Source organism: Trachypithecus francoisi, unplaced genomic scaffold, assembly GCF_009764315.1.
Source record: "Trachypithecus francoisi isolate TF-2019V2 unplaced genomic scaffold, Tfra_2.0 Contig01579, whole genome shotgun sequence".
Lineage (NCBI taxonomy): Eukaryota > Metazoa > Chordata > Mammalia > Primates > Cercopithecidae > Trachypithecus > Trachypithecus francoisi.
Window position 1 is genome coordinate 2,437,187 of NW_022681442.1, and position 144,179 is coordinate 2,581,365.

Below are 144,179 nucleotides of genomic sequence, written 5' to 3' on the forward strand. Positions count from 1 at the left end.
ATGTTTACTCCAGTATAATCTCTTATGAATAGCATGGGGCTTTTAAACAGTAGATGTTACGTTGCCCCTGGTATCATTTGGGAAAATACACCCAAATAGTTAAGTCCGAATCATAAATATGGCTGCTTTCATACACGCACGCGTGCGCACACACATGCACATACACAAAGTCTTTGAAATCACTTTTGAAAAATACCAGCGTTTCTTGCGACTTAGGAAATGAGCTGCAGTCAGAGCGGGCACATCCGCTGTATTATGCGTGTAAATGCATGCCGTCCATGGAGAAACTTGGTGTCGAGTGTCACAAGAAAGTTTCTACTGCAATCATCTGAAAGATTTGAAAAGAACGACTTGAATCTGATCCCGATCTAGCTAGCAGGATCACCTGGAATTCTCTGTTTCCCTTGCCAAGGGTCTTACTTTCTTTTCCTTCCTTTTTCTTTTCTTCCTTTTCCTGATACCATGAGTCTATCTATCCATTCTCCCTTCTTGTGTTTTTCACTATGCGTTCTTAACCTCAGTTTGATGACCTGGACCATCTACGGGTTTGGCCGTGGTCAATTGGCTGCCCAGCGACGTCGCTGGGGCACTTTGTGGATGTGCAGAGAGCACATCGGGGACCGTTCCTGCACGCTGGGTCTCCCTGCATCTAAGTGCAACTTAAGGCCGTGGACCTGTGAGTGGGAACAGCTGCACATATGAAAAAAAAATCGTGGCCACTGATTTCAAATGAATAACCATTAAAGAAAGTAAAGATATTAAATGATAATTTCCAAAGATAATAATTAGTATAATAGATCTCTTCAAATATCAATGTTTATGATGTGAGTAATGGTGAAAAGCACCATTTATTTGTTTCTAATGAAAGACAGAATAATTTTATTCCGGAAACTTAAGCTCTTAGGTTCAGGCAACTGGGCAGGTCTGAAAGAGACCGTTCTTAGTGTGTGTAATGTAACTTCTATGGCACTGCCTCTTAAAATATGTTAAATAATAAATAACTTATTAAAACATGTTCAATGTAATAATGCCCTTTTTCATGAATTGTTGTAAAAGAGAGATTAGAAAAGTAGAGGAAGCAGTCTTCAGGGGAAAATAACGGGAATTTCTAGCAGTAGAGTTGTGTAATGGTTCTATATTTTTAAAATGTGCCTGTACTCCATTCATAGTCATTTAGGTGCTTAAATAAGCACAATAAATGTAAATAATTTACTGCTTTGCAAACAGAAAATTGGGCAGAAAAGTAATTTTGAATAGCAAGTTGGCTTGCAATCTTCAATGATTTGGGACCCTGTAAAATGCAACTGACACGGCTGTTCATTAAACCACTGCTATTGAGCCTTCTTTCCATTCATTAGCGATTAATTCAGACAGATATTTAACTTAATAAGGTAAGCAAATAAACAAAAAATCACTTTCAGCGCCTTAAGGTTTTTAGACCTCTAATTGCTTTTGTGCCCTAATTATCAAGATTAACACCTTATACTGTTCTCACTCGGTTTCACTGTGCAAAAAGAAAAAAAAAAAAAAGAATGCCACCAGAGCATTTTGAAATCTTTTAAGTAGAAAGTGGGAAAGGGTTAAGGATTTTCCCTTCTAAGACAAAATGACCACCCACCAAAACCAGAGACTCCGGCGAAGTTGTGCGTGGATTTTTAAAAACATTAGCTGAACAGAGAGCCACACAGGTCTGTGCTGAGAGAATAGAGCTCACATGGAATTCCAAGCCAAGAGACGCTTCTGTCGTGCAGATAAATCAGACTTCCAGAAGGAGTAGTGGGCTGCGTCTCGGCTCTGCTCATCGTGTCTCCGGCTATATTTTTGTGGCAGCATTAATCAAAGATTTGCTACGTGGCTGTTATATTTAAAAGTTTACATTAACTTAAGGTCATATGTAGTTGTCAACACTTTGTAATTAGCGACAAACTACTTATAGGTCCTTGAATATTTACTGTAATAACATTATTCATAATCGAGTCATTCAGTATTCATGTGGATATAATATGTAATTCCATTGTAATTTAGCATTAATTAATGTCCACTTATTGCAGCATATTATAGTATAGGAAACAATTTCTGATAAGAGACACCAGTGTAATTTAAGGATGAATCTGACTGTAATTTGAATAATGATATACATTGCTTCATGTCTCGATGCTTCTGTCCCCACCCCCATTTCCCTGCATGTGTGTGAGCCCAGAGGACTCTTAGAAACACCACAAACACACGCGTGCACTCCCCCACACACCCCTTGTGTGTGGAGCTGCACAGGTCCTTGGAAAGACACTTTCATGTGTCTGGATGAAAGATCTTTCTAGATCTTAGTTCTGAATGTTGGAGTTTGCTACCATCAGAGCTTTCTATTACCACTACAACACCTGCACGAATCGCTGATTCAGTAGCTCTCCTAAAAAAGACTGTCGCAAGACAGCTGCCCTTTAATATAGAGGCAACTATTTTTCAGTGACCATTACAACAGGACTTAAAAAAAAAAAGCAAATGTCTACGTATCTATTTATCCATCCGTCTCTCCTTTCTTTCTTTGTCAATTAATGGATCAATTGATAGAGATATTTGTATGTATCTTTTTGCCTACTGACCTATCAAGAAACAAAGTTAAAACTGACCATTCTGAAAAGGAGCATCTAGGAAGCTAAGTGATGAGAGGTGCTAGGTTAGAATCGGTCGGCCGCTTTGAGACATTGGCTGTCTGCGGCGCTCCTGAAATAACTCTCCAGCCTTCAGGTTGCTAATTGCTGTTTGCTGGTCTTGTAAGAAGTCCTGAAGCTCCAGCACCATTCTCACTTGAACTTGACAGCGTATTTCACTCATTCTTGTAGCATTAGGGGATTTAAAACCTCCTTTTCCTTTAATTCTTTTCTTTCTTTAATGGGTGACTGGATAAATTCAGTGGTGGATTTTTGTGACATTAAAACAGCAGATAAGTCTATGATGCACTCTCGCTGTGTGGTTTAAAAATCCCTCACCATATGTTTCCTCACTGGAATGCCTCATCTTGCAAAATTACAGGAACCGAAGCTTAAAAACACAATTAGGTAGTTTAAAATGAAGTATTAAAGAAATACTACATATATTCAGATGGCTGCAATGTTTTCTTCCCCTCTCCTTTTTCGGTTTTGTTTTGTTCTTGGAGTATTCAAAAAGCCTCTACTGTGTTTGATTTTTACACTAATCATGCCCCATATTTTTTGGATTATGTTATATAGGCTGTGGTTAAATTATAAATGAAAGAGTGAACTACAGACTTCTTGTCATAACAGTAGCTTTTATGTTGTTACAGAAAATGCAAAAAAAAAAAAAAAATGGTTTGCAATGGAGGACCCCCTCGCTTATTTTGTGTTGCTTAACGTATACGGGCAGACAAGCAAAGCAATTTGTAGAAATGTTTTTTGCAGTATTTTGAAAATTACAGCACCCTCTCCATCCTCTGAGGGGAAAATGAAGGAAACTAAATACACAATGCATAAATATAGCTGTATCCTAACAGCTTATGAAACACACGTGCACACACACACACACACAAGAGCCTAATTCAAGCTCAATTTCTTACAAGTTATAAGCCAAATCAACTATTTCATGTGGTGGTGATCTAAAAACCATCTTCCATTATTCTAAATCCCTTCTTCTTCAGTTGTTTAGAAAGAACGGAAAGGCAACAAAAGTCAGCATGACCAGAGAATTTAAAAAGGAATCAAAGAGCAGCTTGTAATTTCTATACATTTTTTTTTTGTTTTTCCATTACACTTATTTCAAATTCACTGTACATGAAAACCCAGTAAAATATTTTATAGACATCTTGCATCGCACTGCTCAAAGCACTTGACTGAACGGCCACTTTATGTCCTGATCCTAGAGGGCTGGAGTTTTAAGATATAATTTATACTCAGCAAATTGATGAAATATTTAGTTTATAGGCTGTAGCATTTTAGGTCCATTGTAACCGCATCACTTAAAAGACCTTGCTATGGTGCAGGCACGAAGAATAATTTTCTGCACTAAATCTACGGCCATGCTTAACCATTTTGTTAATTTGTCCCCGAACTTTTGCCAACTGGAACGGGGGTAAGAGGTCAGGGAAGCCTGAGGAACCAGAAAGGATTCTCTCTTTTTATGAAGTCATTCGCTGGGCTCTTTTCTAATGGAAGGCGAGATGTCGCAGAATCTACTGGCGTTGTTCACATGTTTTCCATAAAGAACAGATCCTATGCAAAAATCACTAGCTTAGCTTCCGCCCTTCATTTGGAGATAAGTGGATTCTCGAATGTCTGAAAGAATATTTGATGTGGAACTTAAAACAATGCTGGAAAAAATATCTTTGCCTTAATTGCTTTTCATTCTGCAGTGATGCGAGCCACTTTGCCAAGGAAGCGGGTACTGTGGGAACACAAACAGTGGCCCTCTTTATGCCGAGTGCCAGTGGGCTCGGCTGTTTTGCTCCCCTGTAACCAGCCTTAAGGACTCTGGTTTGTTTTCTTCCTTTTTTATTTTTTATTTTTTTGGCTTTATTGGATGAACTGCCTTCCTGAGATAACAAATCTTCTTTTGCAGCACTTGGCGGAGTTTGGTTAGGGGCTACCTCTGAGCAACATGAACTTGGCCTTGCTGGTGTCTTACACTAATACCTTCGCTCCTGTTAGGAATCAGGGTACTCGGGAAACAGCCTGGAGCCATACAGCTGATTATTTCACCAAATTTGCATCTTTTCAACAGTAATGGGGATGACTTCCACAAATGCTCCCAGGCTCTAAATAGATGTTAAGTGGTTGTTTCTAGTTCCTTCCCTCTCCCTCCCCAGAGACTCACTTCCCATCCCACCCACTCGCAGCCCTGTGCTGAGCCTGCTGGCGACCTAGGCTTGCTCAGGCCTGACAGCCTGTCCTCAACAGCCTGTTCCTGAGGCCAGCAGCAGACGCACTGGGCTGGATGTCCGAGCTGGGTCCTTCTGGGAAGCCCAGGCACTGAGGCTGAGCTGCTGCCCCTGGCCCTAAACCTCGGTGGCAGGAAGGTGAGCCTTCCAAGTATTCAGCACTGGGTCACTGCACACACTGGCCTGCAGGTATCCCCACCATAGGACATCTGTCTCCTGCAACAAGGAGATCCAGCAGAGAAGTAGGGCTTGAAGAGGGAGGGGGCGGGGGGCAGAGGACGGCACAGGCCTGGGGCTGGCAGTCTCTGGAGGGCCCTGGTGGGAGAGGGAGCCCTACTCCCAGTGAGAGGTCCCACCCAGGAGATTTCCCCAAGGGTCAGGCATGTGCTCCTGACTTGTAGCTGGAACAAAGGGTGTGGGCTGTTAAAGAGTAAATTTTTTTTTACTGTGGTGTTGATTAAAGATAGGATAAAGTTTTGTGTTCTGAAAATGTACCTGATGTTTGCACTCATGTTCTAATGGCCTTGTGCCCACCCCTGGCTGGTCAGTCTGGCCATGTGGCTCAGCCATGACTGCATGGCCATCCAGTGGGTCCTGGTGACCCCTGGGTGGACTTTGTAGGAGAGAGTGACCTGGCTGGGTGTCTCTACTTTCTAGGGCCTGGGAGACTAGAAAAGTGAAGTGCCCACAAGTAGCCCCTGGCCTCTCCACGGTCCCTGTGCCTCTTCCTCTCCCAAGGAGGCCTTCCCTGGCAGATCTGAGCAGAGTCAAAGACAACCCTGCCTCCGCTCCTCCAGGTCCTTCCAGCTTCCCAAGAGGCTTGCACGGCCAGGGGCCCACTGTGGCATCTGCCGGCTCTGCAGGGTGAGATGGTGGTTAGAACTACCTGGACTTCTCCAGCAGACGGTTTCTGGCTCTACGATGACCATCACTGGAGTCTGGTAAGTATCCCTTGGACCTGGCCTTTGTTCTGCCAGCCAGAGGACACTTTCTGAGAGCATCGTTCATAGGAGGCTCACATTTAGGTGTGCAGGTATGAACTTGCATGTTGCCTTTGCACTTGTGGAAAGCTACAGAAAGTTCTTGATAATCCTTGCCTGGAAAAGTGCATTGTTTATCGACCTAAACTGTTGCACTTGAGTTTTTGTTTCCCCTTTAAAATAATACCCCAGTGTGTAAATCCCTCAGCTCTACAATGGATTAAAAGCCATGGTATTCTTAGTTTTTCTGGATAGCTGATTTATAACAAAATCCATTTTCTCAAAATATAACTTTTTCTGCTTTTAGTACATGCAAATATTTATACTGTGGTGTTTAAATCTACTAAATAAAATTGGAATTATTTCCCTTTTCCTTGTCCATTGAAGTCCAAACCAAAAATAGCAGCCAACCTATTCAAAAGAATTTACAAACAGAAAAACTGAAGCAACCTTTTCCAAATTTCATGTTTGTTTTGTCATGATAGAACTAAAAAGGCTTAACTGTATCTTTCATTATAGAAAAACCCTGAAATGAAGGAAGCAGTCTAATCCTTTTTTTTCTGGAAGGCACTTCTTGACTTATGTACTTTATCTCATCATTATGACAAGGAGAAGAATGAGATGAAAGATTATAGTGAGACCCATTTCCTTGTTGAAACAACAGAGGGATAAAGCCAGGAGGAACCGGGAAGACCGAAGAGTCTCACAGAGCTGGTGAGGCCAGAATGAGGAGCGTGGGAGCAGGGGGCACTCATAGCGTTCCCCAGGTCTGAAGGCAGGGATTCTGCACCCCAAAAAACACAACGTGATCACCACAGCAACCATGGCTCTGTGAGATTCTTCCATTTTCCTGGTCTTGCCATATAGTTTGTTAGGCTTTACAAAGTTATTTCTTTCCTTAGCTGTGAATGGCAAGTGATTGCGGATGATCTTCAACTTTCATCAGGAAACGGTAAGAAAACAGAAAACAAAAGCGGAGCCCCTGGCTGCCCGGCAGGCCCTCCCTGGGGCCTCTGCTGCCTGCTTCCCACCTGCCTTTGGTGGAGTCCACAACCATCCCCTTCGATCACCTTGAACGAAATATTATGCACAAAATTTAATAGCTTCAGGACAGGTCCTTTCATATATGCCTTGAAATTCTTCTTTCATTTTCTGCATCAGTATATTTCCTTAAAAGCCATGTCGGCAGAAACGAACTGAAATATGAAAAAAAATCAAACCACATACACACATCTATTTTGCTGTTAACAACAAGGTAAGATTATCAGTTTCTTTTCTATTTAGAAAATGGATTTTATTTAACATATAAATATTTAGAATGACCTTGGTTTACTTCATTTAAGGAACAGCTAAATATATATATATATTTTTATTTGTCATATATTTTAATCTTTGTTTCCTTCTTTATGCATCTGTGAAGTGTATCTGACTATATTACACAGTATTACTATATAGCATAATATTACTCTATTATTTACAATGTAGGTACATATCACTGCAATTCTGCTTCTTTGTCAGTGTGCTCAGCTGTACTAGGACAAAAATCTCATTGTACCAAAAACCTTACACTGTTCCAAGAAGATCTGCTGGAAATTTTATTTTTTCAGATGTGCCCCCCAATTCTCATCCCAGTTGTAGTTTTTGGCTTACCTCCCCACCACCATTTAACTTCTCTGGGAACCCCATTACTTTTGTCCAAACTCACGCTATGACCTGTGCTACTCAGAAATTTTTGAGATGAAGTCATTGCTGGTTTGAGTTACTGGAGAGACATTAATTCGTCCAGCTGGGCTGGCTCAAGGCAGTCCCAGTGTTAGGCCCTGACAGCCACCCTCAGTGAGAAATCTGAGCAGGGACGGGAAGGAAGGGGCATGCAGAAAGATATGTACTAGAGGGGTGAAGGTTGCAGAAACAGTGGATGCAAGTGCGGCCAGGAGGAATGAGATAAACTCATTAGCCTGGCAAGATCTTTGTGAAAAACACCTTTCTTTTAGCCAAGGGTTTTAATGAGAAATCCTGGGAGACGATCATTTACTATAGAACTAAACGGATAACATAGATGTGTTAGTATATATGTATGTTTTAAGGGCTTGTCACTTTAAGACGAGTAAGGCATTTTCTTTGATAAAAGAGTGGCCTGGGTATACATTGTTTCATTGTTGGACTATGGGAATCCACATACCCTCAAATTTGTGGAGCACTTTATACGTTACAAAGCAGTTTCTGTACATGAATTCCCACGAGTCTGCAGGCCTGTACCCTAGAGGGGGGAGGGGGAGGGGAGGGGGAGGAGGTGTGACCCCTCCCTGCCCCCAGGTTATAACATGCCTGTGACCCACACACTTTACAACATAACATCCAGATGTCCAAAAACATTTTTTGTTAACTCTATGAAATTTGATAGAATGTGAAATGTGATAGTACATGAACTCAGTGACATGAATTGTAAAACAGAGCCCCAAGTTCTCTATGTAAAAATGCAGCCGTTTTTCCTGAAGGCTGAAACCCCCAACAAAGACCTGAGGGGTGTGGCGTGGGGGTCTGCCACCACCACCTCCTGGCTCTCCTCTCCTTTCGTCAAAGAATTCCCCCACACAGGAGGCGCCTTTCTCCCAAACTTCGTATTACTCACTATGAAAATCGAAGTTCCTATGACTTTTTCACGGGCACGAATTCACAAATGATAGAATGCTCTCGCAAACTCAGGTCTTCTGTTGTTGAAAACAAGTGCTTTTTCTGCTACGTGACAGGAGGAAGAGTTCCTGTGGCCCACACCTGGCCAGACTCACCTGAACTCACCCTCCACGGCTCAGGTGGGAAGGCAGGGAGAGGTCCGAGGTGGGAGGGTATTTGTTGCACTCTTTGTACCCACAGGCTGGGAGCTGCTGGTGGGTAGGTCTAAGCTGGGTAACCTCTGTTTGTCTCTTACTGGAGGCTGTGTTCATTTTTGCTGAAAAGCTACAGCTGTTCATACTCTGTCAAGTGTACAAATCCAGAGGAATGCAGAAGTTCGGGTGATGGTACAAATGAAATGCTCTCCTGTGAGATGATGGGGACGCCTGTGCTCCTGAGAGACTGTGGCGTTTGGGGAGAGGGAGGGCCGGGCTTCAGGGTCTCTTGCGCTGGTATTTGATGACAGGGCCAAAGCACAGGGCCCAGGAGCAGCCAGCGGGAGTGTGCTCCTTTTCCTCACCAGACTGGGCAAAGTTGCAGAGGCCAGCCAGGCTTGTACCGAAGTGACGGCTGTGAACATGGAGACCTGGCTCCACCTTGTACCTCGGTTTTCTCACCAGGGGCAGGCGAGAGCTAAATGAAGGCAGCCCTTTCCAGTCTAACACCCCCTGATGTTCGCCCAGTTCATGAAAGAAAACGGAGAGGGTTTGCTGGCAGCTTAGCAGCATCACTGCCAACCGGGCTTTTCCCGCCCTGGTACATTAAAAAATGGCTTCCGAAATAACATTACAAGACTAGTACGTGCCCATGACAGAACCTTTTAAAAATGTAGAAAATTATCAGAAACATTATAATCGGCCATAAACTCACCTCCTTTTGTGAATGTTTTGGTAAACTAGCCTTTTTCATCTGAACGTTGAATTATTGACACTATTCTGCACATAGGCTTTTGTGCACTGTCTTTTTCACTTAATATTCAGTCACAGCTCTTCCCTATTTTGTGTAAAAACATCCTTTGCAAATGGCAAGTACTATGGCAAATGCATTGAACATAATTTGTTAAGCTGATTGGATATTTTGGTTGTTTTGCTCTTAGGTACACCCCTGCAGGGAGCCTCTCTGTGTGAGCAGCATACCTCATATTGATGACTGTTCATTTGGGGTAGGGTTCAAAAAAGTAGAATTTCTGTTGAGGAGGTTTGGAAGCATTGCTTTCCAAAAGAATCTGCCTGATTCGTTTTCCCCAAAGCCTGGGAGAAGGCGAGCCTCACGTTCAGTGTGGAGAATTTCTTTCATTTTTCTTCTTACCTATCAAGAATAGCAGATACTTGAAAATAATATTTGTTGTTGAACTTGCAATCTTTTTGTTAGTTGTGGCATCAGACTTTTTTTTTTTTAACATGTGTGAATCATTTGTTTTTCTTTCAGGATTTGGTATGTATGCTTCTATTTCAGAATGTATCACTTGATACGTTATTCTAATGGTCAGCTGTTATTATTAAATAGAGTTACAAAGTTCCCACTTGAGAGCCCCACAGCAGTTAGAATTTGGCAAACGTTTTCCCTTTTCTTCCTGCTTTTTGTTTCCACTAAATTGCTTCCATCTCTTCTGCTTATGAAAAAGGCGTTAAGAATGCACCATCACCCTTACGATTACAAGCAGAATAAAGAGAAACAATATTCAGTCTCACCAAATATTCCCATTTTTCCACAGTAGGCTAGCCTAATTATTACCATTTATATGTTAACATCATTAACCACTTCACTGCCAAACCCCATTGAGATAATATTCTAAACTTTGTTATTTTAGCTACTATGTTCTCTGTCACTTAAAAATGGTGTAACACAGAAACACACCTTAAATTCTGAGCTGTGAAGATGGTCAGTTGAAGAATTAAGACACTTCTGAGGATGCTTAAAAATAAAGGTGAAAGTGTTATTTGTCATGTTGCCAGTTAGAAGTGTTAGTTTTCTATAATGGGATTTGTGGAACTTGTTGGGTTTCTATAAAATGTTATAATGGTGACAGACTCTGAAAATCTGATCTTGGCAGTAAGTATGTTTGGTGCTCATGTTATCATCCTAGGATATAAAATATAATACATTTTTGCAGCAGAACTAAGAAGACTGGAAAAAAGTTTCTTCCCACTGCTGCCCAGACCTTTCTTTTCTCAGCAATGAGTAAATATGGGTTTCAAACGGGATTTTTCAGCTCATGAACGAGACCTACCTAAGTTACCATTACTGTTCACTGTCAGAGTCACTATTTTTCTATGATGAAGATATTTAACTAAGGAATTAAGGTGCAACCATGTCTGAATTAAGAACATAAATAACCTTTCATCCATAGCAGTCATAGCGTTTCAGAAGACATTGCAGATGAACTCGCCTCTGCTTCGCTCCGCAGTGGAGAGCGGTTTAAAGGCTCGGAACTCAAGGTTTTGTGGTCAAGAATCATTTTCATTTTCACTCTTTGTTGATATCTTGTGTCCCTTCCAGACCAAGAGATTAAGAATAATGGGAAGAGCCAGGAGAGCAGGTGACAAATGCCAATTAAATTCATATATACAGATTCCAAACGTGAAATTCTCAGAGATAGCGGCTCACATGGTTAATACATCTTATTGGGTCCCAGAATATCCAAATTGGCATCTATAAAGGAAAAATTTCTGTTTTTATATGATCCCATCCTAAGCAACATTCAATTATTGTCATTTTAATTTGGAGTTTTGGACATAAGTCTGTGAGGTGTTTCATATAGATGAAGTTTGCAGCTGAATAATAAATAAATGAGTTGCCAATAACTTCGAAACGATGCAACGACACCTCTTTTCTATTGTCAGTCATCTTTAGCACAAACTTCTGTGGTTCGAATCTCATAATGAGAACATTCTGACTGTGTGGAGAGCTTGAAGTCCTTGTAGTGAAGCCTTAAATGAGAAGATGCCCATTTCAGGAGTTATGTTGAAGGACTCTGAGCTTAGCAGACTTCTAGTTGTCATATGGCACTCACAAGCACACACACAAGCACACGTACACCTCACACACATATACCACAACCAAAGGAAGAAAAGCAACTACAAAGCAACCTGTGAGATCCGTGATGGCCCAAACAATAATGCTTTAAAAATCTCTTATTTTATACATATTTATATGTAAGTTTTAAAGAAAAATTTCTCCACATTGGCTTTACAGCCCTTATTGAAATCGTGTCCTTGATTAAAATTACGGTATTAATTTGAAGCCTTTACAATTACATTTTAACATATAAGTGACAAGTGACGCCTCACCCCTTTCTCACTCACTCCCCACAAGTTTTTTTCTTATGGATTTAAGAAAAGCATTATTTTCCAATATTCCTCCAGCTATCTTTCTTTCTTGTTATGAGTCTCTAGTTCTGTTTTGATTATGGAACTGCAAATTATTTACTCTAATTTTACATTAAAGAAGCAGACAAGTAATCTGGTGTAAAAAGCACAGTTCCAACTTCAGGAAAACAAATGAGTATGTGTTTAATTTCTCTTTAGGCATAGTGCTGTACAGCCCTTGTGTAATGGAAGGGTTGGGAGAGAGTGGCCCCCTCCACCTTGCCGCTGTGTAATGCAATTTAGCTTCATTAAATTACTGGAGGGCCAGTTACTTAAGCAGAATATTGATTTTCAGTCTGGCCTGTGTTTAACATAATTCTGCGTAGGCAACAGCTAATTCTGCATTTGAATCTAACACCCTAATAGAATTACAAGATGCCGCTTGACCACAGGCGACCACTCAGCTGTCTCGGGCTACATCTCTTAGCAGCCTCTTTTATACCCAGGGGCTGACTTTACCTGAACCCCTCCCCGAGATTTGGATCTCTTTGCTTCCAGGGTCCCCCAGTGCAGCTGCTACATTTTTGCCAAGAAAATGGTTTGGGGGACTAGAAAGTATCTTCAGTGGCACCGTTTTTAAAGCAGCTTCCACTTCTTGACCTTAATAGATACTTATAGATAAGACTTAGACTTGACTAGCTTTTTTCCTGCTTACAAAATATAAAAATGAGGTAAGTCTTCAAGTTCAATCTTGCTTCAAACAGGCTTTAGACTTCCATATTTCGGATGACAAATTTTAGGTGAAAATCAAACATTGCTTAGCTACATAAGGTATTTATTGGTCATGATGAACAGATACTTTTTTTAATGTAAACATTTAAGTACATATTTTATTTTTGGTGAATCACAGTTTCAAAACTGAATTTTTTAAAATAAAGAAACAAAAATACACAGGATTTTTGGTTGTCCTTTCAGCCTGGGAGACACTTACTAGCTGAAAGGACTTCCATCCAATGCAGGCTGCATTACCTGTACGGGAGGTAAGTGATCGCACAGGACAAGAATAAAAGAGAGAGACCAAGCGGCCAGGATCATCTGACAGGCAGCCTCAGCAGAAGCTGGCTGTCCCTGCTCTCATTTCAAGAAAGGGACAATCCCTGGGTCAGAGGCTGCACCAGGACCCCCCAGATCACCCTTTACGGACACCTGGGCCGTAAAGAGGACTGGCACACCCACGCCTGACTTTGGTAGACTTCTCTCCAACCAAATCTCTACCTACCGTACAGGACTTGTGGCAGTACTGGCAAGAGAGCTAAACCGACTCTTCAGGTGACTGTGGGGAGTGAGGGCCGGGTCACCTGTGTCCCCAGAGTCTATAGGGGACCTGGGCGATGGCCATGCTTGAACAGCAGGGATGAGAGGCAGAGGCCCCAGGAGAGATGCCTAGTGCTGCAGAACAGTTATGTTCAAACAACATCATCTGCATCTGATCAGAGGTCACCAGAACTCCTTTCTCCCAGTTTTTGTTAAGCTCAACCCGACCCGGAGTTTTTCCACGAGTATCCCGTGGCTCTCTACATCTTCCCTGTCTTAGCATGAAAATATACAAAATGACAAATCATGGGGCTGAAAATTTCAGGTGTCCACCTGGTTCTTTACCACATGTGGAGAGACTTAAGTGCTCAGTGGAGTAATGCAAGGCACATGGCCCCGTATAGTGGACCTTGGGTGGTTTTTTACAGCCCTGTGATTCTGGGTGAGCTCTGAAGCCCATGACCCCACCTTACTTCCCATAGGCTGGCCAATCAGATTATCCCTCCCCTTGGACTGACCAATCAGATCTTCCTGGGCTGGCCAATCAGACGCCCTCACTCATGGACGCCGATACTGGTTTGCCTGGCTGGGTTCCACACTCCACTGGGTGGGAGATCTAGTCTGAGGTTGGCCGGAAGGCCACAGCAGGACAGAAGGCCACAGTAGGACAGGTCTCTTCCATTTCTTTGGGACCTAACCTTGCAGCAACTGCAGCCCACCTGAGGGTGGACCTAACCTGAGAAAAACAGTTTCTAAGATGTACACAAAGAAAGAGAGCCATTCTTTCTCAGATTTCTCGGGTATGGGCCATAATAAGTCTACCTCTTTGCTTGAATTAAGGTTGTGTTTTTGTACTTAAAATTAACTAATCCCTGACGGAAATGCCTCCCATCTGCCTCTCAGGATGAATTAAGTTTTTCACATGAAACTTTATTCTTCCTGGATCCGTATCAGGTCAGCATTCACTTCAGGCTAAAGAATCAGACTGAAGCTTGAAAGAGAAAGCAATGATAAAACAAACACACCCAAATGCAGACGCAAACACACACACAAGCACACCACCAAACACACAAGCAGACACACATGCAAACAGGCAAACACACACACATATACACACAAGCACACTACAAACCATACAAGGAAACAGACACACAGGCAAACACACACATAAGCACACTACAAAACACAAGCAGACACACAAGCAGACACACATATACACACTCAAAGAAACATACATGTAAGCATACAACAAAACAGGCAAACACACACAAACATATACATGCAGGCACACTCCAAAACACACACACACACACACACACAGACAAACTACGAAACTAAATACTGAGGGCAACAATTAACAGATGCCTTCATGTTTATGTCTATGGAAAGCATCCCTTTGTAATTAAGGATGTTTGTGTAGAGCTTGTTGATGGAATTTATTTCCTAACTTTATTCCTAAAACAACTTTTGCTATGCGTTCGATTCCTATTCTTATTATGGGTGATAGGATTGCAGTGCTAAGAGAGTGACACAACTCATCAGAGCAGAGCTGGGATTTGAACTGGAGTTCCCTGTTAGTGAAATAAATGCTCTTTCTTTCCTTTTTTTTGTTTTTCTTTTTTTATTATACTTTAAGTTCTAGGGTACATGTGCACAACGTGCAGGTTTGATACATAGGTATACATGTGCTATGTTGGTTTGCTGCACCCATCAACTCATCATTTACATTAGATATTTCTGCTACTGCTATCCCTCCTCCAGCCCCCCACACACCGACAGGTCCCAGTGTGTGATGTTCCCCACCCTGTGTCCAAGTTATCTCATTGTTCAGTTCCCACCTATGAGTGAGAACATGTGGTGTTTGGTTTTCTGTCCTTGTGATAGTTTGCTGAGAATGATGGTTTCCAGCTTTATCCACATACTTGCGAGACATGAACTTGTCCTTTTCTTATGGCTGCATAGTATTCCATGGCGTATATGTGCCACATTTTCTTTATCCAGTCTATCATTGATGGACATTTGGGTTGGTCCCAAGTCTTTGCTATTGTCAACAGTGCCACAATAAACATACGTGTGCATGTGTCTTTATAGTAGCATGATTTCTAATCCTTTCGGTACATACCCAATAATAGGATTGCTGGGTCAAACGGTAATTCTAGCGCTAGATCCTTGAGGAATCACCACACTGTCTTCCACAATGGTTGAACTAATTTACACTCCCACCAACAGTGTAAAAGCATTCCTATTTTCCACATCCTCTCCAGCATCTGTTGTTTCCTGACTTTTTAATGATTGGCATTCTAACTGGTGTGAGATGGTATCTCACTGTGGTTTTGATTTGCATTTCTCTGATGACAAGTGATGATGAGCATTTTGTCTGTTGGCTGCATAGATGTCTTTTTTTGAGGAGTGTCTGTTCATATCCTTTATCCACTTTTTAATGAGGTCGTTTGTTTTTTCCTTGTGTATTTGTTTGAGTTCTTTGTAGATTCTGGATTTTAGCCCTTTGTCAGATGGGTAGATTGCAAAAATTTTCTCCCATTCTGTAGGTTGCCTGTTCACTCTGATGGTAATTTATTTTGCTGTGCAGAAGCTCTTTAGTTTAATTAGATCCGATTTGTCCATTTTGGCTTTTGTTGCCATTGCTTTTGGTGTTTTAGTCATGAAGTCCTTGTTGCTTCAAGCTTTGTCTTTCCTTACAGAGTACCGTGTATTCCTGTTTTGGATGTTTTAACTGTGATCCAGATGAGTGGTAAGTTTTACCTTCTTTAAGTCATTTTTCAATCAGGATCACAAATCCATGGACATTTTAATTAATGCAACGTAGCTTCTTACCAGCAGTGACTCTGCTCCATTATTCATTAGAAAGCATGTTTCTGTAAGTGAAGTTGAGGAGTGAGTGGTTGGTGAGGAGGTGGAGACAGGGCAGAAGACTTGAGTTTGCTTGTTTACAGGAGAAGAGAGAGAAGGCAGGAGTAGGAAGAGGGGGTAGACTGAGGAAGGAGTTTTTTAGGAACAGGGAGACGTGACCACAATGATGAGAGAGAAGTGCTAACAGTCTAGAAAGACAATTCTAAAAGACTAGGAGAAATTACAAAAATATAGGCTGCTGCCACACTTGGGGAGACTTGCACAGAATATTTACAAGTAATTGTGAACTTGAACTGGAAATTGTAGGCAGCATATTGAGAAGCAATTAACAGAAGAAAGATGGGATGAGAGGGCCTTGGTTCTGTAGGCCCACCCTCAAAGACCAAGTAGAGAAATGGCAATTAAAACAAAACAGGTTACATGTATATGCATGTATGTGTATGTGTGTGTGTGTATATATACACACATATATAAGTAAGTGCATATTTACTATATCATATGCTAATTTTACAAATAATATTTATTATGATAAATACTTAATCCTCACTTTAACTGCCTCTGTTGATCAACCAGCTGATATCCATTCTGGGGTGCACTGGCTTGGGGAGTGGGGACTGTCTACTAAACTACTGCAAGTTGTAGAAGGCAATCAGGGGAGGGCTACTTGAGGGAATGGCTCTTTCCTCCAAGGGGCTGGGGCAGAGGACACTGATTGGAGGGTCCATGGCACCCTCAATGGCTGGACTCAGGAAGGAGGCCATGGTAGTTAGTTGCTTTATGGTTGTCTGGGGACTTTGGCTGACTCCTAAGCCAGAAGATTCAGGCCTTTTGCATGGCCCAGCCTGGTCTTGCACTATCCTTCAAGGAGCTCAGTCTCTGAACTCCTGGGACCTGCATCCAGCCAGCTGCCTGCTCACTGCCACCATCACGGCCCAGGCCATGTGGAAGGTGGGCCATCACCAGCAGGACTGAATCTCCCTGCAGTTCAGGTCTGCAAACCTCTTGCTCCACTGTGAGTCCAGACACCCTGCAGCCTCTGGGGCTTTCTCTGCAGGTCCAGTCTGGTGTTGGAGAGCAGCAGGCTGGAGGTCTCCCTTGAGCACCATCTAATGGGCATGGCCAAGTGTTTCAAGGCCTGGAGTTGACCCTTTGGGCAGCGCTCAGCTGGGATGGCTTGTCTTTGCTCCACATGGTGTGGGCTGGACTCCTTTCTGTGTTGACAGCAGTTAGTGGGTCAGATTGAGGCTGTCTGGTCCTGGAAGACCTCACTTATGTTTATGGACTGAGCTCTGGGACAGCTGGGCCCATCTCCCTCCACATGGTTTCCATCCCCAGGCTCTTCATGGGGCATGGCCTTCCAGGAGGGACAGAGCAGAAGCTGTAAGATCTCTGGAGGCCGAGGCGTGGAAGCTACACAGAACCACCTCTAGTGGGATTACCCAGCAGTCCCAGATTCGAGGGGAAGGTAGGCTTTGTGGCCATAGTTAACTTATGACACAAGGCAGTTGTCTCAGGCCCGAGGTACTGGGGAGGAGACCAAGTCATGGGGGCTCCTGACGCCTGGCAAAGAGGGCATCTGGAAAGCAGGGGTGTGGGGGCAAGGGCAGCATTCTAGATGAGGCTGTGAGGAGAGGTTCCTCTGGCAACCCCCATGCTCTTGCCCCAGAGGTGGGACTTTCCTGATCCCCACGGCCCTTCTCTTCGGTGCTTAGAGGAGTAAAGCTGGATCATGCATTTGAGTAAATGCTCAAAATCCTGGTATTAATTTTCCATCTTCTTCCTCTGCCAACTCTCCATTTCCCAATGAGAACAGGCCTTTTTAGAAGAGAGTACAATTTGTGGAGGAAAAATCAGGTAAACCCTTTTTGAATGTATATTTAGATACAACGCATTTTCACCACACTGTTTGCCACTTCATGGCTATCTTTTTTATTCCTAAGTATTTAGGCATCGTGCTGGATGTTCTTAGTCCATTCTCAATTTATTTATTTGTTAAATTGATGGGAAAACCGATATATTGACTATATGACTATGTCTTTCTGTGTGTTTAGAATGAACAAAAGACCTTAGACCAGCTATAGTTAAAAATACAGTTAAAAAAAAAATCCCCTGTGGGAGATTAACTTCAAGAAAGTTTTATTTGATATTTGGAAAATATCCTAGAGAGTTCACACTAGCAACTCGTATAAATGTTTATCTTAAATGTCACAACATTAAATATCATTGAATGATAGATGTGTAAGATTCATAGTATGTCAATATGACACTAAACATCAAAATAACAACAGTTTTCATTTTTCTCTTTTGCTTTCTATGAAACCTGTTTTACATAGAGGAAGGCACAAAGGCCAATGTGCCTCATTTTATTCTTTTCCAGAATATTGTTTCCAAGCTACCTATGGGGGCAGTGCCACGGCCAGCACAGGCCGACCCTGTTGAATACCCCCATGGTCTCTGTCTGCTGCACTGGGGTGGAGAGAGCATCTTGAACTTGTCTCCTTTGGAAAAGTCCTGCACCCTCTTCACTGGGGGCCTTCTGGTGATTCAGGGCTTTAGGGCTGAGTTTAAAGGAATCAGTGTAGCTGGGGCCGTGTTCTCAGATGACCACACTTGGCTGAATGTAAATATCAACACTTTGATTGAGGGCATGGCTTAGGAGTGAAGTAAAGATTAAGTAGCCACCCAGACAGGGACATGGCAGTCAGAACACCAGCTCATGACATAAAAAGTAAAGCCTAGCCCCTCACTGTGTTCATTGGGTTCCCGTTCCCCTTATGTGGGACACGGGGTGTATATCTGGGGGCAGACAGGCCTTTCTCCCTGGGGACAGTGGGCTCTGGCCTCACGAGTTAACACTGAGGGTCATCTTGGTTAGCTGGGAGAGGATTCTTCTGTGACCCGTGCTTTGGTTCTGTGCACAGGTGGCTAGTCAGTCACTAAAGTCAGCCTTCCCTTCTTCCTGGCCTCATGTTTCATTTCACTTCCATTTTCCTACTTCTCTTGCAGTTGGAGGTGGCCAAGGCCTTTCTGGTAGAGGCTGACATGAGTGATGTGTAGCATTTCCGGGCCAAAGCCATGCCCTCCTTCCATTGGAGAGGCTGAAGAATGGTAGGGTGCACCATGCAGGAGCCCCCATCCTTCCATCTCCATGTGGAGGGTCCATCCATACCTAGCTTGGTCAGAGTGGCCATGACCATGTTGTGGGTCTGTGGGAATCCCTGGGGACAATGGTTAAAAATAAAGAGTCCCCTGGGAAGTCTGAATCACTTGGTTTGAATTGGGCGTGGCCTAGTCATTCTTTATCTCCTGGTAGTTGACTCAGTTCAGGAGCACGGCTATCAGTCATCCTTCTCTTATAAAGGAAAATAGGAAACAAAGACCATACAGACTTTGATGGGAGCAGAAATTTTGGAGCCAGTTATTCGAAGTTCAGGTTTGGATATGCCATTAAAATCAGACCTTTTAGACTGTAGTTTATTGCCTTTTATAAATTACAACGTTTCTTTTACAAAAGATAATTTCTAAACTTTTTGGAAAAGGATATTACTAATGTGACGGGGACTAAAAAAATCACAAGCTGGATAGTTTCATAATGAAAAGAACTTCTCCCGCTGCTTTCTTTCCCTCTTGTCCCTAGTTCTACAGTCCGTGGGGACTCACTCTTAATTTTTTGTAAATTTTGTTTTTGCTTCATAGGTATGAGCTGCACACATCTATTTTTATTTCGGGATTTTCCAGTTTTAAATGCTGCTTTTAAAATGATAGCTATGGAAGAAGATTTAGCTAAATGTGTTCCGACATCTCTTTCTTCCAAGTTGGTTAATTCACAATTTTAAGTTCCTTAACTGGTGATTTTTGAAAATTCAAATAACATGATTAACTTTTTTTCCCATTGAAAGTCCTACCTGAGTACCCACTTAACCTTCCCTCAACCCTTTCATCTACTCATCCACCTCTCTTTTCTCCTACTTCTCAATTTTGTCAGCTGTCCTTTTCTTTTATATTATCAAGATTCTAGCTTTTATATTCTTATATGTATTCAGTTAGTCTTTAGTGAATGTTGCCTAAAAGTTTGTTTCAAGGTTTCAAAACCAATGAATACCATTTACATTGCTATGATTTTGGAAATAATGTTCACTGCAGAAATAAGTGCTCTGCTGTAATTGCATTTTCTTTTCTGAATTGGCCCTGAGCAGCTGTGTAAAATGTTCCTGACATTAAGTTAAAATTGATTCTCCTCTTTTACCCTGCATAAATTCTCAACTTTTATCCAAGCTCTGCATTACATCATCTTGCCTATAGATTTTGTTTTTTCATGGAGACCTCCTAAAGCCCTCTTTCTAACCTGCACTGTTTGATCTTTAGACCTATTATGCAGCTGTCATTTTTGAATTTTGCTTTATTCTCTCCTGGATTTAATCTAATGATTTCTGGTCTCAGGGTCTCTCCTTTTTGTGGTTTATTTCCTTATTACATAACTGAACAAATCCTTAAAAATTGACTTGGGAGCCAGGATTTCTATATTCCTGCACGCCTCAAGACGTTCTTATTCTGCTTTCCTGTTGACTGATAGTTTGACTGGGTATAGAATTGAAGGTTTAAAATACAACAAAACTTTGAAAGTAGCTGGACAAGGTGGTTCATGCCTGTAATCCCAGCACTTTGGGAGGCCGAGGAGGGTGAATCACTTGAGGCTAGGAGTTCAAGACCCAACCTGGCCCACATGGCGAAACCTTGTCTCTTCTAAAAATACAAAAATTAGCTGGGCATGGTGGCACACGCCTGTAATCCCAGCTACTCAGGAGGCTGATACATGAGAACTGCTTGAGCCTGGGAGGCAGAGTTTGCAGTGAGATCACATCACTGTACTCCAGCTTTGGCAATAGAGGGAGACTCTGTTTAAAAGCAAGCAAGCAAACAAACAAACAAAAAAACTTTTGAAGGTATTGTTCCATTGGCTTCTAACAAGCAACATAGCTTTGAAAATCTTGTGCCTGATCAAAGACATCAGAGATGACACAAATTGAAAAATACCTCATGCTCATAGATAGAAGAATCAATATTAGTAAAATGGCCATATTGTCCAAAGCAATTTATAGATTCAATGCTATTACAATCAAACTACCAATGACATTCTTCACAGAATTAGAAAAAGCTATTTAAAAATTCATATGGACCCAAAAAATAGCCCAAATAGCCAAGGCAATCCTAAGCAAAAAGAACAAAGCTGGAGGCATCACATTACCTGACTTTAAACTATACTACAAGGCTACAGTAACCAAAACAGTCAGCATAGTACTGGTACAAAAACAGACACATATCGACATGGAATAGAATAGAGAGCCCAGAAATAATGCCATACACCTACAACCATCTGATCTTCGACAACACTGACAAAAACAAGCAATGGAGAAAGGACTTCCTATTCAGTAAATGGTGCTGGGGTAGCTGGCTAACCATAAGCAGAAGATTGAAACTGGACCCCTTCTTCATAATATATACAAAAATAAACTCAAGATGAATTAAAGACATAAATGTAAAACCTAAAACGATGAAAACCCTGGAAGCTAACCTAGGAAATACCATTCCTACACGTAGAAACTAGCAAAGATATTATGATAAAGATGCCAAAAGCAATTGCAACAAAAACAGAAAGTGATCAATGAGGCCTCATTAAACTAAAGAGTTTCTGCACAGCAAAATGAACTGTCAACAAAGTAAACAGACAACCTACAGAACAGGAGAAAGTTTTTGCAAACTATGCATCTAACAAAGATCTAATATCCAGAATCGTTAAGGAACTTAAGCAAATTTATAAGCAAAAAACAATCAATCTCATTAAAAAGTGGGCAAAGGGTATGAATAGACACTTTTCAAAAGAAGAAATTCATATGGGTAACAAGGGTATGAAAACATGCTCAACATCACTGATCATTAGAGAAATGAAAATCAAAACCACAATGAGATATCATCTCACACCAGTCAGAATGGCCATTATTAAAAAGTCAAAAAATAACAGATGCTGGTGAGGTTGCTGAGAAAAGAGAATGCTTATACCCTGTTGGTGGGAATGTAAATTCGTTCAGCCATTGTGGAAAGCAGTGTTGTGATTCCTCAAATAACTTAAAACAGAATTAACATTCAACCCAGCCATTCCATTATTGGGTATATACCCAAAGGATTATAAATAGTTCTACCATAAAGACACATTGCAGGACTATTCACAACAGCAAAGACATGGAATCAACCTCAATATCCATTTCTGATAGATTGGATAAAGAACATGTGGTACATATACACTATGAAATACTATGCAGCCATAAAAAAGAATGAGATAATATCCTTTGCAGCAACATGGATGGAGCTGGAGCAAACTAATGCAGGAATAGAAAACCAAATATCACATGTTCTCACTTACAAGAGGAAGCTAAATGATGAGAACACATGGACGCATAGAGGGAAACAGCAGACATTGGGGCCTCCTTGAGGATGGAGGGTGGGAGGAGGGAAAGGATCATAAAAATACATATTGGATACTATACTTATTACCTGGGTGATGAAATGTTCTGTACACCAAACCCCCATGACACGCAGTTTACCTGTATAACAAACCTGCACATATACCCCTGAACATAAAATAAAAGTAAAAAAGAAAATTTTGATGTCAATCTGATTTTTTTCCTTTTTAGGCAACCTAAATTTTTTTCCCTTTTATAGCCATTGATATCTTTTCTTCATTATGGTTGTTCTGATTTCACGGTGATGATTTTTGTATATGATGACAATAGTTGTGGTTGACACACTTTCAATCTTAAGATGCGTCTTTAGTTTTGGAGAATTCCTTCCATTATTTCTTTCCTTTCCTCTGTTTTCTATGTTCTTCTTTCCTGAAACTCTTGTTAGAAGGAAGCCTAATTTTATATTATTCTTGTATTTTGGCCTTATTTCCTTTCTCTGTCATTTTTTTTTCTTGGAAAAAATATTTACCTTTACATTCCAATAAATTTATTTTTTATTTATTAAATATGGTTTAAATGTTCTAGAAATGTCTTTTTTTGTTGCCCCTTTCCCTTCCTACCCGTCCTTGCTTTGTAGATGCAAGCTCTCTCTCTGAGAATATTGATTAATACCTATACCTGACTTTATTTTACAGGAAATATTTATGCTTTTTCTGGAATCATGGTTTCTGTTTATCTGGTCCTTCATCTTTGTATTGTACTGCAGGATTTCCTGTGGTGATTGTGTTTGTTATGCTGAATGATAGAATGATCTTTCTGGCAGTTCTGGGTTGTCTAATCATATTTAAGGGCAGGATGCAGCAAGGCTGACCAGGAGCTCATTGCTTGGTGTCTGGCAGGCTTGTCGAATGTTAATTGGGTGGCAGGTCAGATACTGACTGAAGAATCTATCCAGAATTTTAAGGTTTTGGGGGGATCTCTAATATCTGCATAATTGCCTAGTTCTCCCTAGGTTCATTTTCATTCCTGAGAGAAACATCCTCAGGTGTCAGTAGATAAATGCCTGCTGCTAGCTCTGCTCTTCAAGGTGAGTATTTGAAAACGAATCCTCTTGTTTTCAGGACCAAGGGTCATTCATGCCTTTTGTTGCCTGTGTTGTCTCAGGGCCCCCTTCAGGTACCCTGGTCCCCTCGGGGCTGATTCTCTCTGCAGGTGCCCTCTCAGCTTTGGTTTGGCTCTGCTTTCCCAGTGACCATGTCTTGTTTCACTTTTTGTCTTCCAGAAACTTTGTTGAAATATTTTCTTGCTGATGGCCCCCTACATGTCTTCTCATTGTTGAGCTTTATAAAATTATTAACAATTAGCACGCTCTCAGGAGGAAGAGAAGATGTACATGCCACCATTTGGAATGGGAAGCTCTCAGTTCTTCTTCTTCTTCTTTTTTTTTTTTTTTCAGATGAAGTCTTGCGCAGTCTCCCAGGCTGGAATGCAGTGGCGCCATCTCGGCTCACTGCAACCTCCACCTCCCAAGTTCAAGCGATTCTCCTGCCTCAGCCTCCCGAGTAGCTGGGACTACAGGCACATGCCACCACACCCCACTACTTTTTTGTATTTTTAGTAGAGATGGGGTTTAACCATGTTAGCCAGGACGGTCTCAATCTCCTGGCCTCATGATCTGCCCGCCTTGGCCTCCCAAAGTGCTAGGATTACAGGTGTGAGCCACTGCACCCGGCCTCAGTTCTTTTTACATGATCTCTTTATTTATGCCATATTTTCAATGTTGTTGGTTTGCAATTATGAGTGGAAACAAGTCAAAAATATATCATCAGGACACTGTGTGTTTATTCTGGAAGAACTTGTCTGACTAGCTAAATGGGAGGTATACTACACGGAATCCCAAAAATAAAAATTGCTACTGTCCATTTTGAGCTAGGGCTCAGGCTTGGGAGACCTGAGCTCAGTTCTGGAATGCAGAGTCCTCTCAAGAGGGCAGAGCATCGACCCTGCTTCTGCGGCTCACAGTCATGACCTGAGGATTAGGGTTCTCCTGGGAGACAGCTGGACTCAGAGGGGAGCGCTATCTTTACTTCAGGTGATTGGGAGACACACAGCTTCTGCTGGGTTCGTGTCGGGACTCTCAGGCCCAGCCTATTTCCTGCCTGACACCTGACATGTGGGTGTGAAGAAAGGGAAGTCCTCATCGCTCTTGGAGCAGTTTCAAAGCAGCCAAGTGACAGGTCTCACTGCTTTGTCCTGTGTGTTTGGTGTGTTGCCCCTGGCTGAAGCCTCACACTTTGTCTCTATTTCCCAGCGTTCCACTTTCCTGGGTCATTTGTCTGGTGTCTGTAATCTTGGGCAGCCACAGACAATAAATTGACCCAGTTTAATGGACCAGAAAGAAGGGTGGGAGTCTTTCCCCTTCTTCAGAACACTTATGTGTTCACTGGGGATCAGTAAGTTTTGTTTCCTCCAGTTTGTATTCTGCATGGGGGAGGGTGTCCATACCAGACAGGGAGGACGAGGGCCTCTGCTTCTGTCCTCAGGAGGCGGGCAGCTCACGACTGCATGTTTGGTGATGTCAGCCCTTCAGCTCTCTGCTCCATGCCTTCCCTTTACACATCTCCTCTGAGATCAAACCATGTTGTTTAAAATGCCACAGAGGTTCAGTCGATTAGCAGAATTGCAATATGCAGAGCGGATGTGTCATTGGCAGTCAATGAATGGCTTCAGGTGCCTCCCGCAGCATGCTGTCAGGTCTCCTGTGTTGGGTGATTGATAGCTGGGTGCATTCTCGAGACGCTGAACATAACTTGTCTCCTACCATGTTGGTAGCACTTGGGCCAGGGCCCTTTATCATTCAGGGAACATGGCTTTGATTTTCTAGAATCGTCTTGGGATAATAACCTCATTTGTAGAATAGTGCAAATCTCAGAAATACTACGCAACCTAAACTGTGAGGGTTGGATAAGAAGATTCAGATAGATAGATAGATAGATAAATTTCTATCTTGATAACTAGCTAAAGTTCTTTTTAAAGTTGCACATCTTTGTCATCTTTTAATTAAATAATTAAATTTGTACATAATTTTATGCCTTAAATTATTCAATAATTGTGAAGTTGCAGGTCCAAGAAGAAAAAACACAGAGACATTATGTGAGTGAAATTAATTATATTAATTACGCCTACAACAGTCAATGTGAACCATGAGAAATGATTAAGTCCAGAGTCATGTGAGGAGATTTGCCCTCTGTGGAGCCAACTAGGAAATACTTGGCATTTGTTTACAACACTGACAACATGATTGCCTTGCAAAATATCATAGAATGAATGAGCCCACAGATCCTGATACTTAAATAAATAAAAATAAATATGTTCAAATAAATGTAAATGGTGATATCTAGAAATAAGCTGAAATCAGATCAGCTGACAGGTGAACAGCACCTCGAAGGGCTGTTGGATTTGAAAATTATGCTTTTAATATCAATTGTCTGTATGTAATATAGCTATCAGCCAAGTCGGCTGTGTGATACTGTGGGCCATTCACAAAGGTGACCTATGACGGGAGAAAATGAGCCCAAAGACAGTGCCTTCGTGAGGTTGATGAGGACCGCAGAGTGAGCTTGTAGGCTGGAACATTCTGGAATGAAGGAAAGGAGTGTCTGGGAGCTGCCTGTGCACTTGTCTTGTTGAAGAGAGTTGGTGGAGACAGCATGGGTGGGGCTCAGGTGTCTGCCACTCCATTGTTTTCCTTGAGCACAAACTTCAGATAGAATGAGGGAAGGCTGGTGATGAGATGGGGCCTGAGGTCTAAGCAGACATGGCAGGAAGGAGGCGTGGGCATGCAGCCTCATTGCAAATCATCGAATTCTCCTCAAGACCTCAGAAGACTAGCCTTGGAGCCTGAAAGGGATTTATCCACCCCAGAGTGCAGTCCCCCTTTTAGTGTCCCGCTTGCTCTCAACTGTCCCAACCAAGGGTCTGGGCTTGGCTTGAATGCCGCCCTCCAGTCCCAGGATGATCACTCTTGATCAAGAAGGCCCATTGACTGTTTTTTTTTTTTTGAGACGGAGTCTCGCTCTGTCGCCCAGGCTGGAGTGCAGTGGCCGGATCTCAGCTCACTGCAAGCTCCGCCTCCTGGGTTTACGCCATTCTCTCGCCTCAGCCTCCCGAGTAGCTGGGACTACAGGCGCCCGCCATCTCACCCGGCTAATTTTTTTTTTGTATTTTTTTAGTAGAGACGGGGTTTCACCGTGTTAGCCAGGATGGTCTCGATCTCCTGACCTCATGATCCGCCCGTCTCGGCCTCCCAAAGTGCTGGGATTACAGGCTTGAGCCACCGCGCCCGGCCCCATTGACTGTTTAGTCAGCACTATCACTATTGGCTATAGCCCCCTTGGCATTGTCCCCAGGCATCCCTGAGTAGGCCAGTGTGACATGCCAGGGCAAGTCAGCTGGGAGGGTCCCCAGTAAGGGACAAGAAGAGCCCAAAAAAGAGGCAAAGACACTCCTGCCCATGGGACAATCAGCTGCAAAGCACCAGCCTCTGCTGTTAGGGGAGTCTTCTTTCTAGAAAGGAAATTAAGTAAAGTTTTGTTAAAAAACTAATACTGTGTGACCCAAAGTCAGGATGGAGGTTTCAGGAACCTTGAAACTAAAGGATCTGGAGCACCACATTAAAATTACACTTAGAAACGGAGCTTTTTTTGTTTTTGCTTTTGTTTTTGTTTTAATTACAGACAGAGTCTCAATTCTAGCTCACTGCAGACTCAAACTCCTGGACTCAAATCATCCTCACGTCTCAGCCTCCAAAAGTACTGGGATTACAGGTGTGAGTCACTGAACTCCACCAGATATGAAGGTCTTCACAATGCAACGTGGAAATAGGCCTGTTGTCTGTCAATAACAGCATGCTGTCATTTGATGGCCAATGCCTATCTTCTATGTCGAGCTCCTTTTGCTGATCTAAAATTCTGTTAGATGCTCCAGCTTGCTGCTGTGATCATCATCCAAATGCACTATACAGGGACCTGAGTTCAACACCTGCAGTCTCATGAAAGGAACGCCTGCACATGTTAGCAACTAGATATGTGTTTTTTCTTTTCTTTTCTTCTTTTTTGTATTTCATCCTCTTTTGGTTGTGATCCATTGTCTACTTCTCTCTTTCTGTGTGGTGACTGTGCCTCACCCCCTGCTGCAGTGGACTTCATTGCTTTGCCTTAGAACTGGCTGATATCTGATATTTAGAAATACAACAGAATGAGAGGAACTATTCTGTACAAATATACAAGACATCGCAGTAGGCTCGAAAGAACAGTTTTGAGCTATCTCAGCAGTGATGACCTACATTGCTTGTCTAACTTCAACTTCCTATTTCCAAGACCTCAGGCAGCGACAGTTCATTGGGTCACCACTCCGGTTACTTCAGAACACTTCAGGCTAATTCTGGTTGAGATGCTGCTCCATGGTGGGGTACAACATTGACCACAAAAGGTTAACAAATACAATTGTGGCTCAAAAGGACAGATGTCAGGGGCATGCACAGTAGGCTCAACTGCAATGAGAGCACTTGGCAATCCGTCAAGTGATATGTGGCAAGGACACAGTCAGGTGGCTCAGTGTCTGTCCTGCCAGGTCAACAGAGGGCCTTTCCAGTTCCTGAGCAGGGCATGTCTTTCTGTGATGATAACTCAAAACACATCGTGTCTCTAAGAATTAGACACACTTTAAAATTGAAGTCTTGTTATCTGTGCTAAAAAGAAAGATTATTACCTGAATAGAAACTTAGAAGCCACTGAATGCTATCAAGACTTTTCCATATATATAAACTTTAATTTATGATGGTGTAATGTAGCCGATGATTGTAAATTATAATGAATTAGAATAAACATTTGATTGCATGAATACCGAGGGTATTCTCTGTGCCTGTTAATGTGCCAGGCACTTGGGCTACAGGGTGAAGGGAGAGAGCTCGTCATCTTCTAGAGTTTGAGTCTATTGAGGAGATCTGTGCGAATGCCTGGACAGGCTCCAGGGGGCAGAAATGGGGGGCAGTCCTGCAGGTCAGGCTCTTCTTGGAGAGCTACTTCTAAGTCTTTGGGCTAAAAGAAGACTTGGAACAGTACACTTTCCAAGAACAAAGCCTTCATCTCTTACGTATTTATGTTTCAATAATAAAAACTATTAAACCAAAAATCTACATAATTCTGCACTTTCTTTGAGGCAGGGTCTCACTCTGTGGAGTGCAGTGACATGATCATGGGTCACTGCCACTCAGTGATCCAGGCTCAGGTGACCCTTCTACCTCAGTGTCCCAAGTAGCTGGGATGACAGGTGCATGCCACCATGCCTGGATATTTTTTGTAGTTTTTGTAGAGACAGGGTCTCACTGTGTTACCCAGGCTGGCCTTAAACTCCTTCGCTCAAGTGATCCTTCTGCCTTGGCCTCCCAAAGTGCGGAGATGACAGGCATGAACCACTGTGCCCGGCCCAATTCTGCGTTTTTATATTGTCTGCCTAGCAGCCCTTCATTCTGTTAGTTATAATATCAATTCTTGGTTTTTTGGATTGGGGTCTTGTCATACTCTTTCCTCCATCCCTCGACCTGACACCACTGTCTGGCCTTTTGCTTTGAGAACAGGAACTACCACATCCTTCCAAGACCCCTGGAATTAGTCTGTGGATCTGCAGATGCAGGTGCTGGGTTTTTGTTATTGTTGTTGTTTGTTTGCATGCTTTTTGTCTGCTTATCTCCTCTCACTTTCTGTAAGCTCCTTCAGAGTAAGATCTGTCTGCTCACTCCATGTCCCTCATACCTGGAATGTGTCTGGCATGTTGGGGATGATCAGTCAATATTTATTCTAATAAATGGCTGGTTTGACTTACTGATTGAACGAATGAATAGATATGTGGCCCAAACTGAGAACTTCCCTGAGGCTGTTCAGATAGCCTTGGTGTGAGAGATCTCTCTTCTATTGGTAGAGTTGGAAGGAGGATAGCACTGAGCTTCTGGTGGCCACACATCCTGCCAAAATCAAGATGGAGCGGGGTAAGTCGGAACACAGAGAGAGAACAGCTGTCCCCGTCCAGAGTGATGACCAGGGTCCTGCAGGGAGGGTGGAGGTGGGCGGGGGCACTGGGGGTTCTCCATGAGAATTCAACCCGTGAAGTCAGGAACAAAAAGGATCTATCTATGGTGATGTATACTCAGGGTTTTTTTTTTTTTTTAAATCTGCAAACTCTTTAGATGTATGTGAGTGTAGGTTCCTACTCTGTGACCTTAGAACATCACTCAGGTTTCATCTGTATGTGACTTTTCATCTGTGAAACGGGAACAACTTGAACAAATGGGTGCTTTGGCCATCTGGGGCCTTTGCCCTCTTCCCCTGTAACTTCCCCACTTTTTCTTTTAGAGGTCCCCATCTTCTCACATCAATGCTATCTCCAGTCACTGAACAGGGGTCTGGCACTTACTCTGCCTTCTCTCCTCGTGTGTTAGTCCATTCTCACATGATATAAAGGCATATCTGAGACTGGGGAATTCACAAAGGAAAGAGGTTTAATTGACTCATAGTTCTGCATGGCTGGGGAGGCCTCAGGAAACTTACAATCATGGTGGAAGGGGAAGCAGGCACGTCTGACATGGCAGCAGGTGAGAGAGAGAAAGTGCAAGAGAGCAGTGAACAGTGCCTTATAAAATCGTCAGATCTTATGAGAACTCACTGTCATGAGAACAGCATGGGGGAAACTACCCCCATGATCCAATCACCTCCCACCAGGCCTCTCCCTCAACACTCCGGGATTACAGTTCAAGATGAGATTTCGGTAGCCTCCCCATATTATACCGTTTGTCCTGCCTTGATTCCATGCTATCCTTGCTCCTGCTGGATCTTGGATGATCTCTTGGCCTTGATCATTCCTTCCCAGGGCCCAGAGTCACAGATGCTTGTGGCTCAGGGACCAGTCCATGGCCTCTGTCCAGCCCTCCTGATGTAGGAACCTCATTAAGTCTCTCCCAGTCTCCATATAACCTTCTTTGTATCCCGCTTTCTTCTCCAGTGACCACTGTTTTATTTCTTTTTACCAGTCAACTTCCTCACTTTCATTCTTCCTCTTCTCTTGCCTCCTTGTGCTGTTGCAGTCAGACTTCCACCCCTACAGCACCACCAGGACCTAAAGAATGCCAGTGGTCTGCTAATAGACAGCATGTGTGCATTAGCGTATGTGTGCACGTATGTTTGTGTGCATGTGTTTAGGAATATGTCTGTGTGCTTGTGCCTGTCACTGCTACTGGCTCCATCACACACACCCTTCCATGCTGAGCTGGGTTCTGCCATCTCTGTGGGGTCCTGGTTGCCCACCCAGGCCCCTGACCTCCCCTTCTCCAGCCCTCCACTTACCCGTGGGTTCCTTACTCAGACACACTTCTGCCCTTGTTAGTTCTCCATTGGTCCTGTATACTTGGCTCTTCACATGTAATGTTTAATGCCTGAAACCAGGCTTCTGAGAAGCAGCTTAAAAACAAATGCTCGCTTTGTGTTTACCCTGTCCTCAGGCCGTGTTGATGTCTTGCATTTTCACAAAGCTTTAGCACTTGCAGCTGAGGCATCCAGGAAAATGTTTCCTTCTTTCGATCAAAACCGGAGAAATAACTGGCCTAGCTGATCCCCTTCCCAGGAGGCTCACACAAGGGCCTCGATGTTAATTGCATTTAACCTACCGAAGTCCCTCGTTTTTTTTCTTTCTACAATAACTAATATGTAAACTATGATTGCACTTGGAAATTACTTTCACTTAAATTCTATTATTGAGGCCCAGCACGTGAGAGAGCTATAACCCATTTCATTAAAAGACCAATCACGCCAGGTGTTGGCCTGGCCGGTTCTTTTCTGTGAGTCACACTGGCAAATGTGACATATTATCGGCTGGTTTTGAGGCATATGATAAGAACAATGGTGAGTATATAATTAAATGAAAATTCAATTCTGGCCCAATGGAGAAGAGTAGAACTTTTAAACTATAATAATAAAAATTTACCTACCTATAAAATTTACCCCCAATTAATCTTGTACAATGGCACCGATGTCTGTGCAAGTACACACTGGTATGGGGTAATGACTTTGTTTTTTCTGGAGGGATTTTGACACATGTCTGCTCAAGTTCATTAACATTCCTATCTCTATGGACTCATTTGACAGCACAACAAGGACAAAGGTCAGTGCTGGATGCTAACTCGTGTGGGTTAGCCCTGCTCAGCGCTTGTGTGGGTGCACTAACGAGCCTGGAGAAGAGGCCAGCTATTCTCTGTCTTTTAAGAAGAAGCCAGCTTTCCCATAGTGACTTCCTTGACCTATACCTGACACCATGGAATTGCGACAACAGAAAGAAGAGCAGCTCAGAGACGACGGTGTGTCGGGTTCCAGGAGAACATCAGGGCTGGAGAAGAGGCCTGGCCTGACCTACCCACACACAGAAAATGCCGGCCCCTCACCACCCAGAGCTCTGCTCTGTAGCTCTGTAGGCAGGGCCAACTCAGTATCTCTGGTGGGGCCACAGACCTTCGGCTCAGCCTTCTGCTGAGCAGGACACCCTTGGGAAAGGCATCTGCTTCTGTGGCCCTTCCCTTCCTACATCACTTCTAGCTCCACTTCCAAATCCACTGCCTGCCCCTGGACACACTGACATATTCAGCATCCCCTCCTTACCTGTTCCCAGGCTTCGGGGAGGCAGAGAGTAACCCTCCCACAGCTGCCCTATGTGCGGTTCCTTAGACAAGGGCTCCTGGGCGGTGTTGGGCTGTTTGGTTGCCGTGGTTTCATGGCTCAAGGACTGGTCCTAAGGATGGGGATATCCTTTGCCCTCTCTGAGTCCCTGAGAAAGGGGGTGCCCTTTGCCCTCCCTGAGTCTCTAAGGAAAGGAGTGCCTTTTGTGCTCCCTGAATCCCTAAGGATGGGGATACGCTTTGTCTTCCCCAAGTCTCTAAGGATGGAGGTGCCCTTTGCCCTCCCCGAGTCCCTAAGGATGACGGTGCTTTTTGCCTTCCCTAAGTCCTAAGGATGGGGGTACATTTGCCCTCCCCGAGTCCCTAAAGATGGGGATGCCCTTTGCTCTCCCTGAGTCCCTAAGGCCCTTTGCAGGCCCTGATCCTGGCTTCTGTCACAGGAGCTCCAGCTTCCAGGCAGCTGAGGTGTGGCCACCTCCTCCTTGGCTTTTTAATGTTCAAGGTTGGGAGAGTAGTGACCCCATGAGGGACCCTGAGCTGCTGCCAGATTCCAGCGTGGAACCTGAGAGGAGCAGAGAGATGACCTTCCTCTCTGCAGGCTTATCCTCCCAAGGCTGGGACTTGCTGGCAGTCTCTCCATCACTCACCGTAGAGGCCAAGGTTGGGAAGCTTCTGGTCTTGCCCTGTCCCACTCTAGCATGGAGGGGTGAAATGTTGAGATTCAAGTCAGACATGGAGCTCTGGCCCAGGAACTATCCTGGGAGCCGAATCTGGAGGAAGAGACCTATTTAATCAGCCACCCATGGCACCCCAGCCTTCTCTACTCACTTACAGCAAACACAGGAGGATGGGGATGGGGCATGCGGCTGAGACAGCGCCCAGGTGGGGGTGCCCAGAAACAGTGCCTCCCCCGTGAAGCCCCTCCAATTGCTCGCAGCTTGGGCCATCCAATGGCCGCTGTAACTCTTGGGACACTAATTCCACACCTCAATGTGATCCTTGAGCTGGGTGTGCCTGATGTCTTTGCGAGCATGGGTGGTATCTAATGGGCTTTCCTAAGGGCCTGTGCCAATTTGGTGACCCTGCACTGTTGAAGAACGTGGGGTCATGGACTTTGTAGTCACCCATTGTTGGACTTGAATTTAGCTCTCCCAGGAAGTAGTTCTATAAACAGCTTCATCTCTCCGAGCCAGTCTCCTTCTCTGCAGAGCGCCATGTCAGCCCTGACGTCTGAGGGATGTCGTCGGAATGTCCCCATGCACCACCATGAAAGCACCAACATCCCCAGGCATGCCAGAGCTTGCAGTTCAATGCTGCACCCCTGCCATGAACTGGAAGAGGCTGGGGTTCCTGGGCTGGGTCCCCAGGCCGGCTGGCTGAGAGCAGCCTGAACCAGTAAGTAGTGTGTCCAGAGAGGAGGCTCTCTGCTGCTCCCCACACTGTCTGCCTGGGCCCTGGGCCTCCAGCCTGTGTCCTGCAGGAGGTCCATTATAAATGTGCTTTGCTCTGGGAAGGGGCCATCCTGGGGACGACAGAGAAACTGACCCTGCTGTGCATGGCTCGCCTTTCCCAAAGGCACTGGAGCCTGCAGAGGAAGCCAGAGGTGGTGGATAGGGGCTGCTCTGGCCTCCAGGATGGCCTGCAGCAGGTCAGGGCATCCTGACTTTTCCGTCATTCCCAGGTTCCAGGACGACTCTCACCATCCCACAGTCCTGTAGCCGTCTATGGGTCTCCGTCTTTCTTAGCAGCCTTCCCATTTTCCAGATGGGAACACTGAGGCCCAGAAGGGTAGCAGCAATGTCTCAGATCCAGCAGGAGGAGGGTGGGAGGCTGAGGCAAGCTTGGCTCTTGTCACCAGGCCATGTGGCTACCTTCCACTTGGCACACTTGGCTGAGGACTTGCCTGCAGCAGAAGAGATTCTGTCCTCCGAGGTAACCGCGGGGTAGGGTGCCGGCCATGGTTAGATTGGAAAAATGTGGTGGGAGAAGGCAGGGAGTCTTATCATTCCTTAGCTGTGTGACCTCAGGAAGTCACTTTCCACATTAAGGAATAAGCATAGTTTTGTTTTCTATTTTATAGGTAAAATGAATAAATTGGAACTATTGCTTTGTAATAGTCTTTATGACTAAAATTAAAAGACCTATTAGTGTTTCCCTGAGTAGTGTTTCGTTACGGTCCCTCTGGGATTGTGAAGGTGTGGGTGTTCACCCCAGGTCCTGAAACCCAACTTTGTTGGGCTGGTTGGATCACCCACTCTTGTCTCTTTTGGGGGGGTCAAAGCTGTTCTCTGTAGCCCAAGAAGAGACCTGGTATCACTGGGGAGGCCAGCCCAGTGCAACATCTGTGTCCCCACAGCCACCTCTCCTGGAGGGCTCTGCAGACACAGCTAGCTTGCTCTTCTTTCTCTTTTCATTTCTTTCATTTCTTTCACTTCTTTCCCTCCCTTCCTCCCTCCCTTCCTTCCTTCCTTCTTTCCTTTCTCTCTTTCCCCCTCTCCCACTCCTTCTTTCCTTCTGTCCTTCCTTCCTTCCTCTCTGTCTCTCTTTCTTTTCTTTCTTTCTCTTTCTTTCTTTTCTTTTTTCTCCCTCTCCCTCTCCTTCCTTCCTTCCTTCTTCCTCCCACCCTCCCTCTCTCCTCCTCTCTCTCCCTTCCTCCCTCTATTCTTTCCTTCCATTTTTCTTTCCCTTCCTTTTTTTTCTTTCCCTCCCTCCCCTCTGTGCTTCCTCTCTCCCTCCCTCCTCCTTTTTTTTCCTCTTGTCTCCTTCTTTCCTTTCTCCTGTGCCTCCTCCTGCTTCTGAAGGAGCTTGTAGAAATGCTTAAATTCATCCCCTTCAATTGTAAATGCCCTGCTGGGGCCCAGGACTGGAGCTTCAAGTGCAGAAATGTGGTTCCTGGTGAGGGAGTGGAGAGAAGGGGTTGGTCTTCTAGAGTCTTTTTCTGGGTTGATCAGGGTAGGTTCAATACAAGTGGACTCCCTCTTTATATACCCTGAAGGATAAGGAAGAGAGATCAGGATTGGCACAGGTGGTCAAGGATGCCTCCCAGGGGCCAGCTCCTCCACCCAGATCCCAGAGCTTCCCGGTTGGGAGGCTGCACCCTCTCCGCCCAGCCACGCTGCACAAATGTTGAACTCTCCTGCTTATTGCATCCCAGGCGCAACACCAGCACCCTTGAACTTGGTTTAGAAATAAAATGCTTCAGCCATCAATATTCTTCAAGAGCTCTTCAAAAGATGTGATCAAAGGGTCAGCGACCTGCTTCCTGCCGGGCCCTTACACATCTGGGGAAATCCCTCGGCTCACCTGCTTTGACCCCTCCGTCTCCCTTGCCCCCAGAGCTGCCACCTGACAATTACTTGTTACAATCGAGTGTTTTCAATTGTGCATGTGGGGGAGGGCATCAAAACAGAGGAGTTAAAAATAGGATCTCTTACAGAAACCACTGTTAAGCCAGATTCTCCTAATCTGAGTTTAAAAGAAAATAGTCAAGATTTGAATTTTTTCCAAATGTAATGATGCAGATAGACGACCAAGACACATCTCTGGGCAGGTTAAACCCGCCACCCTGGGCAGAGTGGCCAATGGATCAGCTTCACTCAGTGGAGCGAGCTTCACTGGATCCAGAGGGGCTGGAGCAGGCTGCCCTGCCCCCACACATGTATGCAAAGACAGGAACAGACCAGCCCTGTAGCCACAGGGCTCCTCCCTCCCATGCCTCCATGCAAATGGAAGGTTTACCTTCCAGGCATCTCTTCCTTCCATGGCCTCCAGGCTCCTCTGAGATGGTCTAGGTGAGAGACCCTCCCAACCTGGTCCTGGCTCCCATTCTCTCATTTTATTGTCCCTCTGTCCTGCAGAGGCCGCTCAAACTTCTGTGTCTTTGCACACTCGGAGCGCCTTGCCAGCAATGCCCACTCACCATGCCCTCCTGCACCCCCTCCTCAGCTAAGCCTGCTTACCTGGCATGTACTCTGCTCTGCCCTGGTATTTTCTTCTCCCAGAAGCATTTCTAAGCCCTTCTGTCTCACAGTTAGAGGACTGCATTCACTGGCCCCATAAGATACCCTTCGGATATATTCTACCCTTGAACTTGACCGTGAGTTCTTTGGTAGGGACTATGACTTGTTCATCTCTGAATCTGTCAGTATAGAGACAGGCACAGATTAAGGCTCCATCTGTGTTTGCTCTCTGCATTTATGGGCCACAGACTTATTCTTTGAAGGGGGCTTCCATGTTCCAGGTTCTTTGTCTCTGGAGGCTCTTGATTCCCCTGCAGCCAAGAGCTGACTGGGGGCTGCCAACTGGACTATGCTTCCTCACAAGTGTTGAAGTGGGATCCGCAGCTCCAGGTCAGGCTCGCCTTGGTCTGGAATCTACTGGTGGGATCAGCAGCTCCCTGGCTGAGAGCACAGGGTGACCCTGTCCCTGTCGGTCATCTCAGGAGAGGAGCATGATTGCAGTTGGAGGGGCCACATTTCCGCTTAACAACGAATGGTTCCCATGGCCAGGGCTTTTATCTGCAGAAACAAAATCTTGTGTGTGATTTTCTTCTTTGAGAAAGTGGATAAGAGCTGGTTGTCCTGCTTTTTCCCTTGGACAAACCATGCAAAAAACCCTAAACTCACAATGGAGCCACTTCCATTTCAGATCAGTTTCTCCTCCTCTAACATGGTCTATTTATTTTTATTGGTTTGTTTCTCATTAAATCCTTCAATTACTCTGCAGTGTAAAACGGTGAAATTATTGGCATGTGCCACCTTCATCATGTATCTGAGTTTGCTTATTACACTTGCAGAAAATGCCTGAGTGGTGTTTGGTTCTGTTGTGAATTGAGACAGAGTTCATAAATATTATTTGGTGTTTTTTTCCCTGAGAAGCACTGCTTTTCTTGATTGTTTTTTACAGTTGGATTGGGAATATTGATTTATTCACCACTGTTACAATAATTGTATACAAGGAACAAAAAATGCAGAGGTAACATTTCATCAGCTCCAGTAGATTAATTAGTTGTAGTAGATTAGGCACAGTGTTACAGGGAAGATTTGCATTTAGAGAAAGAAAAAGTTTCTTCTTCTTTTTTCCTATCTTAAAAAAGCCAAGAGAATTTAATAGAGATGTTTTACCCTAAGCTGCTTCACTCATTAGTCAATCAGTCTTTCCAGATGAAGCCTCAAGGATAAGCGTAGAATAAAATTTTGGATGAAATTATTGGGGGAAGTGTCTAAAGAACATGGAGAGAGTAGAGCGATTCCCTCTTAAAGAAGAAGTTTAAGAAAATTGAGAGAATTTGAATATGCAGATGTTCAAACAAAAGTTTCTTCCACGGATTTTGGGAGGGCTCACACACTCAAGAACTATTAGGTCTCCTTTCGTATTTTTACAATCAAAGCATATGCATTGTGGTTTTGTTTGCATTTATTCTGTTACCAGAATGTAAAACAGCTTGAAGAGCAGAAGAGTCACTTTCTTTTTCGGTTGGGCCACACGACGGGAAAATATTTAAGTCCCCTAAACACAAATATTGTACAGTTTTTCCCGGGTAAGACCAGGCACGACTGAGCAACGTTCAGACGGCTAGGCACGTCGTTCATGTTTGCTGATCCAGGCTAATCCAACTGAACAAGAAATCAGACTTGAGGTATTGAAAGAAACGCCACACCTCTTTCCTCCCCTGCCTCTAAACAGAAGGCAATACTCTTTTCTCGAACCACTTCAGGACTCCCACATGGCTGCACTGCCCAGTGTCACTGTTTGGTGGGATTTTTGTTGTTGTTGTTACTAAGGGTTTGGGCCATTGCAGGATGCATGACAAATTAAAAACTCTTTTGGCTCTAATATACATGGAAAAGTGTTGCAAAGGTGACAACTGCAAAATTAGATGAGGGAAAAGCTCAGGGAATAAAAGCTAAAGTGAGGAAAAAGAGGCAGGGTGAGAAAATGGAAGAGGAGGTAGGCCCAGACTGCGCAACTACAGAGAGGAGAATATTCTTCTAGGGTCACCAGGAACCCACAGACAGGGATCCAAAGCTTTCTTTGTGACCAGGCTGCTGGGTTCCAAGCGTGGAACTGGAGGGATCTACAGGTAAATTAGACCCAGTCCCAGGTCTCACGCTGCAGACTCTGAGGGCATGGGCCTCTGCTGTGCTGCCCGCAGGAGGAGCGCTGGGCTGCCCAGGCTTGCTTGGTGGCATGTGGGAATGCAGGGTGACTGACACTCAGCCACGATCTCTGGTCTCCACTCGTGGGGTGCACACTCCTGTCACTCTTTGTATGAGCTCATATGGGAGTTCAAGCCTGGTGGGAAGCAGTGGGTGAATTTGGAATCATGAAGGAAACCACTTATCGAATTGCCTTGGTTATTTTGACCCGGCTCTCCAGCCTCGGTATTTCCCCAAGATTAAAAAAAACAATGTCTTAGTGTCTGACTTGTTTATTCTTCCTGTATGTATGTTAGTTTATTGGGTTTTATTTTTGTTTAGCTCCATGTTGAATATGTGGTGAGGATATTTTATTTATTTTATTTTTTTACGCTTATTTTATTTTTTACATGTATCTTGATTTTTTCAGCTTTATTGAGGTATGCTTGACAAATACAATTATATACATTTAAAGTGCACAACATGATGGTTTAATATATGCATACACTGTCAAAATCATGATACCAATCAAGTTAATTTACATGGCCATCACCTCATCTAGTTACTGCATTTTTTTTCTTTTATCTTTTATGGTGAGAATGTTTAGGATCCAGTCTCCCAGCAAATTTTGAATGAACACTGGAGTAGTATTATCTAGAGTTCCTTCCCATGTTGCTTATAAGATTTCCATAATTTATTCATTTTATAAATAAACACTTTATCCTTTGACCAATACTTCCTGATTTCTTTTCTTTTCTTTCTTTCTATTTTTTTTTTTTTTTTTTTTGAGACCAAGTCTCACTCTGTTGCCCAGGCTGGAGTGCAGAGGCATTATTTCAGCTCACTGCAACCTCTGTCTCCTGGGTTCAAGCAATTCTCGTGTCTCAGCCTCCTGAGTAGCTGGGACTACAGGCATGAGCCTCCAGGTCTGGCTAATTTTTTTTTTTTTCAGTAGAAACGGAGTTCACCTTGTTAGCCAGGATGATCTTGATCTCCAGACCTCATAATCTGCCCACCTCACCCTCCCAAAGTGCTGGGATTACAGGTATGAGCCACTGCGCCTGGCCAACATTTCCTGATTTCCCCCCGACGCACAACCCCGATCACCATCCTTCTGGTCTACACCCTGTTTCTGAGTTTACTTTTCTGCTTTTTGTTTTCAGATTACACATATAAGTGGTAGCATAGGTTTTTTTTAAAGTAAGTTTGTGAAGAGCATATAGTCATATCTAGGCAAATTAATAGGGTGACTTTCTTCCTCACTGGCAAATTTTTGAAGAAATAGGTTCACAAATACATGAGATGTCCCCACTCTGCATTTTCCCTGTTCACTGCAGACACTGCTAATTTCTAATTTGCTCTTTATTCTTGAGTTTTTCAGTCTTACTTTATAGATAGTCATTATCATTGTAATCACAGTCAGCAAGACAGGTGCAATTGGTTGCCATCCTGTTTTATTTTTAATTTTTATTTTTTATTGCAGATCCTCAAAGTGTACAACATCATGCCTTGATATATCATAGTGAAATGATTGCTTCAATCAAACAGATTAACATACCCCACATACCCATCTTCTCTCACAGCTGCTTTTGGTGTGCTTGTGGTAAGAGAATCTAAGATCTAAAAACAAAATTTAGAGTTGGAAAGGTTATAAGCACGGGTTGTAAAGTTCTGTTCTGTGTTTGTGACCTTGGTAATGTTACCCTGAGAGTCTGGAGCTTCCTAGGGCTCTGCTAGGCCACTGCACAACTGCTGGTGTCTTCAGGAAGGTCACCTGGGCTGCTGGGAATCTTGTCGTGCTGTCCTAGAACGATGTCAAATGTGATTAAGGTCAGTCAGGATGGAAAGTGGCCATCCCAGCACATTTCAGGTGCTACTGGGAAAAGGACACATGGCCATCTACTGAGTAGCTCATTTTTTGTTTTGTTGTTTTTGGGTTTTTGAGATGGAGTTTCTGTCTTGTTGCTCAGTCTGGAGTGTAGTGGCACCATATCGGCTTGCTGCAACTTCCACCTCCTGGGTTCAAGCAATCCTCCTGCCTCAGCCTCCCGAGTAGCTGGGATTACAGGCATATGTCACCATGCCCAGGTAACTTTTGCAATTTTAGTAGCGACATGGTTTCGCCATGTTGGCCAGGCTGGTCTCGAACTCCAAACCTCAGGTGATCCTCCCACCTCAGCCTCCCAAAGTGCTGGAATTACAGGCATGAGCCACAGTACCCAGCCTGACTAGCCCATTTTGAAGATACCTGAAGAGGAGCGAGAACCTTGATTCCTAAATGTGACCACTTGACACAGTACGGCTTTCCTTTGAACCAATCGGTCCCTCCAAAGTTTTCTTCTAATTCTCAATTGTATAACTTTCTCCAACTTTTTATTTTAAAAAATTTCAAACCCACAGGAAGCATTAAAGAATAGAACAGTGTACAGCCTTTTCCTCTATCTTCTATTTTGGTGTGTGGCTCTGTATGTGTGCTTTCTGAACCATTTAAAGTAAGTGGCAAATATGTCGCTTTACCACTAAAGACTTGACCTTACATCTCCTGACAGGAAGGACACTTTTCTTCATAAGCATAATACCATTATCTAACTCAAGAACTTTAACATTGATATAATAGTATCTAAGATCCCATTGATATTCAGCTTTCCCCAATTGTCCCACTAATGTACTTTATAGAACCAGCTATCCCCATATTTCATGAAAGATAACAGTACATGTCCTTGTTTTACACATTTTATAATTTTTAAAGAAATAAACATCTTGTTACATTTAATTATAAACTATAACTAGCTAATGTTTAATAGGTATTTCCAGGTTGGTTATCACTTAATGCTTAGATATGATATGTTTGTCCTTCACTTTTCCCCTTTGAGATTATTTTGGGGCAGCTTTACATCATAAGTGGGTTAAATTTCCTCTGCAAGCCTATTCACATGGTGCTATGGTTTAAATGTGTTTCCCAAAGTTCGTGTGTTGGAAACTCAACTGCCAATGCAACAGTATTGAGAGATAATTAGGACATGAGGGCTCTGCTGTCATGAATGCATTAATGTAACTGAGGCAGGTGGTTAGTTATCAGGAGAATGGGCTTGTTATAAAAGCAAGTTTGTCCACCTCTTGCTTCTTGCTCTCTTACATGCACCCTCTTGCTGCCCCACCTTCTTCCATGGGATGATGCAGCATGAAGACCCATACCAGATGCCAGCACCATGTTCTTGAACTTCCCTGCCTCCAGAACTGTGAGCCAAATCAATTCCTGTTTATCATAAATTACCCAGTCTGTGGTATTCTGTTATAGCAACATAAAATGGACTAAAACACAAAGCCCCTATGGAGAAAAAGGGTCCAGTTGTCATACAAACTTGGGAAGATAGTTTATTATGCTTCCCTCTTGGAGATAGAAACATTATCATATCAAAGGTAATGAAAAATGAGACAGGAAAGAAACCTCTTGTACTCTGGCCAGCTTGTCTTCCCACACTCATTCCATAATGGAACCCTTTACTTGGCAGTCCCTCTAGTTCAAAGAGACACAGTTGCTGAATTAATTTGTACCTTGTGCAGTGCAAAACTGAGGGTTATCTGAGAGCACTTTCCCATAACTTTGCTAGAATGATGCAACAGGAAGACTAACACCTAGGACTTTCTCTAGTTAATCCAAAGATCCCATGGCTGGGACATTGTGGGTTCTCTTCAGGAATGGCTTTATTTTGGAACTGTATGTATACTCTGGAGTGTGGGGTATGCCTGGCCTGGGCTTGCAACTGAGTCATGGGTGGGGGCTAGGTCATGGGAATACTGCAACTGGAAGAGTTAGCCAAGGCAACCTTGGATTTTGTGCTAATAAGTGTTGTGAATTAATTCTTGTGCATGTGTCCAAAAGTTTTCACAATGGCCATGAAGAATAGAATACAAGGTCAAACAAATTCCACTGTGGAAAAAAACAGACCCTATTTCACCAGGCAGATCTTTCCAGTGCATTTCATTTATTGATGCCAATTGACATCCTTCCTCTTCTGTCGTATACTTGCATACATAAAATATTTGGAAATCCTCTATCATATGTACAGATTCAATGTGTTACAAAACACAAAGGAATGCATCCTGCATAAAAGCAAGCTGGTGGTCTGTTCACTGTGCTGTCATCCAGAAGAGGAGCTTGAAGCAGAAGGAGTGGAGGCCAGCTCTGCTAGACGGGCTGTGGTCAGGCGGGCCATTGATTGCACCATGACTTGTTGCAGGCTTGTTGCTAGGCAGCCTCACCACTTGCTCACCATTGTGACCTTGAACAAGAAACTTGGCTTCTTAGAGGCTAAATTTCTTCAAAACAGAGAAAAATGGCCTGGTGTGGTGGCTCACATCTGTAATTCCAGCACTTTGGGAGGCTGAAGCAGGTGGATCATGAGGTCAGGAGATGGAGACCACCCTGGCCAACATGGTGAAACCCCATCTCTACTAAAATACAAACAATTAGCCGGGTGTGGTAGTGTGCACCTGTAGTTCCAGCTACTCAGGAGGCTGAGGTAAGGGAATTGCTTGAACCTGGTGGGGAGAGGTTGCAGTGAGCCAAGACTGTGCCACTGCACTCCAGCCTGGTGACAGAGCGAGACTCCGTTTCAAAAAATAAAAATAAAAAAAATACTATCTCAGTGTTGCCAAAATTTAGGCATCTATGCAATGATCTTAGCATTGCAGCTGGCTGCCAATGCCTTAATTCACAGCTGCCACACACCCAGGCTAGTGGTCAGAGTAATCTGGCCAGGATATTGCAGGCCTGGGTTATGGCAGAGGGTCCCTTGCTGATCACTGATCATGCTTCTCTCCGGGTTCAGTGCCCCTCGGAGTTGTTAAAGTCCCTCTTGGCGTTGTTATTCTACATAATTCTATGAAAAGTGGCTTGAGGACAATGTCAACTCTTGTGTGCATTGGTTTTCATGTGAGAACACCAGCAATGACTCTGTGTGCATGGACCCTTCAGCTGCCACTGATCAGCCCAGCTCAGGGCTGATGGCTGGCGGGGCAGGGCCTGCCTAGTGTTGTGGCTGCACTCCTGACACATTCAATTTCCCTCTGGAAGTTCTGAACCATCTCAGAGCTTAGCAGATTTTGGATTTAGAGCTTTCTTCTGGACAATGGAATAAAGAATGCCCAAATATCTTTCCGATGCTTTGGGTAAAATGAACAGGGCTGATTAAAGCATTCTTTGCTGACATGAAGAGTTGCTTGCATACACCCTGTACTTCTCTGCAGAGGTCTCCCTCACACAGAAGAGAAAGTTCAGTATCTTCCTTTAGGAAAAGACCTCTGGAAAGCCTTGCCTCTCTCCCCACTTCAGCCACACAGTGCGTCCTCATGTGAGGCTGCCTGTAGGAGGCTACCACAAAGCAGCCTCCCAATCATCTTTGACAACTTTGCCCGACAAAGCAGCCTCCCAATCATCTTTGACAACTCGATCAATACATCAGTGGTCATCAATAGTCATCCAGTGCTCTGTGGATTGGGCTTCTTAATCTAGACCTTGGGGGAGGGGGTGTTGGTTTATTAATGTAAATGGGTAGGGCTCTCTGCTGGGTGCTGTGATAAGGAATGGGTGAGATCTCTGATCATATCTCTATTGTTTGTCTACCATTATCTGTGACAGCAAGCCAGGAAGGATAGGGTCTTTGGAGCTACATAGCCCAGGGCTTCAATCCTGGCTGCAGCCACTTGGTAGCTTTGGATTTTTGCTAAAATTTTTCTTCTGCAACTCTCAGTGTTCTCATGTGTTAAATGTGAAGAAACCAATCCTTACAAAACTATGATTGGTTTAAGTGAAATTATGTGAAGTTCTTGGCTATTACTTGTAGCTTGAGTGCTCATGGATTAGAGGGAGCCAGTGTAAGAGGACATTCTTCCCATGAATGAGTCATGGATCCCAGAGCCCTAGGGCTGGCTGACACCTCTGGCAAAGGGCACAGAGCCTCAGCCCTGGCTAGGAAGTCCAGCCCTGGTGCCTGCCCTCCCATCAGGATTGGCCTATGCACAGTGACTCAGAAAAGCCACTGTCTCCCTGTGGGTTGAGCACATTGTCTTCAATTCTTATTTGCAGAGGGGATACTGCCAATCTCTGTCCTTGGGATTCCTAGATGGCCTCCACTTCCCAGGATGATTTGGGAGCCCTTCTGCTCAGTGGCGGAAAGAGTAGGAGTTCTCTCAACTCCTCAGTTTCACAGAAGGGTCTGGAGTGCACTGTTAGTCTGTTTTGTGTTGCTATGAAGGAATACCTGAGTCCGGGCAATTTATGGAGAAAAGAGGTTTATTTGGGCTCATGGTTCTGCAGGCTATACAGGAATCATGGCAGCATCTGCCTCTGGAGAAGCCTCAGGAAGCTTCCACTCATGGCAAAAGGCAAAGTGGAAGCAGGTGTCACGTGGCAAGAGAGGAGCAAGAGAGATGCCAAACTCTTTTCAACAACCAGCTCTTGCACGAACTAATAGAGCAAGAACTAACTCATTCCCAAGGAGAGGGCACAAAACTCTTCATGAGGCATCTGCCCCCATGACCCAAAAACCTTCACTTAGGCCCCACCTCCGACACTGGGGATCACTGTCAACATGAGATTTGGAGAGGACAAATATTTAAACTATATCAAGTGCTTGAGTACATAACTCAGCCAGGGGCTGCTCTGTGGGCACATGCAGGAAGAAGGGATAGGCATGAATCCAGGGAGTCCCTTACCCACAGCCCCAGTGCAGCCAAGTTGGGGCCTACATGGGGCCTGTCCAGCTGGGGAAGTGCGGTTTTGAGAAGCTGCGGTAAGGGGCCCACCCCAGAAAGGGATTTAAATTCAAATTTCCTGCCAGGTTTCGAAGCACTGGTTAATTTCCTTTCCTTGCTATTTGGTACTAAATTCAGAGTCTTTGCTAGCATGAGGTGTGCATGGATGCTGTCGAGGATTCGGCGATCGATGATCTAATAGGGAACTTCACAGCATATTTCCGATGAAGTAAAACCCATTTTGACAGAGCCAGATGGGGACTGGAGGGAGGAAGCTTAGAGAAAACATTCTGGAAAGTAGCTGTGGTAGAATCACATTCTGCCTCTAATTGATCTTCTGCTTTGTCAAGGAAGGAAATTAACATCTAGTATGTGGTTTTCCTAAGAAAACTCATGATTTCCCACTCAGATGCTGCGTGTGCAGATCAGCAGACCCTGGGCTTGCACTCAGTGAGAGACCCACTGACATTTAATGGCAGTGGATTTCCAAATGAACACCTGTACCTGTAGAACTGCCTTGGAGGTGTTAGGAATGCAGCCCTGAAAGTCTCTGGCCTCCCTTTTGCTCAGAGAGGCCAGTTTGCTCTGGAGAGTGCAGCTCTGTTCACTGCCAGCACAGGAGCCCCCAGCACGGTGGACAAAGGGGAAGACCTCTGGACAGCAAGGAGACTGAAGCCACAGGCTCGATTTGGACCCGTAGAATCTGCAGCACTGCCCTAGTCCTGGGGCCTTCCATTATGCATAAACACAAAGTGAATTGTTTAAAAATATATATGTGTGCTGAAATTAGGCTGTATATTTTCTGACAGAAGCTTCTAGACCAGTCCTTGTGTGTATTTGTGCATGTGTGTGCACACGTATGTACACATGCTCGCTATAGCTTTTCTGGGCATATGGTCCATGCACCTGTTTACTGACCTGTGCTGTGAAGATGAGGCCTGGGGGCTTCGGGGAAGGGGACGCTGACATAGAACTTGCTGTAACTCTGGATAAGGAGATTAAAAGCTCTCCAGCCCATTCCCAGGCAGGAGCTAAATACACTTCTGGTAAGTAAATGTATGAGGACCTCACCTCTCCGAAGGTCCTAGTGATGGCAGTAGGTGGCCGAGCATCCTTGCTGCTGTGGGAGAAGATCGACCCGGACTGCTGAGGCTTGGAACTCCTGGCATGAACGGTGTGCACTTGTTCCTTGCAGTGGTCCTGAGAGGGCTGTCATCAGCCTCAGTTTTCAGATGCAGAGGCTGGAGGGGCACAGACCTGGGTGGGAGCACGGCCCTGAGTCACACAGCCCACCCCACCTCTCGGAGCCTTCCTTTTCCCACCTGTGAAATGGAGATAAAGCAAGAACCGCCCCCCCAACACACACATCACGGGGTTATCGGGTGAAATTGGACCTGGGGCAGAGCCCACAGGATATGCACATGAACTGCTGTTGCTTTTGTCTTTGGGAAGGTTGCTAGACGATTTGACAGAAGCACCAGTGTCAGTCCACATGACTCGATTCAAGGTCATCATGTTCTGACATAGCCACATGTAGCACTGAGGACCAGAGGGAGAAGTGGCAGGTTGGGGAGAAGATGCTGAGGGCTGCCCAGGTACCCAGAAGCAGCCAGACTCAATGAGCGCACCCTGCTCAGTCTGCCTGTCTCAGCCTGGGCATCCAGAGCCATCCTCTGGGAAGGCAGCCAAGGATCCCAGGTGCCTGCTGTTTCTGTTGTGCAGTTGGTGGCCTCCATGGGACTGCCAGGCACGACACCCAGCATCAAGGGGTCATGGCTGAGGCAGAGACCAGGGCACTAGGAGGTGTCATCAATCCCAGCCTTTCTTGGGAAGCTACTCTTTACTCACTCTTCCTTGCAATTGCAGTTTAGCAAAAGGTGAGGCTCTCTTGTCCAGCAGATGGGAAATTACAGGTACTGGAGGAGCGAGAGGCCCTGCGGGGCACTGCCAGCCTGGCAGCCCCTGTCTGGAAGCATCTATAGTTTGGAAGAGTCAAGGGCTCTAGTGAGACTTGTAGGCAGTGCTCCCCCCACCTTCAGGTCACAGGAGCAGCCCAGCTGCAGAGCAAGGCACCCGCTGACCCACAGAAGGCCTGAAGTGACTGCTGTGACACCGGGCCTGCACCATGGCTGTGTCCATCTGTCTGTCTCCTGTGCTGCAGGACCCAGGTGCCTTTGGAATCTGATTTGCTAATAGCTTCGAGCTTCCTTTCTTGCTGATAGATGGGGAAATGGGGCCTTAAAAGAACTTAAATCTACAGGAAGAATCTGAGGAAACAAAATGGGTTGGGGAGAGGATAAACAGGAACCTGCAAATCCTACATTTCATGTAACTGTCATGAAAAGGGTGTTAAAAATGTAGGAATTTTGGACAGCTGTGTTGAGGAGAAGTGTACGTTCAGCAGAACTCAGCAATGCTGCTGTGGAATAGTTTTAAATGTCTTTTCCCTCATAACTAGATTATTCAGTACAATGTCATTTGCCGCCACTGACATTTTCTTTAAAGTCATAAAGGCCTGCATGGTAATAAAAGGGCTCGGAATAAAATTAGGAATATCATGTATAAATTATCTTTAACCTTAGCTTCATTTGGACTGTGACTTTTTAGACCTGATCAATTTTCATGAAACTATCCACATAAAACTGTGAAAAAATATTTGATCCCTGGCTCTCGTAAAGGCAGCAGGAACAGGCAGCGACTTTACCTCCACTTAACAGTGCTGTTGGTGCCAGTCTCTGTGGGCAACACGGGAAAGCAGGGGATCATTTGGAAATTTAATGTAATTTCCCAGAGCATTGTTAGGGAAAACACCTCTGCTGATGTGCATATTTTACAGAAGTGCTGTGGAGTCAAGGACAGTCAGCAACTCACTAAATGTTCTGCTTAGTTGGAAAGGCATTCACTTACACACCGTGAGCATTTTCCCCGCTTTGCAAGAGGAAATTGATTGGGTGCAGTTGTCACACTTTTTCTTCTTAGATGATTTGCATCGTGGGCTTCCCTGTAAATGTGGAAGGGAGCACCCCCATCCCATCCGCGTGAGCCTGGGGAGGAGCCGGGAAGCAGGGCCAGAAGCTCCTCCTAGGGGAGTGGGGCAGGGCCCGGGCCGGCCCCGTGTGGACAGGTGGAGAACGCAGTGGCCATGCATGAGGTCCTGGGAACCTCCAGCGGGCTCCTGAAGGCATCTCGGTTCCTATAGCAAAGCTGACTAAAGTGCCTCCTCAACTCTGGTTGGAAATAGCAGCTTAGAAAAACCTCCAGGCAGGGAGGAAGTGCTCCTGAGCCCACAGAGAGGAGCTTGTTTGATGGTTAATTCCTTGATTTCTGGAGGGTGACTTGGCCCTTCCAGGACTCTTTCTTAGTGTTCCAGAATTGGGTAAGTCTTCTGTCTCATTCCAGAGCTTCCTTCTGCACTTGGGGGACTTTGCAGGGCTGGGGACCCTGGTAGTAAAATCCCTGCAGCTCCCCTACCTTCCACCCCTGGAGGCTGCAGCCTGCACACAGCGGTGGTACCTGACCCTGGTAGATCTCATTCATCCCCTCTCCAGATAAGATGGTGACTGGAGCCAGGGGAGTCCGAGGTCAGTGGGTATGAAGTGGACAGAATATCAGCCTTTACTCCCCTCGTAATCCAGACATTACGTTTACAGATCTTTTCTCCCGATGATTCCCAAAGAGCATTTGCAAATTTAACAAACTGTGGCCGAGAAGTCCAGCAACCCCTCAGGTGTAGCATGGTAACTGCTGAGCCATGTAACCTCCCAAGACCCCACATAAGACGCTGAAGCCCAAGTTCAACGTGGGGTCTCCCATCAGCCAGCGGCATCTGGCACTCACTGGTGTTCTTCCAAAAGGACCAGCCTGAGCCTGCTGCAGGTGCAGCCTTGCTGCTGTCAGCAGTCAGCCCCTTTGCCTACTATGGAGCCACTGTCCTGCTTATCCGTGGTATGAAAGCAGAGTGGAGTCCACCCGCTCCAGGCAGTTCAGCCATGTGTCCACCCCCGCTGGGCATGGGTGCTCTCCTCTGTGCCCATGTCTCTCCTGTGGTACCCATCCGGCCTGATTCCAGTGTGCCACCCCACTGCAGAGTGTGGGCAAGTACCATGTTCCTCTGTGGCTACGAACATTGCTTAACATGATGGGCGACCCCCTCCCCTAACTGGAACTAGCCTATAGGGTGACATGTGTTCACGTGCCCTGACAAGACAGGCAGCACTGGAAGAACTTTCCAGGCTGTGAATGCTGTGTGAGCCATGCTTAGAGTGCGGGAGGAGGGGGGTGGCTGGAAGACCACTGGTGACTGTCCTCAGGACCCTGTCTCCCCAAGTCTGCTTGGATCTTTTGTGGCTGGGTGTTTTCTCCGGGACTCCCCACTGAATCAACAGAACTCTGGTGGGGGCTCTTCATCAAAAGATACCAGAGTGCAGAAACCAACAACTTACTCCACCCTTAGGTGCCGAGAGGACATCCACAGGCCACACTCCAATCCACAGGGAGGAGATGGGCCCCAGGCTTCCCCTGCCCCTTCCCTGCTGTTCTCTGGGGCTGAGATGCCATTGCCTCTACCTGACTTCATTGTCTCAGCCTATACAAGGCCCTGCAGAACACTCAGGCCCCGCCCCCTGCACAGCTGACACCCCCATTACTGGAAGGTCCCGACAGAAGAGCTGGCATACACTGAACAGAAAAATCATCATGCAAATCCACGGAAGGGGTCAGTGTCTGGACCAAAAGCCTAGAGGAAAGTGAGATGAGGCCTCCAGGCCTGGACCATGCCAGGGCTGGGAGTCTTTCCTCCAGGCATGTCCCAGGCTGGATGGCTCATCCCCAAGAAGCACCCAGACACAGGCCCCTGAAGACGCCCCAGGGTTGGCTGCACAGCTCATCTCTAGCACAGACCTGCAGCCTGGCAGAAGGTTGGCTAGGAGCTGGGAGTTGGCAGCTGGCTGGGCCCTGAACCCTTAAAACCCTATTTTGTCCTGGTAACAGTGAAGGAAACTGAGGCCAGAGGGGGTGTGGTTTCCAAGGACCTGGAGTTTCCAAGGCGGGGAGGGTAGCACAGGGTTTGGAGTTCAATGTGTTTCTCAAGGCATTAGCCCACATGGAGTGTGGGGAGGGGCCACCACCCCATAGCCAGAAACGCCCGTGGTGCGGGCACCCTTCCAATGGAGTCTTCTGGAATCCCGCCTGCAAGGCAGGCCTGCTCTCTGTGGGGGCTTCCTCTCATCCAACTGCTCTGTGCAGCTCCTGTGAGATGCGGGCCCAGCAGATGCAGGTATGGGAATCCAGCCAGGCCTCCATGCGTCCCACCTTTGTCTCTGATCACATGACTAAGATCCAAGGCCTCCACCTCCTTGTGAAACAGAAAGACGGTTTTTCCTGGGGCCTTGCGTGAATCAACAGCACAGGCAACAGGGGGTCATCGTAGCAACAATTTCCCCTCGCTGGGTTACTCAGGCAGGTCACTGATTCATTCATTGCAACTTCCCATTGGACAAACGAATCTGATCATTGCTGCCCAGTGGGGACAGGGACCACACTGGGGCACCCATGTCCTGGGGCAGGTGCAAGGAGGGCTGGGTATTGGCTGCCATGCTGGACGGTGCCGAACAGAAGTCTGCAGATGGCTTCAGCTGGACGCAGGCTCCTGGAATGCCAGAGGGTACAAGCGACCTGGGTGGTGGTTTACTTTCTGGATTTAATTGTCCTTGAAATTGTTACATTCTGGGGAGGCATTTCTTTAGATTTGGGCTGTCCTTGAAAGGAGACCCCCACAACTCCACATCTCTGTGATTAATAAAAGATGCGGCCCTCTGCAGAAATCCCTGTGCCTCCATGCACTGCAGACCCAGTCTTATGAGAGAGAGGAATCCGTCAGCCTAGATGCTGCCTCCTCCCGGCTCTGAGTTCTTTCTTCTCTCCCCAGTGATTGGTCAAACCTCCAGGAGCCCAGGTGAGCTGGCCGGTGTGTACTGTCCCCCGTGGGCCCACAGTAGCCTGTGGATGTCCTTCGCTCCAAAGCCACATCAAGCCCACTGCCTTTGCTACCCACTGCACTCCCACTTTGCCTGGGCTCCCTCTTCTCCAAGCAGGAAGCCTCAGGCTGGGCGCCCTGGACTCTGTGGCCCTCTAGTTAGGAGGCCAGACCAGTAGGCCAGGGCTTGAGGGCTTGAGTGGATGATGAGGAGCATGTTTGGGGATGCAACCTCCTGCTCCAGCGGGGCCTGGGGACTCTCCAGCAATGGCGGCTTCTCTTACTGCTAATTCCACTGGAAGCTCCCAGCTGGCTGCCCCATCTCCACGCCTGCCTTCTCTGTTCATTCCTTTGTTTGCTCAGACACGGCCTGTCCGTGTGTATCAGTGAAGACTGGCCAGACCCTTCCAGGGGTCTGGATAGTAGGACAGCTCCAGGGGGACTCTGCCTGCATGCAGATAGGGTCAGTATCTAAGACATGGGGAGGTCAGTGTGTGGCGGGCTGGTAAGGGAGGAGTTACCTGGAAGCAGGGACCTGAAGCTGCATAGGGTTGGCCTGGCAGGTTGGGGGTGGGTGAGGATGGCATGGTCAAGGTATAGGGAGAGTGATCTGGCAGAGTCTCCAGACATCTAAGGAGAGAAAACACAGCAGGTCTAGGGAGTGGCAAGGGGGTCAGAGGTGGGACCTGGCATGGCAGGGAGTGGAGACTGAGGAGGTGGAAACAGCAGCCACTGGGCCAGGGAGGGCTTTCCTGTGAGGTAAAAAGGTTGGTTTTTGTCCATGGAATGTGGGCTCCCTCCAGAATCTTCCCTGGATTTTCTTCCTTTCCTTCTTGAGTCCTGCAGCTGCAGACTCCTCCACTAGGCCCTGTCTTCCCTTCCTGACCAGCAGAAGACCCTCTCCTTCTCCCCACAGGCCCATGGCCTTAAAAACCATGGCAGGAGACCTCGAGTTGTCCACTCTTGTAGTCAGCTTCCCACGGCCCATGGCCCCTCCACACTGTGCCCTCTGCCTGGGGCTGGGAGCGACTGGCTCTGGCAGTTCTGCTCAGGTGCAGTGTCTGTCCTGGACTTTGCCTCCACTTATTTCCCATCGTCATCCAGAGAGGGCCACCAATCAGCATCCACTAAGTGCACGTGAAGTCTGATAAGCTGTGTATGGAATGTGCCGGAAACAGAGTGACAAATCCCGCCACAGATCAGAAATATTTGATTTCGTGCTTTTGAAAAATGCAAATGTCCTGACCACATCCTGGACTCCAGGCTGAGATTTAAGGCTGTTTTGTGAGAGAATCATGCTAACTTGGTTTAGAAAGAGTTTCCATTGTTGTCACCCAACTATGTTTCCCTCCCTCCCTCCCTCTCTCTCTCTCTTTCTTTCTTTCTTTCCCTTCCTTCCTTCCCTCCCTCCCTCCCTCCCTCCCTCCTCCCTTCCTTCCTTCCTTCCTTCCTTCCTTCCTTCCTTCCTTTTTCTTTCAAGACAGAGTCTAGCTCTGTCACCAGGCTGGAGTTCAGTGGCATGATCTCAGCTCACTGCAACCTCTGCCTCCCAGGTTGGAGTGATTCTCCTCCTGTCTCAGCCTCCCAAGTAGCCAGAACTACAGGCATATGCCACTACACCCACCTAATTTTTGTATTTTTAGTTCAGGCGGGGTTTCACCATCTTGGCCAGGTCTCAATCTCTTGACCTTGTGATCTACCCGCCTTGGCCTCCCAAAGTGCTGTGATTACAGGGCTGAGCCACTGCGCCTGGACCCAACTATTTCTTTGAGACAGGATAATTCCTTTAGGGTAGGAGGAACCATGTATGAGCAAATACAGTAATGTTGATTTCTCCCTAGTGCCTAGACTCTAAATGCCAGCCATTGGCCAATGATTTTGCTGGAGACATAGTGACATCATCAGTGATGATGGTGTTATAGCAAAGAAATAAAAGCCATGTTAATTTCAAGGTCCATTAAAACTCCAGTTTAAAAAAAAATCAATATTTCCTGAACATAAATGGGAAAAAATTGGTAGAAGACGAAATTCTATTTCAAGCTTTTAAGTCTATGACCAGCAAGGGATGAAAATATTGGGGGAAAAAAAAAACTTGGAGTATTTGATCGTCTCCCACAGAAATGCTATGTACAAGTGCAGGTTATTTAAGATAATTGTTTGTAGAAGAAAATTGATGTCACGGGCATTGGATTTTGACGGAAAGTCAACTTTTGCCAGTGGAAGTGTCTAATATTATAGAAACTGCAAGCAAATTAGGAGACGTTATCTCTGCCAGCTTAACCTGTTCTTTAGAGAGGAGAAAATGGTCTTCTGCCCAAGTACCTCGTTTGAGCTTTGCTGTTCTTCCCATAGCAGTCAAATAACACCATCTTCAGTGGATAGGAAAATCAATGAGGGGCCAGAAAAAAGAGTTTGGTGTCCTAGAGGATTTCATCTTTATAGATGAAAACTGTTGTAAAACTCTTCTGAACTGTTTGAAAAGTATGTTATTGCATCCCTTGGTTGGTTATTGGAGGTTTTCCTTGTGTAACACCAGCATGAGGCTGTGTACAGGACTGTGCATTATTTTGGTGGGGGGACAGAGCACTTAGGTCTGGATTGGGTCACACACATGCACAAGGGACAGGCCATGTACATCTCTGGGCAGATCATCCATCTCCAGAAAGCCACTGGACCCACAGATAAACTGAGTCTCTCCCTTACGGAGGCAGCCCAGCCTGAACCCCCAGAGACCAGGTAAGAACTTAGTCCAGACTCAGCCATGCGTTAGTGTTGGCAAACAAAGGAAATATTAACTTCTCTGTACTGTCCACAACTAAGTGTTAAGAGTTGGGGCTCAAAATCCCTCCCGGAAAAAAAAAAAAAAGAAATTAAAAGAAAAAAAACCTCTTTTCCATCATCCACATTTTCTTCCCTTGCGAAATGGAAGCAGACATGCTTACTTAAATAAATCTAAAAGCTCACATAGGTGTTTAGCAATTTAGATAATTAATACGCAATCTTAAAGTGATTCTTAAAGTATGTCCCAGCAGTGGCCACATTGTGTCAGTGGAATGAAGAGACAGCAGTGCCAAGGAAGGTTGACTTCGTCCTTGTTGGTCACAGGGGTCTTGGGCTTGTTAGGCGTGGGCTTGTTGAGCCCTTGCAGTGTTCAGACGTCAAAAAGCGCTTTCTGGTGTCTGAGTGTGCAGCTGACTCCAGGAGTCTCCATCCTCTGATAGGGGACCTGCTATGAGAAACTGGTCTGCTTTCAACAAACCCTCCTACCACTTCTGAGACTAGACCTTTCCTTTGTCTAAAGAGGCTCAGCTTCATGCAATTTGCCTCCAGAAGACCGAACCACCAATTTCTTGCCAATCTGGGGGCAGGCATTGCCATGTCTTTTGAGTACCTTTTCCTTCCTTTGTTTTGGCACACATCTTGTTGTCATGTGCCATGGGAAGTCCTTCCAGGACCTAATGGATTCAGGCTGAGTTGCCCAGGTAGGTACTCAGGCTTAGGGAGGCCTGGCTTCACTGGTTGCTCTTGTCTTTCTTGAGAAAAGCACCTCTGCTGAGATGGAAATTCCTTCGGCAGCTATTGGTGAGCCCTGACTTTCTTGTCTTTTAAAGGGATGCCAGGTCCAGATCCTCAGTCATGACTGACATGTGATCTGGTAGAAATGGGCTCATTCTCCTTCTTAGAATCTCCTGCCTTTCCTGCCAGTGTCAGTCTGGCTTTCCTTTTCCACTGATTATTCCTGTCTCCAAGTCCCGAGGCAGATGCCTGATTCCTCTGTGTCTGTTTCAGTTGCTATTGCCTCTTTAAATAGCATTTGCACAGGTCAGAACTCGAAACCTTTAGCGAGTCGCCCACACATCTTTTCAATCAGAAGAATTTGATTTGGTTTTCTTTGGAATTTTCTGTTTGTCACCAACAGTTTCAACAGCCGAACGTCCAAGGCGAGGCTGGGCTGTGTCAGCCCTGGTGCTGGGGATGGTTGCCGACAACAGGCAAGAGACAGACAAGCCTAATTGATCCAATCCCTCTCCAGCTCCCCCACCACCAAGGAAAGAGACATCTCCCCGTTTTCTTAAGTTTTGTGAAAGGCTTGCCTTAGAAATTCTGGGAAAGGGAAATTTTAGCAATGCTTGTGTTTTGAAGAGCAGATGTTTTTGAACAATTCCCTCCAAATGGTAATCCTGGGCTTTGATAATTAGGTGCAGATGATAAAATTCGGCATAAGAAACCTGTATATTTTGCTATCCTTGGATTTCGGTGAGGGCTAATCCTTGCATTTCTCTACCAGATTGTCTCTGAAGTCACTGGCACAACAGAGGCAACAGAGAAGAGAATAAAGATACAAAGAAAAGGTCAATTTCAAAGCTGTTCTATGTCTGTGTCTATGGAACACAAACAAAAGTTTGGAGAGAAAATAAGGAGTGTGTGTGGTTGTGGACGGGATTTTCTTAATCTGGGAAACCGGTTCAGGCCCATGAAACATTTCATCAAACGTTAATGTGAAACCGATGTGCTCATCAATATTTATGAGCGGTTCTCTGACCAAATCCTCCCAACTGACTGTGGTTCCCTCTCCTCTCTCCCTTCTCTCACCGGTGCAGTCAGATAATACAGCAAAGGAAAACAGTGGAGCCAAGTAATACAGGATGACTTAGACCTGTTTTTTTTTTTTTTCCTCTGTAAACCTGCTTTCTATCTTCATTTTCGCTATTTATTTTTCACCTGAAAGATCTGCATTCTCCCCAAAACCTGGAAACACTTAGCAAGTATTTACAATTTGTGTTACAGCCCATCCATGTTCTCTCCCCCAAGTGAATGAAGTTCAGAAGAAGGAAATTTGGAAGAGACAGAGAGCGCTGTGTTCCACGCACCTTCTCTAATGTCACAACTACCTTGAGAGGTGGGTAGGATGCCGACAGTTGTCCTTTCACAAACACGGAAGTGCAGGTTTTGAGAGCAGCAGTAATTCTTGTAGTAACTGGCAGAGCCATATCTGGACTCGGGTTGGAAGCCAACAGAGCCTTATTTAACCCAGGCCAGCTTGTGCACAGTAGGACTGTGCTGATCTTGGGTGGCTCAGCCCTGCCTGACTGCAGAGAACACACTTCCTCTCTCTTTTAGTCCATAGTGGCTAGAAATCTCCTGGAGGCGTGGGAGTTTTCTCACACTGCTCAGAATCAAGGCGGTTATTTAGGCATCTTCCCTGGAGATCTTATGTCCCCAGAGAGCAGAGTGGAGCTGGGTCTGAGAGATAACTATGCCTGGATATTTTCTCTCTTTCCCAACACAGAGGAGTCACTTGGAAAATGTTTTTTGTTTTTTGTTTTTTTTTCAGACGGAGTCTGGCTCTGTCGCCCAGGCTGGAGTGCAGTGGCCGGATCTCAGCTCACTGCAAGCTCCGCCTCCTGGGCTTACGCCATTCTCCTGCCTCAGCCTCCCGAGTAGCTGGGACTACAGGCGCCTGCCACCTCGCCCGGCTAGTTTTTTGTATTTTTTAGTAGAGATGGGGTTTCACCGTGTTAGCCAGGATGGTCTCGATCTCCTGACCTCGTGATCCGCCCGTCTCGGCCTCCCAAAGTGCTGGGATTACAGGCTTGAGCCACCGCGCCCAGCCAAATGTTAACTGCCTGGATAAGGGCCATGGAGAGGAGCAAAGCAGCAGCAAGACCCCCGCCCCCCTCACTCCAGCCCCACCCTTCTGTCCCTCCCAGCGACAGTGCTGAGGCAGCCCCAGAGCACGTGCAGCTCGGGTGCCCCAAGTCAATGACTCCTTGCACACAAGCAGGAGTCAGATGCCTGTGTTGTCCTGACTATGTTCCCAGGAGTGAACTGCTGCCTTGGAAGTCAGTGCCTGCACCTCGTTTTATACCATCTCTGTGATCCCAGAACTTCTGAATTTGATTTTATAAACCTGGTAGAGGAGGAGGGAAGCACAGCCAAACCTGAGGCTCATTACTCATAAAAACTAATTTTTAAATACACAATTCTAGCATAAATTTACATATAAAGAAGGATCTTGGTTGGAAAAAAAATCCTGTTATCATAACATTGTGGTTGTCATACAAAACCACAGGAGGCACATATGCAAAAGTTATGGTTGCTCAGCAACCATAATTGCCCAGTTTAATGCCTAAGCAGATAGACTGATGGTTGGAATAAAGTGTGGGGAAGATCCCACATCTCCTACCAACAGAGTGGATAGGTGATCGCTCAGCCCTCCCAGACAACACACACAAGGAAGATAATTATTAAATGGATGAAAATATATTCTGAGCTCTCTAACTCTGCACTGCACTTGTGGCAGTTATTTGTGCCCTAAATAAGGATGTTTCCATCTTGCCCACCCTTGTTATGGTACATGTTAACTCAGAAGCATCAGCACACACAATGCTTGTATAGCCCTAAGTGCGGGGGGCAGGACAGGGGGCTGCGACTCTCTGACAGCCACTATGATGTGCGCTGCCATGTCTCTGGCAGGAAGGCCGAGAAGGTCTCTCTGACAAGGTTACTGGGATGAGACGAGGGAATGGCCTTCATTTTCTGTTGGGGACAAACTCTGGGAAGCAGGGACCAGCACAACTAGCAATTGATACCAGGAAAAACAAAACAAAACCAAAAACGAGGAAACCCAGTATTTACCCATCAGTCCTCCCCACATGCCCTCTCGTTCAAAGTTCTTCAGGTGTTCCTTAAGCCTTGGAGACAAAATCTGAAAAACACTCAACATTTTGACCATCTATTCCTGAAAGGACGCTGTAGGTGAGGAGTGGCATGTGTTAATGACTGCACTCTTCCTCGTGGACTTGACAAACTGCCTCTGCTCTCCTGCTATGTGTGATTTCCTGGGACAGTGTCCAAATAACCCCTTCATTACAGGGAAGTGTGAGAAGGTGCTGCTGGTCTCCAGGGCATTTCCAGTCCCCATGCACTGGAAGGGAGAGGGAGGGCATGTGTCCCCTGCACTTCAGGTGGGCAAAGTCACCTAAGATCAGCACAGTCTTGCCAGGAACTAACTGGAGGCCTAAGGTTAAGGGTAGGGCTCAGACGTTCCTCCGATCCAAGTTGAGATCTGACTTTTCTAGTTAGCAGGAGAATTACTGACGGTCTTGGAAGATGCTCTTCATCATCTATGGTTGAACATCTCCTACTACAGATCAAGCACAGAAGATGAAGAATGGGGAAAAAATAGAGAAATATAAAGAGAAGTCTTGCTTCAGTATGCTTATATACAAACTAATACACATCCTGAACTTCACCGGTAAAGAAGATGATAATGTTTCATTTCTAATTCCATCCTTGGATTTCTGCAGGGCTTCCCCAAAATAAGTGCCACAAAAGACAGATGGCTTCATCTTGGGGAGTATTGATCAGTGGTTGCACCGCTCTCTGTCTTTCCCGTGGCTGGCCCTTGTGAACGGGTGGTGTGGTCTGTGTTTATTATGACATTTACTCACTTCCACCTTCTTTTGCTACAGATAATATTTCCTGCTGGGGAGGAAAGGCAACCGAGGGCTTTTTCTCATCCTGAATGTGGCTGAGATAGAATAAATGGAATAAGCCATGCAATTTGATTCACCACAGTGCAAAGTAGCGGCACCACTGTGCAATGGGTCAAGGTGGATGTGGAGGCTCTATAGGAAACTGCTGTGTTCTTGCTCTCCACCCTACCCTTAAAAACAGCGCTGCTTTTGGCGGCAGGTGGACCGCTCCGTAGACAGCATATCTTGGAAAGAAACTAGTAGAGCATCCTTGAAGAATCATTTCCATGCTTAGGTAATGGAAACTTTATTTGTAACAGGCAGACTCTTAAAAATTAAACTCAATATCTGATTGGGTTCCCTATTAGGAATGAGGAAGGGTCCCTAAAGCATCGCATTTGCCAGGGGGGACTTTAATGTTCTCAGACAGAACAAACTGGTCCTTTCTTAGCTTCACTAAAACACTCTGTTCATACTTTTTTTTATAGACAGCCTATCACATTGTACTGTTAAATGGATTTTTTTCTAGGTCTGAAATAATGGAACATTTTAGAAAGTCTAAAAAAGTGAAAAGAAATGAATTTAAATCACCCACTAACATTGTACTTCCGAAATTCAGTTACAACACTATAAAACTTGCCAACGTGGATTTGTCATCGTATACTTTTAAAATGTGCCTTTTCTTGTGTGACACACGAAGTGTTCTAATGGCACAGGTCTTGTCTGTATAGATGTTCAGTAAATAAATACTATGTTAGAGGAATCCTATTTAACATAAATACTATGTTAGAGGAATCCTATTTAACATAAATACTACGTTAGAGGAATCCTATTTAACATAAATACTATGTTAGAGGAATGAGTGAAGGTACCCATTAGTTTTTATCAGTGATCTCTTCCATTCTTTTGCTAAGATTTTCAGTATTTCAGCTTTAGAAAAACACACATAGCTACGATGTCAGTCAGGAATCATACATTGATATGCTTCTCATAACCAGAGTGATAAGTATTATCTAAATAGTGTGCTTAGCTCACTGGACACATTACTTTCCTTCTTTTATGTCAAAGAAACTTAGTATGCAGCCCAAGTTGAAGTCCACTTATCAGCAGCGCTGCTCCGTCACCCCATGGAATGGTTGCATGTATTATGAAAACATTGTTCAACTTTATCACAAGTTAAAATTCATGTACATTCCGCCCAGAGGGTGCAGGCAGAAAAGCGGACGATTTCCCCTATCACAACTCTCTCGCTATGTAGGAGCGTATTTTGATAACTTTGCATTTGAGCATCGTCCCTGGTCCTGTGAGTTTGAGGTTCTCAAATTCCTTGTTGAAATGAGATGGAATACAAATGAAGAGATGCATAAACAGCCTTGGAAGCATTTTCCCTCCAATTTGATGAGGGTTGCCACAAAAACCACAGGTCTAACGCGCTCCTATTTACATGCCTTTGTTGCGGAACAACTACAAGTCAAGCATCTATGATTGATGTAATGAATCCTATGGCGGTTGCTTCCAATGTTCACATCTTGTATCTCCCTTTCAAATCTGCACTCATCATGGAGATAGAAATGAGCCCACGTGATCTTGCTCCCCGCCTTGATGAAGAAACGTAGGCCGTGTGGGTAATGCTGACTTCGTGGAAATCCCTGCCATCCTGGACAAATGACTTCCCTATTGTCTGCTCCATCTGCCCTGGGCCACTGTTAGGCTACGGGAGCTTGCCGTCTTTGCTTCCGTACCTCCTTCCTGACGTTCTTTTCCTTCTGGTTGATCGCGGAGTCTCACCTGTGTTGCCTCCCCCTACTTTCCTGCACCGCCCCTCCGGCACAAGGCTGCAGGAGAGGGTGGACACCAGTGCACTCTCCGGGGAGCAGGGTTGCCTCTCTCTTTGCTCAGGCTGGCTGTAGAGGTGCTCATGCCTCTCCTCTGCCCCCTTCTTTTGTAAATCAGAATCCCCAGGACTTCAACTTACCAGGACCCTTAGAGACCAGCCAGGAGCTTCTGCATTTTTCAGAAGAGAAAACTGTCAGTCCATTGGTTCATTCATAAGCATTTACTGAGTGTGTACCACGTGCTAAGACTAGTTCCAAAATCTATCTGGATAAACTAAATGTAACAACTCATGGGGTGAAAGCTGGTGGGAGAGGATTAGACCTATTTGTTGAGGTCCATCCAGGAGTCTGTCACAAATATCTACTTTTGCATAAGTGAGTTTACTTTCCTTTATCTTCACATACAAGACTTGTGTCCATGAAGATCCATCCAGGGATGCTTATCCCTAACATGAGACTTCTGCCTTCCCCCAGCTTATAGATCTGTTCCTAACTGCTTCAGTCTCCAAGGCCAGCTGCCTCAAGAAATAACATCCATTTCCCTGTGGATCTCATAAGTCATACTCAGGGAAGAGGTGAGTCATTTAAATATGTTTTCTTCTGAATTTTAAGTTTTCCTGTTGCTTTTGAAGAATGCAAAAAGAGCCGGGAGGCAGGTAGAAAGTGTGCAGGTTGCATCAAATCCAAATTCGTCCAGCAGCTATGGTTCAAAGTGGAGACTATCTGGGCTGGGAGAGAAAATAAAAGGAAACTTATGAGATAATGCTTGAGACAGATTGTCAATAGTCTGTGGAAAGGCCACTTCACTTGATCAGCTGGGCCGTTTGGAGCAGAATTTTTATTAAAGAAGACATTTCGGCCAGGGCTGATGCAGACAGGTCGTCTGTACAACACATTGCTCAAAATGAATAAATGTGAGTCTCAGTGTCTGAGGCTGGGGATGAAGTGGAGCTGTCAGGCGGCGGGAGAGCCATGCTTTCTCCCTGCTAGACCAGCCCCCTGGTTTATCTGGACTTGCATATCCCAAGTGACCAACAGAGCCTACCAATGCAGGGAAAAACACAAAACTTGGCCAATCGCATGACACAGGAAAGCCTCGGGTCAGGGACCGAGGCTGCCTCCCTTCGACCACCCCGGGCTGGTACTGATGCCCTCGCCATGTCACCATGATGATCTTCCCAGGCGCTGGGACCAGCTGTGCCAGGGATGTGGGGCTGTCTGTTCTCCTCAGACCCCTCCTATTGCCAGCTGACTCCCAAACACAGACAACTGAAGAACTCCAATGGAAGAAATGTTTGCACATATTTGAGTCAGAAAACCATGACTTTTGATATTATGATATGAAAACTTTTAGAAAAAAATATATTCTAGGGTCTGAGTTCAGGAAAGAATAGCTGATGCAGATTCCAATCTCCCTTTGGTCTACTGCACTCTGGAAAATGGAAGTTGCCTCTGTAAAGGGATGCAGCCCTCATCACAGGTAATCCCTCCCCACGCAGGTGCACCTGTGATGAGAGCTACTTGTTCCTCCCAGCTTCTCACTGAGACCCCCGTAGCCCCTCTCACTGTCCCTCTCCCAGGCATTTCCCTTGCTCCTTGCTGTCTTACCCAAGAAGATAAACATTTCAAAAACCATCCATATAAAGAGATATGCTGAGAAATCCCTTGACTTGGGACCCTGTTGCAACTGCCTGGCCAGCCTGCATTAGCCACAGGCTGGATTTGGGGCTTGTGGCTTTCTGCATGGGGAGCATTTGCATCCATGAACAAAGGCTGCTGTTTGCTGGGGAGGCTCTGGATGGCCCCTACTGAACACAGCAGTGGCACCTCATGGTGATGAGGACTAGACTCTCCAGTCTGCAGCCCGCAGGCCGTGTTGGGTGGGCAGCCTGGCTGAACTGCTGGGTCATGACTTTCAGTAACTAGACAGCTTCTCACTGGGTGTGGCTGTACTGGGGTATGGGTCTGGGTGGAGCAATGCCTTTTCATGGTCCCTGACTTGTGCCACATCCTGGCTCACCGCAGGTCAGTCTTCACCTTTCTTTTGTCCCCCACAATTCCTGTCAAAGCTTGCCCACTCTCTGTTCTTCTTCCTCTGGGCTAGCTCAGGTAGCAGGTAAGGAACCTGGGGCTAATTCATTCTCTGGAGGCACAAAGGGGTCATTGCATTGACCTCTCCAGGGATGTCCTTGCCCTTTACCCAGAACTTCCTAGAGAACCAACCAAGGGGAATAGGCATCATGAGCATTTCTAGAACATGCACTCAGTGGTGGCTTTGGAGTGCCTTCAGAATGACACTGCTAAAACTGACTGATGCTCTGAAGATGTTGGAGCTTACTAGGAAACAGCAAGGCAGGTCTCGGTTTATTTCTGCCCACAATGATCTTGGCCCTGTGTCTGATGAGGCTTAGCCGTGTGACCCAAGAACCCAGCTTTGTGTTTTGGAGCAGGCATTCAATAAGAACTTGCCGTTTCAATATTTTTCTTGGGATGACCTTCCAAAGGGCCAGGCTCATGTGTGGATTATGGCTCAAAGGAGTCTTCAGGCAGCAAAAGAGATGCTGCCTCCTGGCTTGGGCACTCCAGGGCATGCTAGGCCTATGGAAGTCCCATTCATGGCCCTGGTCCCAAGTCTCCTTTATCAGCTCTCCCACCCACCAACCACCAGCAACCCCCTCAGAAGTATACACCTTGGCTGAAGAATGCTAACGCAGCTGGCTGGAGCCCACGGGGCACCACTGGAAACGTTTCCTCCAACTGTGTTTGGGGGCTCACTCAGTGCCTGGGCAACAGACTGACCCCAGTGGGGTCGCTGGGAGGGAAGGCAAGAGGCAGCCACTTCTGGGGCCAGGAAGGAAAATTAGGACAATTTATTATTTCCCTGTTGCACTGAGTAAATAGACTTCAAGATAAATTATTGGTGCCTGCAGCCTCCTTGATGCAAAACCCTTAAGTGAAAGCAGACTTTAATGAACATATGCTAGCTTGCCCTCCCCTTCTCACTTCAAGTCTGCTATTAACTTCCTACGCACTTGGGAACCTTTGGCTCTTGGCCCAAATAATAGAAGAATAATTAGAATAATTACTGGAGAAGGCCGGGTCAAATTTCCAAGGATCTTCTCTTAACTACTTGGTTATCCTTATTTTATTTGCTTTTAAGAAATTCATAAAGCTGACCAAACATTGTTACTTGGCACCTAGAGGATTTATTTTATATAAAATAAAATCATTGCTTTGTATTGTGACTCTGTCATTGAAACTAATCACAGTAATTAGTGACTTCTGTGCTTACCCAAGTGTAGATGAAGTTTTCATGCCAATTTTACATTTTGTGTTTCTAAGTCAGGCTTCCATGGGATTACCTGCAAGATGGAACTCAGATTAATCCAACTCACCTGAGCAGCTCGTGAGGCCATAGGAATTTTTGCTACTTTCTCTGTTCTTCACTTAGTTGTTTTTAAAGGAGAGAAGCAAGAAAAACTCAAAACCAGATGGAAGCTCCCTCACCGAGCCCATGTTCCATGGCAAGGGTCACAGGTGGGGATACAAGTATGGGAGTGATATGGTTTGGCTGTGTCCTTACCCAAATCTCATCTTGAATTCCCACATGTTATGGGAGGGACCTAGCAGGAGGTGACTGATTCTTCCCCATGCTGCTTTCCTGATAGTGAGTGAGTCTCATGAGATCTGATGGTTACTATAAGGGGGAGTTTTCTTTCACAAGCTCTCTCTTTGCCTGCTGCCATCCATGTAAGACGTGACTTGCTCCTCCTTGCCTTCTGCCATGATTGTGAGGCTTCCCCAGCGATGCAGAACTGTAAGCCCAGTTAAACCTTTCCTTTGTAAATTGCCCAGTCTCAGGTATGTCTTTATCAGCAGTGTGAACACGGACTAATACAAGGAGTCATCACACCAGCCCTAAGTTCCTCTCGCCATGAGCTGACCTTCTGTGCCATATGTGGTAAAGGAGCTTCTTGGATGCTGCCCTGAACACACATAACATTGTCATTCTCATGTGGTTTCCTAAGTGCCACTAACACCTCTAATGTTTCCATTCTAGCGTCTCTTCCCTGGGACCCCATGGCTGCATAGAGAGAAGCCAGGTCTTGGCAGAGTCAGGGCTGGGCTCAAATCCCAGCTCTAGACTTGTAAAAGGCTGATACCTTGGGCCTAGGCATCACTTGACTTCTTGGTGACTCTGTTTCTTTCTGCATAGAATGGTAATAATAATAGCACTCACTTCATGCAGGGTTCCAGGAGACAACGTATTTACTAATGCACCTGACATGGAATCAAGAGGAATTCATGTGAGTGTGTTGTTTTGATGCCATCTCTTCATATCACAACTATTAAATAAAAGCAAAACAAAACAAAAACTGGACAGGGCATCTATGTGCCTCACCAGTGCGACCTTTTGTCTCTCATTGCGCCCTGGCATGATGGCCAGATGGCATGTACCCAAGGCTGTATCTATTTCCTCCCAGTCCAAGTTTAAATATCTGAAGATAATTTTGTTAACAGCAGATATAGGAGGGGAGGGGAGACGGTGACTGCAAATGCCATAAAACAAGGCAGGCTTATTAAAAGCAGCCATTTGAAGATCAACGTTGCATCAAATCAATAGATATCCTGATACGCATCTGAGCCCTAGAAAGGGGCCACAGACAGGTCCCTCTGTGCTTGTCCTCAAGAAGTCAGACTCTGGGAGAGACACAGAAACTGTGGGAGAACCACGGGTGGCAGGTGTTCAGGCCAGAAGGTTACAGAGCCCAGTGTGAGCAGAAGGTTCCAGACCAGAGGGTGCTCTCTGCACACCTCTACCCAGTTGGCCATGTTGCCATCAGCATAGTCTGTGGTTGAGGGTCACCCTGTAGCTGAGGGTGAGGGGGTGGTGCTCAGAGGGGCTCCTTGATGGCTAATGCTGGGGTTCTGGAGGAGCAGCCATCCTTGTGGATAGAGGTGCCCCAGGGCTTCCTTCCAATGCCAAAGTGCCACGTGGAAAGAGACTCCGGCTCCCCTGTGTGCTCCGGAGTGAGTGACGGCTAATGGAACCTGCTTCAGCACAACCAGGCACTCATCCAGCATGTCACTGTGGATTTTAAATATTCCTCCTCCCTCATTTTTTGATGATTAATAATATGCATCAATAATGCCAAGCTCCAAACCTGAATCTACTATAAACTTGACAGACTCCCACGGTCTCTCTGTTGAGTTCGTTTCTGCCTTAAAAACACCCGGGACCCTGGCAAAGCACTGCTCCCAGGAAAAGGACCACCCACGAGGCTTTAGCTGCACGGTGGGCACCAGACCAGCTAACTGGTGTGGTTTCATCCTTCTGGTCACAGAACTAGGGCAGGCAAGAGCAGCTCACACATGCCTTCCCCACGTTGCAGATGGGATGCATCTTCATGTCTCACTAAGATGCTGATTAGTTTTCAAGGTTAATAAAATTATGGGTTTCGAGTCTGAAATCTTCATGTGCAGTTCCCCCAAATTCCTTTTTCGAGACCTGCTTACTCATGCAGATGGCAGTGCAACTCCAGAATCATGGCGTGCAAACCGTCCCTGCGCCTCCCGAGTGTGAGAGATTCCTAAATGAGAACTTATTACCAACCTGTCATTCTTCCGTAATTATCCACAGCCAGGACGCTTTCCGTTGTTTCCATATCATTTGGAATGACACAGAGAAGATATTACCCTTGTCTGTGTATCGCACACAGCAAGCTTTGCAGCCTGCACTCAGCCATTTGCATTTCGAAAGAGGCAGAGGCCTGACAGAGATTTTTTTGAGCTATTATGAAGCACTTATTAGTAGAAATTGAACCAATCCACCCGCCCCCCCATCATTTCCTTCCTCATAATCATTATTTCTACAAATTCTCTGCACTTTCCAAAAATTCTAGGGCACGCTGTCTAAAAAGATCACCTGCCGCTGAAAGCACTATTCATTTGGGTTAACATAGCTCCAAATGCAAATAGTTCCTTCCTTCCTATTTTCCATAGATCATGGAAGGAGCACCTAGAGGGAAAATCACTCTATATGTTGCTAAAAGGTATACTCACATATATATATATGTGTGTGTGTGAGTGGTGCACACATAAAATGGAAAAGATTATGTGTCTGCATACACAAAACAAATGATATGTTTATATATGAACATGCTTCTGTGTATACGTATACGTACACAGGTGTGTGTAGTTTTGTTTATACGTCTATGTTAAACAATTAGGCAGGGAGTCGGGGAAGGCCTGCTGTTCATCCTGGGTTTAAACGTGCCTTCTAAAGAAAATTACGTATTAAAAAAGGCTCAATTGTGGTCACAGAAAATGTCGGGTTTGGAATGTTCTCTGCTACTCTGTGCTAAAACCCTTGCGCTTATAATGTGTCATTTTGGTGCTGTTTAAAAATACCTCAGTGTCAGCTGGAGGAGCAGATTCTCCACTCGCTCTCAGAGCAGGGATAGCACAAAGAGTGGCTTTGTACAATGTCCCCGACCCCTCATTTTGGCTTCATTCCAGTCCACTTAGCTGTCCTGCCTCTTCCATTTTCCCCGGGTCCCGTCTCCTCCTGTGGGGACACATGGCTGTTTCCTGGCTCACCCTGGCAGACCCAGATGGGCCTGGCTGCAGTAGCTTTCTGTGGTTTTCCCCAGGCCCCTGAGCGGCCCTATCTCCTCTGAGGGTCCCACCTGGTTTGGCTCCAGGGACACGCACGAGGTCTGGAAATGTCCATCTTCAAGTTGGAAGTAGTTCCTAGCTGTCTCCCCGCACCTCGACTCAGGCTCTTCCTTCCCCGCCTGTCTCTGGAGTTCTCCCGCACAGGGCAGCTCCCGCCCCGCCCTGCTGCACTGGCTATTGGCGCAGGCTCCTTTCCACATGGGGCCTTGGGAGGTCTGGGGCTGCCCCTCCTGTCCTGTTCCCTCACCAGGGACAGTGCAGAGGACAGAGGCTGCTCAGCAGTGGAGTGGTCCCTGTGGCATTGCCTTCTGCGGGCCTCCCGCTGGAGCAGGCATGGCCGGCCAGTGAGACAAACGTTCCTGCTTCCCCACCGGATAAAAGGAGCGGGCGCAGGGACTCACAAGGATGCTTCCAGCCATGCCCTGGGGAACTTCCCATGGAACATGGAATTAAATTTGAGTATCCTCATTATTATCAATTATTATTTATTGCATGCCCACCAGTGGCCCTGGCACGCTCCGGGCTTCATGTTTCAATAAGACCTTATTTGTACAGTTTCCACCAGGGCCCCAAATTTCAGTCCTCATCCCAATTACCTTCTATGTGACGCTTTAGTGATTTTTAGATTCTCAGATGAAACCTTTCTCGTCTCTCATCTTCCTGTCTTTGTACCTCTCCTGCAGATGATCTCAGTATCTTTCGACCTTTATATGCAATGCCCACCATGTTTGGGGCTTCTTTGCTTTCTCACATTTCTTCTTCCGCGCTGTCCATCCCCTCCTCTAGCGGGTTAAGTTCAGAGCCTTTCTTCTGCTCTATGCAATCCTTGTGCCTGGAAATTTGTCTCCACCTCCACACAGGTGCTGGCGGCGTGGGTCCTGCCTTGCCGAGAGTCCTGCTGGGCTTCCATGGTATTCCGAGGAGTGTCTCTGGGCTGTGAGGAGCCGGGTTGGGAAAAGCAGCAGAGGCTGGGATGGGAGTGAGCAGAGCTTCAGGGAAGCCACCCAGGGCAGTGCTGCCTACACAGGCAGAAGGGCGGCTTACCCTCTAGCTTCCTGGGCATCACTTTCTGACACCACGTGCAAAATTTTGCATTGAATTTAAGCAAATTAGACTTAATGTGGATCAATAACCATTTCCAAGTTCATTAACGAGTTCCCAGGCCCTGTTTTACGAACCTTTATTGTTTAAGGGAATCCTGACTGCCTCTCTCGGAGGGGTCCGGAAATACGCATGCTTTTAACAGTACGACCCGAATGTGCACATTTATTCGAGTTTAGCTGTGGACTAGTGCTGCGACGTGTTTTCAGACAGAGTTTCTTCATTATTAAAAAAAAAACAAAACTGGCATTGGAAAAGGAGAGCGTGGAGCTCCAGTCCCATCCTTCAGCTTCTGTCTTTGGAAAACTTAGTCTAAATCAACTAAAGACAAGCTGACTGCAAATTACGCTGAGCTGCAGTGAGGTAAGGTCGGCACAGCCCCGTTCCGAAGACCGTTTATCAAACACCACAGACTGACATCCGCTTTCTTCAGATCTAATAGATCACAAGAGATAAGCAGGAAGAAAAGTGGCATCAAACAAACACCCCCCCCATCACTTTTTGGAATGAAATGCAGAAGAGGAACCCCTCTCTGCCCTAGTTCTGTAATCCCCCTAAACTACAGCCGCCCTTGGGAGCAGAACACTCCGGCTTCAGAGAAAAAGAATTAGTGTTTCATTTTCCAAGGCTGTCACGCCCCTACCTTAATGAGCACTTAAAAGAGATGAATGTGCTGGGAATGAAAAGATTTATTTGAGATATTTAAATAATCTCTCTCAGCTATAACTAAGCTGACACCCTGGGCTCTCACAGTGATCTTTTTCTGTTATTTTTGATACTATCCAATAGAAGTTTGTTGCCTGCCTTTGTGTGGAGCGTATCTTGTGTGTCGGAACTTACAAGGAAAGTGACCGAAATAACGCGGCTCAAGATGCTTTTACTCTGTCATGACAATCAGGCCATTTAAGATACGTCATTACATTTCCCAAAGTAAACAGCTAAATAAATAACTCGTTAATTTTTTTAAAAAAATTAATCGTGCAACAGATCTTCCATACTTTACAGCACACTAAAATTCCTTTGGAGAGTTATGGTGCCGTCCGTTACAATCAGCCATGAAGTACATTACAAAGGTAATGTGGGTTTAAGAAGGAACTACTGCAGAATGTATATTTTCATTATCAAAAACGTTAAGCCATTTATCCTGAGGAGTCAGAATAATCATTAATGGCTGGGAATTTATGGTGCCAGATCTTAAACTAATGTGAATGATTCCAGGTGTTACTAATGGCTTCAGTGAAATGTGCCAGTATCTAAGACTTCTACTAAATCTGAGGTAATAGTCGGACGCTTAATCTCGACAGATGAGTAGCAATTTAACTGACACATTGATTGGATTCTGTAGGCTTAAATGGCACCCATTGTGAAGGTGCACGGTCACACAGAAATCCGGAGGGCGACTTAGAAGTCATTCTCTCTCCAGGTACCCCGGCCCCAGAGCTGCAAAGGTTGCATTACTCCTACTTGCAAACAATGATATTTGTATATGTGTGGTTATTTTTTGTGGTGAATGTGATAACAAAGTTTAAGAGTCTCCTGCCAGCTTTTAACCCTTCTCTGTAATATTTGCAGATAATTCTTTGAGGCAGTGGCACGGACAGCGTAGGAGCAAGTGGCTATGTAAAAGATGTCAAGCCAGATAAAGATTTTAATCAGACCCAACCCGCACTAGTTTAGTGCAGCCATATGAAGCTCTGGGTCCCCATATGTGCAGCACAGCTTGCACCATCCCTGCTCTCTGGGTGACACCTGCCCACGTCCTGGGGGATGTTTCAGGTAAGTGGCTTTAGCTGAATGTAATCGGGCAGAACCCTGTCTGAGTCTGAGTCAGAATCTCATGGACGGAACCGGATCTTGCTGGTACTGGGCCCAGGCTGCAGGCGCGGGTCTGGAGGCCCGTGGAGCTGGACGCCCTTGCAGCCGCCACCCCTCCTGCTCATTAACGGTGACCGCTGGCACTGCGAGACCCACTCCCCTGAACACGGACGTTCCTGACTGTTGTCAACATCCTTTGAAAGCACATAAAAATAAATTATCCATAGGTTTACCTGTCGGGAAGATAGATTTGGTGCATCCGACTGTTGCAGGCATTTCAAATGACAGGGGTGCCTATCATGTTCCTGTAATAGGGTCAAACAGCTGGACGGGGATTTAACGCTCAGCAAGGCCAGAAGGGCCGAGCACTTGTAGGGGAGGATGAATGGAGTGAGAGGAGGCAGCGGGGCCTGTTTATTACGGCGTTTTTCTGCTTCACTGCAGACCTGTAATGATCGCCGCGGCGCTGGATTGACGGTTGCCCTCTCTTGTCTGGCGCTGCGTGGAAAGTGGGTGAAGGCAGAGAAGCCTGCCTGCTGACCCATCGCTCTGCCCCATCAGGAGTTCAATTTACTTCTCCTGACACGCGGCGATGAGGCGGTGTGGGTTGCATTTGATTGGTCCATGTAGGTTAAATAAAAATTGGTTTAATGAATATTTCAAAATGCCTTGTCTGGATCAGATATTTTAATTAAGGGACTTGCATTCTGTATGTGCGCGGGGCCCCCGCTCCTCCAGCGCCTTTCACGGGTGTCTACAGGGTCCTCAGCTTCAGTGGAAAACAGGAATGTAAAATGGGCCAGGTGTCGATGTTTGTGTGGGTTCTGAAAAGCTGTGATCTTGGTACGGCCAAGAAGGAGAAATGTGGTCAGGAAGCAGGGCTGCCTGCAGAGAATGACGTCTGGACATCAACGCCTCCGGCCTGGGGCACACGGGAATCACGTGTGGCCACTCAGGGGCGTCTTCTTTCTCCAGCCTGAGGAGCACCCTGGCCAGGCCACCATTCAGCGGTCTTAAGGGGCTGACTCGCACGCTCTGAGAAGGGCATGTCCCCTTGGGATTTGCTATAGGCCCTCGACAAGTGCTCGAAGTGGACAGAGGCTGGCGTGAGCAGGAATTGGCCTGTTGTCCCTTTGCTGCCTGAATGTAAACCCCCGGAGACCACAGACTAGTTCTGATTTATGCCTGCACTTCTGTAATGTGGTGTTTGGCACTGTTTTGTTCTGCTCTGTGAACATAGGTAGTCCATCTCTTGTATCCAGAACAGAGGATCCACAGAAGAACCAGGCCAGGCGCTGCCCTCATGGAGCTTACAAACCCACGGGTAAGGCCGGTGGAAACCAAGCTGTGTCCAGTTGGACGTGTTTGGCAGTGATGGCAAGAACAGCAAGGGCCCATGTGTGCTCTCCTCACTCGCCGTTCTGTGGTTGTGGTGCTGACACCTTGATGCTTGTAGCCTTGCCTCAGCTTCCTTCTTGGGAAGTGGCTTCCCAGAGACCACACAGATAAACTGTGGAAAGTGTCACCAGCTCAGAAACAAAGCTGGGGGAGAGCTCCACCACCTGGCCTTAAATCCCCCGGGAGTGCAACCCGAGGCTCCCCACAGAGCCACACACCCTCGAGATTGGACCGTCTTCCTTTCCTCTGCTGTGGGAAAATATGAGATGTGCCCTAGAGCACTGGTCAGAGAGTCCGACACATTCAAAGCCAAGGAGAAGGTGGGCATTGAACCTTCATGTTGCAGGCAGAAAGGGGATCATACAATGCAGGGGAATCATATTATTTATATGGCAAATAACTAGAATTATATTTTCAAGTAATAAAATAGTTCATTTTCAGCGTTTATTGCAAATGCTTAATTTTTTCTATGCCCTCATCCTCTGCTATCGCTAACATCAACACAAACAGGTGCTGACTGAAATGGGATGTTGCGAAAACCACACATGAAAGGCCCCCAGATGCTTTTACCCTGGGGGAAGAATATTCTGAATCTGGACTTTTCAGGCAGGGAGCCCAGGAGTTGCTGGGAAATCCTCTTGTTACCTCAAGGCACAGTGCTGGGAGCAAGTCCCTTCCAACACTGCCCATGCTGAGCCCCTGTAGGCTTCAGAGGCACTGGGTTGCAACCACTGTCTAAGATGGTGGAGATCTTGTCCCTCTGAACATGGAGGCCCCCAGACTGGTGGTCTTCCTTAGTTCCCAAAGGTGACAGATTACTTGGCCAAATCCAATGGCTCAGATTTTATATGAAATTATAAGTCACGTTCTCCAGCCAGTACTAAATGCTGTTCATAAATTGAACTCCCCGAACCCTCATGTATCCTTGGTAGAAGTTTAAATTGGTGCAAATATTCAGGGGGGTGAAGTAACAATATTTAGGGAAATTAGATGTGTGTATCTTATGGCTTAATATTGCCCCATTTGCAATAATGGTACACTTTTCTTACAGGCTGTTTGCTATAGCAAGAGTACAGGTCAGGCAAGCATTGCTAGGATGAATGCCATGTGGCTTAGGCACACAAAGGTATTCTGTTCTGCAGATGAAAGGAGTGGACAGATTCACAAAGAGGGAAAACATGGACACATCTTTAAAATGTACCACTCAGTGGAAAATGTAAGATGTAGACTGCAATCTATTATACAATACTGTGTATGTAAGTTAAAAGCATTTTTTTCTGGGCCAGACATGGTGCCACACACCTGTAATCCTAGTACTTTGGGAGGCTTAGGTGGAAGAATCCCTTGAGGCCAGGTGTTTGAGACCAGCCTAGGCAACATAGTGAGACCCCTGTCTCTACAAAACAAACAAATAAATAAATAAAAAAATAAATAGCTGGTCTTATAGGTGCATGCCTGTAGTCCCAACTACTTGAGAGCTGAGGCAGGAAAATCACGTGAGCCCATGAGTTGGAGGCTGCAGTGAGCTATGATTGTGTCACTGGAATCCAGCCTGGGTGACAGAGGAAGACCCCATCTCTAAAAAAATAAAAAATACAAAAGCATATCCCCACATAAGACAATGTTTAAAGATATTAAGGATATGTACTTATGTGATATTCATAGATGCATTATGCTGAATGGGCACTTCTGGGACTGGGGGCACCACAGAAGTAGAAATGGAAGAAAAAGAGGCAAACGGTTAATTACTATGACATAAAAATGAGGTTTTGAACAATGGTGATATTGTGCATGAACTGAGTGATGTGATTAACTCAATTCTACCCAGCTGAGGAATAAAATAAAGACAAGTGAATACATGGGGGTGTGAAGGTTCCCACCTGTTGTTTTCAGTACCGGAGAGGCCAGGCGGAGTTGGCGCTCCTATTTCTGCAGGAGCATCGGCGTCACACGGAGCTGAGGCTTCTTGTTTGTTGGTTGGTTTGTTTGTTTGTTTTTGAGATGGAGTCTCACTCTGTCATCCAGGCTGGAGTGCAGTGGCGCGATCTCAGCTCACTGCAACCTCCGCCTCCCGGGTTCACGTCATTTTCCTGGGAGCTGAGGCTTCTTAAGGATGGGCCCCATCTGCCTCCCTTGCTGTGGTTTCAGGATCCTAGCATACTGCTTGGCACCTAGTTGAAGTCCAGTCAACATTTTCAAATGAATGATATCTAATTGCTTACTTATGATGTATCCTTTCTCTTTATTAGTATAAAAATAAATATACTGGGTAAAACCTTTCAAATATTGTGAACAAATATACCACGCGGGTTGTCCAACTCCTATCCCCCAGAGGCTTCCCCAGAGTTCACCACCACCACAAGTTTGCATTTGCTTTCAAAAATTTCCATATGCACCCGTGCAGGATGACATCATCCTAATAATAGCTCCAAATTGATTATTAGCAATTTACCTTTGGGCAGCACTGGGTCCAATCATCCCTTACTATCTGTGGTGGATGCTTCCAGGAGCCCCTGATGGATACCAAATTCTGTGAATGCTCAAGCCCGTGATATGAAATGGTGTAGTATTTGCACATAACCTATGCACATCCTCCTATGTGCTTTAAGTCATCTCTAGATTACTTAAATTACCTAACAGAATGCCTACGCATCACTTCACTCATGTGGATTCAACGTCATGTGGCAAATTGACATTTCGTTTTTTGGAACTTTGTGGAATATTTTTTCCAAATATTTTTGATCTTTGGTTGGTTGAATCCACGGGTGTGGGACCCAGAGGTGTGTAGGACCGATTGTGATCGATGGAGAATGTTCCCGCCACAGTGCTGTAAGTGGGACCAAGGTCTCTCTTTAATTTTATACCCAAAGATGCTGCGACTCAGAGGTTAAGCATCATGCATCCTGAAGGGCAAGGCCCAGTCCTCGGCGTGACGCTTGGCCCAGAATGGAACCCTGTCCAAGGCCTCCCAGAGGCAGTGTCAGCAAGTTTCAGGGGATGTCTGCTCCGTCTAGAGGCAGCGCTTGTCCTGAAGGGTCAGACTTCCCTCCCTCCTTCCCGTTCCCAAGCCCCAGCTCTCAGTTTCTTCATCTTTCAAAGACATTAATTGGAACAGATGATGCCTACGTCTGCCATCCTGTGATCAGGGTATAGGTCCAGGGTGTCATGCAGGCATTTGCAAGGGCTCCATGTTTCCCAGTGAACACAGAGAGTGCCTTTAGGAGGCCAGTGTGGTTATTCCTAATGTAATGTGGTTACAAAGAAAAGATGTGAAATCAACTTTTCCGACCTGATGCTTCGAGATGATAGCGCCATGTGACAACCTCGGGCCAGTCATGTCCAAACATGTTATGATTCAACAGCACAAGCAAAACTATTTCACGTGTGCACCCATTCATCCCATTCATCCACTGCACAGAGCTCCATTACATATCAATGCATCCATTATTTCTCCACGAGTACTAATGGTGTACTACCCTTTATAAAACAAATGGAAAAACACAAATTCAAACAAATGACCCCAAAAACTACTATGTCAAAGGGAAACAGTCACAAATGAAAGAGCTCTCAAAGGCCAAAGCTACAAAATAAATAAAGTTGTACCTGATCATAATCAAAGTATAAAGTAAATACCCATGGGAGTCCATACTGATGTAAATAAGTAATGAAAGAATAAACAAAGAGGGTAGGACAGACAAAATTTCTAATGAGAACAACTCCAAATGATCTATGTAGCTGTTCCACCTTCAAGTATAACTCCTCATCCTTCAGCCTGGGCTACTACACACAGTGACTTCCAAAAATTACAGTATGGTAAAGGGAAAGAAAGAGTCATTTTAGTAATTTTACAGTTGAGACACCTGTCAAACACACCTCAGCTGGGCCATTGAGGTCAACATGAACCATGCTAAGACATGCTGATGGCATGTAGCATTGATATGAAGTCAGGAGAAGGGCACTTTACCTCTGTGGCCTTTCCCTCCAAAACACGTAACTCCAGTTTAATCATGAGAAGAAATCAGACAAATTTCAACTGAGGAACCGTCTACACCATATCCAACCAGCTTTCCTCCATATTGTCAAGGTCATCCCAACAAGGGACGTCTGAGAAACCGCTGCAGCCGAGAGGAGCCTCCGGAGACATAGGAACTAAATGTGATGTAGCTCACCTGGGACAGAAAAAGGACATTCAGTCACCACTACGGAAATCTGAGTATACTATGGACTTCAGTTAATAATAGTGGGTCTAGGACACTGGTTCATGCATGAGCTGTAACAAATGCACCATCCCATTGGGAAATGCTAATAATAGGGGAGTGGATGTGGGGCTTATGGAAACCATACAGTCTACCTACTTTTTCTGTGACTCTAAAGCGGTTCTAAAATTTTTAAAACATGAATAAAATGGAAAAGACTCCGCTCCAATGGAAGTCCTAACAGTTCCTTCACATAATGCAGTGAAGTGCCTCACACACCTCGTGCTATGTGTACAACAGCATGAAAGCCTCTTCTTTAAGCAGTTAAGAAAACTAGCTGTTTTGGGGCTGGGTGCGGCGGCTCACACTTGTAATCCTGGCACATTGGGAAGCCAAGGCAGGAGGACAGCTTGAGCCAGACCAGTCTGGGCAACATAGTGAGACAGACATTGACCCCAAAAATTTTTTTAAATGCCAAACGTGGGGACACGTGTCTGTGGTCCCAGCTACTCAGGAGGCTGAGGTGGGAGGATCCCTTGAACCCTGGAAGTTAAAGCTACAGTGAGCTGTGATGACCCTACTGCACTCCAGCCTGGGCAGCAGTGTGAGGCCTTGTCTCAATAAAGAAAGAAAAAAGACAAAGAAAATGAATTGTTCTCAGGAAGGTTCAGATGAGGTTTTAGAAGACCCAGCCTGAGGTTCCTCACAGCGAGAACGAATCTTCTCATTGCCCTGGCTGGGTCCACTCAGCACACTGAGTTTATTCCCAGGCCAGCACAGGTCGCCTCAGGGACTAAAGGTTTAAAGACTTTAGGACGTTATAAAGAAAAATATCACTTTCTTTTTGTACAGACGAAGAACCTGAGACTCAATGTATAAATTACTTTTCCAAGACCTCTGTAATGAAATGCCAGAAACTAGTGGCTTAAAACCAGAGACATTTGCTCTCTCACAATTCTGGAGGCTGGAAGTCTGAGGTCCAGGTGTCTGCAGAGCCGTCCTCCTTCTAAGCCTACAGGGAGACTCTCCTTTGCTTCTTCCTGCTCTGGGGTTGCCGGTAATCATTGGAGTTCCTTAGCTGGCAGCCTCCTGGCTCCGTTCCCTCCCTCCACCATTACAGGCCATCTTTCTTAGCCCATGCCTGTCTTCATGTAGCATTTTCCCCTGTGTGTCTCTTTCCTTCTTCTCAGAAGGAGACCAGTTGGATTGGATTGGGGCCCGCACTGATAACTTTGTCTTAAGCTGATTACATCTGCAAAGACCATATTTCCAAATGAGGACATATTCATAGATACTGGGGTACAGGACTTCAACATACTCTTTGGGGAGACACAGTTCAACCCACAACAGAAGAAGGCCTTCCCTCTGAGGCTGCTGGTCAGAAGACAGTGGGTGGGTGACAGCGATAGTCGTCAGAGTGTGCTGAGCTTTTCTGACTCTGTTCTCCGTGAGCCTACACCAGGAGCACTGGCTGTGGTCTGGCACTCATGGAGAATGTGGCGCTGGGTGTCCAACCGCCCATTGCTTATGTCGTCTTATCAGTATCATCAGAGGAAAGGTTAAGGGGGAAAACAAAGCGCCCAAACTAAAACACCTGATTTCACGTTGCCATTTACAATCCAGTATTTTTCCCTAATCAGAAGAAACCTAAACCTAAATGTGTACATTTTTAAATACATTCTGGTGTAATTGGCTCATCCAGTCTCCATAACTATAGATTTAAGGGCTAAGCACTATGTGTTGATTTACTGTCCTTTGTTGGACATTAAGAACTTCAAATTTATCGCTAAGGCAGATAATGTTGCAAGGAATAAGCGTGTAACAGAATGAGTTCTTTAACTTTTTTTAGGATGAACATGCAAGGTTGGAATTCCTAGGTCAAAGGACATAACAATTTTCAGTATTTTAGATATTATCATAGAATATTCCAGAAGGGTTTGGCCAATTTACAATGCTGTGTACCATGGGGAAGTGAGTCATTTGTCACATTCTATCCAGCATCAGATGCTCCCACTTATTTGGTTAATTTAACAAAAACAAACTAAAACCACAAAGTTCAAGTTTTAAATTTTTTTTTAATACAATGTTATCACACTGGAGAAGAGGTGGTTTTTGGCCACTGTTAATGTTTGTTAACTAAATAAATGACAGGAACAAATGAATGCAGGTAGGCTTTGACCCCAGGCAGCTTGCAGCAGGCATACTGAGAACACTGTGCACAGAGAGGGGCTACGCCCCGTGAAGATGCCAGAAGCAGAAATAACGAGTGTCTCTTGTGCACTCACTGTGAAGGAGGGTCCCTGTCAGCCCCATGAGGTCAGCTCCGTGATTACCCCACTTTACAGGTAAAAATACTGAGCCCCAGGTCAAAGAGCTGACTGCTAGTGGAGCCGATGTCTGACTGCAGAACTGGTGCCTCGGTCATCCTGCACCTGCTTCTCTGGCCACAGGAACTGACCTCTAATCTGGGAGCCAGAATGATCTCCGTGGTAACTGCAAGGAAGCTCTGCCTGCAGGTATTTATAAACCCATGTTATTCACGAGGCAGGCCTCCTCTCTGGGGGATCCCTGGAGTTCACCCTCTACCTGGGGTCCTCCTCTGACTGGTGGTGAGCCCTGGAACAGCTGAGAGTTCCTTGGGTGAGGAGTGGCCAAGAGTAGAGGAGGTTTTCTCATTAATCGGCCTGGAGAGTTGTTGCCCACAGTGAAGCGTGGATAATTGCCATTTTTAATGGGGTTGATTTAGCAGCAACAATTTTGCAATTTTCTCTTTTCCCTGGGGCTGTCACCTGGGCCCCTGCACACCTGGGAAAGATGGTGGGCTGCTGGGGTTGGTCTAGCTACCCCTTGGGGCTCAGCCAACTTCAGGGCAGGGTATGTGCTCCTCAGACCACCTGGGGACTTAATTAGCCCCCAGCAGCCGGGCCCTAAGTGCTGTGAAGGGCAACTGAAGTCAGCTCTCTCCCAGGGAGCCAGGTTCTCCTCTATGACGCGGCAATTCCTCACTGCCACGGCCTGTGTGCACTGTCCTAGCTCTGCGGGGAAGGGGAAGGCCGAGCCAGAGGGTGCTGGTGTGCCCTCTGTGGGAAGCGTTCAGCGGATGTTGCCTGTGTCCTTGCATGGCCTCAGGAGGCTTTGGGAGGTAGGAAGCAGCGTGGTGGGCTGAGCTGCTGGGACCCGCTGGATGTCTCTCCACTTTACATATTAAATATTTTAATAATCATTTTAGTGTTAAAGAAAGTGTTACTCAGTGAGAATGGAGGATTGAAGCCACACAGGACGCTGTATGAGGATTCAGTGGACTGTTCTGGAATGGTGTCTGAGTGAGTAGAAGGAGCCTTCTTTGCTGCAGGGAAGGGAGCTGCCCACCCACCATGTCCTTGAGGTTAGAGTGAAATGGCCAAGTGGGGCATTGTCCCTCCCCAAGCCCAGATCAAGGTGTGGGTCCCTTCTCTTTTGGTGACACTCGGGCTCAGCCAGTGCACAGCCGCTTCCCCCTCCTCCTCCATCTTCTTTGGGACTCCACCCAGTGCCCCTGGGGGCCCAGGTCTACAGGTCTATGCCAAGCCCTACCTGCAGACCTGGGTACCCACTCCTCCTGTGGCTTCAATGGGGGCCTTCCCGTGGCCCTAAGGAGCTTGCAGTGTCCAGGGCCTCTGCTGCAGACACCTGCCTCAGGCCTCCCAGACCTCACCTGGGGGTCACTGATGCAAAAGGTGGCTCCCCCTTTCTGTGGTCCCTCCAGAGCCTCAGGCAGCTTCTGAGGACACTTGATGGGTCCATGAGGGCTCTTCAGGCCTTCAGGAAGAAATTCAGGCTGGATGAGGCCATGGCTGTGCACTGGGGGATGGTGGCTTTCCAATTGCACCCTGTTCAGGCAGGTGCCAAGTGGACTGTGCTAGGGATGCATTCACCTGAGAGCTATCCACTGATCCAAAGAGAATTTTCCATTATCTGATGGCACAAAAAGACGAGCCTCAGACTGGAGCCACACCTGCTGCCAGTCCAGGACCCGCCTTCATGCAGTGGAGTGGCTCCAGGCAGGGGTGTCAGAGCAGGTGAGGACGACTGAGCCAGCTGAGGGTGCGCTGACCAGGGTAACATGCATGTCTCCATGCTCTGGACTGCCCACTGCGCTCTTCGGGTGTCTACTCTGTAGGCCACACAGGGCGTCCATCCAACTGGACTGTGCCCTTCAACTCAGGCCGTGTCGTTCCAACTGGACTGTGTCTCTCTTACTGGGCTGTGTGTCCCTCCAATGATGCTGTGTCCCTGTAGTCTCTGAGGAAAGAGAGGGGCAGAGGGCTTCTCCTGTGTTCTGGCCTCCGGGAGCTCCCGCTCTGCTGAGAAGCCTCATTGCACTGAGCTTCTTTGCCTTCACCCTGGCAGCCCTGTGGGGCTCTGCAGGGACTAGCCGGGTTCTTTTTATCTGCAGCACTACTCGCTAGCTAGGACACTTGTTTAGGTCGGAGCAGACAAGCTCTCCCCCTGCCCCTGGGGCTTGTCTTTTATATTACAACAGCTCCATTTGTATTTCACAGATATCCACATCCTGGCACCCAAGGCAATCTGTGGAAAGCATTTGATGGGAGGAGGCTGAGTCCTCTTGAGTTTGACGCTGTGGGTGTTGAACTACTCAGCTGAAGAACTGGTAACCTGGAGCCCTCCTGGTTCTCCTGCTGAAGTGCTCTTTCTACTGTGGGGCATGGCAGCAAGGTGGGCTCCGCTGCCCGGCATGGCCCTGGCACAATAGCCTGGTTATCAGTCCATTCAGTGGTCCTGTTCACAGCCTGGAGAGAAGACTTCCCACGGGCCTTCTCCTATTGGGATCCGCATCCCGCTTGGGAGGGTTGGGGGTGGGGGTGGGTGGGAGCACGAAACTTGGTCCTTGGGGGCACAGATCAGGTGCCGGGCATCGAGTCCCAGCCCTGAGTCCTAGCCCTGAGCTCTAGAGAAGCCATCGGTCACTTTGCCTGGGAGGAAACCCACCAGGAAGCCTGGAGGCCTCACAAGGCAGGTCAAGTCTGGAACCCTCCACAGCCATGGGCAGGTGACACTTTCCTCTGCCAAGGAAGAGAAGAGAGCTGTGTCTTTGCAGGCAGATGGCAACACCCCAGGGTGGATGGCTCCATCAAGTCAGTGGTCCCTTCAGACCTTCCTCCTAGGCCGTGCTCACTGCAGACAGCCAGCCCCTCATCCCAGGGCCTTGCTGTGACACTGTGATGGGAGTAGCCATACGCTGTCACCCATTCTGTGTGTACATTTTCAAAAGGACATGTTGACTGTAATTCTGAAAACACACTCTGCTGGTGTGCAGGCGTCCCTGCTCTTGTCCTCTGCTATAGGACAACCAGGGTCTGTTCCAGTGAAATCAGAGACAAGCCGTGAGAACAAGGGTGAACCACCAGAGACTCTCTCCATGCTCTTGTGTTTGCATTAGCAAGAGCTTGTGTGTCTTGAAGTTCTGACTTTTGGATTCCATCAGTTTCTCATGACTGGGTCGTAATCCTTCCCTTTTTAGTGCCAGCTCCCTCATGCCTTTACATCTTGTCACCTGGTCTCTGGAGTAGAAGATGGCACAGTTGTCCTGTGTTGGTTAATGCTACAATGTGGAGGTGATGGCAGGTGATGGTAGTCCAGAGACCTGGAAGGCAAAACAAGAGACCCATCTTATTCTGAATCCAGTGCGGCGGGAATCCTCTGGATCCTGCAGACCCAGTGAGACCTTGTCCAACCCTCCTTGCACCCACTGGAAGCGTGTCGTCTTCTCTTACAGACTATGTAAACTGCCAATAATTGAATCCAATTAAGAGGAGATTGTCTAACTTTAAACAAATAGTGAACCAACAGAGCGTCCTCTGGTGAGCTACAAATTTTATGCCTTGGCACTTTCAGATGCTGTCAGGCCAAGCACATACCCAACTTGGAACCAAATACACTAATGCTGAGAATTAGTTTCAAAGCACATGAGAGACTGGGAAAAAAAGAATGATATTTAGGACTTAATAGTTTAAAGGCCCAGTTCACTCTATAGGAATATGAGCAGACATACCCTACTGGCAATAGTACCGATTACCTTTACATTTCATAATTAAAATATTCCAGGAGTTTGAATTTACAGGACATTAACTCTTTTTTTTAGCAAACCTTATACCATTTGCCCTTCCTTTGCCCCAGTTAAGAAAAAATGTCTCCATGGAGACAGTCAATGTTTTTAATAAAAAGTTGATAATCCATTTTCCCATGTGTTAAAAGTAAAACTCAAGTCAGAACTTATGATTCTATGTGTTCCATGTGGAGTTTTTCCTTTCTTGCAGTCTGAGCCAGAGAAGTAAAGACGATTTACAAAATATAGGGAAATGGCCTCATACTGGCCTGTTTGAAGCATCGCTTCATAGTATGAGCATGCTGAAAGATGACTCTGGTATCCAGGGAGCAAATAAGATGTGTCCTTGGACCATGGGTTGGTGTTCCAGGCATGGAGCACATAGAGCTGGTGTGTGGGACCCAAAATGACCTCCACTCCATTGAAAAATGTCAGTTGTCGTGTAAACCGTATGCATTTCTATGTTCTTCAATGAGCAAACAGTTAAACAAACTGTGGTACATCCAGGCCAGGGAATAATACTCTGTAATGAAAAAGGAATACATCACTGATACTCACAGCTGCTCGAATGTATCTCCAGGGAATTTTGTTGAGTGGACAAAAATGCCAGTCTCAAAAGGTTATGTACTGTATGACTGCACTTACATATTAAAAACACTCTTGAAATGATAAAATTATAGAAATGAAGAACAGACTAGTGGCTGGCCATGAGGGAGAGAGGGGAGTTTGCAGGGCAGCCTTGGGAGGTTACAAAGGGGCCACATGAGGACTCTCTATGGTGACCGTGGTGGTGAACATAGGAACCTACCCACATGATAAAATTGTGTAGAACTAAATGCACTCATGTGCAACTAATGAGTACAAGCAAAAACTGGGGAAATATGAGTAACATTGGTGGGATATGTTCATGGCAGTTTCCTGGTTGTAGCATTGTTTTGTAAGACATGATAGTTTTGCAAGATGTTGCCACTGGGGGAAACTGAGTAAAGGATACCTGGGATTTTATGATTTCTTACAACTGCATATGAATCTTTGATGATCTCAAACACACACACATATGTATATGTGTGTATATGTGTGTGTGTGTGTATATATACACACACACACTTTTTTTTTTTCTGAGACAGTGTCTTGCTGTGTCACCCAGGCTGGATGGAGTACAGTGGTGCAATCTTGGCTCACTGCATACTCTGCCTCCCAGGCTCAATGGATTCTCCCACCTCAGCCTCTGGAGTAGCTGGGACTACAGGCATGTGCTACCAGGACTAGCTAATTTTCGTACTTTTTGCAGAGATGAGATTTCACCATTTTGCCCAGGCTGGTCTTGAATTCCTGGGCTCAGGCAATCCCCCTGCCTTGACCTCTCAAAGTGTTGGTATTACGGGTGTGAGCCACTGTGCCCAGCTAAAAAAAAATTAAGAGAAAACATAAGTGCAGATGGTCTCAGAACTTGTGTACGTGTCCTTAACATCAGGACATTACTTTATCATGTGGCTCTTTTTCAGGGTGTCCCTACGCTGCTTTCCTATGACTATCTGAGTCACCGGCCACTGGGTCGTTTCTGATCTTGACATAGGCAGTTCAGTTTGGGGGGCAGTCAAGGTGGGCTTCCTGTCATCCCCCAGTGGGCTCGAGGGGAGCCCCGAGATGGGCAGATGGGATAGAATGGATCTGGAAGTCTGGCAGGAGGCCTTGGAGTGGGGTAGGGTAGGCAAGTTTCCTCTTGCCTGGACACAGGACAGCCTGGAGCCCCCTGGAGCCCCCGGGGTTGATTTCAATCAACCAAGAGGTGTGTATTGTGACAGAAGGAACTGGACTCAGGGTTCCAGAGAATCAGGCCCTACTTGTGTGCTGCCTGGGAGGAGACCCTGAGCATGGCCCTGAAGGTCTCTGCTCAGGGCCTCGTTTTCCTCACTGAAATGAGAGTAACAGTAAGTTGAATTCAAGGGTGTCTCATGAGGCTCATGTAAGATGCCATAAGTGAATGTCCTTGAACTTCTCTACAGCCTTGCCTATTTTTATTCCCTGAGGCCCCAGGGTGCAGTTAGCACTGCAAAGTCAAGGCTGCCGGGATTGAGGGTAAGGGTAAAGCTGTGCATGTGCAGAGCCCACCCCCTCCAGGCACTGTGCCCAGCATCATCATTTGGGCTTCTATAGGGGAGGCACTGAGGAGGTCCCGGGTCTCTGCTTGGGGCGCTGTGCGGGTGGTCATTCCTTGTTCTGAGAGAGGACACGGCCGATGTGCAGGAGAAGGTGCAGAGGCCTGAGGTTGTTGTGTCCGTAGGCAGACCTGTAGTACCCAGCGGGCAGGAGGTGTTCCTACCTGGGGTTGGGAGGAGATGGGAATGAATACGAATCTGGGAGTCATCGGGAGACAGATGCTTGGGGGAGCCTTGAGCCCGGATGGGGTCATCCAGATGCCGGGGATCCCAGGGATCATGTGGAGAGAAGGTTAGCACCAGGGCGGGGACCCTAGGAAGCCCTGGGTGCGGTCCACCTGGCTGCAGTCAGGTGACAGGTGCTGGCAGCTGAGGACTGTGGGTCAGGGGGCAGCAGAGCCTCAGAAGTGGACAAGCGGCCGGGCGTGGTGGCTCCAGCCTATAATCCCAGCACTTTGGGAGGCCGAGACGGGCGGATCATGAGGTCAGGAGATCGAGACCATCCTGGCTAATACGGTGAAACCCCGTCTCTACTAAAAAAAAAAAAAAAAAAAATACAAAAAACTAGCCGGGCGAGGTGGCGGGTGCCTGTAGTCCCAGCTACTCGGGAGGCTGAGGCAGGAGAATGGCGTAAACCAGGGGGGCGGAGCTTGCAGTGAGCTGAGATCTGGCCACTGCACTCCAGCCTGGGTGACAGAGCAAGACTCAGTCTCAAAAAAAAAAAAAAAAAAGAAGTGGACAAGCTACTGCTCCCATGTCTGGAGCCCAGGTGGGGAGCTGGCACCCCAAGACCCAAACCCAGCTGTGCTGTTTGTTCTGTGGTTTTCAGAGGACAAGCATTCCCCATTCTCAGCCTCTTTTTCCTGATTATTAAGATGAAGGGGTGGCTGAATCAGGGATTTGCTAGTTGGCCCGCAGGGTCCTTAGGGGGCCCACAGACCCTGCCATGGGCCACAGGCCCTGCCTGCCTTGAGCCACAGGAGGTGGGGTGGGGCCCATCCCAGGCTTTATGTTGCTTTGGATATGTGTACATCCATGTGTGTGTGTTGCTGTGTTAGTATACCTGTATGTATGCATGTGTGTGTGTACCTATGTGAGTGTACCTTAATGCGTGTGTGTGTACCTATGTGAGTGTACCTGCAGGCATGCATGTGTGTTTACCTATGTGAGTGTACCTACATGCATGCATGTGTGTGTACCTGTATGAGTGTACCTGTATGCATACATGTGCATGTGTGTGTGAGTGTACCTGCATGCATGCATGTGTGTGTGCCTGTACCTGTGTGTGTGTACCTGTATGCATGCATATGTGTGTATAACTGTGTGTGTACCTGTATGCGTGTGTGTGTGTACCTGTGTGAGTGTACTTGTATGCATGCGTGTGTATCTGTGAGTGTACCTGTATGCATGCATGCATGTGCGTCCCTGTGTGAGTGTACCTTTATGCATGTGTGTGTGTACCTGTGAGAGCGTACCTGTATGCATGTGTGTACATGTGTGTCTTGTGCATATGTTTTATTTGATAAGTCTCCCTTTATATAAGACTTTGAGCAAAGGAATTGCATGTCTCACAAAAACTGGAAAATAAACAGGGTAAATCGATAAAATTTGAGGGCCATTTTTACTCAAACATCCTGCAAATACATTGTTAAAAAGGAGACATGAGTTGTGAGGGGCAAATGCTCTCTCTAAACTGTGTAAATCGTTTCTACTGCTGACGAGGAGACATAAAGCTGTGCCTCCAACCCAGCCTCCTACCCACTTCCCTTCCTCAGCAAATGTGTCTTGTTCTGTTTACTATGAGGTTCTTGCCTGGGACAGCTTAAATCAAAGAAGAAATTCCAAAAGATGTAAATTAGGGAGAATGTATAGTGAGTGTTACCCATGACTACATCTGTTTGCGAGGTTTAGAATTTGCTGGGAACCTCCACTTTTTTTTAAATAGCTGCCCACCTGAAAAGAATGTTTGTGATGACAAATGGAGCACATGTCAGCTCCTGGGGCAGAGTGAAGGGAACGCAGGCAGGTGCTGCATCCAGGTCCTTCCTGCCTTCCCGCTTCATCTCTGCAGGCTGTGTGCAGTGCTAGAGCTCGTCAGCAACTAAAGAGGCTCATTTGCAGAACAGACATATTTGGGTCAGCCATGTGCATGTCCGCATAGAAACTCTCTTTCGGCAGAACAGTCCACCTTGGACCTGGAAGGTTGAGCCCATGCTGGGAGTGGTTGGAAGAGAGCAGCGTGACATGAGCAGTCTACTAGAGAGGGAGGTGGTGGGGCCAGCTTCTTCCCAGTGAGAAGCTTGGAGGCCCCTGCCGTTATCCAGGGGATATTTCTACAGTCCTGAGACTCACAGATAGACAGAGATTTGATTCTGAATTGACTAATGGCCATTGTTTGTTTCTGAAGCACTTCTCCATTTTTTTTTTTTTGAGACAGGGTCTCACTCTGTTGCCCCGGCTGGAGTGCATGGCATGATCATGGCTCACTACAACCTCAACCTCCTGGGCTCAAGAGATCCTCCTGCCTCAGCCTCTTGAGTAGTTGGGACTTACAAGCACAGGCCTCCACAACTGGATAATTTTGTTTGTTTTTTGCAGAGACAGGGTCTCCCAATGTTACTCATGCTGGACTCAAACTCCTGGACTCAAACGATCCTCTTGCCTCGGCCTCCCAAAATGTTGCTGGGATTTCAGATGTGAGCCGCTGTGCCTAGCCATTTCTCCTTTTTGTAGGGTTTTCACTTTAAATTCAAAGTAACCTTGCCTTGCCAGCCCAGTGTGGGCACCCAGTGAATGTTTATACACTCAGTGGAAGAACGGATGAATGGAAGTGTGAAAACATCTGCCTCCTCAACGCAGGGAACATCCCGCAGCTGCCATCCTGGACACATACGCTGCACTAGACACTCTGTTCTCCATTGTAGTGACAGCAGTTTAGTGTTTAAAAGCTTGGTGTTGGGAGCAAGGCTGTCTTCCACACCCTTGCATCCTGCTTCCTATAGCGTCCTAGGGCAGGCCTTAAGCTCTCCCCATATCTTGGTCTCACCAACTTAAAATCACCTTCCCTGCAGGCTTGCTCTGAGAAGTCAATGGGCTGCTTCTTACGAAACACCACGCCTGGCCCCCGGGGGGTTACTGGACACCTGTTCACAGGCAGTGGTGACTCTCACTGTCACTGTGCATTCTTCAGAAGGCCACTTTGCTTCTTTGATGAATATCTTTCCTAGTGCTACCCAAGGTCAGGGTCAAGGATTTCTGTTTTTGTGGTTGTTGTCATTTTTTATTAATTAATTAATTAATTAATTAATTTTTCTCAGAGTCTTGCTCTGTCACCCAGGCTTGAGTGTAGTGGTGTGATCTCGGCTCACTGCAACCTCCACCTCCCAGGTTCAAGCAATCCTGCCACCTCAGCTTCCTGACTAGCTGGACCCCCAAGCGCACACCACCATGCCTGGCTAATTTTTGTATTTCTAACAGAGATGGAGTTTCTCTATGTTGGACAAGCTGGTCTCGAACCTTGACGTCTGGTGATCTGCCTGCCTCAGCCTCCGAAAGTGCTGGAATTATAGGCGTGAGCCACAGCGCCCGGTCTTCTGCTTGTTTTGGAAACCTTTGAGCAACCAGTGCCCGAAAAGAAGTCCCGTGTAGCCTGGGCTGAGCAGTTATCTAGCGGTTTGTAATAATTAGTCATCGCCATCCTAGGGGTTGATTAGCTGGAGTCAACTGAGCATTTTGTATTTCTTTGCCGTAAGGCTTTTCAGAGGTAATTCCACCCATCATTAGAAAGGCGAATTTGGCCTTTCACCAGGAACCTCTGCCAAAGCCATCTTTCCCTTCAGGAGATGTTGAGTGAGGCTGCGCTGCTGTCTCCTGGGGGTTGACAAGAAATCCCTTTGTGGGTCTCAACTTAGGGTGAAGACTTGCTAAAATGTGTGTGTGTGTGTGTGTGGTGTGTGTGTGTGTGTGACAGAGAGAGAGCTATAAAGAGAAGAGACAGAGAGAGAGAGGGAGAGACAGAGAGACACAGAGAGAGATATGAAGAGACAGAGAGAGATGGAGAGACAGAAAGAGACAGAGAGAGATATAGAGAGACAGACCAGATGCAGTGGCTCATGCCTGTAATCTCAGCACTTTGAGAGGCTGAGGTGGGCAGATGGGCTGAGATCAGGAGTTCGAGACCAGTCTGGCCAATGTGGTGAAACCCCATCTCTGTTAAAAATACAAAAATTAGCTAGTGGCAGGTGCCTCTAGTCCCAGCTACTTGGGAGGGTTAGGCAGGAGAATCACTTGAGCCTGAGAGGTGGAGGTTGCAGTGAGCCCAGACCACAGTGAATGCACTCCAGCCTGTGCAACAGAGTGAGCCTCTGTCTCAAAGAGACACAGACAGACAGAGACAGAGAGATATGGAGAGATAGAGAGACAGAGAGGCAGAGACAGAAATGGGGAGATGGAGAGACAGAGGGATAAAGAGACAGATAGACAGATATGTGATCCTTCAGTTCTCAGTAACCAAGGCGAGAGTGTGGTTTTGTTCTGTTTGGAAACTCAGTGATGTTGTATTCTGGAAACTTCCTCATGGTGGGCATTTGAGGCCCTTGTGGAGAAGAAGGAAGTGTCCTCAGGGCTAGCCCCTGGCTCACTGGGGACCATCCTTCCCCCAGGAAACTGGACCTCTTTCTCTTTAACACACAGCAGACTTTTCTTCTGATGCCTGGGTCTGTGTCTTTACGACAATAATTGCTGAATTGAAATTTGAGACTGTTATCTTAATAACCAATTACTCAAATAACTTTGAAATTGGCTTAAATTGGCTCGTCATGCTACATTTACCTGAATCTTTTTATGGGAAAGTTAGGAACAAGAAAAAAAAATTCTTGGCAGTCTGATTTGTTTGGTATTGCTAAAGGGCCTTGCTTACAACGAGCAGGTGGCTCTGGGTCCTCTCGGCACAGACCCTGCCTCCTGTGTTGGAAGGAGTCGTGGGATCAGTTCTGCTCAGCTCTGCCCACTGAACGCCACAACCTGCTTGCTTCTTGGAGCCCTTCCTAAAATAAAGTGCGGCGTGAGCCATGTTCACCAGCAAGTATTTCTGTGTGTCGTGCTCATCAAATAAAATTTCCTGTTCTTTGTAAAATATTCCAATCTCACTTATGTTTTTTCCTTTTGCAAAGTAACAGATGAGGTCATGTAGCTTTAATTTTTCTCTCTTCCAACAGTTATGAAAACCTAAAGGTGAGAGTCACAAGCTTTAAACTAGAAGAATCCACCATTTATTAGCGGTTTGAACAGAGGAGGGTGAGTAGCTGGGAGCGGTGTACTTGGGTTTTATACCTGGCTATAAACCCAGTAATAGAATATTACATCTTTTTCTCAAATAGAGTCTTATATCCCCTCATTTTTCTCATAGTCTAAACTAAAGTCATGGGAGTTCTTAGCACGTGTCACGGTCATATTACCTTTTACCTTGCACTGTTCAAAAATGTTGTTTTTGCAAACATTTTACTGATTTTGTGAAGACCTGATTTACTTAATTTTAGAAACAAGAGTAGGATGCTGAGGTCCTTACTGAGTAGCTGTCATTCTGTGATGAGAAAAGGCAGCGTGAGAAGGAGAACAGAGCAGGCACAAACCGTCAGAGCATCCCTGAGGACCCAACACATCACACAGTCTTGACTCTCCTCTCCTCTTGTTTCTCTCTCATGCCTGGAGCCTTGCAGGCTGCATGGAAATTTAGAGTCCTCTGTCACGGGTGTGCGTGGCCTGATCTGGCTCCAAAGAGGGCTGCTTTTGTTTCCAAGTTGCCATTCCATTCAGAAGGTGTTTAAACTTAGGATGTGTGCCCACTGACCGAAGAGAGGCTGGAAATTGCATTGCTAAAGTCATATCCTAGATGTACTTCTATTTTCAGGCATTGGAGGAAACACAGGAAAAGAATGAAGATGATTTCCAGGTTGGATATCGATCCCCAACCACAGTAAAACAAATGACTCTTTCCAGACACACAACTGTGCTCTGGGGAGGGAGCTGTCCGACCTTTGGGGAGTGGCAGGTCGCTGACGATCGGGTCAGGATTGCTCTGTGAGCCCACCAGCCACTGGATGTGCCGGGGGCTCCTGGGCCCTAGCATCCTTATGTGCAACGTGAGGTGCGCTAGGTGAGGATGATTAAACTTGCTTCCCCAGTGAGAACTGTGGAGACACGAGCTGGGAGGTTGGGGGTGCTAGTGGGAAGAGCAGTGACCCCAGAAACAGAAGTCCTCTCCCTCTGGGATCCTGGCCAGGCACCTGGCTGTCATGAGTTCCAGTTTCTTATCTACCGAGCAAAGAAAGATGATGTTTCCTGCCTCCCCTCAAGTGTTTGGGAGGGTGAAATGAGCAAAGGGATGCAATGGAGTTTGAACATTGTAAAGTACTGTATATGAATATGAAATATTAGAGCTTTCATGACCCAACAAGATTTTCAACCTCATAATTTACCTCAAACTCCAGGAGGAGATCACCTTGTCATAAAAACATCTTGGAATGGCAATCCTTTATGCTTTTACACTGGGAGAAAATGCAGAGAGGTTTCCAAAAGAAAGGGATTATAAAACCGTACAAGAATCTAAGTTCAAAAGCCCTTGAAAACTGCTGGACCAAGCCTTAATAATTCAAACAATTCAGCCAAAGTTTTTCTTTCTTGTGTAATAAAACATGTGTTTTGGACAAACCAGATAATGTGTCATAGAAAGCCCAGGCAGGATCCAGAAACCTTGGATTCTGAGTCTTCTCCCACTCTCAAGAGTCCTGTCGGACGCCCCACTTCCTGGGTTTCCCGGATGGTGACCAGAACTGGTGAGCTCAGGACTTTCCTTGGCCTTTCCTTGCTTCCACATCTCTCCTTCCTTTCAGCCCCTTTCCAACCACTTCCATCTTTCCCTGTTCTTCCTCTTCTCTAGCCAAAGTCAGGGTTGTCCCATGACCTCATCCTAAAGAGGCATTTCTGCTCTCTGCAGCCCGTTTCTCCCTGTCAGAGCCTGGGCTGCAGGCATCAGCCATGTGGAGAGACATCTCTGGGTGGCCTTGGCCCTAGTAGGGTCAGGGACTGAGGAGGAACAGAGCTCAGGGCTGTGGAGGATGGGGGAGGAAGGAGAGAAGTGTGCTGGGAAAGTATTTCTGGCCTTCTCTAGATGATTCTAATGATGTTGGCAATGCCACAGTGGCTTAAGATTTGCAAGAACACCTATTTTTTTCCTGGTAACATTTTAATATTAAAAAACACATTTCCAATTCTATCTGTAATTCAAAAGAAAAACCTAAGACTCTCGGCCATTGAGGATAGGTCCAAAGCATTTAGATAAATACAGTCTTTAGTATAACAATATTATAATTTTTGTTTCTATCCACAGGACAACAATGATATGGAAACACACTCATATTTATTAAAGTTTGTAGCTTTTGCTTTAGATTTAACTAGGGAAAGTTGATCAAGTGGAATAAAATCCTTAGACATCGTTTGAGGGAACCCTGAGTGGCTGTTGTAAAATTAGTCCAGGAAGTGATATTCTATCAGGAGGAGTTCAGAACAAGAGCAAACATTCGGGGCTGAGTAATATTTGATAGCTGGGAATAGTTAAGCAACTTTATCTGGCCTCAGAGATGGAGTTGGCACTGCCAGTGCTCAAGCAGTAGAGTGGGCCTTAGAAATCCCGGGGCCAGCTGCGGCTTCCTGGACCCTGGAGTCCCACAGACTGGCTTGACGATGGCCCAAACCAGAGAGGCAAGACCTGAGGCTGGATGGTGTGGGGGTGCAGGGTACACACAGCCTCTCAGTGCCTCTCACTGTATGTCCTGGAGATCCTGTGATGCTTAGTTTTATGGGTCAACCTGACTGCACTAAGGAATATCTGAAGAACTGGCAAGGCCTGATTTTGGGGTATGTCTGCGAGGGTGTTTCCAGAGGAGCCTGGCATTTAAGATAGGGGGGGCAGGCACTGTCCAGTTGGCTGAGTGCCCAGACAGAACAAAAAGAGAGAGACAAGATTTCCTGCTCCCCACCCCCTTCTCTCAGCGCTGAGACATACTGTCCTGACTTTGGAGACCAGGACTTACACCTTCTCTCAGAGCAGAGACACACCCTCCTGCCTTTGGACTCCAGGACTTACATCAGTGGCCCCCCCAGGATCTCAGGCCTGTGATCTCAGTCTGAGAGTTACACTGTGGACTTCCCTAGTCCTGAGGTTTTAGGATGTGGACTGAGCCGTGCTACATATATCCCCAGTCTGCAGAGTGCCTGTTGTGGGACTTCTCAGCCTCTGTAATTGCAAAAACTAATTCTCCTATTAAAATCTATCTCATATAAACATATGAGATAGACACATGCATATATTTGTGTATGCATGTACTATATGTGTGCATATATGTAGATATGAATGTGTGTACCCTGTCTGTCTGGAGAACACCTAATACAGTGTTCCCAGTGGTTACAAAATTGTGGTTTCCGAAGAAAAAAGCAATCAGTCGCACTATTTTATTTGTGTCCATTTCACAAACGTAAACTGTTAGAATAGTTTGGACTTTATGGTAATCCCTTTGTGTTCTTGGAGTTTGCACAGTGCTGCAAGGATACAGTCTGTCCTGATAACATTCACTTCACGTAGTTTGTTTTCTCCTCTGTAACTTCATGCTAGAAATTAGCATTTATGTGGGTCAGGCTGGCATGTGTGTGATACTACTGTGTGGAAGTAAAATCGTTTTTAAAAAGTGAATCAAAGGTGTTTCACTGAAGTCTAAAACTAAATATAAAACTAAAACCTAAGGTAACAGCATAAAAGACGATGTTAAAGAGTGGAAATACAGAAAGTAGAGCCAGGTGGGACTATCAGGTAGTGATCACTACTGAAGAATACGGTCGTCAGTGGCAGGCATGCTGGAACGGTCCTCAAAACTGGATGGCCTGGCCTGGAGGAAGTCGCCCTCATGGGCTCTCCACTCCATGGCCGGTTAGGAAATGGCAAAGTGAGCACGGAGATGATTCTCATCAACACACAGTGGCCTCGCCAGTAAATACCTTGAGTTTTTTGAGGCGAAGTTCAAATTAGACAGAATATGAGAACAAATAGTACAAAACTGATGATTCTGTTGTTAAAGGAAGAGGGGAAAACAAAACCCGCCTTCAAATCACACCCTGCAAGTTGGAAATAAAAGAAAGGAAAGGATCCCAGGCACCACATTCTACAGAAGCACATGGATAAGCAGCCAGGAAGGTCGTAACAGGGGAAGTAGAAGGCACTGCGGGCACCATTCGTCACCAATGGGGTGGCTGTGCATGGCATGGAACTGAAGGCAGCCTGGGTCAGGGAAGCTTTCCGGGCGTGTGCAGGTGTGTGTGCATGGGTGTGTGCACTTGTGCTGTGTCTCTGCTTTGCAGGTGAATGAAACCATGGAGAGCAGGAATGTGTGGTTCAATACACATGAGAAGTGTTCACGGCCTTCAGATAGTTGAACACTATCACAGCAAACCTAAGCTATGAGATAGGATAGTTTTAATTTAGACAATAATTATGTTGAGAACTGTGATGAAGTTGAAAAGTGTATTTTGCAAGGAGATTTGTGTTCTCACTGCACCTGAGCATAGCTGGGCTGCACCTGACACGAGTTCAGACCTGGCTCATTCGTGGAGGGCCCTCAATCAGCCACGTGCTACTGACCCCAGGATGTGCGCTATGAATGTGCCAGGGCAGTGGGTGCACAACACCCTTTGAGCAACGAGTGCATAAGGTAAAGCTTTAGCACAGGAACATTATCTGAAGAACGGGGGAGAGGCTAAGGAACTATTGGGACGTGGGAGGCATTAAAATACATCTGCAGGCCTTGATGATGCTTGAAGTCTCTTTGAGCAGCTTGCTCCAGGGGCATAGCTCAGCAAAATATTGGGTTTCTTGAATTGCCTGAACCTGGCATTTTAGGGTTGAAATATGTGTTTGAATTTGCAAGCTCGAGTAAGAGTGATTTTTTTTTTAAAGATCAAACTGTGACCCAAACACATTAATCACGGGAGTTTACCTTTTCTAATACTTGATAATTTTATCACACACTGAAAAAAGAAATTGATTATATGGTATTGGGAATCCTTCAGAACTTCAGCCAAATGCTGAAAAAGAGCATAAGAAAGTTTTTGTCAGATTCAAATGCAACCAAAACAATGGATTAAGATTCTGTTCACTGGTCCCTCTCAAACTGAAAGATAATTCTGCCTTCTAGCTGTTGAGTCAAATACATACATCAAAAGTCACTGGCAGAGCAACTGTGGTCTTTGGCGAGAAGTCGTTCCATTATTTTGGGGTCCACATTCAAACCAAATTTTCAGAGTCATAAAAAGTTTGATAGTTCCCAACAATATATGGTAAACAATCAGAATTTTCTAACTTGGTAGTTCTAAAAATAATGAGAAATGGACTGATTCAAGGCTGAAGCTCTATCGTGAGCTGCCTAGAAGTATCTTTGTAGGAGACTGTGAACAATAACTGACACTCACTGATCCAAAGTAATTCTTTTAACTGTTAATTTAAAAGAAGTTTGTGTTCAAATGAATGTATCAAAACCGGGATCTCAAAACAGAAAATGATGAAACAGAAAAAAGTCGTTACTTGGTACCTCTTGCAACATGTCGTTAAATGTAAATGAATATGGGAAAGTTGTCTGGAAGCCCACAGGCTTCTGAGAACAGAAGGGACACCGTGCAAAACAATTCCTTAAAATAAACTCAAAATAAAGTAATAAGTCACCACAGCAAACCTAGGAGTGAATGTGGGCCGTGGAGGGGGAACTAAGTCATTCCCAGGGCCTCATCTGGGGAAAAGAGGGCAGCGAAAACAATTGCGGGTTAGCAGGCAGAAACGGAGGAATAGAATATCTTTTGGGAGAAGGATTTAGACTCTGTTTTGACATCCTCTAAGAGAAATATTTGTCCGATGATGGTTTCCAAAGAAGGGAAGACTTCTCAGCCAGCGTCAGCAGGAGCCACAGGGCACAGCCCAAGTGGGAACTTTGAGAAACGTTTACCAAGAGACAAGCCAGGACCCTGCAGCGTCCCAGGGATCAGTAACTTCGAGGCTGCTCCCCAGCCCAGGCCCAAAGGAGGAGGTGGCATGGCTTGCCGGAAAAAGAGTCAGAAAAAGTTAGGAGAGCAGGGTCATCAGCCTGTGCACAGGCCTTCCTGGCAGCAGCTGAGATCTTTCCTCAAAGGGTTCAAATGGCACTGGGGAGCTGAAGGTGGGAAGTGCTGGCCTCACGCCCACTCTCCAGCTGGTGCTCCCGCTGCCCGAAGCCAACCAGTGTTAAAGAAACAATTACTCAATGACACTTGTTAAAGGACAGGAGACTCTATTCAGGACCATCTCCATAGGTACAGGGAGCAAGGCAATGGGACTTTGCAGCGCCTGGGCTCAGCTCTGAATAAAGCATGGGTGAGTGGGCATCCATAGCCAAGGGCAGGATGATGGTCAGTGAATGGAAACTGACTAAAGAGGAGACATCAGGGATACAGGAGATTCTGGCTAGAGATTCAGATACCATCAAGACCGATTAGATGCCTGAGGATTGGGGTTTCTTGATAAACTGACTTAGCCGTGTTCTTTGCAACAACTAGATTGTACAAGGAAATACATGGATGGGCCTAGGAGAAGCTTCAAGAGCATGACTAAAGTTTGGCCAAGCAAAGAAATTTTGTCACCAGAAGGCCTGGAACAAAGAAGCCTGATGATGTAATCAACTTAGCTCAGGCCCTGGCCCAGGGCAGCTGATGGGAGTAGAGGCTGGGGCGGGAGGTGCCCAAGAATGGAACCAAAATGCACAGTGAGAGGCCCAACTAACAAGAGGGATAGAAGTGACTAGTAATGGATTAAACCAGCAAAAATAAAGGAAAAAGAAGAAAGAACAATGTTAAAAAAAAACAAGCAATACATCCAAGTAAATCGTGTTACATAATATGCTAATGAAATGAATGCTTTCATTAAATTTAAGAAAACCCATGTTTTTCAGAGGCAGCCAGAGGGAACCTCTCCTTGAACGCCTTGCTCCCTCCCTAAACCATGATCTTCTCAGGCCTTAGTGCTTTGCTTTTCCTCTGTGCCCCTCATGGTGCCTGGCCACAGAGGTTTCCATGCACATTTAAATTAAATGACCCATTTTCATAGCTTTGGTTACGCAGGGGAGCCCCTGCCCTTGGCTGTCACCACCAAAAACACTTGTACCCACGCGTTCCATGGGTGCTGGCCTTGTTCGTACGGTAGCCCCCTTCCATTTTGGCCAATTCTATACCATCAGTGGGAAAACATAGTGAACAACCCCAGAGTTTGCTTGACTGTGAAGCTTTCTGAGAATTTGACAAATTATAACTCATGTGAAGAGAAACATAAAATCCTTTTTTCTTTTCACTAATCCAGCTTTGCTCATCGCCACCTGCCTATTGATTGGCAGGGAAAAAGACTTAGCTACGTAAGTCTGGCCTTCAGCTTAGTCAGACCTGGTGATTGGAAGGATCTCTGTAGGTGGTTCTAGTCCTCTTGGAGAATGGTCCAGGTGCCCCCCACCTCTGCCTCTTCCTCCTTCCCAGGGCCCTGCAGATGGGGGAGGTAGGAAGACTGGGGGCGTCAGGCATGTCCCTGGCAATGGCTGTGGCCTCCAGGGCGTTGTGCCTTCTTTGCCTGTGAGCCAGCTCTGCTGGCTGCCTGGAGTCTGGTGCTGGAAGCCAGTGGATATGCCAGGCTGTCTCCCGCAGCTGCCTCCCAGGGTCTCCAACAGAGGAGAGAGCAGAACCCCACCTTTGAGGTCCCTGAACTTTTCCCAGTAATTAAGACAAAGATCTGCTCGACTTGCTCTCTGGCCTCCTCTCCCCATCTGAGCCTCAGAGCCGGAGAAAGGGCAGCATTTCCTTCTTCTCACCCTTTGCTATCTTCTCTCCTGCCACAGAGATGGTTCGGCCTTGTCGCGAGCAGGTGGGCCACTGCCCTCACAGCCAGGATGAGGCCCCTGAGCCCTGTTTGAATGGCTAATGGGAAGCAACAGCACATCCTTTCCCTTAGCCCTCTTCTGGCAAAGTGCTTGCCTGGCACAAGTGCCGCCTTGTCTCCTGTGTGCACAGCCAGAACTGGACATTACCCAGCTCTGCCTTTCTACTCCTGGGCGACAAACCCCACTGGCCTACAGGCAGTTGGGAGCACTAAGCAGCTATGGCAAGGAAAACGCACAGGAATTGTTTTCAAGAGGCACCCCCGTTGCAAGCTGGAAGCATGCCTGCCTCCTCTGTCTCGTCGCTCCACTGCTTGTCTTGAAGAACTGTGCTTTGCAGGCAGGTGCTGGTTCATCCCTGAAGCTCTGGCTCCTAGCACAGGCCCAGCAGAGAGCAGGACTTAGGAATCGAGTGAGGATCAAGTGTGCAAACTTGTGATGTCCCCACCCCTGCCCCCCACACACATTCTCATCTCCCCAGCCCCAAGCTCCTTGGAGTAGTTCCTTGAAGGTAAAGAACTTAAATCTCAGAGAGATTTCTGTACCCCCATGTTCATTTCAGCATCAACCACAGTAGCCAAGATACAGGAAAAACTAGGATCTGTGGATGAGTGAAAGGAGAAATCAAATGTGGTTCATCCACACAATGGACTATGATTCACTCTTAAAAAAGAGGGGGACTGTGCATTTGCAGTAACTTAGGCAGACCTGGGGGACCTTACGCCTGGTGAAAAAGGCCAGGCGCAGAAGAACAAATACTGCACGATCCCACTTTTACATAGAATCCAAAATAGTCAAAATCATCAAATCAGAGAGTAGAATAGTGTTTACCAGATGCTGGGGGAGGGGAAATGGGGAGAGGTTGGTCCAAGGGTTCCAAGTTTAGTTACGCAGGATGAAAAAGTGCTGAGATCTCCTGTACAACCCAGGGTCTATAGGTAACGATATTGTACTATACACTTAAACTTTTGCTAAGGTGGTAGACCTTGTACTCAATGTCCTTGCCACAGATTTTTTTAAAAATTAAAGAATTAAAACATAAAAATAAAGGAAGCAGGAAGAAACTTCCTCCGGTGGTGAAAGGTAAGTGATAGCCTTGATTGTGGTGAGGGTTTCATGGCTATATTGGGATAAGATCCCAAACACATCACATTTTATACATTAAATATCTGCAACTTTTTCTATGACAATCGTATTTTAATAAAGTAGTTTTAAAAATAAATAAAATAAAATCCAGGGGAAGTAGCTAACCTATCCTGGCAGAGAGTTCAAGCACGCCCTTCCAGCCTGCAGACACTAAGCAAAGTGACTTCGAAACAGAGGCTGGAACTGGAGACCTGCAGGGACACAGGAGGCCGACGGTTCAGAAATTCAAACAGGCGATAGTCTAGACAAGGGGAGGCTTTTTGTGTGTTCATTGGTAAGCAATGAACAGAAGATTTTGTTATTGATTTAAAGAAAAAGTAAAGAAAAAACAAGATGAAAGTTTGCAATGGAGACAGGGAAGCTGTCTCCATGAAACCAAGTGGTGGCTAATAATGAGGGGAGTGGCATGTGGTGACCACACAGCAGCTCCTATTTACTGGGGACTCTGATCCCCGCCTTGGCTTTTGTTTGTTTTGTAAGCAATGTGGCTTCCACTCTCTGTTCCTCAGCAGCATCCCTCATTGCCATAAGAGGCATAATTGTCTCTTCAGAGAACTGTTAGCATCACAGAAATTAGCATTAAGTGACACAACATGACATAAATAATACCGATGCCAATATCCACAAGAGATTAGCTCTATGAACCTTTCAGTTTAGCTGGAAGCATTGCAACTTTTTGACTCCCCCCCCGCCCCCAAAAAAGCTAGTGATGTTTGCTTTCAAATACACAAACTCAAAGCACCTGCATTTAATTTTCATCAGGAGCAGCGTTTTCATTTCTGAGCTGCAAAACTTCCGTGCTCCTGGCCCCTACTATGCCAAAAATGCACAGTGGCAGATTGGCATATTGAGCTATTAATAATTTGCTATATGTGTTACAGATGTTGCATAAATGAACAGTGTTCTATCACTATTTCTTGACATTGGGGCCCTTGGGGTGGCAGGCTAAGACCCAGATCTGTCTACAACCTGCCTGTTCTGGAAAGAAAGGGAAAAAAAAGTGGCCCCTTAGAGCAGAATCACATTCCAGCTTGCAGAGCCAATTTTTCAGATGTTCGCTCTTTCCTGTTCCTTGTTCCTCCACTCAGACCTCATCTGGCCACGATGAAAAATGATGTGATGCAATTTTTTATTCTACGCTTGACACTCTTATGGAAGGCAATGTGGTTCATTGATTCCAAACTCCAAAAAGGTCAAGAAATGAGGAACAAAATTTTTTGGAAGCAGCCCAGCAAAAACTTTCAACTTGGACCACGTATACCCAGGAAAACAAAACTGCTAATTGTTACCCCTTCTGTTGCTATTAAGCTTCAGAGGAGCCCTGAGCATATGTTTCATGAGCATGTACTTTTATATTAAAACATTATTGAGCCACCAGGTGAAATGTATATTAAGTGTCTAGCTGAAAATGGACAGTAGGTTTAAATTTTGACAGCAAACAGCTGTAGGATTTCTTAAACTTAATTCAAATAATGAAATCAATAGGTTATGCTACAGTTTCAAGTTTCCCCAAACAAATTTATATGAAAAATGATATTAATTTATTTGAGATTACTCCAGCCAAGAAATAGATTTTTCTCTGTCACTTCTGAAGAGTAGTGGGGGAGAAAAAAATCTGAACTATTACAAAAAATGTAGCTTGGATGGTTTAGAGATCTAATAAACAAAATGTGGCTTTTCAGTTTAGATTAATCACAATTGCCTGTTTACCCATTCTGCGGCGGCGATGAATTTTGAAATGCTAATAAATTAGGTCTCCTTTGTATCCCCCAAGTTGGAAGAATAGCCCTTTCCAAACATAATGCATGTGTCGGCAGCATGCCCAAGTTTTTCTCTTTTCTTATACACTTTTTAAAAAATGCCACACAGCAGTGAGTCCCCTGTTGAATAATTCCAGTATGAGTAAATCCTGAAGGTTAGCGATCCAAGTTTAAGCCAAATGGTGCCAGATAAAAATTCCAATTTAGACACGGTTCCAATTCACACTGCTTTCAGCCTGTAACCTTCCCCAAACAGTGCAGCCAAAAGATTTAATAGTGTCACCAGTAGGGCACGCATAAATAGCAACTTTTATTGGTCACTATTTTGGAAATGTCAGGAGGGCTACAATATGGTTCTGGTTTGCATTCAGCCTTCACTTTGCTCACCTAGCTGAATCTTGGAAAACGTTTTTTCACTGTGACATATTGTAATTCCATGTGAAAAAGCGTTTTCACCCACGAGACTTCTGATGTGGGACTTGGCAATATATTTTCGGGAAGTGGCAAGGAATCCACACCCTCTCATTGAATCTTCTGTAGGGATGACGTCTGTCCTGGTGGCCGTGGGACCCATGCGATCTTGCTCTCTCTAGAGGCTCATGGTCTAGCGGAGAGGAGAGACTTGTACCTGGAAGAGTTAATGAGGTGCCCACTGTAGGAGCTGGGTATTGGGGTTCAAGAGGACAAGAGAAGACCCATTTGGGACATGAGACAGACTGAAGGCGGAGGGCCTGGCAGATGGTGGAAGAGGGAAGGGCATCTGTGTGAGATGGGGCCAGCACGGGCCAGAGTCTGAGGAGGGGTGGGTGGGGGGAGCGGGCGTTCTGTTCAACACATTGGTTCAGAACTCAAAAGCAGTGTTTCAAAGGAAGTCCTCAGTCCTTGGGGTGTGTGTGCCGCACGCAGGAGCAAGACGCTGCCATCCTGCGATGACGTTTCACTCAGTTCATGCATGTCCTGGGAGATGCCATGTGTCTGATCCACCTTGTGCGGTGAAGGGAGGGCTGCTCACCTCCAGGCACCATCCTGGAGTCCGAGACTTGGTGCGCGGTGCGTGCTCATTTGTTATGGCTGATACTTTCTTCGAAGAGCATTTCAGGGCAGCACGCCTCCCGGTGATGGGGCCTCCGCCCCGCACTTTCTGAGGACCAAGGGCCGTCTTAGAGGGGGCAGGTCCTGTCGCTCTAGGCCCTGCCATGTCCAGAAAGAGGCCAGGGTTTTACTCCAGACTAATGATTTCAATACCATGTTGGAAGTGCTCCTCACTCAAGCATTCCTGTCCCCACCGCTCGGCGGCTCACTCAATCACCTTCACCGTGCAAAAGCTCTGGAGCCTGGATACCTGTGGGCACAGGTGAGGAGCCGGTGGCACTGCCATAGGTGCCGCCCAGCTGGCCTGGGGGCGCCGCACTCCCGGGCTGAGTTTGCCTCCAAGGGCTGGGCTGAGCCCGCCCCCTTGGCCTGCCTACGCGGTCCTCAGCTCTCTAACCTCGGGGCAGCTGGGCCGTGCTTGAGCGTGGAGGATGGAAGTGGAAAAACCTTTCAGCCCTGGACAGAAACAATCCCCTCAAGACAAGCCCAACTACAAAACCAATCTAGAAGGAAAACCCGTCTTGTTTAAGGAAACTTGAGAGCTTTTTCCTATTGCAAAGCCAGCTCGATTCCCTCTCCTTTTCATTTATTGGTGACTTTAACAAATGTTTTAAACCAAATTTAGAACAGCTGGTTTTCCAGAAACTGCTGGAACATAAAGAAAATGCTTCGTTTGGTGCCATACCCAAATAAACAGGGGTTTAAACCTCAAGCTCTGACGAAGTCTGGCCTCTGGTGGCTCTGGTTACCGAAAAATTGGCCTTTGTTCAAGGTGGACGGTGAACACCTTGCCAGATTGAAATACCTCGTGTGTATTTCGCAATGAGCGCGATTGAATTAATAGATACTGCCTCTCTAAGACCCGGGTGATTTTCCTGTACTGTGCACAGGGACAGAGGAATTAAAAACACCATGGGTGGAAAGTCTGTGTCACTTGTCCAGGCTTTCAGACAAGGGCAGACCACTTACACGTTCTTCTTTGAAAAAAAAAAAAAATCTCCCCTTCCTACACGGTATAATGATGGGCTTGGTTTTTAAAATCTGTGTCTGGTATATATGTTCTTTTTTGTCTTTCTGCCATATCCTATTTGCTTTCTTCCTCATCGTCTGAAACTGGCTTCCAGAATTAAACAAACACACAAAAGCTTCCCAGATTGTCAACATTTTAACTCTGGAGGCGAACCCCATGGGTCTGAAGCACCCTCTTCTTAGTGCTGGAGAAGGTGGAGCTATTCATCACTTCTGTTTTTTATTAAAATAATAAAAAAAAAATCCTAGCCTGCAATCAGAAGAGGGAAAGGATTTCCCCCCAAATACCACTCTGATGGTATAATTCTGGTTTCTATTCCCCTAGCAGCACTTATTTGTTAATATGCCAGATATCAGGGAGCAGGGATCACTGAAAACATGTTTATGAACATATTAAACTCCACGTCAGGACCCAGGGCCAACGATCCCCTGGACAGCAGGACCCAGGCGGCTAAATGAAGTCTACAGGCCGCAGGCCGGGCCCACCCCACAGCATCACAGAGCAGGGCCTGGAGGTAAAGCATGAGTCAGAAGCCCAGTAGAGGCATTTCAAATGCCCACTTAAAATCAACACCGGAGTGTGATCTCAGGGAGCCCAGAGTCCCTGGCTTAGAAAACACAGACCGTGTGATGCAGCCTGGTGTAGGGACCCAGGGTTGCTTGTGTTGGGCCACATCCGTGGCTAGAGAGGTACCTGAGCAAAACTCAGAAACTGCCACCAGAATGCTGGCTTTGACTGCAGGGCACTGAAATTACTGCAGAAAGGTGAGATTTCCCTGAGAAGTGTTGTCCTTTTACTGAAGCATAAAAGAAAATCTCTCTGAAACCAAATACCTTGCATATTAGTCCCTTCTCATGCTGCTGATAAAGACATATCCCAGACTGGGTAATTTATAAACGGAAAGAGGTTTAAGGGGCTCACAGTTCCACATGGCTGGGGAGACCTCATAGTCATGGTGGAAGGCAAAAGGCACGTCTTACATGGCGACAGACAAGAGAGAATGAGAGCCAAGCAAAAGGGGAAATTCCTTATAAAACCATCAGCTCTCGTGAGACTTATTCATGACCATGAGAACAGTATGGGGCAAACCACTCCCATTATTTGATTATCTCTCACTGGGTCTCTCTCCCAACATGAGGGAATTCTGGGAGCTACAATTCAAGATGAGATTTGGGTGAGGACACAGCCAAACCATATCAGTTTGACTTTGTAAAGATTCAACTACTTTGACATTTTAGCTTTCCTTAAGGAGCAACAATTTTGCTTGGCTAACAGATCTCTTTCACAGTGTGGTAAGGACTCCAATTTTGAACAAAGCCAGACAGGCCATTTGCAAACAGAACCATCTGCAAATGGGCACAGGTTACTCTCAGCACAAGTAAGTGGTTTACCTTGGTGGCTTGTACAGTCTTCTCTAAGTAGGGGGCTCTGGCATATCTATAGTTTATGCTTATTCACCTGCCTTAATCAGTTTAGTGCTCCCAAATGCCGCAGTTCAGAAGATCAGTCATAAGGTCACCCTGGCCATGAGGCATCTCCATGTGTGCAAAAGCTCTTGAGCACTGGCTCACCTGCTGGGCTGGCTCTGGGCTGGGGACATGAACATGAGGACTGAATCTAAGGGAGAAACACTGGTGACTGTCACTGGTGATTCCCACTGGCTGTGGGAATGCAAAGCACTGAGCACCTCAAGGTCCTCAGCTCTCTCAACTTCTGTTGCTGGTGGAGTCTGAGGCGGCCAAAGTTTTTAACCAGAAAATTGCATAAGCCACTTTAAAGGGCTTTGTGGAAACTTAGACTCAAGATGTGCTTTGAGTCTAACTGCTTTGTCCTCAGGACCCTTACTGGAGCCAAGGAATGCGTGAGAAGTGCCTCTGGGCCCAGCCAGAAGGAAGGTATGGAATCTGAGTTGTGTCTTCCTGAGAATAACCTGTTCCTGGCCTCTGAGTTCCACCTGCTGCGGGGCTATGACATGCTGTTTCCAGGAACCAGTGGAAGGCAGCTGGGCTGGAGAGCCAACACTGATGGGTGAGCAGCCTCCCCCAGCTATTCCTGCAGGCAACACCCAGGCCAGGCAAGGGCAATGATCTGGACACAGAGAGAGTCCAAGGGCTTCAGTGTCTGACAAGCAACCAGCTGGCGACACCTCCTCTCCTTGCTGGGGAATTATCATGACCCCATGAAATAGAAGTGTATTGGGATGCTTATAGGTGAGATGAGATTCAGAAGCAGTCGTACCTCCTCTGTGCAAACCAGTTGGCTCTATGGAACGTCGAGCTGCCTTCCATCCTTCTAGACATGGTCAGTAGCAGCAACTGGTATGTTCCCAGTTCTAGGCACCCAACTCTGGAGAAACAGATTTCAATACTAAACAACAGGGGACAGGTTTGATAGTAATTTCAAATCTACCCACCCACAACAAACAGGTGACATTGGTCACCAAACACTTCGGTCCCACTTCTGTTAGCAAAATATTGCCCCCAGTGTGAGTATAGGGATGTGCTTTTAAGTACATAGATGATAGATAGATAGATAGATAGATAGATAGATAGATAGATACATAGATACAAAGATACATAGATACATAGGTAGATAGGTATTAGTGGGTACGTGTTGTATGGTATGCTTTATAAAGCATACACAAAATACAAATTCTAAAACCATGAGCTGCAAAAATTATAAATAGAATTTTTAATGTTTTCTTCCCATAGCCCATTGAATCTTCTTCACACCCCACTTGGAGACTGCTGTTCCAGAGCACAGAGGTCTGAGTTCCGAGCTGGCCATACCACTCTCAGTGTGACATTGGGAAGCTGCTGGTGCCCCTTCTCTGTCTCTGGGCCTCTGTTTCCCTGTCTGTAAATTTAAATGATTGAGGAAAGAGTAGATCTGATGTGCCATGGGAATCTAGGGACTGAGATAGACATGGAGATAGAAGAAGAGAGGGAGGGAGAATGGAAGATGGAGAGAAGACAGAGGGAGATCAAAGAGAGTGGGAGAGGGACAAAAGAGAGAGGGAGATAGAAGCAAAGATAAAGAAAGTGAAAGGAGGACTGCATAGATAAGATAGCTAGTTAGAGATAGATAGATAGATAGATAGATAGATAGATGACTCTAATTTTCAGGAACTAAGCTAACCAGCCAGCTCCACATAGCACTGCCCAGCCATCATCAAAGATGCTGCTATTCCGACATTCTTTGCTGTCTGTGACCACTGGACCCCTGGTTGGGGGTGTGGGGGACTTTCCTTCTTCCTTAGGCTCAGGGTTCTTGACTGAAACTGACTAAGGGAATCAGCTTTTGTCATCCCATGAAATTTTTCCTCAGTCTCCTGGAGACTCAATAAGCGGCTGCTGCTGCGTGCCCCAGAGTGGCCTTGGGGCGTTTACATGTGAGAACTCTTAATACTTGCCCAAGAGGTGGGTGTGATGCTTTACCATTTCTGTTTCACAGACAAAGACATGAGCTTCTGTGGGGTTAGATGACTTGCCCAAGGCCACGTGCCCAGCAGGAGAGGGTGCCACCAGTCCACCTCCTCCACACTGTCCCTCAGGTCTCTCTCCTTCTAGCTGCGGGTCAGGAGTGGGTGCACGCACACTACATTCATTCCTGCACTGCATATTGAAATGGCCTCAGCGAATGCTCAGATTCTGTTGGTGTTTGTGCCTTCCTCTAGACTGTCAGCACTGCAGAGCAAAGCCTCCGTCCAGTCCCATTTGGGTCCCTGCCCCACTGCATGCTGAAGAGATGGGATCTCAGATTTCGCAAGGGGCTGGTAAAGGTCACCACTCTCTGTTGGATCCTGCAAATGATCTCCAGTCCAAGTTTCTTACATTTCCAACTGGCTTGGAGCAGGTCAGTCATTGAAGGTCTGAAATGGCTGAAGCATCCAGCTCCCTGCCGCCTTAGTCTGAAGTAGTTCTTATTGCAGTTCATGCAGGAGGAAGTGTGTTCCTACACTGCTGCCACCCAGAGGCACCATCCCGAGGAATCTGGATGCCCCCATGCTCACCTGGGGCGGGGGCTGACTCTTACCTCACCTTGAAAACCTAGATGGAGCCTAGGGTAGTGCCTTTCGCAAAATAAACAGATCAACACAGAGTATTACAAAAGACTAAAAGTAATACGAATGTTTTCCTTCAGTTTTACAGCTGAAATAAATATGAAATTCTTTCAATTACACTTGGCATTTTAGACATTGCAATTTTATGAAATGTTGCTGCCATGTCTTAAAATGTTCCAGCTCTATAACAAAACATGCTTAAGCTTTTGGAACAACTGGAAAGTAACAGCCAGGTCAAAGGAACATAAAATACAAACACTGACATATGTAAGCTATAGTTGGAGAATACAGTGATTCTGGGAACACATTGCCCAACTATGATTTCTTAACACATAATATTCAGAGAGCAGATGACCCGCTGGGGCAGCCGCAGTCCCAACACTGACCTCAAGTTGCATCAAGAGAGTGAGCTGGCAACCCCATCTGCCTGCAGAGAGCGTCTACATCTTCAAAAGATGGAGAAAGGGCCCCAGAGACTGTTTTTCCTCCAAAGCCTCTGAAACAGACCGGGTGTCACTGGTCAATAAAGTTTCATGTGGCTGAGGCACTCACAGGGTGTTTGAGTTAACTCTGGACCAGCAAGGGCTGCTCTTGTGTCTGGTTCTGTCATAACGTGGCCAGTGCTTAGTGTAGAATGTTCTAGATGCTCCATGTGGAAGGGACTCTGAGGCATCAGAAATCTGGGTGTTTGCCTTCAAAGGCCTCTTGGAAAAGATTAGTTTTCCCCTCTCTTCATCTGTTTCATCACCAAATAATTTTGGTAAAGGATATTGAATGAGATAATAAACTCTTCTCCACTCAGCTTAAATTTGATAAAAGTAAATGTCAAAGTGAGTGTGGGGCAGATTGGGGTGTGTAGAACTCACAAAGGAAGTCGCTAAGAACAGATCCCACAAGTCTCAGACCTCCAGCCAGATTAAGGACAGAGAGGTCGTTAATGAGATATAGCCAGGTACCCACGCTGTGCAGGCATCCTGTGGGTGCTCTGCCCTCTGCTCCCCCAAGGTGGGAAGGGGTGCCCAGTGAGAGGAGGCATCCCCATGGACTGCACGGAGTCTGCAGCTGCAAGAGGTGGACAGCTGCCCTGTCCTGCCTGGGAGAGCTCAGGGGCCACTGCCACAGGGTAGGCTGTGACTGAGAGAGCACAAGTTGATGCTGCCCAGCTGGGGAATAATGGCTCCCCCTCACCCTCATTGTAGTCAAAATCTGGGAGTTAGCACCAGATGCAGAATCCTGGGAAAGAGGGGAGGGATTTTGACCTGGGGTCCGAGAACATCAGGAGCTCTGTTCTGACAGGGAGCAAAAGTCTGCGATGAGTGGACAACCAGAAAGTTGCAGGCTGAGCAGGGACTAGGAGCACGGAACTCTGGTGAAACAGGTACTGTGCAGTAAGAACTCTATCCATCTGCATTTTGGAAGCCAAGACCTCCCGGTGAGCTCTTTGTGTGTGTGTACAGATGCAGGCATATCACGTGTGCCATCTGTATCTATGTCACATGGTGATATCCATACACATCTTGATAGAAAGCCAAGAGAGTATGCTTATGTGTGAATTGTGTGCATACATGCACATACATGTATATATGTATATAATCAATAAATATGCATTATACATATCCATGCCCCATAATGATACTATAGGATATGGTTTGGCTCTGTGTCCCCACTCAAATCTCATGTCGAATTGTAATCCCCACATGTTGAAGGAGGGGCCTGTTGGGAGGTGATTGGATCATGAGGGCAGGTTCCCCCTTGCTGTTCTCATGATGATGAGTGAGGGCTCATGAAATCTGGTTGTTTAAAAGTGTGTGGCACTTTCATCTTTGCTGTCTTCCTTCTGCTCCAGCAATGTAGGACATGCCAGCTTCCCCTTTGCCTTCCACCATGATTGTAAGCTTCCTGAGACCCCCCAGCCATGTTTCCTGTACAGCCTACGGAACTGTGAGTCAATTAAACCAGCCTCAGGTAGTTCTTTTTTTTTTTTTTTTTTTTTTGAGACGGAGTCTTGCTCTGCCGCCCAGGCTGGAGTGCAGTGGCCGGCTCTCAGCTCACTGCAAGCTCCGCCTCCCAGGTTCATGCCATTCTCCTGTCTCAGCCTCCCGAGTAGCTGGGACTACAGGCGCCCGCCTCGTCGCCCGGCTAGTTTTTTGTATTTTTTAGTAGAGATGGGGTTTCGCCGTATTAGCCAGGATGGTCTCGATCTCCTGACCTCGTGATCCACCCGTCTCGGCCTCCCAAAGTGCTGGGATTACAGGCTTGAGCCACCGTGCCGGCCTCAGGTAGTTCTTTATAGCAGTGTGAGAACAGATTCATACACTTTACATATCTTTATATATAGGCAACATAGCATGCATGTATGTGTATATACCTATATATTTGTGTGTGCATGCTCACACACATGTGCAGACACACACACAAACTTTCAGATTTGCAATGCAGCTTGAGAGTATTTAGACCTTCTGGCATCCATCCCTCTTATGGCAACTGAATCCCAATTACCCACATATTCCCATCAAAGATATGGCTGCCTGAGGGAAGCTGCAATTCAATTATAATGTGACACATGCGGTATGACATATGATCAATATATGATGTGTAATATATATGCATACAAATATATTTATATAATTCTCTTTAATATATAATTGATATATGATTAATATATATAATTCTCATCAAAATGCATGCACCAGAGGAATGAAATTTGAGCAGAATTTCTAAGGAGAGGAGTTGATATTATGCCTGAGAAGGGGAATTAATATTCTTTAAATGAGGAAAACGGCATATGTAAAACCACAGGGATTCAAAGGAATTTGCTAGATTTGGAAAATGGCAAATATTATCAATGTAAAAACAATCCTTATTAATTATCAAGGTTGAGTTTGGGAGTGAGCCAAGATGAGTCAGGCCAGAGGATTTTTGAGCTAAGAGTAAGTCACGTCTACTGTAAACCCTGGGCTTGTGGGCACATTACATTGCATTTAACTATTTATTTTGAAAGAGTAATAGATTCACAGGAAGTTGGAAAGATAATTTAGAGAGATGCCTATATCCTTCACACAGCTTTTGCCAATAGTAAAAGCTTACGTAATTATAGTACAGAATGAAAACCGGAAAATTAACATTGGTACAATTGAGATTTTGCCAGTTTTACATGCACTCGTGTGTGTGTGTGTGTGTGTGTGTGTGTGTGTTAGTTCTATGCAATTTTAGCACATGTGTCAATTGGTGGAATCATTGAGTCAAGGAATAGGATTGCCCTGTCATCACAGGCATCCCCTTTGTGCTATCACTTTGCAGTCACACCCATTTCCCTTCTCCTCCTCCATCCCCAAACTTGTATCACTAATCATCTTCCATCTCTATCATTGTTAGTTTAAGAATGTTCCAGAGAGGGAATCATACAGTGTATAACCTTCTGATATTGGCTCTTTTATTCAGCATAATGTCATGGAGAGCCACCCAGTTGTGTACAGTGATAATTTGCTCTTGTTTATTGCCGAGTTGTATTCCGTCATATGGACATGCAGCAATTTGTTCAGCCATTCATTTGTTGAAGTTGTTGATTTGGGTTGTTTTCAGTTCAGATGTTTGTTTGATATCAGTTTTCATTTTTCTGGGCTATGTGACCAAGAATGCAACTGATGACTGGTATTCTATGTGCCTGCTTGGCCTTTGAAGACTGCCAAGTGATTTTCCAGAGTGTTTGTACCATTGGCATCCCCTAGGCAAAATATAAAGGATCCAGTTTCTCTATATCCTTGATAGTACTTGGTATTATTACACTTTATTTTTTATTTTAGCAGTTCTGGTAGGTGTGCAATTATATCTCACTGTGATTCTAATTTGCATTTCCTTAATGGGTAATAATGGTAATAATCTTGAATGTATTTTAATATGCTTGTTTCCATCCATATATCCTCTGGTGAATGGTGTATCTTTTGTCCCATTTCTGATTGAGTTGTGGGTATTTACTGTTGAATTTTGATCATTTTTTCTATGCATCTTTTGGTCAGATATGCAGCTTACAAGTATTTTCTCCCAGTATGTAGCTTGGTTTTTGTTTGTTTGTTTTTGTTTTCATTCTCTTAATAGGGTCATTTGCAGAGCAAAAGTTTTAAATTTTGACGTAGTTTGATTTCTCAAAGTTTTCATTAATGGATCATGTTTTTGCTCTAATGTCTAAGATTATTTTTTTCCCTAGTCCTATTCTTTAGTCTACAGAGTTTCAGTTTTTCTTTGGTCTTTTTTTTGTCTGTGTCTGTTGACATTTCTGATTTGCACACTTCTCCAGTGTCTCAGTCCAGATATAAAGGAGGCAAAAGAGAAGCCCAGGGGACTTGCCACTATGCTGTTTCTCAAGGCCCAGGTCCCCTAGCTCATTGTATTCTTCCTTTCACCATTCAGAATTGTATGTTTATTTTATATATGAGGTCTGTGATTGTTAGCTACTCTTAGTGGGGGAATTAGGGAGAAATTTGTCTATTCCATCTTGTCTGGAACCATAGAAGTTGGTCCATAGCATTTTGAGTCTGCTGTTTTTTCCACATATTTTTCATTCTGGGAATCCTTTGATAACAGCTTATGAATGTAAATATTTGAAAAAAAATTTATCAACATTGGGTTTTTGTGAATAAAGTATTTTCTGGAGCAAATCCAGTTAAATACATTTCAAATAAAAATAGAAACACTTGAAATATTTAGCTGCCATATAGAAAGTTGGTCAATGAATTATTTTACCAAAACTATTTTCATCAAGACCAATTTTCTCCCAAATACATTTTGCAGTCAAGGTTTGATTCATAGATCAGTATTTTGTCTACATATCATTTATTCATTTTAGTCTTTGCCAATTTTATACTTTCTATTGTGGTCATAGTAGTTTTTAACTCTAATATTTTCTAGATCAGTTTTTACAGATCCTGATGTACCAAGAAATTTTGATTATTCTGACAGCTTTACAGCAAGCATTTCGGCTATTGTTGCTTTTATTTTGTACTGATTTATTTTTGCTATAATAAATTATTATGAATAGAATAAAGTATTGGTTTCTGGTGTTCATTCCTTAGCAAATCCTTAAGAAAAAAAAAAATCCTCCTCTATTATCCCACATGGCTTCATTGTTGAGGACTGGACAGCCTTTCTCTCAGGGTGGACACAAAAAGAAACTGAACCTGTATCCTTAGCAACCACTAGAAGTTTCGTCTCCTCCCCAGCATTCCTGGGCACCCTCTGGAGGGTCTACACAGGTCTGAGTGTGGGAGGAGCTGAAGGCTCAAGGAGGAACCGGTTGCAAAGATGCTGCTGCCAGTGCCTGGGTGCAAGGAGGCGGTGAAGGCAGGAGAGGGCTGGTCTGGAAGTCAGCTGGGAAGGAGCTAGCCCTGGTGGCTGTGGTGCAGAAGTCAGGGGGAGGAGGTGAGTGGATGCACCGAGGGGTCAGCATGATGGAGACTCCTTTAATAACATGAGGAAATCCAAGTTTGTGCAGCCACTTTTCTTTAATCCCTGTCTCCTCCCTCTAGCATCTCAGTGAGTTTCACAGGAGCCTTCCACATTGCCACACCTGTCCTTGCCCTGTGGCACTGTCGGAGTGTGCCGCTCACTTCCTTCTCATCCTGGCAATGCCTTCAACCAGTAGGCAAATCAGCAGTGACACGGCAGCTTCAAGAGGAACAGACTGCAGAGGCAGAGCCAGGCACTTTCCTGGGCTCCCCTCGTCCCTCGCTCACTCAGGGGTGGAGATTCCTATCCACCTGCAACATTGTCACCTAACATTTTTCTGGTGGAGGCACGGGGATGGTCAGCAGAGCTCCCGGGAGTCCTCTGGAGTCAGGCTGGACTAAGGTGTCTCTTTCAGGATGACCGGGGCCGAGGAAGACAAGAGTATACTGCAGAACAGAGGGCAGACACAACCAGCAGCACTCAGGGTTTGCGGGGGCACCTCTAGAAAGCTCTCTCACCAAAGCAGCACCGCCTGTGACCCTGCTCTCCAGGCGGCCGGGTCGAGAGCATGCCCAACCAAGCCTCCAGACCAGAAACCTCTAACACCCTCTGCCTACACCCCTTCCCTGGTCAATGTCCAAGTCTATGGATTCCTGAGACTTCTCAAGGTGGTGTCCTCCTGCTCTGGCCTGCGGCCTCCCGGATTCAGTGACTTGCCACTTTCTCACTGGGTTTTCTCTTCCTTCTGGGCCTTTTTCCTGCTACCTCACCTGTTTCTCCCTTTTCCCTCTGCCGGTGGAGAAACCCCAGACAGAAATCTGGATCTGCTACGGCTGTAGCTCAGCAGCCCGGGTGGCTCCCCATTGCCCAGAGGGGGAACTCAGAAGATGAAGTTCAAACTGCTAAGACTGACTAAGGTCACCCAAAGGTCCCCAGATGTCCAGCTTCCTGGAGTCTCCCTTTGCTTTAAGAAAAAAAAAAATTGGACTGAAATGTTGCGGAAAGTCCAGTTTCCTTCCTGAGGACTTCTAGGGGTCGCTAGGGAGACTGACATTTCCTGTCCATCTTTCACTCTTCACGGCTGTTCCAGACCTTGCAACATGGTCCTTCTTGTTGCTGAAGGCTATGGGCCTATGTCCAGCCACTAAATGCACATAAACATTGGGATGCAGCGTTTAACATACTTGATTGAATATTTCGGGATGAGATAAAGGAATGGTAATTCTGAAAGGGGGAAAAAACAGACTTAAAATTGTACATCTGGTTCCGGAACCGTAGGATTCTCTATCCATCTTGCCCTTTTCTGGAAAGTCTCATGCCTGGAAGGGACAGATGATGAGTGGAGGCAGCAATTTGGGATCCTGTGTTGGCAGAGACAATGTAACTGTTTATTGGAGTGATATGAGACTGACTTCAGGGTGGAGAGGCTGGAGAGTGGAGAAAGGCTGTGCTGGAAATCAGAACCCTGAGGTCAGGTTCCAGGTGCTAAGTTGCATGGCAATGTGCCTCATTCATGTTTCTCTAACCTCCATTTCCTTATCTGAGAAATGGGAATAATAACTCTGGCCTTCCTTACTTCCCAGAGTTATGAGAATCAAATGAGAAAATACAGGCAGCTGTAAAAATATAAAAGTAGAGTATCTACGTTCACCAATTCCTTAAGGAAATGGGGGCAGAGTTGAAGGGCAGGCCAGACCCCCGTCCATGCAGACTTCACAATTCAATCCCAAGACCACAATGTGTGTAAAACATTATGAATTTAGGAAATGCCTTTTCAATATGGTGAAGAAAATAGGAGGGCCCCAGCGGTGGTAAAGTCCAGAAGAGCTGCAGCCGCTTCCGAGGAAAAGCAAACCATCGGAGAGTGGCTCGTGGCAGCCCTGACTTTGGAAACAGCCACAGCACAGAAGATGACAGCCGCCTCTGGACTTTCACAGCTTGGGGGAATTGGAAGACTTTATTAGGACCCAGAAAACCTACTTCATCTGGAGCACAAAGCATGATTGGGTGGGTAACCAGGAAGGAAGCTCTCCTCGCCCCTCTGTGGCCTGCCAGGGAGGCTCCCCATAAGGATAGACGCACCCGGAAACCTTCTCAGGAGAGGAGCTGTAGAGGGTCAGTGAGTCCCATGTTTTCACGGTGACCCCTAGACCTGTGGCTGGTGACACCAGAGACCCGCTGGCTGGCAGCAGCAGCCCTGGGACAAAAACAAAGGCCACCCATCCACAGCCACACCCAGCAAGCGGGAGCAGCGAGAGGCTGAAGAGCTGGAGTCACAGGCTGCTCCCAAGGGACAAGGACAAGCCCCACAGTCACTGTGTGACTGGGGCCCAGGTGCCTGCCACTGCCCCCAAACAGCTGAGCTACAAAGCATGTCTTTGAAAGGAGCCCCAAGGCCCACAGGAACATTCTCCACCAGGTTGAACAACAGGAAGGCCGACTTGAACTCCGACAACTTCATAAGAGTTTCTTACAGACACGTATCCCGGTTCCAGATAAGGTCTCCTTCCTACTGGAAATATTTATGAGCGACCTGCCAAGGAACTGGAGATTGTTTCTCAGAGAGGAATTCGGGGTGTCTTGGGGTGTGTCTCTGTTCCAGTCCAGAAACACCTCCAGGTGGGGACGATGATGCCACCAAGCTGGTCATCTGTAGAAGCCTCCCACATCCTGAGGCTGTGAGCCGAGCCTGTGCCGGGCTGTATTTCTGAGCTGCTGTCCCAGCCACCGCCTGCTGCTCTGGGAGATGACAGTGGCAAAGATGAACGGGGGATAAAAATAGCAGGCTCGGGAATAGACTTCATTAAGCATTCGATTGTCTTTGCCCCAGATGATATTCCTGGGAATTTTGCTTCAAATTATTTTGCACTATATTTTAAAGCAAAAACAAAAACAAACCTGAAACTCATCCCAACCGATGGCTACTGGCAGATGTCTGTCTTTTAAATTCTGTTTCGAATGAAAGGGCTTGAATTCTAAATGGGTTTGCAGTCGGGTTTATTTACAAATCAATTTTAAAACGTGACTGTTTTGTTCCCAAATATGAATGAACTAGTTAGAGCCTGAAAAATCAGAAACAAAAACCTCTTAGCCGGTGATATTCATTGTGTAGTCTGGCATGATGGTCGTATAAGTTGACTTTAAATTCAAGGAAAATGTGCTCCAATTAGAATCAGTCATATGCATCTTTTAGGGTCGTTTTGCTTTTTTTTTTAAATTTTGCACTATTCCCTGTCCTCTTGTTCTCACACCCACTCAACTTCCCATCTCCATATTAAAATGAGACTTTCAGAAACTGGTCAAGAAGTAGCTTTTCCTGTAGAAACCATCAGCCTCTTTGCTCTTGTGAAGGCTACCCACATTGTTTTGGAACAGAGAACCCGGAAGCCCCCATGGCTTGTCTCTAAGACAGCATCCACTTGCCCCATTCTCCCTCTATTCTTGGATGGTCTGCCTATGGGAACTGCTGCATTCTGCCTCCAACCTGTCCTCCTCGAAGAGGGCTTCTCTCTCGTCATCCTTTTCTGTCTTCGTGCTTTTGCCACAGACTGGCCTTGTACTCTCTCTCCAGCCTGGAGGGCAGGTTCAAAGACTTTCTCTTTACATTTCACTTAGCAAGAATACGTCTTAAAAGTTTAACACACACGCCTCCCCAGAACAATTAAATTCGCTGTGGGCAGTGTCCCCCACAAGCTAGAAGGAACCAAGATTCAGGTTAAAACTTATACACTTCTCCTAGCAATGAAATGGGATAACTGAGAAGTGGGTGGGTGTTTTTCCTTTCAAATTGAGAGGGTGCTGAACCCAAGGCTGACCTGGGAAGAACTGGAGGTCTGGGCACATGAGCCTCTTGTGATGCACTACCATGGAGCTTTGAACCTCTGTCTCCTCATCTTTAGAAGAGGTATAGGTATATCCATCAGCCCCTCTCTCAAGCCAGTTACAAGGACTGAAATGGCCTCATCTTTCTCATTGTCCCTATTCTTCACAACATTATTGGAAATGATCTGAAGTCAAATGGGAAATTTACTGATAGTGGTTTCCTGTGAAACCAAATAAAGACGGTCAAAACAACCTCCTCTCTGGAACATCTGAGCAAAGACCTCATGCTATCATCACTCCTGCAAGCTTCTTTCTACAGACAGGGAAGCCCCAACCTAACCTCATAGGATATTTTTGCTGTATCCACTACAAGAGAAGGCCTCAAACCCAGCAGTCATTCATCGGAACTTGAGTCATTCTGTTGCACAGCTGAAGCAATGCCTTCATTTCTAAAGAGGTGCATAGTCTGAAGCCCAGAGAGTGGGTGCAACTCACCCAAGGTCATGCAGCCAGTCAGTTGCAGGGGAGGGAGTTACAAGAGGTCAGTCTAGTTCATGTGAACCTCTCACCGGTGGAAGATCATATCCCAGCATTGAGGCTGGGCATGGAGCTCCCTGATTGACATGTTACAAGGACAGGTGTGAGGGTCTGAGTCCCATCACCTGTCAGGGAGCAGAACAAGGGTCCTGTCCTCCTCCTTCCTAATTTGTTTTATTCTCACTGTCACCTTCTGGGGAGAGCCCGAACTTCCCCAGCACCCTCCCGCCTTCCGCCTGGCTTTTAAGACTCTTTCAGTATTTAGGTTGGAGCATCTTCTGCTGTTCAGCGACTGGGAATAAGTATGAGCATTCCAAGGGAGTGGTTTCCATGGCAACAACAACCTCATGGAAGGTTTCAGAACTTTTACCTCCTACTCATAGTACTGCAGAAATTCAGAAAGCATAAGGCATAAAGATGAGTGCTAATTATCTGACCTGAATTTGCTGTGGTGGGCAGAAGAAAGACAAGTGCAATGCAGTCTGGCAGGCATTCCTCACTGGCACAGATTCAAATTACTTTCTGGAAGTGAATCATTGTCATATTATTATAATTTTCTGTTAGAGGTGGCACCAGGTATCAAACAGAGGTGCACTGTGGAAGGCTCTGCCTGGTGACTTTGAGGTTGTAGAGTTGTTTTCTGGCACTGCCTTTTGGTCAACCTGGCAGAAATAATGATCACATTGGTTAGGCTGTCTCTTTCCCTGTGTTGTCTGTGGAGTAGCAGAATAGCCCGTGATAATTAGTTAGAATTGAAACATAGATCACTGAAGTCCTAAACACTTGGTCTTAGATTTCTGAGTGCTGAGGCTGACTAGGTGGATGGACTGTATCTCATGAGATGAAGAGCCCATTAGTCCACTTCTAGGATAATGGAGTACAGATTCGAAATGAGCATCAGAGTAGCTGTGAAAAGCCATATCCAGAGATTCTCTCTTATTCAAGACACTGCTGGGAAACGCTGCCTACGAAAACAAATTATCCTCTTTCATGTCTTTGGGGCCCATAGGGTGGTCGTCTGCTTTACCTAGTACCAAAACCAAGTGCTATTTGAGTTGAAACATAGACTGGAAGCTACAGGCACAGACTCTAGAGCCAGAGGACTCCCGCAGAACATCCTTGAACAAGGTGCCCAACCTAAGTTTCCTTACCTGCAAAATGAAGATAATAATATGACCCTTCTAGCAAAATTTCAAAGAAAATCACATATAATTTTTCAATCTATAATAATTGTAGAAAATCTTGCGTTTTATAAGCATTAATTTTTTAAAAATGACACAAGCCAAATGTGGTGGCTCAGACCTACAATCCCAGCACTTTGGGAGGCCAAGGCAGGAGGATTGCTTGAGGTCAGGGGTTCAAGACCAGCCTGGGCAACATAGTGAGACCCCATCTCTACAAATAATTTAAAAATTAGCTGGACATGGTAGCACACGCCTGTGGTCCCAGCTACTCAAGAGGCCAAGGCAAGAGGACCCCCTAAGCCCAGGAGGTCAAGGCTACAGAGAGCTATGATTGTGCCACTGCACTCCAGCCTGGGCAACAGAGTGAGACACTGTTTCAAAACAAGAAAAACAAAAATTGACAAACATTGACATGGAAGTTCAAGGAGTAGCATTAATTTGGTAGACAAAGAATTGCAGTTTGGGTACACTGAATCAGGCCAGTCCCAAAGAGTGTTCCATAAGGCAAGCACAGGGAAAGTTTCTTACTTCCCCTGTGATTTCTATAAAAAGTTGTTTCTGGAGGTAGTTCGTTGGCTGGGCAGAAATCCTAAATGGCAAACCCATTCTGATTGGTTAATTAGGGTACACCCAGCTGAGAGATATTGAAGGCCAGGAGATACCGACTTCCATTGTTTTTTCAAGTGTACTAGAACATTCTGTGGTTTGACCCTTAGCAGGTGTGAGTGCACTCCTCCTGCAATCTCTGACTCCACTTTAGGAAACCTTAGCCTTAGTTACTTCATTGTCTTTCACATAAGCCATATCTTTAATCTATACTTTTTAGCTTGAAATTTCACATTTGGAATAATTTATAATCAAAAAGTGAGTGTGAAGACAGACCATGATTTCATTTATGTGTTTAGACTCCACTCTAAAAAGCTGTAGCATCAGTTACATGCGTTCTTGCAGGCTATGTTGCCATCACAGTGTATTTACTATAACATGAATTGTGACATATTCACCATAAAAGGGCACTTGTACAAAATAATTTGGGTTAAAAGCAGGTGTTTGGAATGGTGGCAATGTGTCTGCCTTCCCTGGACCCTTCCTCACCAAACTTTCATTCTTGCTTGAGGATATCCGTTCACTTTGACCTTTAAATGGTCTCTCATTGCTTCCTAATTCTATCTTTTCCTGTAAGACATGAGAATCATTGAAGGCATAGATTATCATTGACTTGCCTTTTATGCCACTTTCATTTATTCAACAGATATCATTGTCAGACCCAGCATTTGTGCCTTCTCAAATTCTCTTGTCCATACCGCGTGACCCAGGACCCTGGGCTACTTCCTGACCCGTATCATTCCCATGGTCATGTGGGTTTTACAGACAATGTTGTTCAGCCATCTGGGACAGATGCATCCAGTGGATAGGCCTTGAACTTCAGGGTTTGCAATCTGACTTCCTCAAATGATGAAACCCAGAAGTAAAGAGGTGTTAATTTCATGCCGGGAGTCTTTTGACCTATGGGAGAAGTAGACAGGGGATGGGGAATGTACTAGTTCATTCTCACACTGCTATAAAGATACTACCTGAGACTGGGCAATTTATAAAGAAAGGAGGTTTAATTGACTCACAGTTCGTTAAGGCTGGGAGGCCTCAGGAAACTTACAATCATGGCAGAAGGTGAAGGGGAACCAAGGCATGTCTTACATGGTGGCAGGAGAGAGAGAGAAGGGGGAAGTGCTAGACACTCATCAAACAACCAGATCTTGTGAGAACTCCCTCATTATCATGGGAACAGCATGAGAGAAACCACCCCCATGATCCAATCACCTACCACCAGGTCCTCCCTCCACACACGGGGATTACAATTTGAGACAGATTTGGGTGGGAACACAGAGCCAAACCACATTAGAGAAAGAAGTCCCTCTCCATTGCTCCGTTCAGGGGATTACTCTATGCATAGCTTTTCCATACAAGCTGTCCGGTGACATCCACCTGTCCTGGAGAGTCATCTGTCAAGTGATGGCCGGGTAGCTGAGCGTTCACTGAAAGCAGGCCAGAGGTGTAATACATCATCTTGTTTTTGCTTACCACTTACCTCTAATTTAATTCTCTCTTCCTTCACTCTTGCTGCCCTGGGATTTCACTTTTCTGTGAAACATTGGCACTCGTGCCTTGCTTCAACCATTTTCTAGGGAATCTGAGCTAAAACAAGAGCATACATATGTTGCAGGAGCTGTAAGCCTTGGGGTAAATGGGTCAACAAGAAAGACAGATCCTGTGCTCCGGTGAGCCCTACATCTTTGAGGGTAGACAACAGACTTTCTTGAGTGAATGCAAGCTGGTGTGTATTACAGCTAATGCATAGGGATAGCTGATTTTAAGTAGTTGAAGAGAAATTAAGAAACAAAAGAGAGTGTCAGGTTTCTAGTATTTTGACAACTGATTTTCAGCATCAAGTAATCAGGTTATGTAGTGAAGTGATGGATGGGGCCAAGGAAACCACAGCAGGCTCCTGACTGGCCTCCTACAAGGGAGGAGGCTGCATGTCTTATTGTGGCTGCGGGAAGATGCCCTGGGATGATCCAAATGGGACCTATGGGCACATTTTTGAGCTAGCTCAGAGGTTATTTGGAAAGCTGAGATGGAGCTATCTGTGCCCCTCCCCCAACTCCCATAACATGTACACATGTGCACAGACACACCCAAGCACACACACAGCACAGGCATTTGATTTCATGTATTCATCCAGTACTATGGGAGGCCTGTCGACCAACTGCACCACGAGTCATCTTCATGACCGCAATCCTTTGTAGACAGACTAACCAGGGAAAGGGGGCTGCATACTGGATGGAGCTTCAAGTTCCAGGCCACCCTCAGCCTACTGAGAGCAGAGGGCTTGGATCACCAGGGCATTTATCTGCAGGCACATGGAGGACCTGCCTTCATGGCCTGGGCTAGCTAAGCCAGCTTCTCATCCATCAATAGCACGCAGGAGCACTCCAGGGCCTTCTCACCCAGTACACAACTCAGTATCAGCACCCACAACTACAGAAGCTTGTTTCCAGGGATGCTTGGATTGGGGTGGAGAGACAGAAAGCTTCAGTAATTTCTCCACTGTTGATAAACACACAGCTTGAAGTTATTTCAGACCCTGCCTAGTAGTACCCTTCTGTGATATCGCAGTCCAAGAGCCCTGCTCTACCCAGAGAAACCACTAGGCAGGCGAGCTCGCAGGAGCAACTACTGCTTTACCAATTAGCGTGACTGTGCAGACCCAACAAATCATGAGGTAGAAATGCCTGCATGGTAAGGTCTTAACCTTTTAGGTTGACATTAAATTGGAAGAAACTGCTCGCGTTAGAAATAATTACTGCTGATAATGAATACAATTAAGCATAAAAGAATCTTTATAACTCTGGTACCATTTGTGCACTTAGAAATCGGCTCATATTTTTCCCTTCACAGATGTTACAATAATGGTGTCAACACTTTTATTTCTTTGTCCATAAGCTGAAAATTATGGCTGTTTCATAAATTGCTAACGTGCTCAGAAGATGGAGGCCCAGCTGCAGGGCACATGAGTTCAGACTTCTGCTCGAGCCTCATGTTTCACAATGACCTCAGTTTCCTGTGCTGAACGGGAACCGATGCGAGTAAGTACTTGTAAAACTGTTTTTGAAGAGTGAAGTTATGAAGAGGTGCTGCGTGTCAAACATCTGCTTCATCCATTACACTCAACTAGGAGCTGGGAATGTACAGTAGGGGCAAGATGCACCAATAAATTAAAATTCTCCCGTGAGCACACTTTCTAAGTGTGTGCCAATTTGAGCCATGAAAAAAAAAAAAGATGCTAAACAAGAAAAGGGAAGTTTTTTTGCTCACTTTACCAGAGCTGGCTTGGGCGACAATCACGTAATCTGAGTTTCTTTTTGTAATGGATGGGTTTTCTTTGTCAAATCCTACACAGAGTTCCACGGTTGATGTGTATAATTTAGAGGCTACATAAAACAATGAGGCTCCCATACCTTTGAAAAGCCACGTTCATCTTCCTCAACGATACAATCATTAAAATACTTTGGTGATATAATCCTCAAAAGACTAGAAATATGGAAGAAAATAAATAAAGTGTCATTACAGCTAAGTGTGTAGGTTACAGATGGCATAAATACTCCAATAGTTATTTATTATCTGGAATTCAATACTGTTAATTATGTTAGGTTACGTCACCGTACCTGGAATGTGAAATTTCTCAAAACTGACGTATCCATAATGAAAGAACAATATGTAGAAATGCAATGGGGTTTTGAAGTTTTTAAGTGGGTTGCTGCAGGTTCCTCCTCTAAATAAGTGACTTAGGTAGAGGGCATTCCCCACCCCTTCTCACACACATGCACCACTGCGGCCGATCTGAAGCCAGGCATGTCCTCGTGGCAGGACGATGGAGTCAGGAAATTGGAAATGGAATTCTCAGTAATCCTCGCAGCCTTTCCCCTTGTCCCGGCATCTTCCCCTTCACATCATATATCAGAGACAGTGCAGACTGTTTATAACCCCACATCATTCCTGGTACCAGAGGCCAGGTCTCTGTGCTGGGTGGGGTTTGGCCCAGCAATGCGAACCACGTGCAAGGCTGTGTGTGCAGCTAGGAGCAGGCAGGGAGTATGCAGCTTGCAACTGGGGAATTCAGAGTGTGCCCTGCAGAATTACACCTAAGCTGCCTCTGGGACAGGCCAGGTGCCTGCCACATCCTTGCTAGAGTGTGCGGAGAAGATGAAAGACACAGCCACACCTCCTCCTGGGTGGCACTTGGGGCGCTCCTATCCTGGAGCACGTACCATCCTCAACCCACAATCCTGGGAAAAGTAAATATAAATACTTCATGGGCCAAAGACTCTGGGTGCTTGCTGAATTTCCCCTAAATAAATGAGCGACGTGGATAAATGATGTCTCGTCACCTCAGTTTCTCTTATGTATAAAATGAGTCATGAAATGCTGCTCAACAAGAACAGAATTCAATCTTTGCATCCTCTTTTAAAAATTCTGATACTAATCTGCAATGATAAATTAGAAAGCTTATTCACATTATGCAAAATTATTCAAAACAGATGGTGAAGTCAATTTAAAGGCTACTTTTTTTTTCTGTTTCTAAGAACAAATGCTGTTACAGAGAAGGCAAAAGAGTAGATTTTTAATCTATTTGCCCTTTGAAATGACCATCCGCAACCTCCCTCCAATTACCTGTGCCCTCTGATTGGGGTCCTGGGAGCTGGCTTTATGAGTTAGAGGCTGTTTGCATTGTCACCAGACTCTGCGAAAGCCACTGCTGGCCCACGTGCCTTTCTAGTTTCTAATTGGCTTGTTAAGCAAAGTGAGTGTTCAATAAATATTTGGCTTCAAAGTCATTGTTCTTAACCAGCACACACAAGTGAGGTTTGCTCATTCAGGCAAACCTGGATTTGAACCTCAACTCTACCATTTACTAGCTGGATGACCTGGTCAAGCAAAGTAGAACATCCTCACACCTCATATTCTTCATCCCTAAAACAAGGGTAATTGTGCCTAGAGGACTGTTGGGAGGATGAATGAGTCAATGCAGAGTTGTTAGCACAGTGCCTGGAATGTAGGAGGCAGTCCCTATTACTATTACTGTTATTATTCATATTTTAATGACGAAATAATAAAAGATTTCCTGCCAATTTCTCACTCTCTCCTTTATCCACCTAACTTGGTGTAATTATAGTTAAACCAGTTTGCCACAAATAAAGATAGCTATGAAGCTTACCCAATGAGAGCTGTGTGGTGCTGTGATTTTATCTGAGTCACTGCTATGTGTTTTTATTAATTACTCTAAAGTGATTAATATCAGACTCATTCACTGTATTCCATTTAACCAGTAGTTATTGAAGTTTTGGTGCACAGAGCAAAGTTTACAAACACAACACTTCATAAGGAAAGGTGGATGAATTCTTGTGAATTAACAAGGAAGAAAACGCACAAGGAAGCTGAATTGAGTCAATTTCTTCCAAAGTTACGAAGGTGCAGAAAAAAACTTGAATAGCCAGAGATGCCCAAAAAGTGACTGGATAATCCCTGAGGTTTGCCTACCTGAAACCCTGCGCCTCTGCTGTGACTTTCATTGGAATCCCACACACACATCCAAAGACTCACATACAGAAAATCCGAGTTCCTGGGAAGGCAGCATAAATGGGTACTTTTTAATAATACTGTGAAGTTTAAATCTCTAACCATAATTGTGGATTTGTTCATTCTCCTTTTAGTTTTGACTGATTTTGTTTATGTATTTTGCAGCTCCATTATTAAGCTTATACACATTTTTTAAAGTTATGTCTTCTTGATAAAGTCACCTCTTTTTTATTGTTTAATGCCTATATTTGTCTCTGGTAATATTCCACACCAAAGTCTACTTTGTTTGATATTAATATAGCCCCTTCAACTTCGTTTTAAAAATTAGTGTTTCTTGGTGTATCTTTTTTCATTCTTTTACTTTTAACAGATACGTGTCTTATTTAAAGTAGGTTTCTTGCAGATAGGGTATGATTTGGTCTAGCTTTTATGTCTAATCTGATTATATATTTTACTTGGGGTGTACAAATCATTTATATTTAATGTAATTTCTGATGAGGTTGGGTTTCAATGTATCATGTTGCTATTGGTTTTCTGTTTATCCCACCTATCCGTGTTCCTCTTTTCTTCATATCCTGTCTTTTTTGGATTAATTGCTTTCATATTTTTATTTTATCATCACAGTTAGCTTATGAGTTATACTACTTTTTTACTTTTTATGATTGTTCTAGGATTTGTAATATACATCTTTAACTTCTCAAAGTCATCTTCAAATACTACTATGCCACTTCAAGTATCATATGCTAACCTTCTAACAGTAAACTTCCATCTCCTCTGTCCCCTCCTTTTGTTGTCATATATTTTATTCTACATGTTATAAACCCACAATACATTTTTACTGTTTTTTCTTTAAAGACTCAAATATTCTTAAAATAAAATAAGGTTTAAAATTATTTTATATTTACCATCATTTTAAAATTTCTGAAGGTCTGCATTCCTTTGCCTAGAACCAAATTTCCAACTGGTATCATCCTGCTTCTATCTGAAGAACTTCCTTTAATGCTTTTCGTCATACAGCTTTGACAATGAATTGGCTTAGCTTTTGCTTGTATGAAAGAGTCTTTGTTTTACTTTCCTTTTAAAAGAGATCTTCTCTGGCTATAAAATTTTCATTTGGCATATTTTCTCCAGTACTCTAAAGGTGTCACTCTATTATTTTCTGGCTTTCAAAGTGTCTGATAGGAAGTTTCCTGTACTTCTTACCTTTGTTTCTTTGTATGTAATGTTTTATTTCTGCGGTTGTCTTCAGGATTTTCTCCTTGTTTTTTTCTCGTGGTTTTAACTGGCATGTGTTAAAGTGTGTGTGTGCATGCCTGTATATGTGTGTGTGTGTGTGTTGTTTAATCTACCCTTCTCAAAGTTCTTTGAGCTTCTTGGTTTTGTAGTTGGCTGTCTTCCATGAATTTCAGAAAATGCTTATTATCTCTTCTGTGTTTTTTCTGCATCTTTCCCTCTTTCCTCCTTCTGGAACTATATTTGCAAGTATATTAGACCATCTGATACGGTCTCATATCTCTTGGGTATTCTGCTCCATATGCCCCACTTCCACTCTTTTTCCTTTTTGTTTTATAGATTGGGTAATTTCAATGTATTTAGCTTCAAATTTACTATTTTTTTCTTGCCTTGTCTAGTCTGCTAACTTGTCAGTTGAAGGAATTCTTCATCTGTGATACTGTATTTTCTATTGTCAGCATTTCTATTTGGCTCTATTTTATAGTCTCCAGCACTTATCTGGGGTTCCCTCATTTCCTTATGCAAAATGTCCACTTTTCCAATAGATCCTTTAACATATTGATTAGAATTATTTTGAAGTCCTAGTCTGTGAGTTTTAACAGTTGAGTCATCTCTGGCTCTGTTTCTGTTCACTATCTTACTCTTGAAGGCTTTTTTTCCCCTTGCTTTTGGGCGCATGTGTGCACGTGCGCGTGCGCGTGCATGTGTGTGTGTAATAATTTTTGACTGACTGAAGGGCATCATGGGTAGAAGTATAGCGGATACTGAGGCAAAGAATATTTGTACTGTAAATGGGCTTGCTTCTTCCCATGCCAGGTCATTATTTTGGAATATTGGGTCAATCTAGGTGTTAGCTGAGTTGCATTTGGGTTTTGTTGTTGCTACAGTGTACTTAGTGTACCACAGACTTAAAATTCCTCCAGCTGAGCTGCTGCTAGCTTGTCTAGGCTGCTTGGTGGTGTTTTAATGTTTTTGCTTCATCTTAAGCTGTCAACAGACCTTGCACAGATATGGACAATGGGGGTCTCTCTCTATGATGTGTACTCTCCAGTGCTTGACTACTTTCTTGTACTTGGTGCAACGCTCAGGGTGGGATTAGGAGATAATTCTCAGCAATCTTGGCTAGCCACAGCCCTAGGCAGGCCCTGCGTGTCTGTAAATGAGGGTGGAGTTTTCTTAGTGTTCTCATCCCTTAATAGTGCTCCAGGTTTTGCCATACATGTAGAAGAGAGACGTTGGTGGGAGAAAGTTTCCCATTTCTCTCCCAGGAACAGACGTCAAAGCTCTTGTTTGAGGCAGGGATATTTTCTGGTTCTTCCTCAGGAAGAAGTAGGTTTTGTTTCTACCTATTATACAGAGGAAATGGATCTTCACCTGTGTCCTGGGGTTGGGAGGAGGTTTCCTGGACCTTCCCCAGTGGTTTAAAACTTTTCCTTAATGTGAAAAAAGATTCTAGGAAGTAGGGTTTTGTGCATATATGTCGATGGGGGAATTCCACAAATCCGCTGTCTGTCCCAGCCTTTCTTGTAAGCACCTAGCAGTGGCCTGAGAAAAAGAGCCTGTGAAGGATTGTGGATGCTCCCTCTTTGTCTGGGACACCCAGGGAACCCGCTTATGCCCACAGTTCCATTATTGGAATGCTAAGCTTGTGGGAGTTATTTATATCCTACTACTCAAGGTCATCACTAAGGTCTGATCTTTCACACACAAAAAAATGTGCAGCCTCCAACATAAATGGGTTAAAATTCTCATTGAATGCCATACTCAGCCTTTAAGAGTTTCTTAGAATTTTAGTTTTTTTCTCCTTACTTGTTCTCATGGTTTCTGCTTCCTTTCCCCACATCCTGCCAAAAATGAAGCCATTAATGTGTCTTATATCTCCTAGAAGAGGGTTGTCACCATTCAGATTTCAGTTTACCTTGCTGCCTTATGATCTCAGCTCGAGAAAATGTAAGATTTAGAGATTATCCAACATTTTTTTTCTTATTGTAGGGTGGGAGCAATGTTATTGTGAGGATTTCTATATCCTAAATGGAAGCCAAGCTCAGAGGCAGAGGAAATTAGTAAAATGATTTCTGAAGCCTTTTCTCAAGCTCGAAAGGGAAAGAATGGCAATGACTTGGTTGGAGCCTTGAAGTTATGCCTTCAGTAAATGACTCTGTTTTGTCTTTTCTGTGCTTCTCCAAATCTAGCTTCTTCTTTGCCCTCGTACTTACTATGCCTTTCCTTCCCAGGGTCTTTTAGAGATGGGAGGGTATGAGTAGAAATGGCGTCCCCAGGTAAATCAGCAGCAGTAGAATGAGGTTTTCAATAGTTTTATTTCAAATTAGAAAATTCAAATTCTATACTACAAATTCTTGTCAACTTTTTTTGTTGTTCTTGTTTGTTTGATGGTGGTACTTGTTTTGTTGTTGAGTTGAGTGGAACAAATATTTGGCTTGGCTTTTGGGCAGAACAGAGAATTGTCATAAAATGTACTCTATTAATTTACTAAAAGAACTAAAAGGTTTGCTTAATAAACACATGGTGGTTTTCAATGTTGTTATTATTCCAGAAAATAGATGAGTAATATCATTACGTAATAGTTGTTGGATAATTATTTGCAGATAAACCATCTTTCCATTTCTGGAAGACATTATTATACTCAGAAAAATTTTGGACTATTTTTACTTACTAGTTGTATAAGTTTTGTGCTTTCTGTTACAATATTTCACATCAGCAAGATGGAAAAACACAGAGATATAGAGATGAAAATTAGAACTTCCATGAGGAGACTGAACGGAATCCAGTTTCCCTCAAAGATTGGTGAAATAGCCCTACCGGACACCCATGTAGTAAAATTATCATTAGTGTCACTGTTAAGTGAATTTAGCTGATCCAGTTGGTCTTCTAGCAGTGCGATCTCACTGTAAATTTCGGAGAAGTTGGAGGTGGGTTCATGTGTATAGATAAAGGTTGGCATGTATGCACATTTAAATTCAACAATGAATATTTTAACATTTTAATAGTAAAGGCGTTATTGAAGGTATTCAACACAGACACGCCAATGGTAACAACAGCATGAAAGGCATTGCCCTGTCGGAGCTGAGGTGGTGGAGAGTGCACCAGCCCACCCCAGAGCTTTATGATAACTCTCTCAAGTCCCTCCTCCTACCCTGGATCTTACCTCATCATCACCTCCTTCAATTGTTTTTCGTCCTTGGTTCCCCATCCAGATCAGTGACACCTCTGTCCTCCGGGCCCCAACCAGGAGGCTAAGACGTGTCTCCTGCTATCATTTACCTCACTCCTCAACAGTGGCCAGTCCCTACTGATTCTCTGATCCCTCTCCTCTCCAGTCCACAGTGCAGCCCACCTTCGGATTGGTCTCCTTTCCTGAAGTCTCAGACCTTTCCTAACTGCAAAGCTGATCACGATGCTTCTTACCGAATTTTTTGGTATTCCCCCTTGATTACAAGATGGGGTCCAAATTCCTTCTTCTGGCATAAACGGGCTTCATGACCCATCCCTGAGCACATCCCTAAACTCTCCCTTGCCCCACACCCTCACCCAGCTAGGCCCAGTGCAGGAGGTCCTCAGCGTTGGTCCTGCTGCCCATGGGCTGCTCTCACTCCTTTAACCTGAATGGAGTAAACAGACTAATACAATGATCAATCCACATTGAGTAATCTAAGATGCCACTGGAAATACTAGAATAATTCCGAGGAATAACTGAGGTCTGGAGAGGGAAATGTGGGATTGGCGGGTAGGTCAAGCATGGCTGAAACTCTTATAAAGACTGAGATGGCCCAGGCACATTTCATAAAGGAAGGGAGCAGAGCAGATGGAGTTAAAGGAGTAAGAGCAGCCCATGGGTAGCAGGAATTCCTACCTCCAGGAATCAGCTCAAGTTTTCCTTCCTCTGGGAAGCCCTCCCTGTTTTCTTCTCTTTGTCTCTCATCCTATACCCTTAAAAATCTCTCCTATGAGTCACCAAAGTAATCAGCAAATGCTCACCTTCACCAGTGACCCATAACAATTGATTGCATTTATTGACTGAGGTCTGTGATCTCAGCCTGGTATGTACACACCCTTTGTCCCTTTGTCGGGGATGGGTAAGTAGGGCTGGAGTCAGGGGCTGCATCTTACTGCATTTTATATTCATACCTTGTCATACTACTTCGTGCACATAAAGTCAGAAGGTAAGTCTATTACATGAATGTAGATTGCCTGAATAAATGCATTTTTCTGAGATGCCATCTTGTGCTTTTGAGTAGCAGAGGACAGAGAAGTGGCACTTTGCAAGGTTTTGGATGAGTCCAGAAGCAGATGGGGTATATATAAACTGGTGGAGCTTTTACACAGCATTGCAGGGGAAGGGTGAAAACTAGTAGTTAGGATTTGAGAGTCCTTGGAGTGAAAAGTGCTGCTACTGTCCCTAAGCCCCTCTTGACCTCATCTACTTTGCCCCTTTCCTTTATGAAATGTGCCTGGGCCATCTCAGTCGTTTCAAGACTTTAAGCCATGCTTAACCTACCCACCAATTTCACATTTCTCACTCCAGACCCCAGTTCTTCCTCAGAATCACTCTAGTATTTCCAGTGGCATCCTAGATTACTCAATGCTGATCTTTGTATTAGTCTGTTCTTACACTGCTATAGAGACATACCTAAGACTAGGCAATTTATAAAGAAAAAAGGCTGAATCAGCTCATGGTTCTGTGGGCTGCACAGGCTTTTGCTTCTGGGATGGCCTCAGGAAACATATATGGTGGCAGGTGAAGGGGAAGCAAGTGCATCTTCACATGGCTGGCAGGAGAGAGAGAGCAAAGGAGAAGGTGCCACACACTTTACAACAACCAGATCTCCTGAGACCTCTATCACGAGAATAGCAAGGGAGAAATCCATCCCTGTGATTCAGTTACCTCCTACCAGGTCCCTCCTCTAACACTAGGAATTACAATTTGACACGAGATTTGGGTGGGGACACAGAACTAAACCATATCAATCATACAGGTGCCTTGACTCAGAACATCCCAAACTGAAGTCATTTTCTCTTCTATTCTCATCTCCTTCCTCAAATGGTTTCCCCACACTTTTTGCCTATGGGTGGATGCCCTAATCACTAACTTTCTGATATCTTCTAGGCCTCTCAGTCAAAATGGACTCTTGTCTTTAAGACATTCTCCATCACTAGCTGGTGCTCAAGTTATGCCCATCACCTGAGAAGCCTCGTGGATCTCTCCCGTCCTTGCTGGAATGTTGCAATAGCTTCCTAGCAGGCACTCTCACACCTGCTCCTCCTCCCATATCTTGGGCCACCTTCCAACCTTCCCGCAGCACCATGCAAGATACACAAAATTCAGGCTCTTGGTTGTGGTCTATGAGGCCTTCACAGGAGGCCTCGTAGGATTTGTTTTCCTCTCCTCTGCACAGCAGACTATGAGCTGCAGCCTGGAAGGACCCTTTGTTTCTTCTGAGCACAGCACAAGCTGCCTGGACCTGTTCTCTGCACTTGCTGCAGTGTTCATGTTCCTGTAACACTTTCTTCTCATTTCTCTGCCTTGAAAACTCTGACCTAGTATTTAATATCCTGTCAAAATATCTCCCCTCACCCTGATGTCATCTTTGACTTCCCCCATCCAAGTCAGTGCCTTCCTCCTCTAGGTGCCAGGTAACTTGAGCAAATACCTCCGGTGAGAATTTATCACACAGGATTGCAATTTCTCTCGCTGGCTCAGGAGATGCCTGGAGACAGGGAGTGTGTCTTGCTCACCTGTGTGCTCTCAGTGCCTTGCACACAGCCTGAAAATCACAGGTACTCAAATATCAGAACTCAAGTGTGAATTAGAAAGATCAGAGCCCTGTGGGGTTGGCGGCTGCAGGGAGAAAGAGGAGCTGGCCGAAAGAAGAGAAAGCGCAAGAACAGATGAGGCAGAACTTGGGGGGTGGTGTTTATTTGTTTTTGATACTAAAACTTTGAGAGAAGGGGCGAAAAAGAAAACATGGTCCTTAATTATTTACCTTTTCTAGTATTCCTCTTCCTGGAAAAGGAGCCAAGACGTATTTAGAGGGGTCTAAAGTTTCTTGGTAAAGTTTATGATTCTAGCACAAATCAAGAAGTTGTGTGTATTGCATGCATTTCTTTTTTCTGGCACATGGCTTAATCGTTACACTCTGCGAGTCCTCAAGGACCCTGGCAATTTAAACGTTTTGCGAGATATTCTCAAGTAAGTCTTTGAAATAGGAAAGTACAGGACAAGATGTCGCTTTTCAAGGTGTAAAGGAATCCATACAAATGCATCCTGCACCCGTTATGCCTGGACCGCTCCCTGCACGCCCGCTGCTGGCTGATAAACTCCATTCATGGCACCAGAATCAGGTGGGGAAGGAAGGCAGAGCCAAGTGGGGGCAGGCTGTGGGGCCGGAATCAAAGTCAGCAGCAGAATAAAGATCTGAAAGGAATGACATTCCAGCTCATCATTTCCTTTCCTTTCAGGCTTTATGGCACCTTGGAAGAAACAAAAGCTTTACAGAGAAAAGGCTGGCTTGGCAGAGGGGCCGGCTCCCTCCTCAACTTACGGTTATATGTTCTGGTGCTTTGCTGTTTTTAAGCAGACAAAACACTTAAAGATGCTATATTGAGGTTTCCTCTCGACTTTTCTCTCCTCCTCCATCTTTAATAATTCTGGAAAAAGGAGTCGTTACAGAGTTACAAAGGCAATTTGCTATGCTTGGTGCTTCCTTATGCCCTCCCTCCCTCCTCTTCCTTCTCCTCCTCCTCCCCCTGTTCCTCCTCCTCCTCCTGTTCTCTCTCTTTCTCTCTCTCTCTCACTCACTCTCTCTCTCTCCCTCTCCACCCACCTTTATCCCTGATGTAATGTCTCTGAGTTTGTCTGGCTCCAGCTGTCCTCTCCTTGAAGCAGAAAGAAAGTGTGTGAGGGGGAGAGTTTGGGAAGACAATCTCGATGTTATTCATAAGGCCACATTTCGTTCCAGAAGCTTTGTTGGATCCACAGTCGTGCAAACCTTCCACTCTTTCCCTCTCTTGGAGGATCAAATTTACAGTTTTCTTCTGGCTGTTCTTCATGGTGAGATATTTGAAATCCACAGGCAGACCCAGCCAATTGGGCAGAAAGTTTAGAATTCTAAAACACGGAGGAATTAAGTCAGGGACCAGCGTATCTAATTTGCTGATTTACTCAACTTGACCTAAATGAATTTCTGTGTAAACAAAATTTATAAAGAAGCCTTTGAATAATTCTATTAAATAAAATGCTGGGGTTTTATTTCCCATTTTATGACATTTTCTGAACACTGTGTATTCCAATCATATTGAAACATTTTGTTTTCAGGCTCTGTAGAAAGTGCTGATGGTTGAACCTCAAAAGAATTGAAGGGTTAGTTCATAAATGAATAAAAAGCCAGCGGCATTTATCCAAAGTTTGTTTAACTATCCTAACCTCATGGGCCTGTAAAAATTCAACTGAAAATCATTGAGAAGAGCTTCTCCCATGAGATTCCTTGGCACTTTCTGCTTCCGCTTGGATCAGAAATACCATGAGAGTATTTTTTTTTCCTTGCAACATTTCAACACTCCTAGTTTCATTTGCAGATGGAGAAGAGCAAAGGCAAAGGCAAAGAAATCGGAGAAAAACATGGTTGAACTTTTCTTAACCCAGAAGTTATTGCAGCTTTTACATGAAATTTCAAGCCAGAATTTCCCCGGGCGAGGCCTACTGCCTATGCCCAGGAAAGCTCCGCGGATGGGAGTCTCCTCCACTGAGGTTCTGGTGGAAGGTGGCCATTGCAAATGATGTCCAGGAAATCTGACATTGGGGCTCAGACTCTGGCCTCAGCACCCCATTAATTAGCCTAACTTTCACGGGTGTGACAGAGGCAGGATATAAATCATGTCTTCCAATAGACCAGTGTTCTGCTGTTCTTGGAATAGCATTTTTCATGGTGGTTTTGGGGAAGGAGATATGTGGGAAGACCCATTGCAAAAATAGCGACAGTCCTCAAATCCATAGAGTTGGAAAGCAGATTAGTGGTTGCCTTGGACTGGGGGTGTGGGGAAAATTGGAGGGAAATAGGAAGTGATTGCTAATGGGTATGGAGTTTCTTTCTGGGGTTAAAAAAATATTCTAAAATTGATCGTGGTGATGGTTGCACAACTCTGTGAATATACCAAAAACCATTAAATTGTACCCTTTAAATGGGGGAATTGTATGGTATGTGAATTATATCCCAATTCAAGCTGTTATATTGAAAAAAATAACCACAATTCTTCAGTCTTTTCTGTATCTGTGCCTTTGCAATGTGACTTTGTGGTTCTTCCCATCAACTTCCCCACCTGTTGACTCTGGACTACCTGCTGACTTTTTTGGCCCATGGGGTATGACAAAAGTGACCATATGCCAGTTTGGAACCTTAGTTCTTCAGAGGCCTTGCATGCTTTTGCTAGCTCTCTTATTTTGCTGTTGTTGCTCTGACAACTAACCTGGGCTAGCCTGCTGGAAGGTGAGATACCTGTGTAGCAAAGCTGAGTCATCCAAGCTTGTCCACTATTATAGCCCACCTGTTAATTGCCTTCAGATACAAGAGTGAGCCCAGCTAAGATCAGCCCAGCCCAGCCAAGAGCAGCTGAACCACTTATCTAAACCATAGACTCATGAGAAATAAAAAATCGTTGCTGTTTTATGCTAAGCACAGGGGCTATTCCTTCTGCAGCAGTGGCTGACTGATACATATGGCAATCGAGATTCTAGAAGTGTGGGAGAAGAGCATGTGCACAGCTTACTCTGGTTACCCACAAGGCCAATAATTCTGCTCATATTTTCAGTCTCTGACCAGAACTTTCCAATGTTTTCATTTTTCCTATGAAACCTTCTTTCCTCTCCATAATAGTAGTAGTAAAATTCTTACTTAGTTAGCTAAGAGCCAGTGAACGCTATACATTTGCCTCATATGGCTTGAGCATTACACTGTTGCAGGACCTTCTTGAACACGGTGTGTGGGGAGGGGCACCTGGCCTTCACTGTTGCAGGACCTTCTTGAACACGGCGTGTGGGGAGGAGCACCTGGCCTTCACTGTTGCAGGACCTTCTTGAACACGGTGTGTGGGGAGGAGCACCTGGCCTTCTCTGTTCACCGGAGAGGGCTGTGAAGCAGCCTCATCCCATGAGTAGGACCAGCTGTTATTTGTCACACATGTGTCACACCTATAGAGTCCTGAAGTGTCTGATGAGGCTCACTCTTGGATACAGTGGGGAAACAAGCTTGCTTAAATATAAATAAGATTAAAGATCCCCACAAGGAAAATGTTTTGCAAAAGGCCCTGGGGAGGCTGGGAGAGTAGAGGAGGAGGCTGCTTTCGGGGATGCTGTGTCCTGGCAAGAGCAGGGCCTTGGAACAGATGGGGATGGGAAAGCCAGCATCTACCCAGAGAAACCGGAGAGTGCTTCCCTGGGTGCTAGGGTGTGAGGCGTGCTTCTAAGGAGCTAAATGCCCTTCACATGTTTAGCTTTTGTGGGGAGTGAAGTGGAAATGATGTGAGCCAAGGTCCAGGGACAGGTAACAGAGGAACACACAAATGTATGAAACGTCCCACATCAACGCTGCCCCAAGAGACGTTCTGCCATGGTGTCTGGTTACTGAGTCCTGGGAGTGTGGCTGGTGTGACTGAGGAACCCAATTTTCTATGTTATTTACTTTGAACTAACTTGAACTTAAGCTTAAGTAGCCACATACAACCAATGTTTGGCAGAAGAGACAGCGCAGCCCTATGCAGTGTGGATAGATGCCCATACTTCTATTGCTACAACGCAAATTGCAAAGTCACTTATTTTTTCAGATAAACACTGGGCAACAATTTAGTCCTGACAAACTTCCATATCCTCAACCTCTCAAATGTATTTAATCTGGAAGAGAGAACCTTCCTCCTTTTCAGTGAGAGCCTGCATCCACATGTTCAACAAATATATATCTTTATTTAGTGCACAGTGTGTGTAAGGAAACCTGCCTGGCAAAATCGAACTAAAGCAAGAGAAAACAGTCTTGCAGTCTCTTTGACAGAGCTCAGCTGTTCACCACTTAAACAAATGCAAGGGGGGCTTTGACAACATTTTGGAATAAAATTATCTAAATTCGAAAAGTATAAATTTACAACAATGAGTAAATTGTGCATTTAGAGAAGACTCCTCTTAATTCTATATGATGGCAAGTTTGATTTCTATTGTTACCGAAGATGATGTAATTGTGGCTTAATAAGAAAAATTATTAAAGGGTTTATGAGCTTTCATTTGTAAAACCCAGGGAGAAAAGGTCAATAAGGATTTTCCCCCTTCTACAAATCTCTAAAGTATTTGAATTTAAAATGAATCTTATTCTACAAGGAAAAATGTAAAATCAGAATGACAGAAACAACCCCCCCAAAAACAAGAGGGAAAAACCTTAATTTATATTGACTTCATTATTCTCTAGATTAAAAGCAACTTGACATAAAATGAGGACTTTGAGTTCAAACTTTTAAGGAATTCACATATTTGCATCAATTTTTAAAAGGTTTTATAACTAATGAACTTGGATTTCTTTTGGCATGGCATAAAATCCATTTGTACAGTTTTTAATTAAGAATGCAGCTGATGCAATTAAAATTAAGGGTAGGGACCTCATCTGATGTCCTAGGAGAACTCCAGTCGAAAAAATTATGGTAACGCTGTGTGTCCTAAAACCTTCTCTGAGTGTCACAAACACACGGAGAGGAATTACCCCTGCTGCACAGTGAGGATTCGTTTAAAGTTGATAATTAGGAACATTTAATTTTGATGTGTTAGGAGCTTGTTTACCACTAATCTCCCTGGCATTTGCTGGGGGCTTGGTAGCCAGCAGCAGGATCATCTAAAATTGAGTTCAGAAAGTAGTGACTGGGTCATACTCACAATCCATAATGCAAATACTGCAGTTTCTGCATAGACAGGGGAATTCCTAATGTGGATTTTAATATTTAAAATTATTGAGAATATTAAGATGCTTTCATGTTGAAGTGATTAAAATTACATTTGGAATAATGAATGACATGCAATGTACAAATACCCACCCACCCCCACTTTTATTTTTCTTTTTTTAAAGTATGAAAAGTATAAACAATTGTAATGGAAAGTCTTCCGAGGTACTGGGGGAGACTCGGAGCCAGGCTGGGAAACCCAGGGCACCCAAGCCTATGAGGGGTCTGTTAGAAGCCTGTATCCACTGCTTGCCTGGAAGGAACCCCTTGCCCTCGAGAATGTTAAAGAGAAGTTCAACTCCCCTGGAACTTTCTTCTTAATCACTGGAAGACTGAAGATGTCTATTAAAATCTATCTTTTTTTCTGGCTAGTGAGACCCCCAGGTTGAGTGATTTAGAGCCCTGCTCATTTCTTTAAACATTGAAGGTGAAGTTCCCCAGGTGTGGTGTATGCTGTCTCCCTTGCCAAAGCAGCTTCAGGCCCTTCTCCACACCATCTTAGTTCCATTCTCCCAGAGGAAGGTCACACACGAGGCGGCACTTCTGGTTTTTGTCCTCGGAACACCACATGCCACCCTCCCCAAGCAGCCCTCATGGAGGGAAGGTTAGCCAAGACCCAAGCCTTGGCAAGGAGCCCAGCCCTTGTACGGGCAGCTCACACACCTTCCTTGAGTGTCATGCAAACAGCTTGTCAACTACACCTCAGTTTCCCAGGCCATGCACCTGGAAGAGCCTGTGGGCTCCTTCCCTGCCATCTCTTTTTTTTTTTTTGAGACGGAGTCTCGCTCTGTCGCCCAGGCTGGAGTGCAGTGGCCGGATCTCAGCTCACTGCAAGCTCCGCCTCCCGGGTTCACGCCATTCTCCTGCCTCAGCCTCCCGAGTAGCTGGGACTACAGGTGCCCGCCACCTCGCCCGGCTGGTTTTTTTTGTATTTTTTAGTAGAGACGGGGTTTCACCGTGTTAGCCAGGATGGTCTCGATCTCTTGACCTCGTGATCTGCCCGTCTCGGCCTCCCAAAGTGCTGGGATTACAGGCTTGAGCCACGGCGCCCAGCCCTTCCCTGCCATCTCATGCACCCCTAAGCAGTGGGCCAGAGTGTGGTCTCTGGGCAAAGGGCTAGATTAGCCTGGAGGGACTCTGGCATAAGAGATGGAAATGCTGCCTGACGCTCCTTCAGCCTCTCCTTTGCCACCAGAATGACTTTTTTCTCCCATGTTCACTTTAGATTCAAGGAGTCCATGTGCAAGTTTGTTACCTAGGTAGATTGCATGATGCTGACGTTTGGGATCCCAGTGATCCCGTCACCCAGGTACTGAGCATAGCACCCAGTAGTTAGTTTTTCCTTCCCTTCCACCTCTAGGGGCCCCCAGTGTCTGTTGTTCTCAGGTTGATGTCCATGAGTAGCTAAAGTTTAGCTCCCACTTATAAGTGAGTATATGTGGTATTTGCTTTCCTGTTCCTGCGTTGACTCACTTAGAATCACGGCCACCAGTTGCATGTATGTTACCGCAAAGAACATGGTTTCATTCTTTTTTATGACTGCATAATAGAATCATCTTTTAAGAATTATTCATAGATTATTTTTAAGAAGAGGTTTAGGTTTACAGAAAAATGATTAGAAAATAAGGAGTTCTCTTACACTCCCTCAGCCTTCCCCAGCCCCCAAATTTCACCTGTTATTAACATCTTGTGTTATCATAGGGACATACTTTACAACCAGTGGACCGGTACTGATACATTAACTAAGTCCAAAGCTTACTTCTTTGTGTTGTACATTCTGTGGGTTTTGACAAAGGCATAATGGAATGTATCCACCATCACAGCACCATCCAGAATAGTTTCCCGGCTCTAAAAATCCCTCGTGCTCCACCTATGTATTTCTTCCTCCCTTAAAACCAAAAATAAGATCATGTTATACCCCCGTTTACAGCCATTAAATTCAAATGGCTCCCCGGCACCCCCCACCCGCCCTGCTACCACACATGAGCCTATTAATCTGCTTCATTCCTCCTTCATTTCGCAGAACTATTAAATAGAGCCCAGACTCCTTAGCTGGGAGCACTAAAAACCTTCATGCTCTGTCTGGGCCCTGCCTCCCTGTCTGGCCTCATCAATCGCCACATCCTTATATCGAATGAAGCATCCCAGATAAGGGCAATAGCTTCATACTCGGACGCACCTGGGCTGGAGCCTGCCTCCTCCACTCTGAAGCTGCTTGGCCTTGAAAGAATTAACCCTGTCAGCCACACTGAGCAAGATGAACCACACTGGGAAAATATTTGCAACAAAAATAGCAAATATATCCTAATCATATGAATAGTTTGTACACATCTCTTTAATTTGTTTAGCAAGCATTTGTTAAGTGGACTACTAGGTACCAGGACATAACTGCCTAAGCCTTCAGATGTCCTGAGACAAGATTGTACTCCTTGACTCAGAAATTCTACGTTCCCATTAACACATGGAAATTAATACACACACACACACACACACACACACACACACACGCTGCTTTCCAGAAAAATCATACCAATTTAGGGGCCTACACAGAAAGAACAAAACTACAGTGTCATCACAGGAACCAGCACTGGTTTTCATTGTTTAAATAGTTGCCAGTGTCATAAGCGAGGTAGTGTTTTGTTTGGATTCACATTTATGAGGTTGTATTAGTCTGTTCTCACTCTGCTAATAAAGACATACCCAAGACTGCATAATTTATAAAGAAAAAGAGGTTTAATGGACTCACAGTTCCACCTGGCAGGGGAGGTCTCACAATCATGGCAGAGGGCAAAGGGGAAGCAAGACATGTCTTACACGGAGACAGGCAAGAGAGCGTGTGGAGGTGAACTGCGCTTTATAAAACCATCAGATCTCATGAGAATTATTCACTCCCATGAGAACTGTATGAGGGAAACTGCCCTCATGATTCAGTGATCTCCACCTGGCCCCACCCTTGACACATGGGGATTATTACAATTCAAGGTGAGATTTGGGTGGGGACACAGAGCCAAACCGTATCATAGGTTATAGATGATTTCTCATGAGTATTGCCCATTGGTGTTTCTCCCATGAGTTGCTGTTCCGTGTGCATAATACTCTCTGCAGATAATGGTCTTGTGACTATTCCTTATATTTAAAAACTCCATTTTATTATCTTATTGCATTGACTTAGGCCCCAGCACAGTGCTGAAGATCTTCCTTTGTAACTATGAAGAAATGTGTATAGTATGTGGCCATTAAGAATCACGCTGGCTCTGCGTTTGGGGACGACACACTCTTTCACTAGGTTAAGAACGTTTCCTTCTATTTCTTCTCAGTTGAGAGTTGTTCATTTGCTTGACATGAGTAGTGATTTATTCTATGTTTTTCTGAACTCACTGTAATGATCACATGTAAAATGTTAATATGTTTTCCTGTTAATATGTTAATGAGGTATATGACACTTATGGACGTGGTGCCATTTTGGCATTCCTAGAGAAAATCTGAGTTGCAGTGATGTTCAATTATTTTCTAGACTTTTATGACTACATAAAATGAGAATCATCTGTTCTCAGAGATTTGAAAACTTTACCTGTAAGACTATCTTTGCCTTTAACGTTATTTTGGGTATTAAATTCTGACTAATAATTCAATTTATTTAGTGATTATAAGTGTATTTAGACTTTTGGTGTTGTATTAATAAGATATTTTTAGTAATATATTGGTAATATTGTCTGGAAACTTGTACATTTAGTTTGACTTTTCATGGTACTGACATTAAGTTGTTAAGAATATTTTGGATCTGTAATTAAGCCTTTTTCCATTCTCCATATCCTTATATTGTGCACTTTTTCTATTCTTTTTTCTCTTGCTTATACTTGGAGTTTTATTGTTGTTGTTGTTTTCTATTTTTTTTTTAAAGAACCATCTTTAGGTCTCTATTTTATTTCAGTTGCTTTTGCTCTTAACATTGCTGTTCTTTTCTTCTATTCCTTTTTTATTTACTTCAACATTTTTTCCTTTTAATAAGTGTATTAAAGGCTATAAATTTACCTCCAAGTACAGCTTTAGATACATCTTACAAGTATTTGTAGGCACTAATGTCATGGTTTCTCATTTAAAATATTTTATAATTTCATTGCTGCACTATGATTTCCTCTTTAAACTGTGGTTTGTTTAGTAATTCTCTTAGTTTTCACATTTTGTTATTATTGTTTTCTAATTGGAGTGATTGCAATATCTTCTTGAGGGATTGCTCTTGTAATGTAAGGTCTCAACATCAATATTTATATTTTCTATATCAATATTACTACAGCAATTTTCTTTCGGTTAATGTTTCTCTGATATGTTTTTCTATCTATTTGAAAACATTCTTGATTCATTTTATTCAGGTCTATTTACTAGAAGAAGCATTTAGTTTTTTGTTGATGTTGTTAAACACAACTGATTTTCTAATTTTAATTTATAAGTTTAACTTATTACATGCATTGCAATAATGGACAAATTTAGAACTTTGAATATCTTACATTCTAGGCCCTGTTTATCAATATATACCTTTGTGCCTTTTCTCTTATCTTCTCTGAGGGATTTAACAAATTTTCCGTATCCATTGTGTTGTTTTTTCTCTGATGGTTTGAAAGTTGTAGATTATACTCCCATTCTAGTGGTTACCTTTTGCTATTTAAATTTTGTTAACAGTGATTTTAAATATGTATTGCAGAATCAGTCCATATTTACATCTAACCCCTGGACAAGGCTAGCAATTTATCACATTCCAATGCCCAGTTAACTAACTTCCTGCCTCATTCTCATCTTTCTTTGTACTGTTGACTAAGGTTACGTTCACTACAAAACACACATAATTAATTATTATCGTTGTCAATAATTAATTAAACTTGCCAATGTATTTTATCAATATTTCTTGCACCCACTTCTTCCCTCTGGGTTTGCTTTTATTCTTGCTGAAGTAAGACTTCTGGCAGTTCTTTCAATGAATTTTTAAACTCTGTTTATCTGAAAATTTATGTATTTTTCTTCCACTCCTGAATCATATCTAGCTGGGTACAGAATTCAAGGTTGACAAGTGTTGTGTGGTTTTTGTTTGTTTGTTTGTTTGTGCAGCACTTTGAGGATAGTCCTCTCTCACATTCAGGCTTGTTTTGTTGCTATTGAGAAGTCTTCTGTACAATTTTCTTCTCTTTCCAAAAAGTGTCCTTTCTGGAAACTTTTTAGATAATTTGACATCCCTGATGGTCTGCAGATTTCCTAGCGTGTACGGTGTTTTTATATCCTGATAGATACTAAAATTGTACTTTGAACCACTTTATGCCGTGTGACGTAATTGAGGCCACTGTAGATTTGGTCTCTGCCCTCCCGGAAGGTGAGCTTAGTCCTGGGCACAAGACTACGCCAGATTCTCCTTCCCCTTCAGACTGTGGCTTCCCAGGAGATGCAGCCATGAACAGTTAGCAGCAGCAGCAGCTTGACAGCCTCCTTTCATCAGTGGAACCCCCTTCCAGCCCGGGTTCCCGGCAGTGGCCTCTGCAGCCCGTGGAGCCTGGTTAGCCGGTCACCCACTGCCAGTCCCCAGCACAGGGGTCTTAAGCCTAAACCCATCTGCCCACTTGCTGTCACTGTTCCCTTCGGTCCAAGGAGGCATGGGCTTTGTTTCCCTATGTGCCTGTGTCTTTTTGATATTTCCTTCCTTGTATTTTTATCTGTCATTAGTAGGTATTTGTAATGGGGGTGCTGAAATGATGAAGTAGCAGTGCTCTGGTGCAAAATCACAATTTCTAATGACTGCAAAATATTGTTATACTTTAACTCTTATTTACTTAACTATCATTCTCTCACCTAATCTTTTCCATTATAAACAACTATATATTGATTACATTTTATTTAAACGTTTATGTATGCTCTATGATGGCTTCTTACAAGAAGGCATAGCACATCAACAACAACAACGTCTACATATTTTAAGTAACTTTAGTACACTGTCAGGTTTTCCTCAAAAAGATACTTGGTGTGAGTTGGGTGTGTGGGTGTGGATACAAGTGTGGGCACAGATGTGAGTGTGGGTAAAGGTGTGAGCACATGTGTGGGGTGAATATAGTTGTGGATGTGGGTACAGGTGTGAGTGTGAGCACAGGTGTGGGTGGGTGTAGGTGTGGGTGTGGGTACATGTGTGAGTATGGGCACAGGTGTGGGGTGGATGTGGGTGTGAGTGTGGGTAAAGGTGTGAGCACAGATTGGAATGGATGCAGTTTGAGTGTGGGATGGACGTAGGTCTGAGTGTGAGCACAGGAGTGGGGTAGATATAGGTGTGGGTGTGGGGTGGATACAGTTGTAGGTGTGGGTACTGGTGTGGGGTGGAAGTAGGTGTGGGTGTGGGTACAGATGTGAGTGTGAGCACAGTTGTGGGGTGGATATAGGTGTGAGTGTGAGTAAAGGTGTGAGCACAGTGTGGGGTGAATATAGTTGTGGGTGTGGGTGCAGGTGTGAGCACAGGTGTAGGTGTGGGATACAGTAGGTGTGAGTGTGGGCACAGTGTGAGTTTGAGCACAGGTATGAGGTGGAGTGCAGGTACGCGTGTGCACACGGGCTTGGGCGTGGGTGAAGGTGTGGGCGTTAGAGGAGCGTGGGTAATCATAAGGGAGTGAGGACACGCTCAATACCTCAGCCGTGGGAAATTAGAAAGGTATAGCATAGAATTTTCTTAAGTGCTTATTTTCTTTAAAATTTTAATATTTTCTTTAGATCACAAGAATAGCATATGATTATTATAAAATATTTGAAAGGTATAGAAATGCATACAGAAAATTTAAAAAATTGTATTTAGTCCTCTCTTTTGATATTTATGTGCCAGTATCCATGACACTCTTGTTTTTAAGTTTCATATTCATGCCTAGTGATATATATTTATTGAATTAAAATTTACATTTGAATTTATTTAATAAATGGTAGCCTGTAGTATTTAGTATTTTGTTTGCTTTTATTTCTCTCAACATGATGTGATCATCTTCCCATCATTAAATCTTCTCTGAAAAGAACGTCTACCCACGCTTATTATCCCATTATACGGTGGCTGTCACTTAACCATCGTCTCACTCTTGGCTCTTTAGGTCACGTTGTTTTGAGATCCCATATGCTGCATTGAACACGCGTGAGGTCCCTGTGGGTGCCCTGGCCGTCCAGCGGTATCTGCCCCATTTATTCACAGTCTGAGAGCCCCTGCATGACACACTGGGCAGTGCCAGGTGTCGGGCCTGCAGCAAGACACAGTCAGCCAGGCCTTGGAGTCCATGGAGAGTGAGGACTGCTGTGGACCAGTCAGTAACCGCCAGGTGAAGGCATCAAGGGCTGCAAGGTCATATTTGAGAGGAGCCCCAGGAACCAAAGACCGGGTGCCTTAAGCATGGATGGGGAGCTCGAGCTGGTTGACAGAGCCTGGAGGCTTCATTGTCCACTCCTGGAGCTGCTCGTCAGCAGAGCAGAGAAAAGATTAGCAGGAAAACGGAAGGACAAGTGTGGGCCCGTGTGTACATGTGTGAGTATGTATGTGTGTGTCTGTGTGAATATGCATGTGTGTGCCTGTGTGTGCCTGTGTGAATACGTGTGCGCATGTGTGTGCCTGTGTTAATGTGTGTGTGTCTGTGTGAATATGTGTGTATGCCTGTGTGAATATACATGTGTGCCTGTGTTAATGTGTGTGTGTCTGTGTGAATATGTGTGTATGCCTGTGTGACTATACATGTGTGCCTGTGTTAATGTGTGTGTGTGCACATGCATGTGTGTGCATGTGTGAATATGTCTGCCTGTGTGTGCCTGTGTATGCCTGTGTGAATATGTATGTGCCTGTGTGAATATGGATGTGTGTGTCTGTGTGTGTCTGTGTGAATATGTGTGAATATGTGTGTGCTCCTGTGTGAATATACGTGTGTATCTGTGTGTGCATGTGTGAATATGTGTGTGCCTGTGCTAATGTGTGTGTGTATGCCTTTGTGCATATGAGTGTGTGTGCCTGTGTGTGCCTGTGTTAATGTGTGTGTGTCTGTGTGCATATGTGTATGTGCCTGTGTATGCATGTGTGAATATGTGTGTGCCTGTGCTGTGTGTGTGTATGCCTTTGTGCATATGAGTGTGTGTGCTTATGTGTGCCTGTGTTAATGTGTGAGTGTCTGTGTGCATATGTGTATGTGCCTGTGTATGCATGTGTGAATATGTGTGTCCACATGTGTGTGCCTGTGTATGCCTGTGTGAATATGTGTGTGTGCCTGTGTGCATATGTGTGTGCCTGTGTTAATGTGTGTGAATATATGTGTGTGCCTGTGTGTGCATGTGTGAATATGTATGTGCCTGTGTGCATATGTGTGTGTGTCTGCATGTGCCTATGTGCATATGTGTGTGTGCCTATGTGTGCCTGTGTGAATATGTGTGTCTGTATGTGTGTGCCTGTGTGAATATGTGTGTGTGCCTGTGTGCATATGTGTGTGTGTGCCTGTGTGAATTTGTCTGCATGTGTGTGCCTGTATGAATGTGTGTGCCTGTGTGTGAATGTGTGAATATGTGTGTCTGTATGTGTGTGCCTGTGTGAATGTGTGTGCCTATGTGTGAATGTGTGTGCGTGTGTGTGCCTTTGTGAATACACTTGTGTGTGCCTGTGTGAATATGTGTGCTTGTGTGAATATATGTGTGTGAAGATGCATGTGTGCCTGTGTGAATGTGTGTCTGTGTGAATATGCATGTGTGTGCCTGTGTGAATGTGTGAGTATGTATGTGCCTGTGTGAATGTGTGAATATCTGTGTGTGCAGAATGAGTGTGTGCATGTATGTGCCTGTGTGAATTTGTGTATGTGCCTGTATGAATATACGTGTGAATATGCATGTGTGCCTGTGTTCATGTGCATGTGTGCATGTAGGTTTTCCAGGCTGAAAAAGT